Source organism: Rattus norvegicus, chromosome X (genome assembly GCF_036323735.1).
Source record: "Rattus norvegicus strain BN/NHsdMcwi chromosome X, GRCr8, whole genome shotgun sequence".
Classification (NCBI taxonomy): Eukaryota; Metazoa; Chordata; class Mammalia; order Rodentia; family Muridae; genus Rattus; species Rattus norvegicus.
The window spans coordinates 156,715,404-156,855,574 of NC_086039.1; the positions used below are offsets into that span (position 1 = coordinate 156,715,404).

General features: G+C 46.0%; 6 protein-coding genes and 1 long non-coding RNA gene across 32 annotated transcripts in view; 2 read left to right on the forward strand and 5 right to left on the reverse strand.

Annotated features, from left to right (window-relative positions):
* Positions 1–33,193: 33,193 nt before the first annotated feature.
* On the reverse strand, positions 33,194–59,713 carry L1cam (L1 cell adhesion molecule). Of its 4 annotated transcripts, none has more exons than XM_017602140.3 (28): positions 59,528–59,713; positions 49,405–49,589; positions 46,370–46,384; positions 45,367–45,472; positions 44,925–45,124; positions 43,532–43,654; positions 43,267–43,437; positions 42,548–42,659; positions 42,240–42,424; positions 41,951–42,082; positions 41,672–41,815; positions 40,969–41,080; positions 40,695–40,861; positions 40,438–40,594; positions 40,114–40,238; positions 39,844–39,954; positions 39,424–39,621; positions 39,106–39,176; positions 38,708–38,930; positions 37,407–37,522; positions 36,999–37,200; positions 36,782–36,904; positions 36,519–36,692; positions 36,254–36,373; positions 35,983–36,144; positions 35,516–35,653; positions 35,129–35,201; positions 33,194–34,636 (listed from the first exon to the last, which is right to left on the reverse strand). In XM_017602140.3, the coding sequence occupies exons 2-28, from the start codon at positions 49,478–49,480 to the stop codon at positions 34,405–34,407; spliced, it is 3,768 nt and encodes a 1,255-aa protein (XP_017457629.1). In that variant the 5' UTR covers positions 49,481–49,589; positions 59,528–59,713; the 3' UTR covers positions 33,194–34,404. The 4 variants fall into 4 exon arrangements, 3 of the variants coding, with proteins under 3 accessions (XP_017457629.1, XP_017457630.1, NP_059041.2); XR_010061232.1 differs by having other exon boundaries at positions 34,500–34,636; positions 35,022–35,201; positions 59,528–59,709; XM_017602141.3 differs by lacking the exon at positions 46,370–46,384.
* Positions 59,714–69,605: 9,892 nt separating this feature from the next.
* On the forward strand, positions 69,606–72,074 carry Avpr2 (arginine vasopressin receptor 2). Of its 2 annotated transcripts, NM_019136.2 has the most exons (3): positions 69,736–69,911; positions 70,264–71,148; positions 71,310–72,074. In NM_019136.2, exons 1-3 carry the CDS (start codon positions 69,887–69,889, stop codon positions 71,513–71,515), a joined length of 1,116 nt encoding a protein of 371 aa, NP_062009.1. In that variant the 5' UTR covers positions 69,736–69,886; the 3' UTR covers positions 71,516–72,074. The 2 variants fall into 2 exon arrangements, with proteins under 2 accessions (XP_063135888.1, NP_062009.1); XM_063279818.1 differs by having other exon boundaries at positions 69,606–71,148; positions 71,310–71,919.
* Positions 72,075–72,162: 88 nt separating this feature from the next.
* Positions 72,163–87,438, reverse strand: Arhgap4 (Rho GTPase activating protein 4). Of its 12 annotated transcripts, none has more exons than XM_039099451.2 (22): positions 86,871–87,083; positions 82,634–82,841; positions 82,396–82,558; positions 82,112–82,174; positions 81,615–81,848; positions 80,538–80,666; positions 80,206–80,427; positions 77,880–77,981; positions 77,523–77,714; positions 77,344–77,428; positions 77,087–77,117; positions 76,783–76,885; positions 75,717–75,777; positions 75,554–75,631; positions 75,339–75,473; positions 75,138–75,243; positions 74,814–75,047; positions 74,665–74,738; positions 74,399–74,600; positions 73,977–74,069; positions 73,559–73,658; positions 72,163–72,595 (listed from the first exon to the last, which is right to left on the reverse strand). In XM_039099451.2, the coding sequence occupies exons 1-22, from the start codon at positions 86,935–86,937 to the stop codon at positions 72,362–72,364; spliced, it is 2,916 nt and encodes a 971-aa protein (XP_038955379.1). In that variant the 5' UTR covers positions 86,938–87,083; the 3' UTR covers positions 72,163–72,361.
* Positions 87,439–88,216: 778 nt separating this feature from the next.
* Positions 88,217–90,521, forward strand: LOC120099366 (uncharacterized). The gene is made up of 2 exons (XR_005498519.2): positions 88,217–88,354; positions 90,365–90,521. It is a non-coding gene; the product is annotated as an uncharacterized LOC120099366 (long non-coding RNA).
* A 1,453-nt stretch (positions 90,522–91,974) lies between these two features.
* Positions 91,975–97,229, reverse strand: Naa10 (N(alpha)-acetyltransferase 10, NatA catalytic subunit). 7 transcript variants are annotated; one of them, NM_001135839.1, is made up of 8 exons: positions 97,008–97,171; positions 96,532–96,630; positions 96,087–96,145; positions 95,164–95,209; positions 94,955–95,070; positions 94,656–94,700; positions 92,993–93,077; positions 91,975–92,298 (listed from the first exon to the last, which is right to left on the reverse strand). In NM_001135839.1, the coding sequence occupies exons 1-8, from the start codon at positions 97,026–97,028 to the stop codon at positions 92,062–92,064; spliced, it is 708 nt and encodes a 235-aa protein (NP_001129311.1). In that variant the 5' UTR covers positions 97,029–97,171; the 3' UTR covers positions 91,975–92,061. The 7 variants fall into 7 exon arrangements, with proteins under 7 accessions (NP_001129311.1, XP_017457606.1, XP_006229654.1 ...); XM_017602117.3 differs by having other exon boundaries at positions 91,981–92,385; positions 97,008–97,229; XM_006229592.5 differs by having other exon boundaries at positions 91,981–92,389; positions 97,008–97,229.
* A 152-nt stretch (positions 97,230–97,381) lies between these two features.
* Positions 97,382–106,457, reverse strand: Renbp (renin binding protein). Of its 2 annotated transcripts, NM_031095.1 has the most exons (11): positions 106,302–106,315; positions 106,005–106,114; positions 105,796–105,871; positions 105,613–105,688; positions 105,291–105,463; positions 104,646–104,870; positions 103,936–104,017; positions 103,478–103,653; positions 102,013–102,144; positions 97,609–97,696; positions 97,382–97,521 (listed from the first exon to the last, which is right to left on the reverse strand). In NM_031095.1, the coding sequence occupies exons 2-11, from the start codon at positions 106,109–106,111 to the stop codon at positions 97,397–97,399; spliced, it is 1,260 nt and encodes a 419-aa protein (NP_112357.1). In that variant the 5' UTR covers positions 106,112–106,114; positions 106,302–106,315; the 3' UTR covers positions 97,382–97,396. The 2 variants fall into 2 exon arrangements, with proteins under 2 accessions (NP_112357.1, XP_038956018.1); XM_039100090.2 differs by lacking the exons at positions 97,382–97,521; positions 97,609–97,696 and adding an exon at positions 100,380–101,104 and having other exon boundaries at positions 106,302–106,457.
* Positions 106,458–123,696: 17,239 nt separating this feature from the next.
* Hcfc1 (host cell factor C1) overlaps positions 123,697–140,171 on the reverse strand; it is a 25,033-nt gene continuing 8,558 nt past the window's right edge. The window contains 23 exon segments of one of the 4 annotated variants that reach the window (NM_001414734.1): positions 123,697–125,436; positions 125,606–125,669; positions 126,212–126,512; positions 127,188–127,373; positions 127,723–127,860; positions 127,949–128,067; positions 128,208–128,531; positions 128,853–129,297; positions 129,924–130,087; positions 130,219–131,722; positions 132,249–132,469; positions 132,661–132,799; positions 132,933–133,075; positions 133,175–133,394; positions 133,614–133,718; positions 133,876–134,100; positions 134,370–134,567; positions 136,125–136,285; positions 136,559–136,918; positions 137,001–137,180; positions 138,244–138,350; positions 138,873–138,957; positions 139,772–139,980. In NM_001414734.1, the coding sequence (NP_001401663.1) occupies positions 125,397–125,436; positions 125,606–125,669; positions 126,212–126,512; positions 127,188–127,373; positions 127,723–127,860; positions 127,949–128,067; positions 128,208–128,531; positions 128,853–129,297; positions 129,924–130,087; positions 130,219–131,722; positions 132,249–132,469; positions 132,661–132,799; positions 132,933–133,075; positions 133,175–133,394; positions 133,614–133,718; positions 133,876–134,100; positions 134,370–134,567; positions 136,125–136,285; positions 136,559–136,918; positions 137,001–137,180; positions 138,244–138,350; positions 138,873–138,957; positions 139,772–139,980 (5,638 nt within the window). In that variant the 3' untranslated portion in view covers positions 123,697–125,396. 4 annotated transcript variants of the gene reach the window in all.

Below are 140,171 nucleotides of genomic sequence, written 5' to 3' on the forward strand. Positions count from 1 at the left end.
GAATTTCTCTGTATAAGAACCCTGGCTGAACTCACTGTGTATACCAGGCTGGCCTTGAACTCAAAGATCTGCCTACCTCTTCCTTCTAAGTGCTGGGATTAAAGGTGTGTACCTTCATGCCCAGCATAAAAATTTTAAATTAGTCTCTTGTTGGTTGACAGGTGAGAATTTAAAAGAAAGAGGTACATAAGATTTTGTCTCAAAAACAAAAAGCTTGGATTGGTGGTCAGTAGAGGCAGGCAGATCTCTGTGAGTTCAAGGCCATACAGGTTTATATAGCAAAGTCCAGGCCATCTAGAGCTCACAGCGAGACCCTGTCTCAAAAATAAATAAATAAATAAATAAATAAATAAATAAATAAATAAATAAATAAATAAATAAATAAAAAAGTTGGAGATTTAACTCAGCAGTAGAGCACTTGGCCTGAAAGTGCACAATTCTTGCTTCAGTTTCTAGCATAGGGCAGAATTAAAGGAAACAAAAGAAAGGTGTGACAACTACCATTTGACAACATCCCCAGCCCACATTTCTAAATAAAAATCAAGTAGATTCTGGGTGTTAGAATTTCTTTTAGGTGCCACCCAACAGTTACCTAGCAACATTCAGGTAAGAGCCTGGGTTGCTGTAAAAGGATTGTTTTCCCTCTCTCTCTCCCCCCCCCAACCCCTCCCCTCTCTCCCTTCCTCTCTCCTCCCCCTCCACTTGTTCCCAGCCTGCCTCTTCCCTTCTGTCCCCTTTCTTTCTCTGCATTCTCAACCCCACTTCCAATGCCCCAAAATAAATTTCATTTTATACTACACCCATCCTATGGCTGGCTCAGGGGGGCACGCCCCAGCATGAGCCTGATAAGGTACCCCCTCCTGACACATCATGCCACCACATTACAAAACATATATATGGGGGGGGGGGAGCTGTGATATAAGACCAAGAAGAGTGTATTTCAGAATTACGATGATGATTCCACATTTTAAAAAAAAAGTCACAACTGTCCTATAGCTCCAGTTTCAGAGTATCCAACACCCTCTTTTGATCTTTCAGGGTACCAGGCACAAACCTGGTCCACACATACATGTAAGGCAAAACAACCAAACACATAAAATAAATATTAAATCTTTCTCCAGAGTTTATTAGTGCAATAAACAAATTATTGTGGTTCATTTTCAGTATGAGGTGCTTTTAGAGTTTTTCCCAGTTAGAGATAAGGAGGTGTTAGGACCTCCCCTCCCCCAGCTGTGGGCTGACACCTGCTGTTTTCAGAATTCTGAGAGTTTCCGGAAGTTGCTAGCAGCATGTGACTGAGCCCAAATCTCAAACCACAGAATATTCATTAAATAAAGCTTTGTGTCCTAAACCAATGAGATGGGGAAGTTGAGAACAAGGCAAATCCTGGCTTACAGAAGAAGACAACAGGAATTTATCATAATAAGGGGACTTAAAAAGCCAGTCTTGCCAGGCAGGCTGAGGTCACCAAAGCCTTTAATCCCAGCACATAGGAGGCAGAAGTAGGCAGATATCTGTGAGTTTGAGGCCAGCCTATTGTGGATAGTGAGTCAAAGACAGCTATAATTATGGAGATAAAACCTGTCTCTAATTAGAGTACATGTAGCAGAAGACCTGGGTTCAATTCCCAGCATAGGCTTGTTGGCTCACAACCGCTAGAACTCCAGTTCCAGGGATCTGACACCCTCCTCTGACTACCATGGTACATACATGGTGTACAAACATATATGAAGGCAAAATATCTATACTCATAAAATAAATTTAAATGTTTTCCAAAAACTGCTTTGCTTTCACAAATCCCTTGAATTATCTTTTTTTGGTTTGGATTGTTTGGTTGGTTGGTTTTAGGAGACTCAGTTTCTCTGTGTAGCCCTGGCTGTCCTGGAACTCATTCTGTAGATCTGGCTGACCTCAAACTCAGTAATCCACTTACCTCTGCCTCCCAAATGCTGGGATTAAATGTGTGTACCAAGATGTATTTTACTCTGTGTCAGAATAACTCCATGGCACTGTTATAGTGACAACTTTGGAATTTTGGTTTCTTTGATTAAGTACAGAAATGTTATAAGAATGTGTGTTCATTTTAATCCCAGATGTAGGGATGTGGGGCTGCTTCCGGTTGTCCACAACAGCTGACTATGATTTGCGGCTTGCTCTAGCTGCAAATAGTTTCTGCGATTGTGTGATGTTTGGAACTCTGGGGACCTTTCAGAGAGTATATGAATATTAGAGCCTCCATAGGTGGGTTGTTGGTTGGTTGTTGTTGGTCCTGATTTGTTAAGAAGAAACAAGAAGAAATTAGATATCCTGATGGCAAAGGTCAAGCTTGCCCCAAGGAACTTGATTCCCCTGATCAGCAGGAAGCAGTGTAACATCGAGCCTTTTTTGGCCCCTGACTTTTTTCAGGGATCCTCTATTCTTTCCTCTCTGTCCTTTATCTCCCTAATCTAGTGTTAGGGGTTGAAAGGGCAGAAGAAAAAAGGATGGAGAAGGGTGGAAGAAAGAAGAACCCACAAAGACAGCTACTCATCGTGCTGAGACAAGTTGAAAATGCTTTTCCATTCCTGAGACAGCTACTGGGACTGACTGAGAATGTGGTTGTCAGTTAAGACCACTACAGGTGGGGCTGGGGATTTAGCTCAGTGGTAGAGCGCTTACCTAGGAAGCACAAGGCCCTGGGTTCGGTCCCCAGCTCCGAAAAAAAAGAACCAAAAAAAAAAAAAAAAAAAAAAAGACCACTACAGGTGTGCATGAAGAAGGCTGGGATCTGTCAGCTTTTCTCCATGGAAGACTGGCTGTTCTTTTCTGAGCAGTGTTTATGGTCCCATTATAGATCCAGCTTCTGTTTTCTATTACATCAGTCCTTAGTTGGGGTCTCCTGCTAGATGTTTAAGATGGTGAGTACAAGGTCAGGGTTTCCATGAGACCTTATTGCCAGCAAACAAATTGGGGTAGGCATTGAAGTTTGTCCCTATAGCCCTAGCACATGGGAGGCTGAGGCAGGAGGATTAATATGACTTTGAGGCTTGTCTGAGCTACAAAGTGAGGCTTGTCTCAACCAAAAAAAAAAAACAAAACAGAACTGAACTTGGAAGCCTCTCAATGAACAGTGAATTCCTTTAACCACTCTCTAGCCTCACTGGTTCTTAGTTGTTTTTTTTTTCTGATCCAATTGATAAGATATAATTTGCTCATTGAGACACACAAAGCCTTGTACACGTCCATCCCTTAAGAATATTCATAACAACGTTTAAAGGTGCAGAGAGGAATCTTAACATCTGCCTCCATGTTCTCCTGGCTGCTTCTCCTTAAAGTTCTTTATATGTTTTAGATAGTAATGATCTGTCAAATCTGTAGTTGGTAAAGTTTTTTTTTCCTCCATTCAGTAGTATATCTTTTCTATCTTTTCACTCTTGTTTTCTTTGGTATGTAAAGGTTTTTTGTTTTTTGTTTTTTGTTTTTTGTTTTTTGTTTTTTTTGGTTTGGTTTTATCAATTCTTGCTATTATTTCCTGAACTACTGGAGTTCTTTTTTAGAAAGTCCCTATCTATACCTATATCTTGAAGTGTTTTCTTCTAATAATTTCAGAGCTTCAAATTTCAGATTGAGGTATTGAGAGACTAGGAGTTAGTTAGACTCCCCTGGTAGGCAGAAAAATTGGGAGATGGGCCATGGGTGGTAAATTTCCAAGGTGGCAGCTTGCTTTTGTTTCCCATTAGCAGGCCTCTTGTTGATAGATTGGCTCAACAAGTTCAAGGCCTGATCAGGACCTGTTGCACAACAATTGCCTTTTAATTCTACAATTGGCTGTGAAAATGAACCTGATCAAGATCCCTAGATTTTATCAGTATCAGCTTGAATACAGTTTGAATTCAGGTGTGGCAATACCTCCAGCATTGTTTTTTTCATATAGAATTATTTTTAACTATTGGTTTTCTCGAAAGTGTGTCCATAATATAATTTGAAGAGTCAAGATACCCTCATGCACTGGGTGTGGTGATACATACCTTCAATCCCCGCACTCAGGAGGCAGAAGACAACCTGGTCTACAGAGTGAGTTCTTGGACAGCTAAGGGCTATAACAGAGGAAACCTGATTTGAAAAAAAAAGAAAGATACTCTCAGTATGCTTGGACTCTTACATCATCTTGGACCTATCATCAACTTCCTGTTTGGTCTTCGTCATCCAGCCCCACATTTATATTTGCTACAGCTGCTTTGACTTTGGCAAAAGTGTGCCTGGTGTCCAGGAAAGAAGAGATGACACAGTAATCAGTGGAAGAGTATTGTTTTGAAACAGGTTGACTCTGTGACAGGCTTCAAATTGGCAGTTCAGGAGAGTAGGCCCAAGAACTGGATGATTCCAGGCAGTCCAGACCTCAGAAGCTGCCCTGCCACCTGGCCTGAGCCAAAGACAATGGGTTAGAAGCAGTTTCCAGACTTTCTCAGCTACTTCCTCAGCAACAGTTTCCAGCCCCAATACCCTGGTAATAGAATGTCCCTATAGGTGGAACAAGATGCCCTGGAATCTCTTAACTAGTCTTAGATCAGGCCTGAGAACTCACCTGGTTGTCTTTATTTTGATAATGGGAGACCCTAGCATGATGGACTTCTGAAGAATTAAAAAAAATCACTCTTTGTGTTTACATACTACTTGGGTCTGGGGTATCATTCCCCAGTGGATCATAGACCCTTATATTTGGGGGCTCATCCGGGATTTGCTGGAAACCTCTCTACCCCAGTGGCCAGTAAGTCTGGGCACCTGGTTATCTTTTGTTTTGTCTATCTCTGTGTTTCTGTTTGGGTTTAGTCTGGAGGCCAAGAGGGACAAAGCAGATTCGTATTTTGTCAACTGGCCAGGGGCAATGGAGGATGCTCCCAACTGCCTACCAGAAGCAGGAGAACTTGTTATTTTTCATTTGGATTCTGAACTGGCTAGGGAGCTATGGGCCTCCCAAGCACAGGGAGGAAGACTGTCTGGGGCAGCCTTTTGCTTTTGTTTTTGTTTTCCCAGGAATGTCCTTCTGTGTCTGTCTGTGTGTATTCTGTTTGTGTTTTTTTGTCCTCTCATACAAATTTTTCTTTGATTCCTAGGATGGGACAGGAGCAAAACAACCCAGTGGGCCTGGTCCTAAACCATTTTAAGGACTTTTGCCGAGTCACAGAAAACTCAGGTCTGGTTTTTCATCCCCACAAACTAACCATCTTTTGCAGGAATGAATGGCCCACCTATGACCTGAGGAGAAGACTTTCCATCTCCCCATCATTTACAGGGTGAAGGTTTAGTTTATGAGGGTTGAGGCCATCCAGAATAAGTGCTATATATCACCCATGTCTTAGAGTTCTCTAGAGTCACAGAACTTATGGGTAGTCTCTATATAGTAAGAGAATTGGTTGATGACTTACAGTCTGTAGTCCAACTCCCCAACAACAATCAGCAACAGTTGTGAATGGAAGTCTAAGGATCTAGCAGTTTTTCAGTCCCACAAGGCAGGCAGGCAGGCAGGCAAAAAAGAGAGACTCTTTCTTCTTCCAATGTCCTTATGTAAATCTCCAGCAGAAGGTGTGTCCCAGATTAAAGGAATGAACCACTACACCTGGATCTGGGACTTGCTTGTCCCAGGTGACCTTGAACTCAGAGATCTCCTTGCCTTAAGTTCCTGGGATTCATAACCACTTTGCATCAAGATCTCCATACCAAGATCCAGGTCAGAAACTTGTATCTCCCAGCCTCAAGATCAGAATCAAAGGTAAGCCTTCCAATTCTCGATTATAGTTCATTCCAGATATAGTCAAGTTGACAACCAGGAATAGCCACTACAACCCACATGGCAATACCTGGTAGAGAAGTTTTCTGTTTGGATGAGACCTTTTATGTTATGGGCCTCGCCACTCCCCATCCTTCTTCCTCTAAAAGAGGGTCAGCCTTGGTCCTTGCTCCTCCTTTCTGCTCTTGAGGAGGATCTCTACCCCCCTCCTTATGTTGCTGTTCCTGCCACTGCTGCACCTGCCCAGCCAGCACAGACGGAGGGAGCAGCAGCCCCTGACTCTCCTGATTCCACTTGCAATACACCTCACACTAGGGCCCATACTGCCCAAAGGGCCAACTCTACAATGGCCTTAGCCCTCTGGGCTACAGTAGGATCCCCAGATGCTCAGGAGTCAGTTTGTGACCTATGTGTCATTTACCAGTAATGATCTTTACAATTGGAAGTTGCAGAACTCAATTTTAGAAATACTATTAGCACTCACAGGTCTTCTATATTCAATCATGCTGACTCACCAACACACCTGGGACAATAGTCAGCAACTGCTCCAGGTCCTCTTCACAACAGAGGAGAGAGAGAGAGAAGATCATGGGAACTGCCCAGAAATTGGTTCCAGGATCAAATGGGTGATCCACCCAAGTCAAGGCTGATATCAATGCAGATGCAGCTTTTCTTTTCTCCACCTGAAGGTAAGGAGAGGCTCCGGACCTACCACCAGATTCTGATTGGGGGCCTCCAAGAGGCCACCAGATGACCCACAAACTTATCTAAGGTGAGCCAGGTGATACAGGAAAAGAATGGGAAATCCAGGGAATATCTAGAAAGACTTTTTGAAGCCTATAGGACCCACACTGCTTTTAACTCAGAAGCCAGAGAGCACTAGTCAGCTGTGAACATGGCTTCTGTTAACCAAGCTGCCCCCAACATCCTTTGGAAGCCTCTACCACTGAATGGCTTTGCAGCCTGCCTCTGGCACCCAAAGTCAGCCTCTATTTGCCTTTGAATGGCAAGACTTGGAGAGAGGTTTCAAGGAACAACTGACTTGGACATGCCTGTTTCAAGGATTTAGGAACTCACCCACCACCTTTGAGGAGGCACTGCATGAGGACTTCAGTGAGTACCAATGGGTTCACCCCCAAATAATTGTACTCCAATGTGTATTTCAGAGTCGCTGACTTGGAGACACACCAGAGGCCACACAAGACCTCCTACAGAAGCTGAGTCAACTTGGCTACCAAGTGTCGCTAAGAAGGCCCAGCTTTGTCAACTTGAGGTCACCTATCTGGAGTACATATTCAAGGGGGCTGGTCAATGCATGCTGTTGGATGCCCTGGAAGCAAACCATCCTTAGCATCTCAGTTCCATCAACAGGCAAGTATGGGAATTTCTGGGATCTGCCAGGTTTTGTAGACTTTGGGTGCCAGGGTTCACCGAGATAGCCAAACCATTATATTAGGCCACCAGAGGCCAAGAAGACAACCTAGAATGGACCCCTGATATGGACATGGCTTTTAAGACTCTAAGAAGAGCCTTACTGGAGGCACTGGCCTTGGCCTTCCCACTTTTGAATCCCCCTTGCATAAGATATACCCCATCATCTGCCCTAAAACCTAGCCACCCTGCTACCTGATCCATCCTCAGATGTGCATGCAGCATGATTGCTGTATAGTTCTAGGGCACATCCAGAACATCATGCCAGATTTTACTGACATATCCTGGTCAGACACAGGAAGTATCTACTTGATGGATGGGAGCAGCTTCATCAAGAATGGAATCAAGTTTGCAGAGATGGTGTTATTTGGGTAACTACTTTGCCTCCGGGAACTTCAGCCCAGAAAGCTGAGCTAAAGGCTCTAACCCAGGCTTTAAAACTGGTTAAAGGAGCCATAACCAACATTTACACTGACAGCAGATGGGATTATTGACTGCTGAGGGAAAAACCATCAAAAATAGGGAAGGAATACTTGCTTTATTGGCAGCATTATGGCTTCCTCGCAAACTGGCCATAGTTCATTGTCCCAGGCAGACATCAGAAATAGCCTGAGGGAACAGGCTAGCTGATAAAGCTGAAGGGAAGGCCACCCAAGCTTCCAGTGCTAACTCCTGGTAACTTTGTTGCCCTCTGCGCTCCTAGCCATCCCTGAATATACTGCTGAAGACAAATAACATCAGGCAAAACACCAAGGAGTTTACAGAAGAGAAGGATGGTTGCTGACCTCTGAATGCCACACCATCATCCTATCTAAGAAGTTTGCTAAGCTATTCATCCATCAGATTCATCAAGCTTCACACCTGGTCACCGAAAACTGAAGGAAATGCTATGAGGGACAAGGTACAAAATATTTGACTTAGGACACTTGGTTGATCATGTAATCTCAGACTGTGCCACAGACTGCTAGGCTGTGAACCCCTCAGGCCCCAATCCATTGGGATGCTCCAGAATCAGGGGTCAATGGCCAGGGGCCAATTGGGAAATAGATTATACAGAAGTAAAACCAGGAACATATGAATATAAGTATTTGCTATTTTTTATAGATACCTTTTCAAGATCGATAGAAGCCTACCCTACAAAGAAGGAGACTGCCAGCTTAGTGGCCTTTCACCACCCACCACCAAGGTCGTGCATGTGAGGTCTATTCGCCACAGCCGACATGCACTAAATCACCTCTTATCTGCTGGCATTCGGGGAGGGGGAGTGGGTGGGGCAGGGGACAACTCCTTTCCTTGTGCGAAAGACATCAAGAAAATACTAGACAGCGTGGGCATCGAGACGGATGATGACCGGCTTAAAAAGGTCAACAGTGAGCTGAATGGAAAAACATTGAGGCTTCCATTGCTCCGGGTGTTGGCAAGCAGGCCAGTCTGCCTGCTGGTGGGGCTGTGGCTGTTTCTGCGGACCCTGGTTCTGCAGCTTCTGCTGCTGGTTCTGCCACCACCACTCCATCACCCCTCACCCCCCTGCAGGAGAGGAGAAGAAAGACAAAAGAGAAGGAGGAGTCCAAGGAATCAGATGACAACATGGGATGGGATTTGGCTTGTTGATTAAATTCCTGTGAGGAAGAGGAGGAAGAGGAGGAGGAGGAGGAGGAGGAAGAGGAGGAGGAGGAGGAAGAGGAGGAGGAGGAGGAGGAAGAGGAAGAGGAAGAGGAAGAAGAAGAAGAAGAAGAAGAAGAAGAAGAAGAAGAAGAAGAAGAAGAAGAAGAAGAAGAAGAAGAAGAAGAAGAAGAAGAAGAAGAAGAAGCAGCAGCAGCAGCAGCAGCGGCTTCTGGAAGACATTATACCCAGGTATAGTTTGCATACCCTGCTTGGGTCTGACAATGACCAGCATCCATCTCTCAGGTAACTCAATCTTTAGCACACAGGTTCTGGGGATAAATTGGAAATTACATTGTGTATACAGACCCCAGAGTTCAGGGCAAGTAGAAGGGATGAATTGGACCCAGAAGGAGGCCTTGACCAAATTAACCCTTGAAACTGGCAGTGAGTGGGAATCTCTCCTACCTTACATTTTATATAAGGCTAAGAATACTCTATACTCTAGGTCCCTCCTCTCTATGAGAGAGGCCCCCTTCCATGCTACCCAACCTCAAGTCTGATATCTTGGCTAAATATGACCAGCATAAGTTTTAAAAATCCTTGGAAGCGGGCTGGAGAGATGGCTCAGCAGTTAAGAGCACCCAACTGCTCTTCCAGAGGTCATGAATTCAATTCCCAGCAACCACATGGCTCACAACCATCTGTAAAGAGATCTGATGCCCTCTTCTGGTGTATCTAAAGACAGCTACGGTGTACTTAGATATATAATAAATAAAATAAATCTTTAAAAAAAAAATCCTTGGAAGCCCTCCATAGGGTCTGGAAGCAACTCTAGCCTACCATCTGCCAGGTTTATAAGTCTGCTTCTCCCCAGCCCCCATTGCTTTGAACCAGTCTGGATTAAGAGACATAAGCACAAGACTCTGGAACCTCTCTGGAAAGTACCTCACACTGTGATCCTGACCATGTCTATGACTGTTAAGGTGTCCAGGATCAGAACTTGGATACACCACTCTCACAGTAAGCCTGCCAGGAGATAGACAATCCAGCAGTTGAGGTCCCAGAGGAGGAGGCTTCTAGGCAAACTGTCATAAGAACAATGGAAGGTCATCCTACACCCTGTCAATCCACTAAAACTGTGGCTCCAGTGCTTCTGATCCTGCCTGCTTGCTGCCTCCTCATTTCAGCACCAGCCACTAGCCCCTTACTATCTGGGTAGCCCCAGGGCGGGGCAGTGAAACAACCTTGTCATCAAGTTCACATTGGCTGACCAGAAGGCCGGTTGGACTGCTGGTTCTTAATTCCTCTCACTCTGGACTTAACACAGCCCAGAAAGGTTGCTTACTGGACAGGGACTCTGCATTGGAAATAAGGTACACTCAGCCAGTTCCCACCTCTGCAACCGCACTGTAACCCCTGCTGTTTCAGGATACATGCTTTCCCCAGAGAATGCATGGTGGGCTTGTACCTTGGGGGTTATTTCATGCATTTATGCAAAAGCAACTGAGGATTTTTATGATCTAATACAGCTTGTAGCCAGAGTGACTTATTACTCAAGGGAGGATTACTTCAACCACCTAGTACCTCCAAACAAAAGTGGCCATTTTTCACTGTGTTTCTAGATTCTCTCCTTGACATAGGGCTAGCCAGAGCTGTTAGTTTAGGGGCCTCAGCCCTAATACGCCAAGATAAAAATTACAAGGCCCTGGGCATGGCAATAGATGCAGATAGATACACAGGAGATGGAAAAGCCCATCATGGCCCTGCAGAATTCCCTATCCTCCCTGGCAGAAGTAGTCTTACAGAACAGAAGAGGCCTAGACTAGCTGTCCCTCCCACAGGGAGGACTCTGTGCAGCCTTAGGTGAGAAATGTTGTTTCTATGTTGGCCAGTCAGGAGAGGTCAAAGAATCCATGGCCTTAGTCAGAAAGAGACTACAAGACAGATCCTACTGATCTTAGCTTTGACTTATGGTCCCTGCATAATCAATGCTTTAGTTAAGTTTATTAAGGGACGAATTTATTCTCAAACAACAATACCAGCCCATAGAAACATCACAAGGATTTGAAATGGCCCAAAACTGAAGGGGTAAATCAGAAGGCTAGGATGACTCCATGGCAGACTTCAAATTAGCAGTAAAGGAGACTAAGTCTAATCTCTGTTTCTAAGAACTGGGCAAGTCCAGGCAAGTCCAAACCTAAGAAGTTGCCCTGTCACCTGGCCTAAAGCAAGGACAATGGGTCAGCAGCAGTTTCCAGACCTTCCCAGCAATAGTTTCCAGCCCATGGTAATGGAATGTCCCTAGAGGTGGAGCAAGATAAAGGTAACCTACCCTGGAATCTCCTAACTTGTCTTAAATCAGGTCTCTGAGCTCACTTGGTTGTCTCTCTATTTTGATAATGGGAGTCCCCAGCATGCTGGATTTCTGAAGAATAAAACACACTTTGTGTTTACATAGTATTTGAGTCTGGAGTATCACTCTTCAGTGAATCATGGACTCTTACAGTTTGAGACCTTGGGTTGGGTCCCCAGTACTTCCCTGAAAAGGCTTTACCACTGTGTTTTATGAGGTTTTTATTATTTCCATTGAGGCAAGAGGTATTTATTGTAGCCCAGGCTGTCCTTGAACTCCCAACCTTCCTGCTCCCATGCCCACTGTCTTGTGGAGCAATATCAGAGGCATGTACCACAATACTTGGGTTCAATTTGAAGAGTGCACTTAAGTAAGCATTTCCTTGAAGAAAGTTTTCCTCCTCAATATTGATGCTTAGATGATACAACTCCATTTATGGAAAGTTGCTTTCTTCCGTGTGTGTGCCAGCACTTGAAAGCCAGGTGGATCTCTTTAAGTTTGATGCCAACCCAGTCTACATAATGAATTCCAAGACAGCCAGACTACATAATAGAGAAATCCTATCTTAAAAAAAAACAAACAAGAAAAAAAAAACAAACAAGAAAGAAAGTTGCTTTCTTTATGACTATGAAGACCTCCCACTCCTACCTCTTAAAACCTCTTCACAAATATAGATGTGAAAGCAAACAGATCTTTCTAGTCAGAAAATGGGGTCAGGGAAATGAAATTTGGAAGTCTGCCTACCAGTATCACACCTTCTACAATGAGCCATTATTACATTTCAAAGAGCTGGCTCTAGGTTCCTAAGGAGAGGAAATCTCCCTCAGTGGGAAAGTGAGCATAGCCTCTTTAGCCATTAAAAATGATTTACATAGACTGAAAAGGATGGAGAAAGGAATTCAGTAAGGGAAGAAAAAGAAGGAAGGGCAACTTTTCCCTTCTTTTCAACCAAGATCTTAAGCCTCTTGGTTTGAATTTGTATTTGCCTTTAACAATATCCTTCCTGGGTTTTTATAAAATAGAAACTTCACAATATTTCATTAGGTCCATTGTTGCTCTTACCTTTTCTGGACAAGTTGCAGATGCCTAGCTCTGCAACCAGCCTGTAAGATATCCAAGCAAAGCAACGATCAGAATTTCGGTTTTCAATTATTCACAGAACTACACCTGTCATGGGAGAGCTACATTTAAACACATCACAACCATAGGAAGGGCTAAGTCAGCCACTAAGACTCTTGGGCTTTCATCAAGAGATCAGTAGTATCATATTTACAGGAAAATCTAGACGCTTCAGTGATGGCTTGATTTTTCTAAGCAACAAATCTTTATGTGAACTCCAAAGGTCACTAGGCATTAACTCATATGGAAGTCTGCCTATGTTCCAGGGCAAAGACTGAAGTACAGCCTTTAACAGGATTCATTTTGGGTATTAAAGAGCCTACTTCCCACTTTTTTTTCTTTTCTTGAGATCAGGTTTATCTGTGTAGCCCTGGCTGTCCTGGAACTTGCTCTGTACTTCAGGCTGGCTTCAAACTCAGAAATTGACCTGCCTCTGCTTCCCTAGTGCTAGGATAAAAGGTGTGTGCCACTACTGCCTGACTACTACTTTTTCTTGTATCAGTCTTTCCAAATGAGTATTCAGTTTTATGACAGTCAATTAAATCTGTCTGAATTACAATCTGTGTCTTGCCACTGTTAATCCCACAAATGACAGGAGAAAAACCGCTGACCCAAATCATGGTCAAACTAATTATAGCAAGCAATTAAGTCAAGTTTTTAAGTTCATATATAAAGGCTGCCTCCTCCTAAGGTGGGGTTCAAGAGATTGGCATTGGATATGAGGAAGATGAGTGTTGTTTGGCTTGGTTATTAAGATAGCGAGTCTCGGGGATGGGGATTTAGCTCAGTGGTAGAGCGCTTGACTAGGAAGCGGAAGGCCCTGGGTTCGGTCCCCAGCTCCGAAAAATAGAACCAAAAAAAAAAAAAAAAAAAAAAAGATAGCGAGTCTCAGGGGGACTGGATTGATGGCTCAGTGGTTAAGAGCACTGACTGCTCTTCCAGAGGTCCTGAGTTCAATTCCCAGCAACCACATGGTGGCTCACAACCATCTGTAATGAGATCTGATGTCCTCTTCTGGTGTGTCTGAACACATCGATAGTGTACTCACATATATAAACTAAATAAATAATTCTTTTTAAAAAAAGATAGGGATGGGCTGGAGAGATGGCTCAGTGGTTAAGAGCACCGACTGCTCTTCCCAAGGTCCTGAGTTCAAATCCCAGCAACCACATGGTGGCTCACAACCATCTGAAACGAGTCTGATGCCCTCTTCTGGTGTGTCTGAAGATAGCGACAGTGTAATCATAATATATAATAAATAAATAAAATATTTAAAAAAAAGATAGGGATTCTCTATGTAGCCTTGGCTGTTCTAGAACTCATTTTGTAGAGCAGGTTGACTTTGAACTAATAGAGATATACCTGCCTCCCAAGTTCAGGAATAAAGGAGTGTTCCACCATCACCAGGCAAAGAGAAGTATTTGTGTAGTTCAGAAGTAGGGAGTTTCTAAATGTGGAATTTGGCAGGCAAATAGTCAGGGTTATAGAATCATAACATGAACACAACAAATTGGTCATAACAATCTCTTGTGAAACAAAGACATGGTTGTAAGGTGGTCATTATAATCTTTTGAAACAAAAGTATGTTTGCTATTTCCAGGAACAGACAGTGCAGAACCATTTTGTAGTTAAGGTTATATATAGGTGGGACAGAAGCCAAACAACATAGCCCTTGAGAAACAGAGGTTTAATCATAAACAGAATTGAACATAGTTTGTCTTTACTATAAGATGACTTTCAAGCCTAAGATGGGGGCCCACTGGTTCATCACCACCCAGAATGGACTAAATAAAACTTGTTTCCTAAGGTGAATCCCATGACATAAAGTTGATCTCCTGAAGTCCTATATAAAAGTGCCTGCTTTCTAGCGGTCTACTAATTACATGCTTTTTATTTTTACACAGAGTCTCCTCTCTATGGAGTCCAGGCTGATCTCTAACCCAGGGTAATCTTTCCTGCCTTTAATTCTTTGAGTACTAGAATTAGAGGCATGCACTGCCTCACCCAGTTTTACTATGCTTTTCTCTACCATTCTTCATCTCTATGGATGTGATTCCCATAGGTCTCAGATGCTGGGATAGTGATGACATTGTCTTTGGGCTAACTGCTAACTGCTACTGGACTTCACTAAGCATCAAAGACCTATTGGTCTACGAGTCTTCAGCACAATCCATTATTGAGGGAATTCAGGACAGGAGCTCAATAGAGCAGAGGCAGGAACCATTGAAGAAAGCTACTGCTCCCAGGCTAAGTAAGAGTCAGCTATCTTTCTTTTATCTCTCAGGACCACCTGCCTAGGGAGGGCACTCCCCACAGTGGCCTAGGCTTCTCCTCATCAAGCGACAATTAAAATGCCCCAAAGCCAGGCAGTGATAGTGCACACTTTTAATACCAGCAGTAGGGAGGGAGAAGCACGTGGATCTCTGTGAGTTCATGGCCAGCATGATTTACAAATCGAGTTCTAGGACAGTCAGGGCTACTCAGAGAAACCTTGTATTGAAAAACAAACAAAACTTACAAGGCAAATTAAATTTAAGCCAGGCAGTGGTAGCTCAGGACTTTAATACTCTGGAGGCAGAGGTAGGTGAATCTCTTTAAGTTTGAGACCAGCCTGGTCTACAGAGTAAGTGGTCTAGGACAGTTAAGGCTACACAGAGAAATCCTGTCTTAAAAGACAACTCCCTCCCAAAAAAGAGAAAGAAAAAGAATGCCTCACAAAGACAATTCCTCAACTGAAATTCTCTATTCCTAGTTGACTCCAGTTTGTGTCAAGTTTACAAAAGTCAACCAGCACAATGGGGAATTATTTTTTCCCAACATTAAACTATTTCAACAAGACTTATTATTTTCCATTTATTTCTTTATTATTTATTTTGTTGAATACATGGTGTCATGCTTCAGGTACATATATAGCTGAGGATGGCCTTAAAATCTGGAGCCTTCTGTTTACACCTTCTAAGTGCCAGGATTACACGTATGCCCCACCATAACTTGACTTTACTTTCAAATTTTAACAAAACTAGCATGTTAGCCTGGAGTGTGGCTTGTAGTGCCTGCCTACCTAACATGTGCAATGTCCTGGATTTTCTCCTGGGTATAAACAAAAACTATTGTAAAATAAGCATGCTGGCAGCTTCTAACAATCATGAATTTTCTGGAATACCTTTTTTCATTTATTTATTTTATGTACATTGGTGTTTTGTCTACATGTGTGTCTGTGTGAAGGTACTGGATCCTTTGCAACTGAAGTTACAGATGATTGTGAGTTGCTATGTGGTTGCTGGGAATTGAACCTAAGTCTTCTGGAAGTAGCCACTGCTGTTAATCATTGACCCATCTCTCCAGCCCTGGAATACCTTTAATAAAGTGTAGGGAGCTGTATTGGATTTGGGCCAAAGCCTGGCCGCTTTGTGACTGTATAGCTCAAGGTGGCTACGTGACTCTGGGTTGTATGGCCACAGATGCTCACCCCTAAGATGGCTGCTGTAAGATTATGAGATTGTTGGACAAAAGCCTCTCCCAGGAAGATTCAGGGAACAATCACAGGATGTTTCAGCCTGAGCAAAGCTAGTGCCCTGCCCTGAGCAGATTCCTGAGAAGGGCTCGACATTTTCAAAGAATATGTCCCCGGAAGACTGTTGCCTCTTTGTTTAAGGAGGATATCTTACAGTTTAGTGATTCACCTTATATCCTTGGGTACTTCTCAGTACTCCCCCACCCTAAGCTTCAGTTCCTGCTTCAATTCCTGCTTCAGAGCTTTAAATGCTGTGCATTCCTCTCAATAAACAAGACCTTGACAACAGAACCTTGCTTGGTCTCCTTCTTTTCTCCCCCCCCCCGCCCTTGACCCTCAGGTAGCGCCTCTTTGGGACCCTGAATAACTGGACCTGCTGGACGGGTCAATAAAGGGAAAATCTGTTGTAAGCAAGGGGTCCGAGGAGTACCTGGAAGAGAATGGGGGACAAGAGACACATGAAGAAGGACGCCAAGACGCTGATCAAGGCGACAATTTTATTTTTTCCCAAGGCTGAATTTGTACCATAACATGGGTAACAGAGGGAGGGGGAAGTGTGAAACATTTATGCAGGCCAAGGACACAGTATTCATGTGGTCAGGGAATGGGCTGATGTTGACAAGATGTCAGGGGCTGGGGATTTAGCTCAGTGGTAGAGCGCTTACCTAGGAAGCGCAAGGCCCTGGGTTCGGTCCCCAGCTCCGGGGAAAAAAAAAAAAAAAAAAAAAAAAAAAGGACAAGATGTCAGAATGTCAGAAAGGTTATAGGTTTGTCATATTATTAGTCATCAGAAGAACTTTATCATATTATTATTTATCTTGACCACCAGATTTGTATTAGTATTCTGCAGCTGGCTGGGGATTTTCCATAAACCTAGTCATACTTAATTCTAACTATAATAATAACAACATCAATAATGGAGGGCTTCAAGGGCATCGCTCCCAACAATCTGTGTACCTCTTTTGAGGTTTTTAGTGTTGTAAAAGTAACTTTTATTCTACTGATGTAATTATTGTCTTACTGCCTCCATCTGGTAACCTAGGCCTAGTCCTGGAAGCTTCTAGCCTCCATACAATCTAATCTAAGCCTAGAATATTTTCAGCCTCTGAGACTTACTGCTGAATAAGCTCACCCTTTCTTGTTCTTTCTTGACTCTAGCTGGCTGGATCAACTCAGCTGTTCTGAGTTAAACTCCCCTCCAAGCTGACTGACCCAATCTGGCTTCTCTTTCTCAGCCTCTCCTGAATTGCTCTGCTTGGCCTCGTACTAACTTTGGCAATCTGTTCTAATCTGGGTCCTTTTTATTCCCTGGCTCTGTCTTCACCAGTTTCTAGTTTGTCCACTCTCTTCAACCTGTCTCTGTACGACTCTCCTAGTAACAGCTGCCTCCTACTTCCTGTGCTGCTCTTCCTTAAGTACCTCTCTTTGCTCTCTCTCCTCGTGAGAGCTGGGCAGATCCTAGTCTGTCAGATCTCTCTCTGACTCATCACTTTCTCTGCCACTCAATTAGCCATCACTTTCAAATATGGGTGCTTCCTTCTGCAAGCTAACTTTACATTCACTGTTTGGGATTAAAGGTGTGTGCCCAAGATGTGTCTGTATTCCAGCCAAAGCAATTAAAGGTGTGTGCTAAGGGGGATTGGGGATTTAGCTCAGCGGTAGAGCGCTTGCCTAGCGAGCGCAAGGCCCTGGGTTCGGTCCCCAGCTCCGAAAGAAGAAAAAAAAAAAAGAAAAGAAAAAGGTGTGTGCTAAGGTTGAGCCACACCACAACCAGAAACAAATTTTTTAGTAAATAATACAATCTCAAGGTTCATAGTTTGACCAAATATCCTGTAACAGCACAGGCAAGATGTAAATCTCTGCTACCACAAGGAGAATGGAAGAGAGAAGGGGAAAAAGCCAAGCTATTTAAGCTGACATGAAAGTCAGACACATGTTGGGAAAGCAGCCACATGGTGGGAAGGGAGGCATTAGGAGTTTAAAAGAATAGGGTTTTGACATCATTCCCATTGTTAGTGGAAATGTAAAATGGCACAGCAGCTATGGAAACATTTGTTGTACACACACTGAAAGACCCCCAGAGTGGGAAGACCCTCACTCAAGTCTCGGGATGATGCGACCCCCCAAGAACTCACGTAAGACCATCCTTGCTGTAATTTACACAAGGTTTATTTATAGGAACCAGTGCACTGGGGTCGAGACTCGTATCCCATGCAGGGGCAGTGAAGTTTGACCCCGAGAGGCTGGGAGAAAGGGTATTTAAAGGGAGAAACCACAACCCGAGGGGGCAGGGATGGCGTCATTGGAAAGTGTGAAGAATACCAGTGAAAAATCACAAGGAGAAACTCTGTGTTTCTCAAGATTGTTTAACTTTATGGTCCGCTAGTTCTTGAGAGGAGCTGCTTCCTGCTTCTCAAGATTGTTCTCTAAGGTTCTAATCTAACTTCATGGTCAGCTAGTTCCTGGGAGAAAGCTGTTGAACCAGCAGATGTAATTACCTATTCTATAGCCCTAGGAGGGGCTTCCTGGAACATATAATTCTGGGGCCTAACCTGTTTCTTTCTTCTGCTCTAGGGGGGTAACTTTAAAACTTTTACCTTGGGGTTGGGGATTTAGCTCAGTGGTAGAGCGCTTGCCTAGCAAGCGCAAGGCCCTGGGTTCGGTCCCCAACTCCGAAAAAAAGAAAAAGAAAAAAAAAACTTTTACCTTTCAACACAAAACCGGGTAGTGGTGGTGCATTCCTTGAATCCCAGCACTCAGGAGGCAGAGGCAGGCAGATCTTTGAGTTCAAAGTCAGCCTGGTCTAAAAAAAACCCGTGTTTTGAAAAACAACAACAGAATGAAAAAAGCAAAAAAAAAAAAAAAAAAGCAAAAAAGAAAAGAAACGTGTGAAGAAGCCCCAAAACTTGGGGGAAGTTAAGGAAGGTATGCTTAGAAGGAAACATATAGAAGTGTGAGGTTTGAGTTGGACCTCTACGGGGACCCCTTGAATGAGACTTACAAAGGTGGTGATCAATGCTAAAACAAGAGGAGTTTTATTGTTCCAGTATACAAGAGGGAGATGACCCTGAGCAGACTCTAACAGGGAGTTATATACCTTTGATAAGGGCAGATTTCAATCAGTACGGGCAGAATTTAAATAGTAGTGACTATTGGTGGGGCAAAGCGGCCCTCAGACTGACACGTCGTGATCAGTGGACCCTTCCAGGCTTTCCAAGGGGTTCGGTTGGGAGTCACAGGTGGCTTTGTCTGATAGTTGGCGTGTAGTTGTTCCAGGAACTAAACTAGTTCTACCTTTCCTGGAAGGGAGAGGTCCTTGTGCTTGGAGGCTTGTGGTGGAATTTTCCCATTGGCTTCAGATTGACCCCAATCTGGCTCTTTCAAAAGTATATAATAATTACTTTACCAAGGCCCAGTAAACTAGTGCTAGGGCTAGGAATTCTGGTAAGGAAAAGAACAGCATTTCATTAAAGAAGTCTATGCCACCTATTCCTATAGCATGACTTAATGTAAGCCTACCTTCCTAGAGGTGATACCTTAGCTAGGTGATTGACCCAGCCCAGCTGGGATGTTAGTACTTTTTTTCCCTAGGCAAGAGATGTTATTTTCTTGACCAGAAGGAGAGTTTCCCTCCATCTGTGAACTATAGTGCAAGTACCAGGGGCTCTACAGCAGCCTTCTGTGGTAGCCTCAGTCTAGTCTTCCTTAAGTGGCTGTCTTCCTTGGGCAGAAAAACTGATATTCCAGAGGCCACCAATTGGGCTGGCTGATGTTTTAGGAATATTTCCAGATGCTTCTGACTTTACAGTTTCTAGGGTCTCATTGATATGCCTCTATTTCAGGGTCTCATTGATGATCCAGATATCAGCAAAGTTTAATTTTATGGAGGCATTTTTTTCAATTGCAGTTTCTTCACAGCTTATGTCAAGTTGACAAAAACAGAAACAGTGTCTTAAGATTTCTATTGCTGTGAACAGACACCATAACCACAGCAACTCTTTTTTTTTTTTTTTTTTTGGTTCTTTTTTTCGGAGCTGGGGACCGAACCCAGGGCCTTGCGCTTCCTAGGTAAGCGCTCTACCACTGAGCTAAATCCCCAGCCCAACCACAGCAACTCTTATAAAAGACAGCATTTAATTGGGGCTGTCTTACAGTTCAGAGGTTTAGTCTTTTATTATCATGGTGGGAGCATGATAGTGTCCAGGCAGGCATGGTGCAGGAAAGGTAGTTGAGAGTTGTACATCCAGATCAGCTATGAGAGGATAACATTGGGCCTAGTTTGAGAATCTAAAACCTCAAAGACTGTTCCCAGGGACCTTTTCCAACAAGGCCATACCTCCTAATTCTTGTCAAATAGTTCTACTCCCTGATGACCAAACATTCAAATATATATGTTTATGGGGAGCATTTGGAAACCTACCACTAACCAGGACACCCCCTCATGCCTAAACCTAAAAATGTCTCATTTTAGCCCCTAGACAATGACTTTCAGTGAGTACAGATGTGCAAGGAGGCCAGAAGCATTGGATCCCCTTGAAGGTAGAGATTGTGAGATGTCCAATGTGGATCATCTATACAGGAGCTCTTGTTGCTTACATTCTCTTAAATTCTCAGCTATAATGGTATAATGAACTCATTTCTAAAGCTAAACTTCCGCTTATCCATGAACTTCATTCTTCCAGTTCCTAATACAACATACATAGAAACCACTAGCCTGGGGTGGCTTAGTAAGTACTGATTTTCCAGGACTCTAGTCCATCAAGATTTTGCCCATCTGTTCTCGAGAACCCCCACTTTCCCTTTGGATCAGTACCAAAAATAAATGAGCTATTGATCCATAAAATACATGTAGGAGACTCCGATGCATAATACTACATGAAAGAAAGCAATCTGAAAAAGCTGCAGACTACGTGACCTTATAGAAACAAAACAATGTAACAGTAAAAAAAAAATCAGTACTTATGAAGAATTTGGAAGGGAGAGATGAGTGGATACAGTACAGAGATGTTTCAGGTTGCCGGAATGGTGGGGACATATAACTACCTATGTGTCTAAATGCATAAAGTTTACTACACTAAGACAGATCACAAAGGTGAATGATGGGTTATTTCGATAATGAAGAGCCAATGTTAAGTTCATGGATGCTAACAAATGTTCCAGATACTGCTCATGGGAATAACATACTGGGCTCAGGTGATCGTTGGAAAAATCTCTGCCCTTTTCTCTCATTTTTGCTGCAACCCTAAAACTACTAGAAAAAGGAAGAGTTTTTTTTTTCTTTTTTCTTTTTTTCGGAGCTGGGGACTGAACCCAGGGCCTTGCGCTTGCTAGGCAAGCGCCCTACCACTGAGCTAAATCCCCAACCCCCAAAGGAAGAGTTTTTAAGCAATATTTTATTCTTTAAATTTTTAGTGTGTGTGTGTGTGTGTGTGTGTGTGTGTGTGTTGTCTGCTTATGTGTCTATGTACCACATTAGTGTGTGTGTGTGTGTGTGTGTGTGTGTGTGTGAGTGTGTGTGTGTGTGTGTGTGTGTGTGTGTGTGTTGTCTGCTTATGTGTCTATGTACCACATGGATACCTGGTGCCCTTGGCTCCACTGGGACTGAAATTACACACAATTTCAAGCCACTATATGGGTGCTGAAAATTGAACTTAGGTTCCTGGAACAGCAGCCAGTCCTCTTAATTGCTGAGCCATCTCTCCAGTCTCATATTTATTTTATTCTTAATTGTACACATGTGTGTATGTCTGTGACTGTGTTTGAAAATGAATGGTGTTGGGCTGGAGAGATGGCTCAGAAGTTAAGAGCACTTGACTGCTCTTCCAGAGGTCCTGAGTTCAATTCCCAGCAACCACATGATGGCTTATAACCACCCATAATGGGATCTGATGCCTCTTCTGGTGTGTCTGAAAACAGCTACAGTGTACTCGTATAAATAAAATAAATAAATCTTAAAAGAAAATGAATGGTGGCTCCTGAGGAGGCTAGAGGAATCAGACTCCCCGGGAGGGGTTGGAGTCAAAGGAGGCTGTAAGCTTCCTTATTTAAGTCCTCTACAAGAACATTAAATGCTCTTAACCACTGACCAATCTCTTCAGCCTCAGGAAAGTTTATTTTTAAGACCTGAAGGATTAGAGATGGAAGAGAGAATCTCAGGAGCAGAAGATTCCATAGAAATCATTGACTCAACTGTCAAAGATAATGTAAAGCGGAAAAAGCTACTGGTCCAAAACATACAGAAAATCCAGGACTCAATGAGAAGATCAAACCTAAGGATAATAGGTATAGAAGAGAGTGAAGACTCCCAGCTCAAAGGACCAGTAAATATCTTCAACAAAATCATAGAAGAAAACTTCCCTAACCTAAAAAAAGAGATACCCATAGGCATACAAGAAGCCTACAGAACTCCAAATAGATTGGACCAGAAAAGAAACACCTCCCGTCACATAATAGTCAAAACACCAAACGCACAAAATAAAGAAAGAATATTAAAAGCAGTAAGGGAAAAAGGTCAAGTAACATATAAAGGCAGACCAATCAGAATCACACCAGACTTGTCGCCAGAAACTATGAAGGCCAGAAGATCCTGGACAGATGTCATACAGACCCTAAGAGAACACAAATGCCAGCCCAGGTTACTGTATCCTGCAAAACTCTCTATTAACATAGATGGAGAAACCAAGATATTCCATGACAAAACCAAATTTACACAATATCTCTCTACAAATCCAGCACTACAAAGGATAATAAATGGTAAAGCCCAACATAAGGAGGCAAGCTATACCCTAGAAGAAGCAAGAAACTAATCGTCTTGGCAACAAAACAAAGAGAAGAAAAGCACACAAACATAACCTCATATACAAATATGAATATAACAGGAAGCAATAATCACTATTCCTTAATATCTCTCAACATCAATGGCCTCAACTTCCCAATAAAAAGACATAGAATAACCCTATTAAAAATGGGGTTCAGAGGGGTTGGGGATTTAGCTCAGCGGTAGAGCACTTGCCTAGCAAGTGCAAGGCCCTGGGTTCAGTCCCCAGCTCCGAAAAAAAAATGGGGTTCAGAGCTAAACAAAGAATTCACAGCTGAGGAATGCCGAATGGCTGAGAAACACCTAAAGAAATGTTCAACATCTTTAGTCATAAGGGAAATGCAAATCAAAACAACCCTGAGATTTCACCTCACACCAGTGAGAATGGCTAAGATCAAAAACTCAGGTGACAGCAGATGCTGGCGAGGATGTGGAGAAAGAGGAACACTCCTCCATTGTTGGTGGGATTGCAGACTGGTACAACCATTCTGGAAATCAGTCTGGAGGTTCCTCAGAAAATTGGACATTGAACTGCCTGAGGATCCAGCTATACCTCTCTTGGGCATATACCCAAAAGATGCCCCAACATATAAAAAAGACACGTGCTCCACTATGTTCATTGCAGCCTTATTTATAATAGCCAGAAGCTGGAAAGAACCCAGATGCCCTTCAACAGAGGAATGGATACAGAAAATGTGGTACATCTACACAATGGAATATTACTCAGCTATAAAAAACAATGACTTTATGAAATTCGTAGGCAAATGGTCGGAACTGGAAAATATCATCCTGAGTGAGGTAACCCAATCACAGAAAAACACACATGGTATGCACTCATTGATAAGTGGCTATTAGCCCAAATGCTTGAATTACCCTAGATGCCTAGAACAAATGAAACTCAAGACGGATGATCAAAATGTGAATGCTTCACTCCTTCTTTAAAAGGGGAACAAGAATACCCTTGGTAGGAAATAGAGAGGCAAAGATTAAAACAGACACAGAAGGAACACCCATTCAGAGCCTGCCCCACATGTGGCCCATGCATATACAGTCATCCAATTAGACAAGATGGATGAAGCAAAGAAGTGCAGACTGACAGGAGCCGGATGTAGATCTCTCCCGAGAGACACAGCCAGAATACAGCAAATACAGAGGCGAATGCCAGCAGCAAACCACTGAACTGAGAATAGGACCCGCGTTGAAGGAATCAGAGAAAGGACTGGAAGAGCTTGAAGGGGCTCGAGACCTCAAATGAACAACAATGCCAAGCAACCAGAGCTTCCAGGGACTAAGCCACTACCCAAAGACTATACATGGACTGACCCTGGACTCTGACCTCATAGGTAGCAATGAATATCCTAGTAAGAGCACCAGTGGAAGGGGAAGCCCTGGGTCCTGCTAAGACTGAACCCCCAGTGAACTAGATTGTTGGGGGGAGGGCGGCAATGGGGGGAGGATGGGGAGGGGAACACCCATAAGGAAGGGGAGGGGGAGGGGATGTTTGCCCGGAAACCGGGAAAGGGAATAACACTTGAAATGTATATAAGAAATACTCAAGTTAATAATTAATAAATAAATAAATAAATAAATAAATAAATAAATAAATAAATAAATAAAAATAAAAAAATTAAAAAAAAAAAGACCTGAAGGATTAAGGATATAGTTCAGTGGTAGTATGCTTACTAACTAAGCACAAGGTCTTACATTTAGTTCTTGTCACTGAGAGAAAAAGGAGTCCAGGAATTGTATCGCATGCCTATAATCTCAGTAACTAAGAGACAGAGGAAAGAGGGTCAGAAATTCTAGACTAGGGCTGGAGGATGGCTCAGTGGTTAAGAGCACTGACTGCTCTTCCAGAGGTCCTGAGTTCAAATCCCAGCAACCACATGGTGACTCACAACCATCTGTAATGTGATCTGTTGCCCTCTTCTGGTGTGTTTGCACAGACAGCTACAGTGTACTAATATATAATAAATAAATAAATCTTTAAAAAATTAGAAACTCTAGACTAGCTGGAGCTACATAAATTTGTGTGTTTATATACATATAATATGGAGAGTTATAAATTAAATTTACCATCTACTTGTTATTTAGTTATTTTTGAGACAGGGTCATGACTTATACCCCTAGCTGTCCTGGTAACTAGGTTAGATGGACCAGTTCTTCCCAGGTGTTGGTATTACAGATATGTGCCACCTTACCAGATGACTTCACATTTTATTCTTTTGTTTTGTTGTTTGTTTTTGAGACGGGGTCTCAATGTAATTCTGCCTGTCCTGGAACTCACAGAGATCTGCCTACCTCTGCCTCCTGAGTATTCCATCATGACTGAATAAAGCTTAACATGTTCAACATCTACTTCCATACATGAAATGAATATTTAATGTGTGTACACGTCTGTGCATGTGCTTTTGAATGGCATGACACATGTAAGGAGATCATAGGAAAATCTGCAGGAGTTGATTCTCTTTTTTTCTATCATGAGGATTCCACATACCAAACACAAATTGTCAGATTTGTGGGCAAGAGCCTTACACACTGAGGCAACTTGCTAGTCTGTGAAGTTGAAACTTAAGGGTTCTTTGCAAAGTCGTTGTGTTGGATGGTATTTTGCTGGGGTAGACACATGAAAGAGTGTTTTCCTGGCTGCTTTCTACCATCTTCAAAGTTGCTGGAGACTGAACCCAAGAGATACTGCTAAATCACAAGTTGGGGCTGGTACCATGGCAACAGAAACAATGCCAGTAGAATGTTTTAAGACCTTTCTCTCCTATTCCATCCTTCTAGTTTCCCTCAAACACCCCACTGGCAATGACTAGCAGACAGCCAGATGACAGGGTTAAAGTGTTAATGTGATGTCTATGTATCACTATCAGTCTCTTTTTTAAAAGATTTATTTTGTACATATGAGCACACTGTAGCTGTCTTCAGACACCTCAGAAGAAGGCATCAGATCCAACCACAGATGGCTACCATGTGGCTACTGGGAACCCGAACCCAGGATCCCTGGAAGAGCAGTCAGCATTCCCAACTGCCGAGCCATCTCTCCAGCCCAACTATCAGCCTCTTATAGAACAGAGTGTGGTGTGGTCCCTCTTCTACCTGCCTGGCTTTGCGACATCAATTCAAAGCTTTCTTTGTACACATGAATTTCCACCAGCAGCAACAATAAGTTTATGGGTTTTTTAAAAAAAAGATTTATTTATTTCATGTATGTGAGTACACTGTAGCTGTCTTCAGACACACCGGAAGAGGGCATCGGATCCCCATTACAGATGGTCGTGAGCCACCATGTGGTTGCTGGGAATTGAACTTTTTTTTTTTCTGGAGCTAGGGACTGAACCCAGGGCCTTGCTAGGCAAGCGCTCTACCACTGAGTTAAATCCCTAACCCCGAATTCTTTGCTAAGAACACATGTGTATTGTTCTGCCTTACATTGTGTAGTTGAGCTACATTTGTTGGGACTCCATAGAGAGAAACACACCAAAAACTTCTGGTGGTGTACTGTACTTTCTTGCCACTTCTGTGAACTCAGGATAATTAGCAGGGTGATGCCAACTGAGACAGTGTTGAGGTAAGACACGTGCTTAGGCAATACACGTGGAAGACACGTGATGTTTGGAGGGTAAAAAAAAAAAGAATCAGCACACAGTGACTGAGGCTGAGCTTGACTAGCTGTGCAATGCTTGTGGGTCTCGAGCCTTTTCTGTTCTTTGTTTCCCTGAGAGAGGCACAGACAAGAACTTCTCCTGGTGTTCCTCCTGGTCCCTCCTGCTGACTCAAGCCAAGGCTGAGGTCTGGCTGTTTCTGCAGGGCAGTGTTACCGCTGTTGCTAACCTGACTCTATCAAACAGGACTGCTGGTGTATCTGTGAAGTGTTTGGTAGTGGATCAAGCTGCTGCTGCTGACCTGTGAACTGAACTGCCAATTTCCAGACAACACTGACAGGAGTTGCTCCAAAGAACCTTTCTAAACAGGTCCACTTCCCCCACATGCGTTCTTTCCCACTACCCCTGGTGGATGGTGGGCTATAAGGGAGGTTAAAGCATTTAAGAACCATCATTAAAAATAGGTTTGGAGAAAATTAAAGTTACAGGAAGATAAAACCTGCTTGGGTTATTGAAACTCATCAGAGAGTGGGGGAAAGAAGAAAAAGGGAAGAAGAAGAAGAAGAAGAAGAAGAAGAAGAAGAAGAAGAAGAAGAAGAAGAAGAAGAAGAAGAAGAAGAAGAAGAAGAGGAGGAGGAGGAGGAGGAGGAGGAGGAGGAGGAGGAGGAGGAGGAGGAGGAAGAGGAGGAAGAGGAAGAAGAGGAAGAAGAGGAAGAAGAGGAAGAAGAGGAAGAAGAGGAAGAAGAGGAAGAAGAGGAAGAAGAGGAAAAGAACAAGAAGAACAAGAAGAACAAGAAGAGGGGGAGGAGGAGGAGGAAGAGGAAGAAGAGGAAGAAGAGGAAGAAGAGGAAGAAGAGGAAGAAGAAGAAAAGAACAAGAACAAGAAGAACAAGAAGAGGGGGAGGAGGAGGAGGAGGAGGAGGAGGAGGAGGAGGAGGAAGAAGAAGAAGAAGAAGAAGAAGAAGAAGAAGAAGAAGAAGAAGAAGAAGAAGAAGAAGAAGAAGAAGAAGAAGAAGAAGAAGAAAAGAAGAAGAGCTAAGTGTGATACACAGCATGATTCCAGCATTTGGGAGGCTGAGGCAGAAGGATCAGCATCGGTTGGTAAAAGGGGCCTATAAATAGGTCTCAAAAATGCAACAAAAATAAACAACACAAAAGACACAGGTCCTGGCTTTCTAAACTATTCTATTCCTTTGAGTATTTTGGAGTTACCATCTAGCTAAGCATGGTGGTTTACACTTGTTATCTCAGCATGTAGAGTCAGAAGCAGGAGGATCTCTGTGAGTTCAAGGTTAACTTGGTCTACATAGTGAGTTCTAGGCCAACTAGGGCTACATAGAGAGACCTCTGCCTCAAAACAAAACAAAAAGAACACAACACAACAAAACAAAACAAAACAAAATAAAGACAGAGTCAGCATTTCTAAGCCTCGCTTGGGTGATTCCCTCCCAACTGATCATGTAGACCATTTCAGGAAATCTTAGGTATGGGTTGAGAGAGAAGATGTCCTACTTATAAGGCTGGTATTACAGAAACTAAAGCTGCTTGCTTATGTCATTGGAGGTTCATGAAACTACCTCAACTCTCATGTACTGAGATTCATATTCCACGGTCTGTTATCTAGCCCTGTATTCCTAGGTGCTCATTCTCTGATATTTTTGTTTATTGTTGTTTGGTTTTCTTTTTTGAGACAGGATTTCTCTGTGTAGCTTTGGTTGTTCTGGAACTCACTCTGAAGACCAGGCTGGCCTCAAACTCACAGAGATTCACCTGCCTCTGCCTCTGTAATGCTGGGATCAGAGACATGCGCCACCACCACCCTGCTTCATTCTGTGGATCGAGTGAGAGCTCTTACTTTGAACTCTGAACAGTGATTCCTTTAAGGGTGCTTGTCACAAGTTTCACCCCATGTGTCCTTTACATAGTATTGGACCTACCTGACCATAAGAACCAAATGGGTAGGTTTAGTTTTGTTTTGTTTACTGAATGTTAAACCCAGGGCTGTCATATGTTATAGTCTACCTCTAACCTATATTCCTGGCCCAGTAAAGCCCAACTAGAAAGATAGATTTTACTGCAGCCTCTTGCCATGCCCCCCTCACCTGAAAAAAGAAACTGGCAGACTATCGGTGAAACAGTAAATGAGCCAAAATACTATCCTTGTGTAATTCCAGTTTCCAAAAAGTTCACCAAACATTGTCTTCAGAAATAGGCAGTAAAAGGTACAGTGTCTTTATCTTGAATAGGCTTTCTTGCTTCCATTCCATTTGCATAGAACTTCTGAAAAATGTGCTGAACTCCAAGGCTGCTAAGTTTACAAGGGATGTGTCTCCTTCGTTATACTTTATATCTACCTCATTTGAGGCTTCTCAAGTGCTTTGTGCTCTTGAGTGTAGTAGAGCATACATTTAGTCCTAGCTTTGGAGAGGCAGAGGCAGGTGGATCTTTGTGAGTTATGGGCTAGCCTGGTCTATGTAGTGAGTTCCAGGCCAGCTAAGATTATGTAATGAGACCCAGTCTGAAAACCAAAAAATTCATTAAATACACAACATAGGGCAAACACACTAATCTCAACAAAGTATACCCAACACAATGTCATATTATATCCTTTTTGGTGTGGTATCCTCTTTGGTTAGGATTCATCTATATATTTATTCCCTTAGTTTGTTCCCCATATTTATTAGCAAATCCTTTAGCTGGCTATGGTAGCTCACACCTGTAATGTCAGTGTCAATATTTGTGTAAATTAACTGCATTTAGAAACAACTAAAACTAAGATGATGGGCACTCCTATGAGAGATCTTTTTTTTTTTTTTTTTCCGGAGCTGGGGACCGAACCCAGGTCCTTGCGGTTGCTAGGCAAGCGCTCTACCACTGAGCCAAATCCCCAACCCCATGAGAGATCTTTTAAAATCGGATTATTGAAGTAGGAAGACCTGCCCTGAATATGGTCCATACCCAAAAAGGACATGGAAGAAGCAGAAGAAGGAAACTTTTCTCTTTGCTTGCTTGCCCTAACTCTCAGTAAGTAAATCCAACTTCTTTTAAGATTCCAACTGTTTTGGGGCTGGAGAGATGGCTCAGCGGTTAAGAGCACCCGACTGCTCTTCCAGAGGTCATGAGTTCAATTCCCAGCAACCACATGGTGGCTCACAACCATCTGTAAAGAGATCCGATGCCCTCTTCTGGTGTATCTGAAGACAGCTACAGTGTACTTATATATAATAAATAAATAAATCTTTAAAAAAAAAAAAAAGATTCCAATTGTTTCGTCAGGGTTTCTATTGCTGTAGACACCATGACCATGGCAGCTTTTATAAAGGAAAACATTTAAAATGGAGCTGTCTTATAGTTTCTGAGCTTTAGTTCATTATTGTCTTGGGGAGAAGCACGGCAGTATACAGGCAGACATGGTGCTGGAGACTGTGCGCCACACTGGCCAGACTTGAGCAAAGGAGACCTTAAAACCCTTCATCACAGTGATATGCTTCTCCAAGGTCATAGCTAATCCAAAAAAGGCTACACTTCCTCATAGTGTCAGTCTCCCAGGACCAAGCATTCAAACACATGAGTCTATGGAGACCATTCCTATTCAAACCACCACATCAACATAGCTAAAAGCCAATAGATCTCTTGGAACTCCCTGGGACTCCTGCACCAGATTGGAACTGCAGAAAATATTCATCCTTGAGGACTGAACAACTAGCAGGTTCTTGGCCTTTCTGTTGTGAGACAGCTATTTTTTTTTTTGGTTCTTTTTTTTCGGAGCTGGGGACCGAACCCAGGGCCTTGTGCTTCTTAGGCAAGCGCTCTACCACTGAGCTAAATCCCCAACCCCGTGAGACAGCTATTGATGGACTACATGAACACATTTTTAAAGCCAGTATAATAAATTCCCTTTTAGTATTTATTCTCTGAGTTCTGTTCCTTTAGAGAACCCTGACTAATACACCTAACTCTTGGGATGCTGAGGCAGGGAAGTCAAGTTCAAGGTCAGTCAGGGATACATTGTGGCATCTTGTCTCACAAGACAACAAAATCATTTTCTTGTTTTGTTGTATAAGCTATTTCCTTTTGGGCCTTAGCATGTACCAGCCTCCTTGAAGTATGTTGAGATCAGAACTTAATTGTGGTCAAATGGCAACAGAGGATATTTTCTTGCATGTGTGAGTCTCACAGACATGACAAGACTGAAAGGTACACAGTTTCATTGGTGACCATGCCAACCATCAGTGGATCCACCTACAGCCTGAGGTGGCAGAAAAGGGGTCAAGGTCATGTAGTGAGGGTGACCTGGGAAAGGCATAAGAGGTTTTCAAGTATTCAATAGTTTGATGATCAAATGATGGTTGCATGAATTAATATACACAGGTAAAAAAAAACCTCAGGCATATATTTTATGTGCACTAACCCTCAACAAGAATGTATTCAATGGGGCTGGGGAGATGGCTCAGTGGTTAAGAGCACTGACTGCTCTTCCAGATGTCCTGAGTTCAATTCCCAGCAACCACATGGTGGCTCACAACCATCTGTAATGGGATCTGATGCCCTCTTCTGGTGTGTACTCATATACATAAAACAAATAAGTACATCTTTAAAAAAAATAAAACAAACAGTAGAATGGTTGGTTCGAAAGATGTTATCTATAAAAAAAGAATGTATTCAATGAACAGTCTAAATAAGTTCATACTTAATATTAGGGCTGATCAACTGTGACAGATGCAAGATAGGGAAAATTTTGGAGATGAAGTAAGGGTCAGATAGACATTGTAACATCTGTAGTCTCAGTGTTGAGGATCCCTGGGGCTTATGGGTTCAATGACTCTTGTCTTAAACAGTAAGGTGGGTGGAGAGTGATGACTGAGTGGGTAAGAGTACTTTTTGAGTGCAAATGTCCAGCACCTACATAAAATTCAACCATGGTCACACGCTCCTTAGAACCTTAACACTGTGCGATTGCTGAACTTGCTGTTGTCAGTCAAGCTTTAGATTCAGTGAGAGACACTGTCTCAAGGGAATAATGGGAGAGTGACAGAGCAGGACAGCAGATCTCTCCATCTAGCTTCAATTTGTGCATACATACATACATACATTAAAAAATAATTAAGATGGACACTGATTGAGGAAGTCTGGTCTCCATACGTGTGCATATAAAAAAGTATGTCCTTTCGTTTTTTGGTTTTTTGTTTGTTTGTTTGAGACATGGTTTCTCTGTGTAACAGCCCTGGCTGTCCTGGAGCTCACTTTGTAGACTAGGTTGGCCTCAAACTCACAAAAATCTGCCTATGTCTGTCCCCCAAGTGCTGAGATTAAAAGCTTTTACTGCCACCCCCTGGCTAATTGTGTCATTTTAAAAAATAGTGTGAGAGGTAACCCAGGCAGGTCTAAAGGCTCTCTGTTATCCTGAACATTTAACTTCCACTTGGCACTCCCTGCAGCTTTCTGATCTGACTGTCATATCTGTGTTCTGCTTCTGAAAGCAGCCAGTGGCTGCTCCCATACTCCCATGCCACACCTTACCTCTGTCCTTCTCCCACCTACTTGGCAAGAACAAAAGTTGGAGAATGTTAGCTGAGCTGCCATGTGCTTGAGTCAAGACTATTATTATGGGAGAGCCAGTAAACACATTGGGAATGGTGCATAGCAGGCTGATGTTTCAAATAGAGATAGTGGGAATAAGGAAAACAGCTGACTCTGAGGGGATTCAGAAAATTGGCCAAGAGTTTGGAAACACACAGCATTAGGACTGGGGATTTTTGATGTTAGAGGCAAAACAAGAACTACAGAAAAGCAAAGGCAAGATTACAGTGAATGGAGGGGAGTGGATGCCTCCGTGGAAGAGCCTGAGGCTGGGCTGGTGGTGAGAACAAGAGGGAAGACATTTTGTTGTTGTTTTAGAGACAAAGTTTCACCGTATAGCCCTGAATGTCCTGGAACTCATTCTGTAGATCAGGCTGGCCTCAAACTCACAAAGATCCTCCTGCCTCTGCTTCCCAAGTGCTGGGATTAAAGGGGTGCACCATCATTGCCCAGCTATTTTTTTCTTTTGAAGTTTTTCACTGATTCTGTCATTAATAAAGAAGTAGCCGGGCTGGGGATTTAGCTCAGTGGTAGAGCGCTTACCTAGGAAGCACAAGGCCCTGGGTTCAGTCCCCAGCTCCGAAAAAAAGAACCAAAAAAAAAAAAAAAAAGAAGTAGCTGATGATATCTGTAATTCCAGCACTCTCAAGACTGAGATGGGAGGACTGCATAATAGACAGCTCGGGGCCTGCATATAGGCCTTAAATCCTAGTTACTTGGAAGGCCAAAGTAGAAGAATCACAAGTTCAAGGCCACCCTGGGTTACAGAGTGACCTCAGGATCAGTCTGGGAAATTTAGTGAGAACTTATATCAAATAAAAGGTGAAAAGTGGGCTGGGGAGGTAAAGTATTGTTTATCTAGCAAGGTTCTAATTCCCAGTACTGAACACTCCAAGGATGGAATGATACCAGTTACAACATACTGGTTTACTTGAACCCCAAGTGCCAAGTGGACACTTATAAGTGGCTTTAGTTGCTGTGTCCTATTGGTGAAAAGGAGGTTTCCAGGTATGGGCCAATAGGCTACAGACTAAGTTGCAGACTGAGGGCTCTAAGACTTCAGAGTCCTCAGCCATATTCTGCCCCTTTAGGCGATATTTACCTCCTTTAGGAATGGAAGATCCTAACGATGAGAGCTAAAGCTTAGTATCTGAAGGCCATCAGCGCAAAGGGAACCCTAAGGCCCACAGTGTGATAACAACATCCAAGGGGAGCAGATAACAAGACCTGTCAGTGAGGTGGGATGCCCAAACTGTGGGAAGAAGCAAGGAAGGCAGAGCTGGGACTGTGGGACAGGGCTGATCACAGAGCTCAGGGCATCCCCTGCCCAGAGATGGAGCTTCCACAGCCTAGGACATGTATAGGGGAGTAAGAACTCATATTAAAATGATGAAAGGTCTTTTCATTTCCAGGTTTTTATTTGCCTGTTATAATTCTGATATTATGTACATATATATATATTTGTTTTTTGTAGAGGGCTCATCAACAGACCAAGCAAAGGCATACAGGAAGAGCACAGCTGCTGAGCAGAACCACAGCAGTGCTGGGACAGCCAATCTTTGCTTTTTTGTGTGTGTGTCTGCTTTTATTTTTCTTGGAGTGAGATCATCAAAGCTAACTGCTATAAAATGGGGAAACCACCTAGAGACTCAGACATCTGCCTACAAGCTAGTGGCATATGGGGAAAGGGCAACAGCACAAACTTTCAAAGTCACGGTGTATTTACATTCCCAACGTGAGGAACAGGGGAAGGGGCTGAGGACAAGAACTGGGGGCAGGCAGGGCTGCTAAGGGGTCCTGGGGTATGGTGGCAGCAGGGAAAAGTCTAGCCAATTCCAGTAGGAAGAGGTCTGCCTATCTCCAGCAGTGAGAGAAGCCACTTCGATGTTCTCTGGTGGGTATCGAAGGCAATATGAGTAAGTGTGTGTGTGTGTGTGTGTGTGTGTGTGTGTGTCCTGAAAGGTGGAATAGCAATGGGAGGAGGGTGTAAACCTAGTGTGCTAAGGGGGTGGGGGACGACTCTGGGCTTTCCAGATGGCCTCTTCTACACAGGCGGCCAGCTTGCTCAGGTCCCCATCCTGATTGGATCAAAAATGGCAAAGGGAGCAGATGGTGGGGACAGAGTTCTGTCTCCAGTCAGGCTAGCCAGGGAGAAAGAAGAGGTGCCAAGCTAGTCCTGAACAGACCCCACCATGCCTGTTTCCAGTCAGAAAGTGAGGACAGCTTCTCAGAGATGGCTCAGAGGACTCTCCTTTGTCTTCTCCCACAAACTATGGCCTCTCTGTCTAAATGGGTCGGCAAGGCAGCACCTGAAGATCCCTGATATGGGAGTGAACTGCCCTGAGCGGGGCAAAGCAGCGTATGCCCAGGAAAGGGTGCAGCTGGGTTTTGGCAATAAAGAGGGTAGCAGGTGGTAAGAAAGAGACTCGAAGTCACAGTTCCTCTCTGCTCCAGTCAAGTCTTCCATGCTCTGTGGAAAGAAGGAAGGACCTCGATCCCAAAGTCAGCAGGCCAATGGCATGGTGCATTGGCCAGGTGTCTTGGCCCCTGGCTCTTCTGCACCTCTGGCCCTGGGCCCAGCTTGGTCCTGCCTCACATGACTGGACCTTGCTATTCTAGGGCTACTGCAGGATTGATAGGAGAGGTAGCCCCTGAGCTGTCATTGCCTCCCGCTGCCTCCTTCTCTTTTTTGCCACTGTATTGGCCGATGAAAGAGCCATCCTCATTGAACTGGACATCCACACTGCCCCCATAATCAGCCAGACTGTCATCACTGCCTAGGGGTTTGATGTCTCCATTGAGAGATGGCTGGCTGCTGCCGAAGGCCTTCTCTTCATTGTCACTGTATGGAGAGAAGGTAGGGTGTGAGTAGATGTATTGCAGGGCCCTGGCAGAATACCCTAGCAGGTCACCCTAGTAGGTTCTTGCCCTCTTTTATTTTCCTGTCCATACAGGAAGTTTTGGGACTCATCCTGACACACGTCTAGGAGGTCAGGCTGTATGCATGATGCCACAAGGCCTGTACCTACTGCTGGAGCTTTACTTGAGGTTAAAGGCAGCCAGAGGAGTTACAGGCAGCCCAGCAACTAGGGTCTTAACACAAGAATAGCTGGGTAATGTTGGTCTCTCCCTAAAAGGGTAACTGATGGACCACCAAAGGAAAAGTGGGGGTCCCTTCCTCCCCAGGCCCTGAGCTCTAACTGGTCATCCCTAGTGTCCCATCTTACCTCTCCAGGGACCTGAAGTCACCCGAAGCACAGAAAAGAGAGAGGAGTTGAGTAAGACGTAAAGGTCAAGCAGAACTGGGCCAACCCCTACTTCTGCCCCTGCTCACCTGTACTCGCCGAAGGTCTCGTCTTTCATGGGCCGGGCCTCGGAATCTACCTGAGTGTCCTCCTTGTCCTTCACTACAGACATATCAGAGGAGTCAACTTTTCCTGCCCACCGCCATATTCTGGGTTGCTTTGTGCTAAGAGCCCCCAGTACTGTCTTAGCCCTTAGAAACCTTCAGAGTGACCCACCCAACCCATGTGGATCCATCCAGCTGCCACTGGTGTAGGTGTCTGTAGCCCCAGCCTGGGAAGAAGTCATCTTTGGGCTGCACCCTACCTCTATGAATATGCTTGTCATGCAACTCCCAAGTTTGGGCTCTTGGGATAAGGTTTTTTCTCTACTTTCAGCCGTAGCATCTTTACCCGAGTCATCACATTTTCCAGGTTACCTGAATATTTGCCGCCCTTGCTGCGTTTGATGAAGCAGAGGATGAGCAGGATGAGGAGCAAGAGAATGATAGCACTGACAAAGGCGATGAACCAGCCCTCGGAGGCAAAGCTACCTGTAGTAGAAACTCGCACGGGGCCTGAAGGCACAGAGCAGGAAGACAAAGACCAGGCCTTGGGATGAGCTATGCTGCTAACAGGCATGCTACATTCCTAAGCCTGAGCAGTAGCCTCTAAGCTAAGGCATAGTGCTCAGGACCCATTTGAAGCTATAGGGGACATTTGGGGCCAGGAGGTACCACAGCAGCAGGTAAGGAGAGGGGGGAGAGAGCCCTCTGTAGATGGTGCAGGGAAAGCCCAGATTTCTGGGAGGCAAAAGAGTGGCTCATGCTGCTAAGGGCTGCATGCAACAAACCTGGTAGTGGTGCCCAAGGCTTCCTGGCAGAGGATGGTGGCCTCAGTGCCTTACCAGTGCCATTAGTCTTCACAGCCAGATGGTGCAAGAGGACCTTCTCCCTCATCAGGTGGATCTCATATTTGGTGTCAGGCTGTAGGTCCCACTGTGTGTAGGAGCTCTGATTGTAGCTCACATATTGAGGCTGAGGCTGGTGATCAGGGCTCACTTTCCCTTCTGTACAGATGAGACACAGTGGCAGAGGGACTCAGCAGGAGGACTGGAGACACCTTACAGATAGGGACAAAACCTCAGCTCCCTACCCCAAGGATATCTCTGCACTCACCTGGCAAGGCTTTGAACAGGATGTGGAACCTGAAATTGCACTGGCCCTCCCGAGGGACCCAGGAGACCACACTGTAGTTTTCACCTGCTGTGACTGAAATGTTGCCAAAATCTGGCTTGCCTAGAGAATGTAGGAGCAAAGGGGGACCACAAGGCTCTTCAAAGGCCCACTCTTCTGAGATTAGCCTCCCAGTCAACCTCCTCCCTTGATCAAGCACAAGATAACTATCAAGACTAACACCGCCAAAACCCTTGCTTCAGCTCACCAAATAGGGCCATAGTGCCTCCTTCACGCACAATGGCCTCACCAGGACCCTGCTGGGTGGTGGCCTGAAGCTGGAAGCGGTACTGTAGATCAGGGTTGAGGTTGGTGAGATTATGAGTCCGGAGCTCTGGGTCCGAAAGGTTGAAGAACAACTGCTCTTTGCTTTCCCCATCCACTGTGGAAAGAAATAAGAGGCTGGCTTCAGTTACCAGCTTCGGTCTTTTCTAGATCTCCCAGCCTCCATACCAGGTACAGTGCACACACAGGGATGGTAAGAGAGCAGGTAGCCAGTGAGCACTCCATTGTGGCTGAGTGGTGGCTGCCAGTGCAGTAGCAGGCTAGTGTCCGACTGGCACTCCAGATGTAATGCCTCAGGGTGGCCAGGCACTGTGGAAGTATAAAAGGGTAGAAGGTCGTCGCCTGAGTCCAAGGAGAAGGGGCAGGGGATGCAGGTATAGGGTAGGGTGGCAGGCAGACTCACCTCCCTCTGGGGTGCTGAAGGTCCATTCACTTGCAGGCCCTAAGCCCCGCCCATTAAAGGCCTGTACCTCCACATGATAAGAGCTGTAAGGACGCAAACCACTGAGGATGGCACTGGTGGTGTTCGCAGGTACCACCATGTGACTTTTGTGGACATGCCTCTTGCTGTGCTTTCTCTGACTGCCCTTCCACCAGTACGTTACCTGTCCAGGGGGCCAACAAACCTCATAAGAGTAGAAGTCATCGACTAAGCAGGACGTCCAATACATGTTCCTCACCACCCTTGTCATAGGCCCTTTTCCCCCAACCCAAGAACTTCCAGAGGAGCTGCTCACAGACAACAGAATTCCCACCCTCATGAGGTATTAGGACATTCCTCTTTAGTTCTCCCCATACCCTGAATCCTTACATTGTATCCCCTGAGGTGGCCCTTAACCTGGGCCAAGTCCACAGGCCTCCACCTGACCAGCACAGTGCTTGAGTTGAAGATTGTGATGTCTTCAAGCTCAGGGCTCACCTGGGGGTCTGAAAACATCCAGTTATTTGGAGAAGACATAAGCCTTCACCTAAGCCAGCAGGTCAAACTCCTTCCCACAGGAAAGCGGGCTTGCATGTCACATGACGGGCTAGTCAGTGATGAATGGGGCTCTCCAGGAAAAAAGTAGTAATTTACACAGAGAAACCACAAAAAAATCTTGACTGGGTGCTCAAAATTACCAGTCGATATGCTCCAGACTCAAAGAAAACCACAAGGTATGGAAACTTGCTTTGGTAACTAGCTCTTAGCTGACATGCTGGATCTAAAGTAAGTTGAATTCTTTTACATTTTGAAATATTTGCATATACATAATAAGATGTCTTGAGGATAAGAGGATAAGTTCAATTCTAAAGGTTTATTTATTTATTTTATGCATTCATACTGTAGCTGTCTTCAGACACACCAGAAGAGGGCATTGGATCCCATTACATGGTTGTAAGCCACCATGTGGTTGCTGGGAATTGAACTCAGGACCTCTGGAAGAACAGTCAGTGCTCCTAACCACTGCGCCATCTCTCCAGCCCATAAGTTCAATTCTAAATCTACAAGGTTTCTTTCTGTAGTCTGGGCTATCCTAGAACTCAGTATGTGTCCTAGGGCATCCTCTAATATTTGCCTCAGCTTCTGGAATGCCACACTTAATATTATACCAATATGTACATAATTTGGAGATAGTCTCCTGGAACTCAGCAAGCACTATAACAAATGAGCTACATCCAAGCATTATATATACCACATTATTTTTAGCAAGCATGTGTTTTCACTGATCCAACACAAAAAGTCAAGTGTGGAATTTCCCACTGGGTGCCATATTTCAGCTCCTGGAACATTTCAGAGTTGGGATTTTCTGATGAGGGATACTCAGCCTATACCAGACACTCCCTGGACCAGACAGAGGAAATGCTGCCAAACATAGTGCTGGCTCAGTCAACTGCTATTTCTGCTAATGGCAAAAGTGCAGCAATTTGAGCTGTGCAGAATTTCATAACATCACAGTATCTATGGGAAAGCATGTCTTTTCTTGTAAGAATTGTACAATGAATCACTGAGGGGTGGGGGCTGGCAATGGCAAATGGACTGAAATACACATATGGACAGGATGACATGCATGAGGATTCCAGTCCCCAGCTCTCAAGCCCCGGGATGTGGGCCAAGCTCACTCCAATACTCACAGTCTTCCCCTGAATAGCCAATGGTGACCTGGGGCTCAGGGCCCTTCCCCTGGTTGTTCACTGCCTGGACTTTGATCTCATAAGGCACAAATGTGGAAGTGTTAGACACCACCAGGAAGGGGTCGCTCACGGTCTGTTCCTTCCAGGTCTCTTGTTTGCCCAGTGGTCGCCACTGTACACGGTACTGAATCTGGGGGGCATTCCAATCCATCCACCGAAGGGGCTGGGGGAGGCCAGCAGATAAGAAGCCATTGGTCAAGAGCGCCCATCTTCTCTGCCTTGTCCCCCAGCCCAGATATCCCCCAGGCACTGGCTTCCTCTTTACTACAGCCCAAGGACAGTCAATAGCTGTGTCCTGGCTTGGTGTCCACAATGCAAATCAGGGTAGGGACCCTCACCTTCCATGTGATGACCATATTGTTGGTCTCATTTCCTTCCCCTCTCACATCCACAGGGTTCTTCTCTGGGGCTGGAAAGTAATGTGTCAACTTATCAGTGCTGTAGCAAGGGCAAGGAACAAATGGCCCATTCTGGCTCCTGAAGCAGTAAGCCAGTAGCACCAAGAGTACAACAAAGGCCTCCTTGTTGCCCCTGGAACTCTGGAATCAGAGGGTATGGGCACAGCATGCCCTCTCTACACCCTACCCACAAAACCTGGGTTCCAGTGACTACCACCCCTTTCAGATGATCTGGGAGAGGATGTTGCCTTGGCTTACCTGCCTCAGGTGTGACTACAGTCTCAGAGACAGGGCTGGGTTCTCCGGAACCATATTTGTTAATGGCAGTGACCCGAAAGGTATAGTGGACATAGGGGGACAGCTTGAGGGTAGTAGAGGTCTGATTTCCTGGCACCTTGCCTAGACTGAACCATTTCTCAGGAGCCATTTCCTTGTCCTCAAATTCAATGTCATATTCTGCCAAGAAGCAAATCCACAGTGGAGTAATAAGCATATAGTGTAGCTTAGTAGGGAGGACAATGGGGAGGTAGGTGCTATATAAAGGAACCCAAGTCCCTTGGAAAACAAGTATATGCTTTAATGAGTCAGGCCATCCTGTGGCTCCTAAGAGAGGAGAATCTGAAGAAGAGGGACAGCTGGTGGCGGTAGTGCAGGGGATGCTATACTCAGGTCTCTTACTCTCAATGGGAGAGTTGTGGTCTTCAGCAGGGCTCCAAGACAAGTGCACCTGGCTCTGCTTCAGCAAGTGGCGGTCGGACAGCTCCAGGTGAGGCACTGGCCCAGGGCTTCCTGAGGGTCACAGAAGATGGATTCTCATGGCAGGCGGATTGCCTAGCCTCCTCAAGAGCCCCCACCTCCAACTCAGAATGTCCAGCAATTGGAGGAAGCACGGGCATGGTGGGTCAGAAGATAGGTACTCTTTGTACCTAACTCTATATTAGGACTTACCCACCACTAAGAGTTGTGCCCTGCTCTCCACCTCATCCAGTTCAGTGCTGGCCACACAACTGTAGTTGCCCTGGTCACTGTAGTCCAGGCTCTGGATGACAAGTTGCCCATCTTCTATGAAATACCTAGAGGTAGGGGCATACATGCCCCTTAGCTAGTGGCAGATGAACCACTTTCTGCCATTCCTGACCCTTTCCCTTGTCCTACCATAAACTTCCCCCTCTAAGGAGGAGTGCCTCCTGCCAGAATAAGGCTAAGAGGTCTGACTCCCAGTTTTTCTCTGCTCTCTTCTACCTAGCCCATTCTAGGGCTGGCGGCCCTCACTTGTCACTGTCTCCACGTTCCTGGAGGTCTCTCCCATCTCCACGCCAAGTGATGCTGGCTTGTAAAGAGGGGTCAAAGGAGGCCTGGCACGTGAATGTCACCCTTGCACCTTTCTTCTCAATTGTGCTCCGGGGTCCTTGTGTGATCTGGGTTGCTTCTGAGGGGAACAAAGAGGAAGACAGGTCACTTTGATGTTCAACACAGACTTTGACTCTACCTCTCAGGAAGTCTGACAGTCATGTGTGCTCATATCTAACCTTTAACCTGTAGGTTAGCCAAAATGGTCACATTGTTCTGGTCATTGGCAGCCTGGCAGAAATAGCGTCCAGTGTCATTGGCCTGGAGATCTCTGATGCCCAGCGTTCCATTGGCATAGGGGAAAAATCTTTCATCCTGAAGCACTGTGGTTCCTTCCTCATCCAGCCTAGAACAAGCAGAGTCTGGCTTGGCCTAACCAGCTTGGCCTCCCTGCCCTCCTGGAATCTTTAGATGAGAAGATAGCTTAGAAGCCTCCGTAAGATGGGCACTCACCACTGGACACTGGGAACAGGAGCTCCAAAGGCTTTGCACAGCAAGTAAGCAGTACTGCCCTCTACTGCCATGTATGTCTGATTGTCTTTTGTTAGGATCCTGGCTGGCAGCTCTAGGGGAAGAATGGTCTCAGGAGACAGGGTAGGTCTAGAAGTCCCAAGTGTAGGAGAATCCAGTAACCCCCCCAGATGGCACACACAGACCTTTAGGAGCCATGTTTATTGGCTTCCCCATTCTAGGCTGTCCCTCTCCGCCTTGGCTAAATGGTTTCCTTAGACTTGTATGTACTTCAGCCACCAGGATTCTACCAAGTACTGAAGGCTCAAAGACCACTTACCATATTCCCCAAAGCCTTCCCTGGCCAGCCCCAAATTTCCCTGAGTATCTGGGACAGAAGTCATTAGACTATCCTGGGTTACATCTTGTCCAGGGTACACCTCTACTCAGACATGATGACAAGACCCTGCTTATTCTATGACTCCCACTCCCAACTATTGTGAGAATGGAAGAAAGATGAGGTGAAGGCCTTAGAAAGTAGCAAGGCAGCCCCAAAAAGCTATGCCCCAACCAGGTGCTGGCTGAGTAGGTTTGGTGGACTGGAAGGAGAGACTGGGGGCTATGAGGCAAGGGTAAGCAGGTGGCTGGGGAAAAAGAAGGGACAGAGGGAAGGAAGGCAATCAGGAGATAAGGTCACTGCACTCACGGACAACATAGATATAGGCATTGGCTAGTAGGAGCCCATGCTGGTTGCGAGCTTCACACTGGGTCACCATTGTGTCACTTGGTTGCACATTACTCAGGATCAAAGACCCCTGCTCAATCCGGTACTTCTGGTCCTTGTTCACCTCTGTATGCAACAGGCAGGGCCCAAAGGCTCAGGTTAGAACATTGAACTTTACTGAAAGCCCTCCTCTCCCTCTTCTTCCCCTTGAAGTTTTCTTGTACTCCCTACACACCCAACCACTGCTGAGGCCCTGCTTACTCTCTATAGACATTCCGTTGATTCTCCAGGTGACCTCTGGTTGGGGCCTGCCCTGGACTTGGCAGTCTAGGCGGGCAGTCTCTCCTGGCCCATACAAATGACTCTGGGGCTTCTGCAGCCAGTATGGGGCAGCTGAGCAGGAGGAAAAAGCAGCCTGAGCCTGAAGCTTGCTTTGGCCCTAAGTGTAGGCCCTGCCCTCTCCCATGACAGTGGACATTGTAGGTCATCAACCATAAAAGCCATTCTGAGGAGCCTGTGTTAGCTGGGAAAGAATGTACCATGCCCATACCTTCCACAGTGACATAGTAGGCATGCCGAGCACTGCCCAGTGAGTTCTCAGCAAGGCAGGTATACTCGCCATCATCTTCCTCGCCCACATTGAGGAGCTGCAGTGTCTTGTTATGGTTCTGGTAGATAACACGGTCTGTTGGCATAGGGTCACTGGGGTGCAGCCACTTGATGGTGGGTGTAGGGCTGCCCAGGGTCATGGTGCCAAGGGAAAAGAGAGAGGAAGACAACAAAACCATTCAGTCCTGAGGCATAAACCTGTTGGAGGCCACCAAACACCAGCCCTCCACCCTAGAAGTCCACACTCACAATCCCTCAGCAATGCACTCCAGGATTAATGACTGGCCCTGCAAGGCCACGAGGTGACTGCTGGAGTTTGTGGGGAAGAGCAGGCGTGGCTTCCGGTCAATCATGCTGTTGGCTACCAGGAGAAAAGGAGTGAGTCATCAGACTTAAGAGAAATTGGACATCTCAGTGGGGACCTAGGCCTCTGTTTGCTCCTATGTTAGAAAGAATGGCTGCAGTATGGCTCAGTGGTAGAAAGTTTGCCTAACATTTGCGAAGCCTTGGGTTCCAGAAAAATAAAAAGATGCCTGATGGGTATGGTGGTCACATTAGCATCCATTCATAAACTTGAGGCAAAAGAATCATGAGTTCAAGGCCAGCTTGGTCTACAGAGGGAGACTATTTTTTTAAAGTGTGTCCTAGCAATATGTGGTAACATATGACTCCAATCCGAGCACCTGGGAAACAGAAGTAGGCAGATTTCTTTGAGTTTGAGACCACTCTGATCTGCATAGCAAGTTCTAGGCCAGCAAGAGATACAGAGTGAGACTCTGTCTCAAACCAAAAAACAAACAAAAAATCCATCTATCTCTACCTTCAGCACATCAGAAGGGATCTTAGTGGGTACATTTGAGAGCAATAATGCCTTGAGGGTATTTGTGGTTGTGTGCCCCTTTTCTTGGGGGCTAAGATGGAAGTCAAGAAAAGAGTGGGGTAGGGTTATCACAGATTCTGGGACTCACTGGGCTTGACCCGGAGGTCAATAGGTTCCTTTTGAATGATGGTCCGGGTGCCAGGGAAGTGGGCATTGCAGATGTAGTCTGAATGATTGTCTGAGGTAAGCACATTGGCAAAATATAGGTCTCCGTTCTGGCCCATGGACACCCGCTCATCTTGTTTGATGTGCAAAATCTCTGCAGAAGAAGAGACAAGGTGATGGAGGTGGGAATCTGTTGGAGAAGACCCCCAGCCCCCATGTTCCAGGCAGCAGCTCCTTCTGTCACCCACTGCTGTTCATCCAGTAGATCCTAAGTGGGGCTGCACTGGGTGGAGGATTGCAAGGTAGAACTACTGATTCTCCTTCCTCCACTTCCACGGGTTTTACAGTCTCCTTCGGCCATTTGGGGGCACCTAGAAAGGACAGAGACTGGCATTCTCATCTTGATCAAAACAGTTGAAGACAGGAAGGAGAGATGGGAGGTCATGGTGATTCATAAGGGTGGGAAGGGGCCAGGTGGAAGTTCACATAAAGGGAGGCAAAAATTCTGGAGGTTTATAGTGGGGATAGGAGCCCCACAGTAGAGATGGTAAGCAGGAGGCCAACTGACCAAGAAGGGTTAATCCACCACAATTCTCAGCCCTCCCACCCATCCTGAGGAAAGTACAAGAATGGTGGGGGGAGGCTGAGGTGCAGCCGTGGGGGAGGGGAGCTACAGAGGGATGCAGGAGCCACAGACCCTTCCATCATCTTGACACAGGAAACCATGGCAACGGTTCCCAAGGTAACTGAAGAAGAGAGTGCTTCAGGAGGCAGAAAACTCAGTGAGGATGGAATGCAGAGGGAAAACCCCAGGGAAAGGGCGACACATATAAAGACACAGCTCTAGAACCAGGAATGAGACGGATGGAGAAGCCAAGTTAGAGATGCAGGAGCGGAAGACAGCAGAGACCAAAGTGGGAAAACCAAGAAAAGATAAATGGCAGAGATAACAGAGATAAGCTTAAAGTGAAAGGGGGAAAACCCAGGCAGAAACAGCAGCTACAAAGGCCAAGCCAGGGGGGCTGGGGATTTAGCTCAGTGGTAGAGCGCTTACCTAGGAAGCGCAAGGCCCTGGGTTCGGTCCCCAGCTCCGAAAAAAAGAACCAAAAAAAAAAAAAAAAAAAAAAAAAAAAAAAAAAAAAAAGGCCAAGCCAGGGAGTAACTCAGAGACAGGTGGGCAGACAGGAAGGCAAAGTAGACCCTGGTGCAGTCACCCACCCATTCAAGCCAGTCCATGCCCCAAGCCCACCAGCAGTGATCATAAGGTAGGCACCAAGAAAGACTAATAGAAAGAAGGGGCAATGAGGTAACAAGAAGTTCAGTGAAAAAAGAGGGTGAAAGGGTGAAATAAACTACTGGAGAAAATAGGAAGGGAAAATGGGGACAGCTAGGGTGAGGTGAGGGTTGTAGGGCATCTAAGCACCTCACAACATGACTGGCTAAGGAGCCAGTGGTTGCCAGTCAGGCCTCCACTCAGCTCCCAGAAACTAAGGAACTTCCTTTTTTTTTCCCCCGGAGCTGGGGACCGAACCCAGGGCCTTGCACTTGCTAGGCAAGTGCTCTACCACAGAGCTAAATCCCCAACCCAGGAACTTCCTTTCAGGTACCCCAAGCCCTTCCTGGCCCTGCAGTGCTTCGCACCCTCAGCCACGAGCTGGATCTCATGCGACATGGCAGTTCCTAGATTATTGCTGGCATAGCAGCGATAGATGCCCTGAAACCTCTGGGCAAAGCTGTTGTTGCCTTCGATGGTGAAGGAGCCAGAATAGGGTGCCTCGTGTACCACTACACCCAATTCTTCCTTAGGTTTGAAGTGGATGCCATCTTTCGTCCAGCGGAACCTGTGGACAGAGCATGGATAAGAGGTTCTAGCACTCAAAACATACTGCAACATGACAGGGGTGAGTGTTCTTGAAGCCAGGGAACCCCAGCTGGTGGGACCAGTGTAGACAGGGACTCAGGGTCACAACCCAGGGGATCTGAGGGTTCTAGACTCAGAAGTTAGGTGACCCAGGGAAGCCTGAGTGCTAGAGGCTAAGGTCAGCTGTCATGAACAGAGTGTCAGAGAGTGGGGAGCACTTACTCCACTTGGGGTCTGCCTCTGGCTTCACATTTGAGGCTTATGTCATCTGTTGGGAAGACAACCAGGCGCCGTGGAGACTGTTCTGTGATGACAGGTGGCTCCAGTACTGGAGACAAAATAAGAAAAATGGGGAAATTTATGTCTGGTTGATACCATGGCCTCAACCTATGTCTCAACCTGAGGATAGCAGGGCACTTAGGAAGCCCATGGCCAGTGAGAAAAAGAGAAGCTAAGAGACACAGGGAGTCAGAAATGGACACATGAGAAACAGAGAAAAGATACCAATAGAAGTTGGAGAAAGGAGAAAGATATAGACAGGGACAGACAAAGAGAAAAAGACAAATAAAGGCACAGAGAGAAAAGTCTATGGCCATATTATCCCAAATGAATCTGATCTCGAATGCTAAATAGGCCTGATTAGTACTTGGATAAAAGATATAGAAAGAACAAAAAGTAAAGAGAGACAACAACAAAAAAAGAAAGAAAAAAAGAAAGGAGAGAGAGAGACAGAGAGACAGAGACAGAGAGAGACAGAGAAACAGAGAGAGAGAGAGACACTTGAGGGGCAGAAGCAGATGGATCTCTGGGTTCCAGGCCAGCCTCATCTACAGTTTCAGGAAAGCCAGGGCGACATGGAGAAACCCTGTCTTTAATAACCCTCCCCCAAAAGAAGAGCAATTCCTAGTGGGAGGAGATGGCACCAGCATGACAGCAATACATGGAAACAGTGTGAGAATGACAGAAATTCCAACAGAAGCAAAGATGCTAAACTCAGGTGAGAGAAGAAACCAAGAGGAGCCTCTGGATTGAGTTAAAGGAACAAAAGAAAAGGGACCCGAGTTTCCCCCACCTAAAAAAAAGCACAAACCACAGCCATTTACAGTACTATAGGAAAAATAAGTGTTCTCCAATATACAGAACAAAGGTGTGCTGGCTCAGCCCAAGGCCCCTCCCCCTCCCTGATGGTGGCCTTTAAGTATGCTCTCCCACTCCTCCAACTTACCATGGTGTCCTTTATCTGAGAATCCAGACAGCAAGGGAGAGAAGGGAGAAAAATTCTGAGGGCAGTCCCAATAGGGCCTGATGGCAGGAGGAGAAGCAAGCTGGAGCAGACTCCCATAGAGACATGGAAAGGATATGGAAATTCAGGGGCACTGGACAGAATCCGTGGATGGCACAACTTCCAAGAAGAAAGGCTTCACCAGATATAGCCCCAGGATTTGTAGACCCAGAAATACAGAACTTTTGTCTTTAGTAAAGGGTGTTGTTATAGTCCCTGGCAAGGTTGGGTAAGGCCCACAGAACTAAACTCTTCTCCCAAGATGCCTTGGAAGATTTGGAAGCAGACAGCCTGGCAACTGGCGCCTTCCCCTGCTCCAGCCCACTTCCCTCCTAATCCAATTAGTGCAGCTCAGTGTTTTCAATTAGGAAGGCCCGAGCCTTCAGAGCCTGGTGCCCCTCCTCCTCAAGCCCTCCCAAAGGCCCTGCGAGCATCTGAGTCTCCATAGCCCTCAGGACCTGCCCCAGCCATCCTTCTCTCCTTCCTTCCTCCCAGGACACCACCAAGCTCCCTGGGGCAGAGGAGCTGCCCCAATCTCAAGACTCAACTGAGCAGCAAAAGGATGTAGAAAGGGGAGAGAAGAGAACAAGAACACTGGTTTGGCTCTGAAAGCTTTGCCTCTGCAGACTTCAGCTTTAGCATAAGGCTCCCAGAAGAGAAAAAGGGACTCCCTAGGAAAAAACCACAGAGGTCTATGATCTGGGGAGGAGCCAATCTGAGAGCAAGAGAGTGACAGCAGTGACAGAATAAGGGGAATCAACTCAGTGGAAGAAACAAGAAGAGAGACAAAGGAGTCTGGAGAGGCTGGTGAAGGAGAAATGGAGGGCAAGTCTCACTAGGTAGACAGCATGTCTGCCTGCTGCATCATCTCAGAGAAGTACCAAGGGCTGGTCATTGCCCAGGGCAGCCCCAGAGCTGCTCTGCTCTCTGGCCTAGTTATCTGTCCTTGTTGCCACTTTTTTTTAAGTCTACCCTGCCCCCACCACACAAAAGACACACCCAGGCAAGATGGACCAGTCCATCTGGCAGCAAGGCAGGCTGATACCCAGCATAAGGTCTTGGCATTTTAGATTAGAAAGCAGACCTTGAAAAGCAAGTGAAAGACAGAGAAGGAAGGGCTACTATATGTCTATGAATATGCAAAAGTTAGGGTCTGGCACATGTGTGGATATCCTGGAATGTGCATATCCAGTATCTGTTGGTGTATATATGTATATCTGAACACATGTACAGACTTGTCTGTGTGTGCTTGCATTTCAGTGCATAGTGCTGTGCTATACAGCCACCATGTCTGTATAGACAATTGCTCCTTGATTTCTGTATAGATAACTTATTTAAGTGTAAATCACCAGTGTGTATTTCTGTTGGTGTGTCTTATTCCATTCATATCTCTGTGCCTAGTTGGAACGAGGTCTGTTTCTTTTTTTTTTTTTTTTTCTGGAGCTGGGGACCGAACCCAGGGCCTTGCCCTTGCTAGGCAAGCGCTCTACCACTGAGCTAAATCCCCAACCCCACAAGGTCTGTTTCATATTCCCAGCACACTTATATGTAGGCATCTCTGGGGGATAAGGAATGGGTGTACAGATATCTATGTGAGTGTCTTAACCTCTGGGCCATCAATTTCTCTTCACCTCCTCCAAAGTTTGCTATACCCTGATGTCAAGTGACTCTCAAGTTCGCCTCTCTTGACTCCTATCCCGTTCTTGGCAGTCTTCCCCACACCTGCTGTGGAGCTTGCCTCTCTTTATGTCCAGGTTCAGAGATAAAGATAACAAAGTGGACAAGAATTAAAGCCTAGTAACTCAATATGCATAAACATTATCATATATGGTACTGTATGAAATGCTTTCCTACATGATGACAACTCTTGCTGAAACTTGGGAGGAAATCTCATCACAGTAAACATACCCTTCATTTGCATACATTCTCTACTCACCCATATACATACACCCATCTTACTACAAAGAAACGTTACAGACAAATACCTGCACATCTCCACAAACCTGACCCTAAATAAGTTGGAGTGACTCACAGACTTACTGAAATAGGAAATTAAAATCATATCTATTAGCAGTCATCTACCCAGTTAAAACACATACATCACATACACACACACACATACACACACACACACACACACACACACACACACACACATGAACAAGTCAACTCAAAAGCCTAGTCCCACTCTACAGATACACTCCACGATAGCCACACACTTAATTGTGATAGCACTCCAAGTATCACAGACACCTGTTCCAACCCTTTCCCAATGCCTCCAAATAATTACACCCCCCAAAAGCTGTTGAGTCAAGACCTGGTTTTTTTCTTTTCTTTTTTTTTTAAAGATTTTATTTATTATTATGTATAAGTACACTGTCACTGTCTTCAGACACACCAGAAGAGGGCATCAGATCCCATTACAGATGGTTGTGAACCACCATGTGGTTGCTGGGATTTGAACTCAGGACCTCTGGAAGAGCAGTCGGTGCTCTTAACCACTGAGCCATCTCTCCAGCCCCCAAGACCTGGTTTTTTTCAAGGTGTCTTTTCCTGCCTCAGTTAAGAGACAAGACTCCCCAGGGCCTAAGATGGGAAAAAGCTGAGATCGTAAGACTGCCCATTCTCCTGGTTGCTACATCCATGCAGTGTAATCAGAGGGAATGGAAGCAGGGAGTGGGTTTGGAAAGGTGCTCATGCTAAAGGAGAACAGAGGAAAGGGTCCAGAAGGATGTCTTGCACGGTCTGCTGTCCGTGGTACTGGACGCATCATGTATGTTCCTGTCCATGGTGCTGACACTCCCTATGCTTTCTTCCTGACCCTTCTAAAGGTACAAAGAGTCCTGCGTAACTCTTGCTCACCCCATGCTACAGAAGAAGTGAGGGCTAAAAGTGGGGAGAAAGTGAACAGGTGAAAGATAAAGAAGAGCTCAGCACAGCAGCGGTAGGAGGTGCTGAAGCTCCCTCCAGTTACTCACATTCATCAGGAATCTGTATGAGCAGGCAGGGGCTGCAGAGGAGAAGAGGCAACACGTACCACAGCATCATGACCATCTTCCTGTCAGCTCAGCAGATCAGTGCAGCACAACTGGCCAGATTCCACTCACCCTCTCACTGGTGGTTGGTTCCAGCGGTACCTGCTGACGGGGGTGGGGGTGGGGGACTTGAGAGAAGGGAGGAGGGAAGGTGGGGGAGAAGAGAGAGAGGAAGAGAGTGGATGAGGCAGCCATTAGTGACTAACATCTAAGCCCAGATCTTGGCTCCAGCCCCAGCTGGCTAGCTTACCCCCCCCCACACACACATTTTCCTCCTTCCTACTCTTTACACAAGCAATTCCACCTCAGAAGGAGAAACTTTTAAGAGACCGCCTTGGTTGGGACTCCAGATTCCCTTTCGTTCCCTTCTTTTGGTTTGTGCCTTTCTGCTAGCTGACTATCCAGCACCAACTAGTTACCACAATTAACTCCCCTGTGGGTACTATCAGCCATGAGTGTGTTGATATACCTGCCTGTAAGCAGGTGTCCAAGGGTGGTGCGTGGATGCAGATCAGCATGTGGGGAGTATTTATGTGGTTATGTATGCATACACTGATGTGTGTGTAGAGGAATCAGTGTGTTACTAATAGCTTTTTCTGTGTCTGAAAGTGCCTGTGGAGGATGAATCCCTGTGACTCTAGTTTGCACACATAAATGTAAAGAATGTTCCTTGTAGTTTCATTGTTATCTTTCTAAGAGATGAGTGATCCCTGGCAGCTATCAGAACCTATAAACTGGAGGCTTGGGGAACAGGGTAGGAAAGCAGAAAATGGGCTCAAGATAGCTGCATTTCATTTAACAGGCTCAAGAAAAGGAAGAGAGGATGAAAAATAGACCCTGTTCTTAAGAACTGAGAGAAAGATAAAAAGCATTTCCTTGCTACTCTTCAGGCCCCAGTGGACAATAGTGGAAGCTATGTCCTTTCTATTGTTATATACATGTTCCAGGCCAGGGTCATGGAAAGTTCTGGGACGTTTCCCAAGATATTTCTCATATCTGGCAGTCTCAGTACCTGGTTCTTTTGTTGAGTCTTCAGAGTTCAACTACTAGATGTCCAAGTCATTCCAAGTATGTTCCGCTGGATATGGTGGGGCCCAAAGACTTGTGGTCCAAGACAAAGATTAGGAGAAGATATAGACTTCCAAGAAAACAGGCTACTTTGACTGACACAATAAAAGACACGAAAGAGGTAATGATCATTCCGAAAAAAAGAAGAAAAAAAAAAGAGGTAATGATCAAACAAACATTCAGACAAAGGAAGAGCTAGTGTTGTTGGGTAACTGAGTTAGATACCCTGAACCACAATCTGGATGTCCTCAATAAATTCATCTAACCAGGATCTTATCAAAGTAGAGGTCTTCATCTAGAACACCTAAGTTTCAAAAACAAGTAAGTGGGACTGATAAGATGACTCCATGGGCAAAGATGTTTGCCACCAAGCCAGAGAGCATGAGTTTGCTCCCTGGAGCCAACATAATGTAAGGAAAGAACTGATTTGAACAAATTGTTCTTTGATGCCCAAGTAGGCATCCTGACATAAACACACAAATTAGTAAATATAAAAGAGGGGTTGGGGATTTGGCTCAGTGGTAGAGCGCTTGCCTAGTAAGCACAAGGCCCTGGGTTCGATCCCTAGCTCCGAAAAAAAAAAAAGAATAGAAAAAAATAAATATAAAAGAAATATTAAAACATCCAAAAGGAAGGTCAAAAGTCCTAGAATGTCATGTTAAGGCATCTGAACTCCATCAGGAGTCACAAATCAATTTCACACACGGGGGTGATCTGAGAGTAGAAGTCAACTTGTAGCTTTGCCCTCCAAAGCTGGTGAGGGTGGCAGAGCACCAGAATGGGTCAACATAGCTGGCCTCGAGGCCAAGGGAATGATTTAAACAGTAGGAAGTGGAAAATGGATGATCAGTCCAAATCTTCAAGAGCTGAGCTGGGGCCCAGAATAGAACAGTGGTTTTGTTTTACCAACACCTCCCCCAACAAAGCCAATGATAGCAGGGCCAGGCAGCCCCAGGCAGCCTTAGTCTTGACTTCAAGGCCTGTAGGAAGCAGTGGGAGACTTAGATCAGAGAGCAAGGGATCAAACAACAGCCTTGGGAGCTCTGAGCCCTGGTCTGAGAAGGGGGTGGGGTGGGGACTGGAGCAAGGAAAGCTCAAAGAGGGACTGCCCTGTCTGGGAGGATGCTTTGATTCTGTGTGTTGAACTGGTGATTTCTACCAAGCCACTTCCTCATTTTCCTCCAAACCTATGATCCCAGAATGAGGTTTGTTATACATGCAAGGTGAGGAGCAGGGAGTAGAAATATTGTGTTATCCTTGTATGTGTCCCATCCTGGATCTATCTTAATAACTGCACATTCAATTTATTTTTATGTCTCCTAATATTATTTGTTATCTGTCTTGCCATGGTCTGAACACTCAGAGGCAGGCATGAAGGAGCCAGAAGATTGAGAAGCCTTTGACAGATAAGGGGGGTGGTCTCTTCTGTCTCTCTTCTCACTGCTGCTGGGTCTCTGATCTCTCACCATTCCTCAGGCAATTATAGAGAGAGCTAAGGTTGTTAGCTCAGCAGGCCCTGACCCCCCATCAGCTCTATGGAGGGCAAAGGGGGGTGGTAAATATTCTACAGATGGAGCCAAGGCCCAGTCTGCCAAGGGTGACAGACAGAGTGAGAAAAAGGCAGGAGGAAGCAGGAGAGTCTGCGAAGCAGGGTTAGGGGGCTGGGAAGACATGACAAAGACTGCTGTTAAAAGACTAGAGAGCCAAGAGATAAATAAGATGGAGAAATATAGAAACAGAGACCTGGGCGGCAAGACCGGGGGAAAAGGTAAAAGGAATACAAAGAATGAGAGATAGGTGCAAAAAGCAGTGTAGAGAAAGAAGGATGAGGGTTAGGTGTATGCACCTGCATGCAGGCCACTGCTACCTCCCTTTGCAGTAGTCCCAGTTCCTGGGTAGATTGGGAAGGGAGAGGTGCCAGGCCAGAGTTGGCGGGGGAGACAATGAGCTAGGGTCAGTGTGGGGGGTTTCTCTGCTTGGAGGTCAATCTGGGTCCAGAAGCAGGGCAGGGAGAGTAGAGATGCTGAGTACTGAGGCCAGAGAGACAAAGCTCCACAATGACAGTGATAAGCCCCCGCTCACTTATGGCACTGGAGCAGGAAGACAGTAAGATAAATGACTCACTGTTGACTGATGCACATGTCCCAGAGAACAGGTGGAGGTTCCTACAGAGAGGAGGCTTATGAGAGGGAGAAGCCCCTAGAGAAGTTTAGCAGATCCTTCCAAGATTGCAGCTGAGTGCTCAACAGCACAGAATAGGCAGCCACCTGACTGGGGAAGGTGCAGAGAAAATCATAGGCACAACAGTGTGTGTGTGTGTGTGTGTGTGTGTGTGTGTGTGTGTTTGTGTGTGTGTGTATGTGTGTCCCAATCATGTACACCTATCACTGTGTACACCTATTACACAGTTGTGGAACATAAGACGAAGGTGAGAATGCTCCCAAGTGAAGCTAGCCTCCAATTATCCTAGCCACATTGTCAAAAATCTTTTATGGTCAGGGAGAAAAACAGGTATAGCATTAATTGTGAGGAGCAAGTCCAGGAGATGAGAGTCAAGACCACAGGAGAGGGCTCAATAACAGCTCTTAAGGAGCCTCACCTTGGCCATTCTATGTCCTGCCTGAGTTCCATGGGGAGTCCTCTTGTCTACACCACACCATGTTATTGTCATTAGTGCTGCATTTCTGGCAAAGTCAGTTGCCAGGAAAAGGTCTGAGAGGTCATGGTACCTGGCTGAGACTTAGGGTCATTGTTTCAACCTCTGAACTTTCTCTCTCTGTCTGTCTGTCTCTGTCTGTGTCTGTGTCTCTGTCTGTCTCTGTCTGTCTCTGTCTGTCTCTGTCTGTCTCTGTCTGTCTCTGTCTCTCTGTCTCTCTGTCTCTCTGTCTCTCTGTCTCTCTGTCTCTCTCTCTCTCTCTCTCTCTCTCTCTCTCTCTCTCTCTCTCCAAGGATGCCCTGCAAATGCACTTGGAGCACATGCCTAACCAGCTCCACGACTGCCACTGCTGGTCTTTCCTAGAGGAGAGGCAGGAAGAGAGCCCTTCGAAGGCGGGTCAAATAATCTCCAAGCTTTCTACTCAGCGTCTAGGGAAATGGCATCAGGACAGAATTGGGGCAGTACTGGGGTCTCAGTGCTCTGGGTATATATATATCAGGCACAGAATGGATGGCAGGTACCTATCCCTCAGGCCTGGGAGGAAGAAGAAGACATTTGGTATTCTGCTGATAGTGACATGAAGGTATCATCGTCACCTAAACCTTATTCACTATGCCCCTTTAAAGCTTTCTCCCAACCAAATAGGTTGTGGCTTTTGGGTTTCTATGGTGATGGAGCCTCACAGAAAAGGTGGGGGAAGCCTTGTTGTAGCTTTTTGGGTTATTTAGATAATACATAAAGAAGACTGCTTGAGAAAGTCCCTACACGTATCTATCTGGAAGTCCAGAAGTCTTTAGACTCCTTCCTCTCTATCTCCTCAAGGGGAGATTGAAGAGTGTACACCCCATTCAGTCTCAGCCTTCCTTATCCCAGCCCCCTTACCCTGCCTGAGGCTTCTGTATCCAAGGCAACTAAGACTCACCTGTTAAGGACTATTCTTAAATGATGGAAAGGGAGCAGATGGAGGTTAACCCTTTGTGAGGAAGGGAGGGAGGATCCTCACCATTGACTGGTTCCGTCTGACACTCCCTCAACCATGATCTCTGTCAGCTCCATTTTCTTAAGTGAACTCATAGCGCTTACCGCCTACCAGGGACTCTTCTAAGCACTTTCCACAGACTCATTTCATCCTTATTAGCTCCATTTGACAAGTGACAAAATTGAGGCCCAGAGCTGAACTGTGTGCAGAGCTGCCATAGGCACTCAATAGGGGTGGTGTTTTAAATGGTGTAGAGGCTCTGGAAGCTGCCAAAAGCTCCTCTAACACCCTAATTTGTTTCTGCTTGGATCCTATAGAACCAGAGGCCTGGTCAAGGATAGTCTCCAAGCCATTCTGTCTCCTGGGGAAGGGCTTATTTGCTAAGCAAATGTAGAAGATAGGGAGTGGAGTATTGGGAGGACGGGCTTGAGGAAGTCTTATATAAGCAACAGCATATCTTCATGGAGCAGGCCTGACCCAAACAACATATCTGCCCTTCTACTTGGGTTCCCCTCAGCTTGAAGCCCTCCCTGTGAGACTCCTATAACACCACTTCAAGTACTCAATTAAACAGAAGGCTAACTGCTTTTCTTGTTGGACTCAGAGGCAGGCTGGGTTTCTTTGTCCCCTCACTACTAGCCCAAATCTCAACCAAAAGCACACAAAGGTTCCTCTCTCCAGCCAGAGTTTAGGGACAGCAAAGCTCTGTTTTTGTACTAAGGAGTGATAGAGACCAAGCAGGAGTCAGAATTCACCCCAACAGGGCACAGACCAAGATTCAGCTTTCCAGAGCCTTGGAGGCAGAGTCACAAAGCAAAAGCAGGTATCAGGGTTCTCCTGCCCCTGAATTTCATGGGTGAGGTAGGATGAGCTTAACACTGAGGGGCAGAGGAGACCACATGGATTCATTCCTTGGGTGAGGGGCCACCAAACAAATAGATAACCCATGTGTACTAGAGATTGTGAGCAAATATGATGAACAGAGAGCAGCAGCTGACTTGTCTCCAATTCCAAAATGACTCCTGGAAGTGGCTCAGACACTGCCAGGCCCCCCAGCAGACCAGACCCTTGGGGCTTCTATTCCCAAAGGGTTAAAGGGCAGAAGAGGCACAGGAAGCCTGGGAGTGGACAATGGTGCTTCTGTCCTCCTTATGGCTTAAGCATTCCTAAGGAATGAACGAAGCCATCTGGGGAGGGGACCCAAGGGAATAGCCAAACCCTTGCCTGGTCAGAGGCTCTGCCCCCCAGCATAGACTCTGTTAGAGCCACGGAAGAGACCCATGTAGACACAGGAAGATGCGCATGTGTGCATGCTGTCTCTCAAGAACATACAGATATACAAATATGCACAGACAACCAAATAGGAGCCCAATGCAAGTAAACAAGACTAATGGACGTTACACAAATATACACATGTGACCAGATACATGAGCCTCACACATGCAAATAAAAATACTAGAATGCACACACACAGGCTCAAAGCTTCCCAGCAACCCGACTTTCCCATGCAGACCTCCAAACTTAGGGCTACCCTCCCCCATTTCTGCCTGGCACTGGATGCTTTGTACTGGAGTTCTGAGAAGGGAGGGGGCTCATAAAGAGACAGTCTTCATCCTTCAAATTCTATCTTCAGACCAATATTGAGACAGACATGCTCCAAAGTCCTCACGGACAAGTGCATATTCTACTACCTTCCTGCCCCACCCATCTGCTGGTTTAGGAAGCTGACCCTACTGGGTTTAGGTGCCAGGGACTAGCACAAGTTGCTGAGTGGCCTTGCAGCTTTTTAACTTGGAAAAGCTGTGGCAAGTTTCTGGGGCCTTGGGTTGGGGGCAATGGACAAAGAAAAGCTTCCAGAAAGGCCAGCAGATCAGATTCTCCCCTCGGCAAAAGAACTCCTACCCTCCTCTGACCCCTCCCTCTCCCTCCAACCACAGCCTTTAGGAAGTCACAGAGACCCTGTTGATATTTGGGAAGCAGGTAGGGTAGTCATCAGATGCTCCTCTCTACCCTCCAAGTCGGGCAAGGCCATATGGGAATGTCTAAGCCCAATTCAGGGACATGGAGACAACTGAGATACACTAAGACTCACTCCTATTATGGGGACTAGCAACTCTGTGCCAAGCTCATAACCATCAGGAGTTACTGAGAAAGGGGAACACCTTAGGGGAAGTACAGGGTGGACCAAAGACATACACAATAAACAAAAGGGCAATCAGACTGAAGGGCACCAACTGGAAGGGGAAGTGGGAAGACAGGGTCAGGGCCAAGGGAAGACAGAGGAGAAAACAGGAGGGGAAGGCTGCAATCCACCTTCTATGGGCAAATGTAGTAAGGGAATGGCCCAGTGAGACAATAACAATGTTAGGGAATGCAAGGGGCCTGGAAAAGCAGAAAAGATGAACAGATTAGAGCAAGTGACAGATGGCAAGGTTATAGGACCTGAGGAATGAGGCTAGTGAGGGTCCATTCTCATTGGCCCCATACAGGGACCTAAGCCTTCCCCATCCTGGGAACAGGTGACAGGGCAAAGACAATGACAGCTTGGGGCACAAGTCCTGGAATTTAGATCCACACCCAGAGCCAGAACTACATGTCACCTCCTCACACCTTGTCCATAAAGAGAGGCCTAACAGATCAGATCTCCACATGGGACCTCAATTCTACTCCATACCCTGGACACATGTAATGATAGGATCCTTGACCTAGGTCATTTTTGCAAGGTCATGTCACCCTCACAGTCCAGAGGAGCACTTAGTTGTTGTCATTTTGGTTGGTACCATTTACTGTGAAAGAGATCTTGCATAAATCAATGAACCACCACTCCTCATGTGATAGCCAGCAAAACTGAGGCCTATCATCCCAGCATTCAGAAAGGTTGAGGCATGAGGGTTGCTTTGAGCTTGATATCAGCTTCAGCTACACTAGAGTACTAGATCAGCCAGAGTTAGAGTGAAAAATTGGAAAGAAATCATGAGGCAGAGGCAGTTGATTTCTGAGTTTGAGGCCATCCTGGTCTAAAGAGAGCGTTCTAGGACAGCCAGGGCTGTGCAGAGAAACTGTTTCAAAAAAATTAAAAATGAGAAAGAAAGAAAGAAAGAAAGAAAGAAAGAGAGAGAGAGAGAAAGAGGGAGAGAGAGAAAGAAAGAAAGAAAGGAAGGAAGGAAGGAAGGAAGGAAGGAAGGAAGGAAGGAAGGAGTGAAGCTGAAGTTAAAAATATGGCCTGACTGCCTTGAATCATTGAACTGGGCAACAGCCAATATGGTACACTCATATGTCCCCTTCACCTTACCTAGTCAATCATGGAAAGTGCTTCTCTTGGAAAGTTCCTATCCCTCAGTGACAGAAGAGGGAAGAAGCCAACCAGGGAGCATAGCAGAGCTTCCCTGTCTGCTAGCCTTCCTTCACTGTCTTCCTTTTTCCCTTCAAATTATCATGAAGGAAATAAAAGGGAAATCTGTATTTCAAAGGGACAAGGATGGTATTGGTGGCTGGTTACTTACATGTGCAGTCTGCCCCAAGAAGGCACTCAGCAGTGGAAAATCTATCTAGCAAACGACTACCCCACCCATGGTTGCTCGGTCCCTGGGCAGTCATTCTGTGAACAGCCCCCATGCCTGGCCATGGTGCTCTGCAGAAGGCAATAGGCTGGGCACTGGGGGAGGAGTCTCTTGGGAGTAGGTAGTAGCAATCCAGGAGAGCTGTGCTGTGATGAATGTCGAATGTGTTTCCCTCTCCTCGGTAATCAGATCACAGGCAATTCCTAATTTCTTTTGTTCTTCTCTATTTCAAATGTATTCCAATAAGTTGCTTTTGTGTTTTTCAAATGTACTGTAACAAGATATATTGCTTTGGGGATTGTGCACACAAAAAAATAATACAGAATGACAGACATTGAAATACAGCAAGGAGGCAGAGAAGTGGGGAGTTCCCAGTCCCAGCCCTGTCACCAACTCGACATGTGGCCACAGACCCTTGAGGGTGACTGAAGGCTTGGTGCCTGAATGGTAAGCATGTCTATACAGTGCTGCATAGATGTTGGGATAGGTGAGAAGCTAGGTTTGTCACATTCCACCATCTGCAGCAAGGAGCCCACCAGAGGTGAGGCCCTGGGTAAGCCCCACCCTAGTCACCCTACTAAAGGCCCATAAAGGTGGGAAGAAAGGCTGGTGGATCTATTCATCAGAAGGGCCATGTGAGTCAGCAAAGAAAACACTGGGCTGCTAGTATCCTCTAGCACTGGTTACATTAATTAGGATCAAGACATCTATCTACCTGAAAGGGATGCCAGGCCCCCAGGTGGTCCCCAGGTGGTCCCCAGGTGGTCCTGCCTCCTTGAGACAGATGGATAGGGGTTCTAGATACTAGGTAAGGAGCAGTGGGTTATATCTGTTGTTCTTTTCAATCCCCATCAATCGACACCCTAAAACTCTGAACTAGATCGAAGGGGATAGGGTATGGAAAGGTCCCTCCTTCCATAATTAAACAGAGAGTGTAAAACAATGTCCAAAATCGCTCCAGTCTCTACAGAAAGAATCCCAGGTACCTTGCTTCCAGAAATCCCTGGTCCTGAGTCAATGAGGCCCTTCATCCCTTTTTTTACCTGGTGGACCCATGGTCTACACCCATGTGCACCCACAGGCACATCAGTGGGTGCTCAAATCCATCTTTATTAGTGTAGTCTTTATTGGCCAAAGAACCTAAGGAAGGTTCTGCGCCTGAGGAGACTGGTTTTGCAGCTCATTTGAGGGGATCCCCGGAGGAAATTTGGAAAGGAGGAGGTGAAGAACAAAGCCCCCTCCCCACTTTGGGGTGGAGGCGCAGGCAGCGCCCATCCCTGTTCCTTCTCCCCCTCCCACTGCTGGAGAAGCTTCGTCGATCTCCCCTACACCATGCTAGTCACTGGGTTCTCCCCCACCCCACCCGCAATCAGGACTTTAGAATGGGGATGAGGAACAGCCACGCCCAGAGCCACACCCCACGGCGGTCGACTGGGTTAGATGGACGTTCTGCTGGGATCACATTTCCTTCTTCACACACGCATACACCCACAGGGATATGTCAACTTCAGCCCCACTTGCCCACACAGAACCTGCCTGACCACTCTTGTGCCCCTCCCTAAGCATCCATTTGGGGAACCGCCCAGTTACCCCTCACCTGTCGGGCTCTGGCACCTAGCCACTTTCTCCAAACCCATTCCAGACCGCAGTGCTCAGAGCCCGGTGCCTAGCATGGGTGGGGCTCCAGCCTTCCTACGCTCTATGAAGAGGAGGCATGAAACCAGCTCCCTCTGCGCCCGAGGCAGAGCTGGGTCTGGAATGCAGCCGCTGCTGCGGCCAAGGGGACAAATCAGTCCGTCTTACCTGCGCAGCTCCGGTTGCCAGCCCAGCCTCTGTGCACGCCGGCCTCGGACCCGCCACCCAGTGATGCTGCTGCCGACGCGGATGTTGCTGCTGCTGCTGCTGCTGCTGCTGCTGCTGAGGCTGCGGCGGCGGCGGCGGCGGCGGCGGCGGCGGCGGCGGCGGCGGCGGGCGGGGCAGCGTGCGCGGGGAGGTAGGGGAGGAAGAGGGAGGGGGAGGGAGTGAGATCACCTCCCCCGCAGCAGGCCCCGCCTCACCACACCCTCGCTCCTTGTTTCTTCTGAACCCGGCCGCGGAGCCCCACGCGCGCTAGGGACCTCGCGGGGGTCCTCGTCAGGAGCTTCAGCAGTGCCGGAATCCCTGAGATGAGAGTGACAAATCTCACCATCAGGGATCCCCGCCGCCCTTGAGGCTTGTATTGGAAATCACTTGCAGAAGTATTCTCAGGATCCCGAGGCTGGACAGTGAGGAGAGGAGCCAGACTGGGAACCAGATTACCTCGCCTCCGCAGGGCCTTCCAGGGCTCTGGCCAGTAAAGAGCATTCATATACCGTTAGGTCCGGGCTGTGCCCTGGTCATGTCTTCGAACCCCTGCCCAGCCAGGACCCTAGGTCAGGGTCCTTCAGGGATGTGCTTGTGAACCTGAGTCCCCAGTCTATGAAGAGGGTGTGGTGAGGCATCGGCTTAAGCACACCTCATAGTCCCTACCAAACACTAGGTCCCAGACTAGGCTAGAAGGGAAAGTTCTCAGAGAGGGTGCCCTTCGACCTGAAACCCCCTACTCCCTATCTTTCTCCCACTTCCCTCCTGCTCAGTGCCTTATTTCTTTGTCCTCCGGATTGGCCTCTTCCTGACCTTTCCTGCCCGCCCTACTCTAGCTTACAGCCCTTTGGGGAAAGCTTCTGGAAGGAAGGAGCTCTTCCCAGTGGCGCCCCCTCCCAGCCTCACGGCTGTGACCTCCCAAGCGAGGCAAAGGGGAGGGGGCTGGAATTCCAATGTGAGTCCAGCTAGCTGAAGCCACAGGGCAAGGAAGGCCTAGGGCCCAGATGGTAGATTGCAGCCCTGGTAGGTACGGTATTTTTATGGGCATGCCTGTTACTCAGTGAAGCATTCTGTAGGCCCTTTGCTCAGCCTGCCAACACTCCCCCAGTGGTGCAGGGCTCTGATCCCATGAAAACACTTTTGGCACTCTGGCCTGGTCTCCCTCCTCATATGATCACCTCCTGCCAGCTTCTTTTCTTATGAAAGAAAAACTTGGGGCGCCTGCTAGCACTCTGAAGGTCCAGATGTCACGTTCGATAGAATCTTTAGAAAGAGTCATCTGAATGTAGGTGCGGGCCTGCCACTTGGCTCAGATAGATTCAGAATGAAGCTGCCAACAGTACTCATGAAGCTTTCTTTACTGGTTCAAGTCTTCAGGAGACAGCAGAGGAGACGGAAGCAGGCAGCTAGGTCATGAAGCCAGGGGCCCTTTTAGCTGGGCAGAAAATGGTATTTTCCATGAGGCATTGAACTGAGATCAGCTTCTTGACTGCACTGATGTAAGAGTGATAGGCCACAAAATTGGCCTCTCCTCTCCAGCTGCTCCCTCCACTGCCTTACTCCCAGACTGGACCTAATCTAGGGTTGATGCTGTTCTGGAACTCTATGGCTGGGTTTCATTTTAAACCTACATGCCCCTGTCTCAGCCTGCTGAGGGCTGGGATTATAGGTGTTCACTATGCCTAGCTCTGCTTGCAAAGTCTAGACACAAGTTTTATTTCATCTCAAAAATCTTTGTCTTTTAAGTGTAAGCACTTGGGAGGCAAAGGCAAGCAGATATCTTATAAGTTTGAGGCCAGCCTGACTTACAAAGTGAGTTCCAGGCCAGCTAAGGCTATATAGTGAGACCCTGTCTCAAAAAAAATTACTTACAGGGCATGGTGGCACTCACCTTTATCACAGTACTTGGGAAACAGAGGTAGCAGGATCTCTTGGGGGAGTTCTTGGCCAGCCTGGTCTACAAAGCAAGTTCTAGGACAGCTAGAGCTGTAATCCCCAGAAACTCTGTCTCAAAAAAAAAAAAAAAATCAATTAAAAAGTAAAAATCCATTTGCTTGACATGATGGTACATAATCTATGATTCTGGCACAAGGAGGCAAAGCAGGAGGATCTTAAATTTGACACCAATTTGGGTTAGTGAGTTTCAGAACAGTGTGGGATACATTGCAAGAACCTGCCTTAAAACAAAACAAAACAAAACAAAACAAAACAAAACAAAACAAAACAAAACAAAACAATCAGCTTCAGGAGTAGAGCCTAATGGATCAGTGGGAGGCCCTCAAAAAAAAGAATCCCACAAAAATCAGCCATGAAATTTAACTTAGAGTGAAATTTACCCTTTTGAGACACATAGTTTCAGGAAAAAAATTTTTTTTACTATTTGGTTTTTCTTTTGTGCTTTTATTGTTTTGTTTTGTTTTGTTTTGTTTTATGAGATAGTCTCACTCTCTAGACCAGGGTGGCCTCCAACTCACAGAGATCAACCTGCCTCTTCTTCTCCAGTGCTGGGATTAAAGGTGTGAGCTATTGCTGGTCTGAAGGTTTTTAATTATTTTGCTGATTAAAAAAAAAATTAGGGGACTGGAGAGATGTCTCAGAGGTTAAGAGCACTGACTGCTCTTCCAGAGGTCCTGAGTTCAATCCCCAGAGACCACATGATGACTCACAACCTTCTGTAATGGTATCTGATGCCCCCTTCTGGTGTGTCTGAAGTATACTCACATACATAAGTAAAATCTTTTAAAAAATATTTTTTGGGGGGGTTGGGGATTTAGCTCAGTGGTAGAGCGCTTGCCTAGCAAGCGCAAGGCCCTGGGTTCGGTCCCCACCTCTGAAAAAAAGAAAAAAAAGTTTTTTTTTTTTAAATTAAACCCAACAATGGTGGTGCAGTACTCAGGAAGCAGAGACAGATGGATGTCTGTGAGTTCAAAGCCACTGTAGTCTACAGACTGGTTTCTAGAACAGCCAGAGCTACACAGAGAAACCCTGTTTCAAAAATAACCAAAGGGTTGGGGATTTAGCTTAGTGGTAGAACACTTGCCTAGCAAACACAAGGCCCTGGGTTCGGTCCCCAGCTCCGAAAAATAGAAAAAAGAAAAAAAAATAACCAAAAAGGGGAAAAAGACATAAAAATATATTCTTAATCATGTGCTTGTGTGTGGGTACGTGCATACTAGTGCTCAAGGAAGTAAGGAACCCCCCAGGATTTGGAATTATAAGCAGTTATGAGTTGCTTGATAAAGATGCTGGGAGTTGAACTCTAGTCACCTGGAAGAATTGCACATATTTTTAATGTCTGAGCCATCTCTCTCTAGCCTCTGTGTTTTTGCACTTCAGAGCGTTCCACATAGCCTCTGTCCTACCTTCACACAACTACTACTCTTGTGTTCATTGCAAAATTTTCTAGCCTCTGGCTCACACTATATAAATCCAACCTCTCCTTGGACTGTCAAGAGAAGCCTGAAGCCACTATCCCGAACACTTCTCCAGGGCCTGGGATGTTCTATTCTAGGTCAGGAGAGGTCAGGAAGGAAATTAGTATCTTTATCATCTTCCTCATCTTCCTCAGTTTGGTTTTCACTGTCACATATCACCAGTCCTGTGTCAGTGATTCATGTCCCAAACAACATTCCAACCTTTTGGTTTCTTCTGAATTTTTGTTCTTCCAACACTTTATTCTCTTTCTTTCTTTTTTTTAAAAACCATTTTAGGGGCTGGAGAGATGGCTCAGCGGTTAAGAGCACCGACTGCTCTTCCAGAGGTCCTGAGTTCAATTCCCAGCAACCACATGGTGGCTCACAACCATCTGTAATAAGATCCGATGCCCTCTTCTGTTGTGTCTGAAGACAGCTGCAGTGTACTCGTGTATATATAAATAAATAAATCTTAAAAAAAAAAAAGAAAAAAAAAGAAACCCAAAAACATGGGGTTGGGGATTAAAAACCATTTTAGGGTCTGGCATGGTGGCACACACCTTTAATCCCAGGACTCAGGAGGCAGAAGCAGTTGGATCTCTGAGTTTGAAACTCTACAGAGTGAGTTTCAGGACATCCAGAACTACACAGAGATAACCTGTCTCAAAAACAAAAGAAAACACCCCAAAATAAAATTTAAAAACATTTTAGATTTACTTACATTATTTTACTTGTATGAGTGTTTGCCTACATGTACATCTGTGCCATGTGTGTGTAGTACCTGCAGAAGTCAGAACAGGATATCAGAATCTCTAGAACTGGAGTTAAGGATGGTTGTGGGTGGTGGGAATTGAGCCTGGATCATCTGCAAGAGCTGTCAATGCTTTTAACCTCTGAGCTATCTCTCTAGCACCTTTTTTTGGCCTTTGTTTTATTTTTCTTGAGACAGGGTCTCACTACATAGCCCTGGCTACCTTGAAACTCATTCTGTAGATTAGGCTTACCTCAATCTCACAGAGATTTGCCCACCTCTGCCTCTTGTCTGCACACCCTCCCTATGTGTGTATCTGTCTGTCTGGCACAGTCTTTGTTTTGTTTTCTTAAATCTCTTGCTTCTTGTTTTGTTGGAAGCAGAGTCTCATGTAGCTCAGGTTGGCCTTAACTCTTCATGCTTCTGCCTCAGCCTCCCAAATACAGGAATTACAGATGTGTACTACCATGCCCAGCATTCCCCAATCATGCTAACCTCACCCATCCTCCTCCTCTGTCTCAATTGCTCTAACCTATTCATCACAAATGCTTACCCTCTGTTCTTAGCTTCATACTTTTCTTTTCCACTCTCTGCAGCATTCTTCTACTCCTGAGTCTGGACCAGTCCCTCAAACAGAGTCTAAGGGCTAAATGGATGATTCTTAATTGAGTGTTGGCCCGTTTAGTTCCTTGAGTGCTGGCAGTCAGCTTCAGGCATCAGTCTAAAGGTCTTACTTGGGACTAATCCCAGGACACAGGACCTGAAGTCACAGGACTGATGAAGCTTACAATTGAGTATTGACTTTGTTTCTAACATAGCATGCTGGGAAGTGGTGAGTCCCAGTGGGAAGTGTTCCATACATTGAAAGCACATCCTCAAAAGGAAGAGAGGGGCTGGAGAGATGGCTCAGTAGTTAAGATCATAAACTGCTCTTCCAGGGGAGACAGATTTGATTCCAAGTGCCCACAAGGTAGCTCAACCATTTGTAACTCCACTCTCAGGGACCTGAAGCCTTCTTGTCTTCATGGGTATTGTATAAACATAGCATACAAGTATGCATGCAGGCAAAACACCCATTTACATGAATATAAGTAAATGAAAAAACAATAAATAAAATTTAAATTAAAACTTGCACTTTTAAAAGAGAAAGGGAGAAGTCCTAGTCCCTTCCTTTGTTTTGTAACCAACTGTAAGGTCAGTGGTTTTGTACTACCATTATCCTACCTTGCTAAGCTGTCTTGGTGTTTTGAGACAGGGTTTCTCTATGTCACAGCCCTGGCTGTCCTGGAACTCACTCTGTAGACCAGACTGGCTTTGAACTCACAGACATCCACCTGCCACTGCCTCCCCAGTACTGGAATTAAAAGTGAGCACCATCATGACCTGGTACATCTAGAGTTTCTATACTTCAAACTTTTTGTTATTTCAGACAAGGTTTGTCTGTGTAACACCTCAGAACAGGAACATGTGAACTCACTCTGCAGACCTGGCTGGCTTCAAACTTACAGATTCACTTGCCTCTGCCTCCTATGCTGGGATTGAAGGCGTGTGACACTATATCCCAGCCTCTTCTTACTTTTTTTTTTGAGATAGGGGCTCTTTCATAAGTTGCTAAGCTGGCCTTGAATTTATGATCTTCCTGTCATAGCTTCTTGAGGAGCTAGGATTATAAGCCTGGGCTACTGTGGCCAACATAACAAGATAGCCAAAGATCACCTAACTTCTGAGGGAAGCCTCTATCCTGACAGCATGAAAGAGAAAATAATACAATTGTAAAAATAAGTACTTTTTCTGAGCCAAGAATGATAGCTCACATCTCTAATCCTAACCCAAAGGAGGCTCAAACAGGTGTATAATTATAAATTTGAAGTGACCTATATTTTATATATTGCATACCAGAATTATATATTAAATACCAGGTTAATTACAATTACAAGCAAGATCCTTTCTCAAAAGCAAACAAACTAAAAGGAAAACAAACTCTGATTTCTGTATTAGTTCTGGCTACTATTGCTGTAATGAAACACCATGCCCAAAAGCAACTTGGAAAGGAAAGGGTTTATTTGGCTTACATATCTGGAGTCCACAGACCACTGTGGGAAGCTGAGGCAGAAAGAACTCAAACCTGAGAGAGTCTGGAAGCAGAAGCTGATGCAGAGACCATAGAAAATGCTCATTACTGGCTAGTTCACCTCATAGCTTGCTCAACTTGCCTGTGAATCTTGTCACAGCCTCCTGAACCTCCCATGTTTTAGGAGTTTCTTTGTAAGTTTACTTAGTTTGTTTTATAAGCATCCCCGCTTCAGAAGGAGTGATTTAATTCAAATGAACTTGCTACACAAGGTCAGCATCAAGTGCTGTGATAAAACTCACTTAAGAGCAAATGGCCATAGCAAAAAGCAACTAAACCACAATCATCAGAGAAGTGGATTTAAAAAAATGGTACTAAGCCATAAAAATGCTGGCTGGGGATGGAGCTCAGTTGGTGAAGTACTTGCCTATCACCTACAAAGCCCTGAGTTCCATTCTCAGTAATGCACAAAGCCCTTGTGATGGTGCACTCCTATAATCCCAGGTAGAGTCAGGGCATTGAAGTTCTAAGCCATCAGTTTCTGACTAGTATGTCTTCTTATGGGGTGGTAGGGAAGTTAGACAGTGGACATAGTTGTGATGGGTGAGTATACCGGTTAATAAGGCAGAAGCTGCACGCATTGGCTTTTCTGAGCCAGTCTTGGAAAGCAAGTAGCACTTTTAGCAGATTATCTTAATCACAAGCATTGCACAAACCTACTCAGGTTGTAGAGGGAGGGTTAAATTCCACCTCTTGATGGAAGGTGGCAAGGTTCCTGGAGAGCATGTGGGATGGAGATATTGTTGGGGCTACCTCGGAAGGCTACAATCTGCCACACACAGGTTAGAAGACAGGGAGCATCAGCCTTAAACAAAGCATCTATATGGTATTTCCAAGAAACACTTTTAAACATAAATACATGTTGAAAGTCAAAGTATGGAAAATATATCAAGGAAATCTGGTGTGGCTGTATAAATACCAAACAGAGTAGAATTCAGCATAAAGAGTGTTACCAGAAAAGGGACACTGAAAGGTGACAAATAACAAGACCAAATTCCTCAAATACATGAAGCAAAAGTTGTTCCCTCTAAAGGGCTTGAGAAATAAATAAATTCCCCAACATTGACACTCTAATACATGATTTTCAGGAGTTGATCAAATAGGAAAGAAAAAAAATCAGCCAGAATATAGATTTGAACACTATTATCAAGCAAATTAATGTAATTGATATTTAGAGAGCACTACAAGCCCAAATACTCTTCTTTACTGCAGATAGAAAATTCAGGAATATCAATGAACACCGATAAAGGATAAAGGACAAAGGGGTTGGGTGTCACTCTACTGTGAAGTTGAATTAAAGAGCAACATCAATGAACTGGAGGGATGGCTTAGTGGGTAAAGGTGCTCATCACCAAACCTGGTATGAGTTTGACCCACATGCTGGAAGGAGAAAAATGACTCCCATGAGTTGTCCCCCCGCCCCCCCTCTCTCTCACATACACACACACACACACACACATACACACACACACACACACACACACACACACACACATGCACTGTGGGTGTACACCCCTACCCTCACATAAATAAATGTAATAAAAAATAAATTTTAAAATCAACAATGAAGCCAGGTATGGTGGTACATGTTTTTAATCCCAGCATTCAGAAGGCAGCAGATGGATCTCTGTGATTTCAGGATTTGATTCTCTCTGTCTCAACAAGCAAAAACAAAAAACAAGGCATGGTGGTATATGCCTGTATTGCCTGGGAGGTAGAAACAGATAGATAGATATAAGTAGTGCCTATAACATTTGGGAGGTAGAAGCAGATGGATCTCTGTGAGGTCAAGACCAGCCTGGTCTATATAGTTAAGTTTTAGGACAACCAGGGCTATGTAAAGAGACCCTGTCTCAAAAAACAAACAAAATTTGAAATAAAAAAGTGAAGCATGTTGCACTTGGGAAACAGAGACCATGCAAGTTTGAAGCCTGCTTAATTTTACTTAGAGAGTTCCAGGCTTACCAGGAGACCTTATCTTTAAAACAGAAAAACCCAAAGGACACCCTTCCAAAGCAGCAATATACATACATACATACATACATACATACATACATACATACATACATACATATATATGTATATATATGTGTGTGTGTGTGTGATGTATATATGTGCAGTGTATAGTGGGTGATGTGTAGCATATGTGGGATGTGGAGGTCTGAGCTACATAGTGTGTGCGCACAAGGATGGGGTGAGGCGTGCACTTCTGCCTCTTAAGAAGGCATCCACGGGGCTGGAGAGATGGCTCAGCGGTTAAGAGCACTGACTGCTCTTCCAGAGGTCCTGAGTTCAATTCCCAGCAACCACATGATGGCTCACAGCCATCTGTAATGAGATCCGATGCCCTCTTCTGGTGTGTCTGAAGACAGCTACAGTGTACTCATATAAATAAAATAAATAAATATTTAAAAAAAAGAAGGCATCCACCCCATGTCTCTTCTACCCCAAGGGGCTGGGAGGGGCTGGAGCCCCACCAGACTCTCTGGGCAGTAAGAGACCTTGACTGTTGGCAAGATTTCTGGTCCATGGTAGTATTGTTTTAGTTCTTGCAGCCTTGCAGTTCAAGAGAAGACAGACAGGGAGAAAGAGAACTTGGCCTTGGGTAGGTGAGCAGGGTACAGCCTGGGACTGAACCAAACTAACTTGAACAGACAAGGAGCCATAAAAGGAAAAGGAGCTGGGGTAAGTTACAGGTGGCAAGAATCGGGAGTGTGTGGGAGAGAGGGACCTAACCATCTGGGTCCTTAAGGTCTCTATTCTTGGGTTCTTTCACATGGAAACTTGGACACCTAAGCTTGCTGTTAGTGCATACATGTATGAGTCTTCATGTTGTGTGAAGCATGTGTGTGTATGACACGGGTGAGGCAGACTTGAGCTCAGTCTAAAAGCTTTCCTCCTGGGCCAAGTGATTGTAGGTGGGGCATAAGGAAGAGGGTGGGCATTCCTGGCTCCTACAGGTCCCTAGGGGAGAAAGCTGAATCACAAAGGGACATATTTAGCCCCAGCTTAGCCTTCCCTTCCTGTCCCTCATCTCCAGGTAGCCAATCTTAATTGAGAAGGAGCTTGAATGGACCTGAGAGGTTCTACCATCTCCAGGTTGTTAGCCCTTCATTGCCAGAGGACAAAGACAAAAGAAGGAACAGTGATTGGTTAAGGGAGGTAAGGATTTGCCATGAAAAAGTAGTGATTCTGGGTCAGGTCCAGCCATTTCCAGCCTCAGTTTCCCACTTAGGAGATGAAGTACTGCACTAAATAGTTTCCCACAGCACGGCTACACCATATGTTGTAGAAAGGTGGGCCTGTGGAATAGGAGGAGACAGGATGGAAGTTGCTGCTGAGTTAAACTTGGGACTGGGCTTGAGGGGGATGGTCCTGGGGACTGACCAAGGAAGCTTGAAGCAGGAAAGGAAATTGGAGGCTAGGAACTTACTTCCTGGTAGATGGAAGGAGGCAGCCAGGGGAGGTGCTAGGCTAGGGGTGGCATGTGAGGGAAAAGGAGGGGGGAAGTCTCCTGTTCAGGTCATTCCCTGAGGCTGGGTTGGGGCGGGGCCAACAATGGAGCGCAGAACTGAGTACTGGGCCACCTTCACGCTGCTGCCCAGGTGCCCAGGAGCCCAGGAGCCGAAGCAGGTAAGGGGCTACAAAAGAGCTCTGAGACGCACACTTGGGTCTGTCTTGGCCAGTCTTTATCCTTCTGATGGTGGTCTATCCAAAATACTGTCTGGACAGGGGGACCTTAATGTTTACCCCTGATCCCTAATCTCAAGTCTGGCTATTTTGAGCTGCCGGAACAGAACTGGGCTTTGTGTGTTTGTTCTGACTTTTCTTTATATTCACTGCCCAGGCTTAAATGCAGGCTGGACTTCCATCCTGAGGACACACGGACAGAAAGGCACCTGCCTCCTGGCACCTCTATCTAATGCAGTGATCCTAGACAGTGGGGTTGGCCCTTTGAGTGGAGACTAAGTTTGCGTCCCCTCCCTGCTGTGACAGGTGTGTAGGTCATCATCAACCACCCCATCATGCTCCTGGTGTCTACCGTGTCCGGTAAGTAAGGTTCCAGCCACTGGGCTCCAGACACCCCTCAGTTGGATGAGCCAGGTGGGCTAGATGGATTTGATGAAACTGAGAAGGCTGTTTTTCTAAAAACCTATTTCCCTTTCTTGTGAACTAGTGGGTTGTCAGGAGGGGTTGGTTGAAGGGGAAGTACTACTTGCCTTCCAAAATACTTCCTTAGGAGACCCCTCTTTTGGGAACCAGGAAATAGGTGGTAAGACTGACAAGGGGTTCAAGTTGCCAGCTGCACAGGCCACACCGTCCCTAGCATTGGAACTTCCTCATTCTGGGGAGCCTACACAGCACCCCACTAACTTGTCCCTTGTCCCTCACCCTTGCCCAGCTGTGCCTGGGCTCTTTTCACCCCCTAGCTCTCCCAGCAACAGCAGCCAGGAGGAACTACTGGATGACCGAGACCCGCTGCTAGTCCGGGCTGAACTGGCCCTGCTATCTACAATTTTTGTGGCTGTGGCCTTGAGCAATGGCCTAGTGCTGGGGGCCCTAATACGGCGGGGCCGGCGTGGACGCTGGGCACCCATGCATGTCTTCATCAGTCATTTGTGCCTGGCTGACCTGGCTGTGGCTCTGTTTCAAGTGCTACCCCAGCTGGCTTGGGATGCCACTGACCGCTTCCATGGCCCTGATGCCCTGTGTCGGGCCGTCAAGTACCTGCAGATGGTGGGCATGTATGCCTCCTCCTACATGATCCTGGCCATGACACTAGACCGCCATCGTGCCATCTGCCGCCCTATGCTAGCATACCGCCATGGAGGTGGGGCTCGCTGGAACAGGCCAGTGCTGGTGGCCTGGGCCTTCTCACTCCTTCTCAGCCTGCCTCAGCTCTTCATCTTTGCTCAGCGTGATGTGGGAAATGGCAGTGGGGTGTTTGATTGCTGGGCCCGATTTGCAGAACCATGGGGCCTTCGTGCCTATGTCACCTGGATTGCCTTGATGGTGTTTGTGGCACCTGCCCTAGGCATTGCTGCCTGTCAGGTTCTTATCTTCCGGGAGATACACGCCAGTCTGGTGCCAGGGCCATCCGAGAGGGCAGGGAGGCGCCGCAGAGGGCGCCGGACAGGAAGCCCCAGCGAGGGAGCACATGTATCAGCAGCCATGGCCAAGACCGTGAGGATGACACTGGTGATTGTGATTGTCTACGTGCTATGCTGGGCACCCTTCTTCCTCGTGCAGCTGTGGGCAGCGTGGGATCCGGAAGCTCCTCTGGAAAGTGGGTGTGGGTGCAACTAAGGCTGGGGGTGGGGGAGGTAAGGGGCCTGCCCAACACATCGATGTACTCTACTTGCTACCTTTATGCATGTGGTGTCCCTGTGGCTTGCTAGTGTAAACAAAGGGACACCCTGGCTCCAGCCTGGACTCTCTTCCTCATAGGACCCCCCTTTGTGTTGCTCATGCTGCTGGCTAGCCTTAACAGCTGTACCAACCCTTGGATCTATGCTTCCTTCAGTAGCAGTGTCTCCTCGGAGTTGCGTAGCCTGCTTTGCTGTGCTCAGAGGCACACCACACACAGCCTGGGTCCTCAAGATGAATCCTGTGCCACAGCCAGCTCCTCTTTGATGAAGGATACACCCTCCTGAGTAGCTACTGGGCTCTTTCTACTCAAAAACCCTCTGTAGCTCAACTGACTATCTAGGGTTGGCCCTGAGTGCACCAAGAAAGGGTACCTTGGTTATCCTTGGTCATCCCTAGGTGTCATTGTCCCCAAGTATACAAGAAGGAATATTCCAGGGCTGTAAAGGAACCCTAAAGTTGGCTCCTTTGTTGCTAGACATGGGAAGCAACTGGGACAGATGCCTCAAGGTCTGGGAGGAAAATAGGCAACAAAGGTGCTTGTGCTTCTTACTCTGGCAAGTACCCCAGGTGAGGAAGACTCCCAGGAAGCTGGAAGCAGGACCAGGATAGGACTAGTAGACCTTCCTGTTATTCTTCCCTTCTGTCTGTTTCCTAATAAAAGTTGCAGTTCATTTTCCCCATGGAAAAAGTCTCCTTGGACAAAGTATATGGTGGGCTCAGAAGCTGAAGTACAAAGATTCCCACACCCATAGATGACCTATGATCAGAAACTTGTGATATTAGCAACCAAGACTACATTTTTGGGAACAGGTCCCCAAGTGAAAAGAAACAGCTCCATGTCAACCTGTCTTGGCATCTGGCCTCTAGGAGCACAGGCTCTGGAAGCTCCCCTGCACCCTAACTCTTCAGCCCTCCAAAACAGCACAGGCTATTACAACAGTACATGGGTCTTTATGAATTACTGTTGCTTCCACCTTCCACAGCTACAGCCCAAAGCTTCCAAGCAAAGGCACAAGAAGGGCTTCTCTCCAGCCTCCTTCCTTTGCTACCTCCCAAGAGACCTAGAGCAGGGCTGGGGTGAGGCTTGGTGTAATGGTGGGCTTGCTGGTGTCTGTTGGAGGTGAGCTGCCTCAGACTGGCTTGCGAGTTGAATCTGGACCCTGGGGATGGGAAACTGAGGGGGAAACTGGAGCCCCAGGTCCCCGGGAGAAGACTTTGTTTTTGCTGAAGCTGCTGCAGGCCAGGGGCTTCAGGTTTCGAGTTCCTAGACTGGGGGAGGCTGTAGATGCTAGCCCATGGCCCTGGCGGACAGCAGCCTTTCCCAAGAGCTCCTTAAACACAGAATCCATGTTCTGCGCCACAGCCTAGCAGAAAGGAAAAACAAAGTGTCCAGTGAGTTTCTGCCAATCCCCAAACTAAGGCCTTGGCTACCACACTGTCCAGGTCAGCTGTGCGCGCCCCCCCCCAGGTCATGGGAGGGACTAGTTGAGACTCCAGACCACCTTCCCCACTCCATTCTAGTTTCCCCATTCCATTCCAGTGTTAGTTATGGGATAGTAACTTCTTGGTCTTGTTCCAAGGGGTGGGGGGCGGCTTTGAGCCCTGGGTCCCACCTCTTCCCACTCCTATTTTTTCTCTGGCTGACATCGAAGCTTCCATCCATGGCCTCTGAGGCTGGAAACATACAGGGAACCCCTGGGTCAGTGTCTTTCCTTGGGTCTTCCAGCTGCCAGGCTTTAGCTCCTGTGTATTCACCACCCTAGGATCCTTAGGCCTAGCAGTGGGACCACTCTAAGACTTAGTAACTGTCTTCAGGGTTTTCCTGATCAGTCCACAGGGGCTCAAAGGACCCACTATATAAAGGGGACTCTTGAAGTCATACCACTCATCAGAGCCTTGTTTCCTCAGCCAGCTGCCCCTCCTACTTCCCTACCATATGTCCTCTCACCCTCCCTGGCCTGCTAAGCACCTAGCCTAGCTCTAGGTGTCAGCCTTGAAGTTTGTCCTGGAGTTCCTCACCCACATTAGCCTATACAGTCTGGCTTCTCTCTAGCTCAAGAATGTTGTGAGTCCCATACCACTGCTGGGTATGCCCTCTCATCTCTGTCTCTGTGCCCATACCCTTGTCCCTGCCACCCTGTCTCTTTCTTTTTGTCTCCATGTTCCTCCCTAAATTGTGACTTGACTTGCATATCTGGTCACACGTCACAGGTGCTCCTAAAACTGGGACCAAGGCGAGTAGTAGCAATGAGCTTCACCTTGGGGAGGGCAGAAAACATGTAGAAGAGGTCCCCCCTACTGGCCCCATAGCCAGTTCTAGCTCTTACCTTATCCATTTCCACATGTTGCTCAGGGGAGGTAGGGACCAAACAGTGTCGTCTGTGACCAGAGGGGCCCAAAGCCTCAGGTGGGGTGCCTAGTTCCAGTCTACAAGGCAGAGATAGGAAGATCAGCAATGGCACTGGGAAATCCTTGACCTATACTGGCAATGCACATCTTAGGTATAGCCAAGGAAAGACATGAGCCGCCACGGTCCGCAAACTCCTAGAATCTCTCCCAGTCACAAAAAGGCTGACCGTGTTCTATCTACTTAGTTACCTTTATGTAACAACTCCCCCAAATCCCATGTGGCCAAAGCCTGAGCTCACACCCTCAAGCCCGCATCTGGCCCACCATGTCTGCTGCTTCTAACAGCACACAAGGCAGGTAGAACCCTCTTAGGGGTCTTCCCAAAGACCTGCTTACCGGTTGGTAAACTCCAAGGTCAGGACGCTTTCTGGATGGCTCAGAGATTCCCCCATGGCCTGTAATCCTGAACCAGTCATCTGCTTCTCATCCCTGGGCAAGGAAAAGACTAGCTTACTTTGGATTCTTTCCTGGCTGGAGCTTGGAGGTCAGTGGCCCCTGACTCAATCAAAGGAGTTGAGAATGATTGTTCTTGGGCCCAACCAAGGCCCATAGACTCTGGCTTGGGGTTGGGGAGGGCAGCAACCTGGTTATAACAAGTCCTGTTTGAGATGTCTGAATGTCAGCAGCTACTTCCAGAAAGAGAAAGAAAGCCTGGAGATCTATGCTCAGTAAGAGCTAAAAAGCAATCATGAACGTCAAAGCCCAGGACATCCAAGGCAGATAAAATGGGACCCTCCCTAGGGCTCCAGCTCACTCACCCCTCAGACAGTGTGATGTACTTATGGGGAATGAGCCCCCGCACACCAGCATGCTCCCCTCGCCACCAGTCACTTGATGCCCGAGCATACAATCTCAGCGTATCCCCTTGCTGGAATGTCAGCTCCTGGGCCGTGCGGCCAGTGTAAGCAAAGCAGGCCACAGCCTCCACAACTCCCTCGGAGTCTATGGGGAAGAGAGGGTCTGGCTGAGGGTAGAGTGGGTACACAGGAAGAAGATGGGGGTCGTTTCCCTGCTCCTTTCTTACCATCTTCCTGAGCTTTGGTCCCAGTTTTCAATTCCAGCTCTGGCTCCCCAGCAAGGCTCTCCAACTGGCCATCCCTGATGTTTCAAGCAGAGTAAGGCAGACTTGCCTCCACTAGACTCCCTTTCCCCCCAAGAAGCCCCCAAGCATACCCCAGGCAGCTGGCAGAAGGTGGTGCCATGCACTTCTCATAGATGGGACCTGGTAGCATGGCTGTGGGTGGGAAAACCCATGCTGGTTGCAGGATAAGGGTCTGGACCAGCTGGTTCACTCGGCCCTGCAAGGCTACAGGGTCCTGCCCAGCAGGCACAGGCAACAGCGTGGGCCCAAAACATACAGCCAAGTTGTAGGAGTCCATCATGTTCTCATCGCTGTACTGGGCCAGGCTGGGGAAACATGCAGGTCACAGGCAGGGAGCTCCAGCACTAGTGACCCCTCCAACCCCAACAGCCAGCTGGCTCACCAGAAGTACTCACTGGTTGAGGAAGGTGAAGAGATATCGCAAGACCACTAGCACAGGTCTGGGTAGTCTGGATAGTAGATGGCTCACAAGCTCTACCCGCTCACCCACAACTTCCAGTTCTGTGGCCAAGGCAGCCCAAGAGAGCAGACTGAGTAAAGTTGTAGACAATAGCAGTAAGGGGTGGCTCTCCTACCTAGCTGGCCTCAGGGCTTACCTGCTGAAGCCAGCAGCTCATTAAACATGTCCAAGGGGAACAGTGGGGGCTCCAGGCTCCGGAAGTACAGCTTTAGTACCCCAGCCACTGAGTCTAGGTCATGGGCAGTACAGCCTTCCACCAGAGGGTCCTCCCCTGTGGAGGGTAACATGCTAAAATAAGGAGTTAACTTGTACCTACTGAAGCCACTGCCACATGTGTCCATCAGTCCTCACCTCTTTCAAAGGCATCTCGGATCTCCAATATCCGGGCCTGGGCACCTGATACCCGGAAGATGCCTTCATGTTGCAGGCCTGTGAAGGACAAGGAGCTGACAGGCAGAATCCCTTTCTCCACAAATACCCAGTGCTAGCATGGCAGAAGATAAGCTACACTTACCATTGAGGTTAATGAAGCGGATACAGCTCTTCACCACAAGGGGCACAGGTTGGCCTGTGCTCTGGGGACAAAGAACACATTTATTTCATTAGGATATACAAGACCCCTGATCATTCTATCACTTTTCTCCTAATAGTGTTACAGTGGGGTTTATTTGAATCTCTGTGAAGAAACTGATTTGCTGGTGCCATTGAGATGGCATTTTACCTTTTATTTGCAAATCATTTAATAAATATATAAATAATATAAATAAATCTTAAATAAGTGCAATAAGGTAATCAAAATTCAGATGTTGATCTTCAAAGAGCACTGCAAAACATTTTTGTTCATTTAAATGTCTGATTCTTATGAATGTTCTAGGTACATGACACATTTGCAAATGATACTTTTTTTCCTTCCTCCCCTTTGAGACAGCCCCTCATTAATCCCAGCTTGACCTAAAACTTAGTATGAAGCTGAGGCTTGCCTTGATATCCTAAGTGCTAGGATTATAGGCTGCACCACCATAACCTAGCTCTTTCAGATTTCTGCTGCATTCCTTCTTTTTTTTTTTTTCTGTTTAGAATTGCCAAAATTTGGGCCAGAAGTATGGCCTATAAGCATCTTGTACTGATCCTAATCACAGGGGAGAACTCTCAACATCTCATCCCTAAAAATGTTAGAGCCCCAGGTTTTCTGAGTTCTTTAAGTGTTTCCTTTAAAGCTGGATATGGTGGCATATATACCCTTTAATCCCAACACTTGGGAGGCAGAGGCAGGCTGATCTCTGAGTTTTAGGGCAGACTGGTCTACAGAGTGAGACTCTGTCTCAGAAAACAAGAAGCAAAGACAAACAACAATAAGAAGCAAACAAACAGAGTTCCCTTTAATTGGTAGAGGAAGCACAGGGAGACCTCAGCAAGGCTGTCAATAGCCTGCACAGGAAGGAACACTTGAGCTCCACCCAAGATGGTTGGAACTAGAGAACACTGAGATTAGGCAGTTGCTTGGGCAACCAAAGCTGGAGAAAGATTAGAATGAACAGAAATGGTCTCTAATGAGTTGGAGTGTAGGACAAACCAAGTACCTGGATAAACTTCTCTAGATCACCTCCAAAAAGTCTCTGGGTACACTGGGATCCAGGATAGGGGTGGTGGCTCTTATGGAATTTTCTCTCTGTGCATTGGGTCCTGAGAAGAATGGGAATTGCTTCTTAGAGGAACAAGCCATGGAGAAGTCTCTCCAACCCTATCCCATGCCACAGGCCCTGAACCTCCTGGACAAATTGGGGTGTTAGGGCCACAGGGTGGTGGCAGTAGAACTAGAATTGTGCAGCTAGAATAGGAAACTTGGGGATCTGTGAATAGGCCAGCACCCCATGTAGGACTCACCAAGAAGATGTCTCTTGCTCTTCCTTGTTACCTGGAGAGGAGAAAATATTGGCTTGTCTTTCAGACTGGAAAGCTTCAATAAAGCCCAGAGAGAGGAGGCTTAGACTAGAAGCTCAGGATGATCCAATGACCTGTGCTGGGTTAGTTTCTGCATGCCAAACAATCTCTCCAGTCAGAGAGGAGCATGGGCTAGATCAGAGGGACACGGAAGGGGCAGCTTTGGGCCCCAGAAAGGGTATGCCTGGAATAGGACCCACCTCGTTGTATGGCTTCCTGGAGCTTTTCATGCTTGGCCTGCAGCTTGGCAAGGATGCTCCGGCCACTCAGATATTCCTGCAGCTTCTGAGAAACCCAAAGAGCCCCTAATTTCAACCTCGACTCAGCCCCCTTTCTCTGTGCTGCCCTTTATGGCCCTGTCCCGCCTGTCCAGCCCCACCGTAATATAGAAGGTTTCTGTCTCCTGCTGCTGGTTCCGTCTGCGGCCTGCCTGTCGGGTGCCTGGGTCTGAGCTTGTAGACTTGAGGGACTCAGTGGAGGGGCTGGCCTGCAAAGAGTCCAGTATATCTCCATCCTCTGATGCCACCACCTCTAGCAGAGCCTGAAGTGTTGCCTTCAGTGTCTTATTCACCTGAGGGGACAGTGCAGGTGCAGTAAGTCAGGATAGTATAGGAGGAAATAAGCCTAAATCTGCAGAACGAGGAAAGCTATTGCCAGCTAGAAAGGAACTGTCAGGGCAACAGAAGCTGAGAGAAAACCCTAGTGTCTGTTCCCATGCCAGGTTGACCATCCATGCCTCTTCTGTCTCAATGGTCTTTTGGTCCAGGCGACTTTGGATGTTTTGGGCTCTGGGCAAAATCTCATCCCGAAGTTCCATCTCAACCTGGATCTCAGCCACCTGTAGCGGATGGTACCAGGGAAGGACTGAGGACTAGGTAAGAGCACAGAGCTCAGGTGAGACACTAAGGATTAGTATGAGGAAACAGGGCACATCTCTCTTGCTTGCCTCTAACTCCTGAGTGCTAGGATGACAGACATTCACCATCATGCCAGGTTTATGGCGTGCTAGGGATTGAACTAAAAGATTACCTTCAGTAAGCCTCAAATACCAATACAAAGGAACACATAAAATATATGTCATGTGAAAAAAGGAGCCAGGCAGTAGTGGTGCATGTCATTAAGCCCAGCACTTTGGAGGCAGAGGCAGAGGAAGGAGGATTTTTAAGTTAGAAGCCAGACTGGTCTACAGAGCTAGTTCCTAGGGCAGCCAAATCTACAGAGAGGTCCTGTTGCTCTCCATCCACCCACCCACCCTCCCAAAAAAAAGGAAGGAAGGAAAAATGAGTCAGTCCCTACTACAAGACAAATGCTGTATAAGGCCACTACTAGGGAAGACCTTTATGTGTCAGTGCTGTAGCCAAGTTCACAGAGGTAGCAGAATAGTGAGTTCCAAAAGCTGGAGGGTCAGCAATGCAGTCCTAAGTATTTATTGGAGACAAATTATGTGTAAGAAAATAATAGACAGGGTGACAGCCTCATAAAATGCAAATATACCTTAACAGCACTGAAGTCTGCACTTGAAAATATCAGAAATAATAAATTTTATTTTTTTCAGTTAAAAAAAATGTGATCTATTGGACTAGAGAACTGGTTTAGCAGTTAAGAGCACTTGCTATTCTCCCAAAGGACCTGAGTTTAGTTTCTAGAACCCACGTTAGGTGGCTCACAACCACCTGTAACTTAGTTCCATGTGATCTACTGCCCTCTTTTGATCTTAACAAGTACCCACACACACGACATTATATATATTTACACACACACAATGTTAAAAATATTAAACAATGATCTATCTAAAAACAAACATAGTGGAGGCTAAAGAGATAGCCCAGTGGTTAAAAGTGATTACTCCTTTTGCAGAAGAACACAGAGTTTTGTTCCCAGCACACAGGCAGCTCACAACTGCTTATAATCCAGCACCAAGAGATCCAATGCCCTCTTCTGACTTTTGTAAACACTTGTATACAGATACACACACACACACACACACACTCTCTCTCTCTCTCTCTTACACACACACACACACACACACACACACACACACACACACACACACACACACAGACTTATTTTTTTAGGACAGGATTCTATGTTTCTCTGTAGCTGTCCTGGAACTCATTCTGTAGTCCAGGCTGACCTCACACTCAGAGATCTGCCTGCCTCTACCTCCCAGCGCTGGATTAAAGGTGTGCACCTCCACTGCCCATCAGTGAATTTATTTTAAAATCAGCAAAGAGTTGGAAGAGAGTCCAAAGAGAAATCTCTAACAGAGTTGGGAAACAGAAAAGGCAAAATAGAAGGAAATTAGAGAATCAATCAACCCATGAAATCCAAGTACAAGGCAGGTGTGTGGATTTGGAGAGGAGAAATAAGAGAATATCAAAGGAATGCAAGAGCCTCAAGCAGACAGGCACACTCATTGCTTAGCACCAAGAGGGAAAATGGATCCCCAAGGCAAAAGCATCATGGAACTTCACATCAGAGGAGAAAGACTATCCTAAAAGCTCCTGGGAAGAGTACAAATGTCTAATAAGAAATGGTGCTACATGCTGTACATCTTCCCAAGTGTTTGTTACAAAATCTTTTTCTGTTCTTAGTTTGTCTGTTTGTAGACAGGATTTTACATAGAAGCCTAAGGGGACTTCACTATGTAACCCAGGCTAGCCTTAAATTTAGGATAATTCTCCAACCTTAGTTTTCCCAGTGCTAGAATAACAGGCATGCACTGTCATACATGGCTAAGAACAGTTTTCAATGTATAGTATATGGACAGTCATGGTGAACATTCGGACTGTTGTAGTGGTGGTATTATATTTGAGGGCAGCTCCCTAAGTGAGCTGCCACAGCAAACTGTTCTAATGGGCTAGAGGCTATAGACTGGAGGACTGAGAAATAAGAACTTTCAGCATCCTGGAACTTCTTGTTTGTTTTGTTTCATTTTAAAGAAATGTAATTTGTGTGACTGACCCACAGTAGCATGAAGTCTAGAGATCACGAAACCCTTTGAAATCATGCTTTGTCCTTAAGGGTGGCAGCAGTGGTGGGTGGAATAAACTGACCCTCACCTCATCACCTTCATGGGGCTGGTAGTCAAAACGTAGAGGGGGACAGAAGGCCATGGCATGAACCTCAAGCACTTTGGCTTTGTCCCCTGGAGGATCCAAGGCCTCTAGAGCCTCTTCCAGACTGCCTAAACCCTGCATGTGAGAGGTTTGGGTGCGGCTTTCAGCGGCTGTGTAGCTTCGGAGGGCCTGCTCCAGGGCCAAGTGGAAACCTGTGTCACAGCACTGGGAAGAAGCAAGCAAACATTGTTGTGGCCCCACAGCAAGAGTCAAGGACTCCAAGCACTTAAGCTCCAATACCATGACCTCCACCTGCTTGCCCCCACAAAACTTACATCCATGAGGTCCAAGATATCGTGTAAGTAGTAGTTGCTGACAGCAGCATTGACACTGGCCAGGCTGAGCAGGTACTCATTTCGGGCCTTGGTGCATTTAAGTTTATGTTCCAAGAACTTGGCCTGACGCTGTTCAAGACAAGGCACACCAGGGTTACCCACTTAGAGACCACTCTTATCTCCACTTTTCCCCATTCCTTCTGCAGACAAGCACACCTAATGTGCTGCAGGTATTAAGCTCATGTTTAATACACAAACTTCTTTACTCTGCCACACACCAACCCTTGGTGCACCCTCAGTGCTCAGCCTTACTGTGCAGTCTCCCACTCAATCCCCATAACCTATCTTGACTCCTTAGCTCTTCACTAGCTACTTTTGATCTCTTGGCAAGGGCTGAACCCTCTCCCTGCCACCCACTGCCCTTGCCTTGGTTTGAGTCCCCAACATGCCTCACTGTTATTCTCCAAAGTGGAATCAGGTCACATGGAAACAGATGGTTAAGTAAAAGGCATTCATATGCAGACCCCGTGATGGAGATAAGAGCTAGGAGGATGTATGAGAAAGCCACTTAGGCTCCACATAGGGATGGCACAGAACAAAAGTCATTGTCCTCAACCCCACTTAGCATGATGCCTACCCACTCTTTCCAAAGGGTCCCCTTGAATGCTTCTTCTTGAGAAATGGCACCCATTCACTCATCCTGAGTTCTCGTGCCCCTAAAAACTTAGAAGCTAGCAGGAAAAAGTTCTCTCTATATATAGCTTAGAGCACTATAGCTCTCTGCTTCAGCAAGGCTCTGGGACAACAAGTGTGGAGCATGATGTGACAGAATCATCTGTCATGACCCAGTGGTCTTTCCCCATCTTTCGGGTCTGCTGAAACATCTGTAACCTAATGCTGCCATTGTCTTTCTATGTCCCAGAGCCTTCAGGTCTGACCAGGAAGGAAGAATCTTGCTAGAGGCCTATGGCTGTTCCCCTACTCTTTTTTACCCCAGGGACTTGTAAGGACAAAGGCCAGAGGACAGTGCTATCTGAGATGGGCAGAGATGGGAGGCCCATGGCCTTCCAGGCCCACCTTCTCCACTAGCCGCCCTCCTTTCTTGAGAGAGCCCTTTCGGTGGAGCTCTGTCTCAATGGTGATGGTGGTGGTGGCAGAGGCAGCAGTAGTGGTGGGCAAGGCACTCTTGCCTGACCGCTTCTCCTCTTGCCTCTCAGCTTCCCGAAGTTTAGTCTCAGCATTCATGCTCTCCAAGTGGTATACATGGTACGTCTTCTTGGTCTGCAGGGAGGCCCAGGCAAGGTAGCCCTGCTGAAGGTCATGACCAAGAAGAGTCCCCCTAAGCCCCACTTACCACCCCCAAGATTCAGATCTGAGACTTGGGCCATTTCACCTAAGTATGTTGTTATTTAACCACTCTGTTCCCACAGCATAGAGGGGCCCAAGCCTGTTGCCCCCCAGACTCAAGACTCAGGTCTCCCATGAGCATCCATTTTCTTGAGCCTGACTAGGAGATGCAATGGCTTGGGGCTGTTTCTGCTTCCCGTTGTCAGCAGACAGTAGGTCCTGCTTACTGTCTGGAGTTCTGAGACCACCTCCAGGAGCTCATCCTGCAGTTGCTGCACCAGGTCCTTACTCTAGAGATGAAGGGGAATTGGTGACCATAGCATTCCCCTACTTAATGCCTCCCACCATCCTGTGACAAATCATCCCACCTCAGATTGCTATGAGCCAACTTAGGGCTACAATTTCCACCTAGCCTCCCATGCCTCACCGTGCCTCCAGATAGATCCCCATGTGCTTTTTTTCTTTTCCTTTTTCTTTTTGGTTGGATTCTGAGGCCTTCCACAGTCCCTACCTTTTTGACAATGCGTCCTACATCCTCGGCAATGTGACTCAGGCGCTGTGCCAGAGGTCCAGCCAGCACCTCACTGAGGGTAGCACTTTCCCGACTCTGCTGCCGAGTATGTTCCAGCAGCATAGCCCAGCAGTGCAAGGGTGACAGGAGAGTTGGCTCCTTCCTGTAGCAGAAGAGTACTCAGAAAGGAGCCTAGATCTCAGGCCCTGCAAGGCACTACTGCCAGTGTGGTACCTACCGGAAACTTTGCTGCTCCCGGCTGCTGCCTCCAAGGCGTCCACTGCGGCTAGTAAAGCGTTCAGCCAACTTGTCCAGGCCCCGAGAATACTCCAGCTCCACCTCTGCTCGACGCCGCATGAACTCAGCTAGCTCCAGCAGCAAATCCCGCCGCAGCTCTCCCTGAAGCTCCAGGCAATGAAGCTGCTCACTCAACTGCCCGCGCATCACTGCAATGGGACCTCAATTCAGGGTGGGCTGACCAGACCAGAAAGAAGTAGGAGAAGCAGAGACAGACAGACAGACAGATAGACATCCTGTCCATAACAAAGGCTCCCTGGTACCTGAGTTAAAAACTAGAGCTAAGAACAGAAGAAATAAGTGTACCATGAAGTAAAGTACCCAGGTTCAGAAGCCCCTGTGCACTTGGGAAGGGCCCTAAGACAGAAAACTCTGTTCCATGGCTTCTGTACAGATACAAGAAGTTGCTCAGGGGCAGGACTGCTGAAGCACTCCACCAAGCCTGGAGAGACTTTGGTCAGGTCAAACCTGTCCCATAGTAAGAGCCATGACCATGGTCAAGGTTGATAAATGAAGGGACAGAAGGGGCTGGACTAAGTTTTCTGCCTGTTGTTTCTACTGACAGTTATCCCCACCCCAGGAATTTTCCCTCTGTCCTATAGGGGAGTCATAGCTGGTGGCCCCACACTACCACAGGGCTTTTGACATCTTATCTCTGGCCTGATTTGGCAATACTTCTTACTTCACCCACATCTAAAGCAAAAGCTGCCTAACCTGTGAGCTCTAGCACCACTGTGTCCCCATTCCCCAGACCAAGGGCCCAGATGAGCACCACAACCCACACCTCAATACATAGAATACATAGACACGCACTGTCTCGGTTTCTGGTAAACAAGATATCAATAGACAGATCTTCAGCTTTATCCTTAGAACAGGACACTACTTGGTTTCTTCATTTAGTGGAATGCTGATTTTGTATCTATTTCATTCCAGACATATTCTAGACAGTCCCTGTTCCTCTAGAGCTGGGAACATGCTGGGGAACAGATAGCATGGGAAAAGATTCATGGTAAAATGACTAGGAGCAATGGGTACTTATAAGATGGATGCACAGGCCAAGCGTAATGGTGCACTACAATCCCAATACTCAAGACACAGAGCAGGAATAGAAAAATTCAAGGTCATCTTTGGCTACACTGTGAGTTTGAAGTTATCCTGGGCTACACAAGAAACTGCCTTTTTAAAAAGTATACAAGGGGCTGGAGAGATGGCTCAGTGGTTAAGAGCACCTCTTCCAGTGGTCCTGAGTTCAATTCCCAGCAACCATATGGTGGCTCACAACCATCTGTAATGGGTTCCAATACCCTCTTCTGGCCTGCAGGTGTACATGCAGATTGAGCACTCATACAGAAAATAAATAAATATTTTTAAAAGTATACAAAAAGCAAGGGAGAGGAATCTGGGAGGGGAGAAGATGACCAAAAGTTTGTGGTCTAGAATTCTCATCTGGATACTCATGGAGATATAAGCCAAAGAGTGGACTCATCTCATTTTCAGGTTCCCTCTAGTTATTGTATAGAGCCCAAGGAGCAGCTACTACATTTCACTTGTCTAAGGAAAAGATGGTGGGTTAGAGAGCCAGTCTGAAGGCAAGTCCCAGGCATAGCTGTTCAAAGAAATCCACTTTGTAAAAGATTGAAATGGGTGGACTTCTCTTCTGACAGCGACTTTCCTGGGACTATGAGATGAAAAGCCTTGTTAGGTATCTCCTATCCAGACCCATCTCCCCTTCTGATTTCCTTAGTGTGTCCCTGCGTGGTTCCAGAGTCCACCCTATGGTAGTACTGACTTCTTAAATTCAAATGCTCTCAATTCAGCTGCATGCATAGCCCACTCATCAGCCTTCTATATTACCCACTGGCCTCCTTTGGGAGTGGGTTTTAGGGCTCACCTTTAACCAGGTCACTGAAATTGTTAAATTTCCACCAAGGGGACAAGTTAGGCAGATGGAAGCTGATATATATGAAAACTCCCAATACCAAAGCCAATGCAAAGCAAAGTAGAGCCCACAATACCAAGTGTTACTGACACCAGTCCCCTGTCTCTGAAGTGGGCTGTGCCAGCCACTCACTAGGATGAATGCTAATGGTGCTGACTTCTATCAGGAGAATCTCCACTAAATGAGAATAACAGGTGTTGAAGAATGGTAATTTAAGTTCAAGGAGGATCCCAAGAGGATCCAGCAGGCCCTTCCTTGCAGTGCCTGTCCTGTCCTCCAGAAGTGATGTGCTATTCAGGGAGGGGCCTATTACAGCTGCACAACGCTAAGTGCACCAGCAGACCACAGTATTGTGTGGATTCTCCAGTAATGGCAATAGCACTTCTGGTTCTGAACATGCACACCAGTTGGTGTCAAAGAGCTATAGATTACTAGCCAATTGTATCTGAGGTCCACAGAAAGCAAGAAACTGCTGTTCCAAGACTCCAGGTTGTGGCATGGCAGAGCTTTCAGATCTCGTCAACCAAGCTAGCTCTGGCCCTTGTCTTAGCCCCATTGTGCTCTTGGCACCATGGTTGTCCTTTGTAGTGGCTATCATTATACATGAAATTAGCTATGCACTGGGTTATTTACTATTTTTCTCTCCTCAGACCTGTGAATCACAGAAGGGCAAGGACTGCTTCTCTCCTATACAATAAGGTATTCCCAGAGTCTGCAGCAAAACAGATGTATTAAAAAAAAATCTGACAGCTGGGTATGGTGGCACATGCTTGTCATTCTAGCCCTAGAAGTTTGAGGCAGAGGATGTTGCAAGTTGCAGGCCAGCCCTCATAAAAGAATGAGTTTAAGATTCTCCTGCTCTATCTACCCCAATCCTATTCACCCACCCACCACCCAAACAAACAAACAAGCACACAAACAATCAAACTAAAGAACAGTTGACAAAAAGGAGTGAGAATCCTGCATATTTGCATTGGCTCCCAGCTCTTCCTGTGAGGCAGGCATTCACTCTCACTTCTGCTGCCCAGTAAAGCAAACTACTATTATGCTGACCTTTTAGAAACCAGAGTGTCAAGATAATGCCCTGGTTACAGCATAATTAGAAGACTTTTCTTTTGAAGGAGGTTGGTGAAAAATAATAGCCAAGAAGGCTGAACACCCTGTATAAGCAAGGGCCATTTTAAAGATATTCTAGGGCCCAACTCCAGTTTCTCTCGATGGGAACTGGTCTGTGTTTGCTGACTGAAGACATTTCAAGGTCCTTGGGCTTCAGGACATTTTGAGGAAGTAGGATGGAATCATTGTCTCCATCTGCTGGCTCACTCTCTGCAATCACCTCAAGCTGGCTCTGGACACCAAGATGAGGAGGACTGGGTCAAACTTTCAAAGGCAGTTACACTCTCCACTGTAACAGCAACACATCATGAAGATACACTTTGTTATAAATTGCTTGCACCAAATAAGTGCACTGGAATTTCATCTACAGGTTGGAAAACTCCAAGGGTCATTTCATTCCTTCTCTTGTGAGCCATTGTGCTGTGTGACAGTCACTATGCTTCTCTGCACTCGTATCCACAATATGTAAAATACAGAATCTTTGAAAATAGTAAGGAGTCAAGATATCTGGAGGCAACAAAAAACTGGGGGAGGGGGGTCATTTAGATGCTGCCTCCTTTCCTGTGCAAGAGTTACTTACCACACCCTGAAGAAATGAAGCTGTCAGCTAAGAACTCAAGTTCATTTGCATGTGATTTGCTTAGAAGTGTTTGCCCAAATCTAGAAGTTTAATAGCCTAAGGCTGTAAAGCCATCCCAGTTGAATTTCTCTAACCCACTTTCAGTCTCCTAGCCTGACCCAAGGCCAACCACCCTAAACCTGCAAGCTAACACAGTGTCAAAGGGAGGTGAAGGTGCTAAGAATTCATGGATTCTAGTGGTGTTAAGAGTGAGGTGTCAGGCTACCAACAAAGTCAAGGTGGCCCATTCAACTCCAGCTAGAAAGCCACCCTCTCAGTCTGCCCTTACCTCGGTCTACCACAGTAATTGCTGCTTGAGTGAGCAGCAGGCGACCCAAGTTGGCTAAGTAGGCGGGAGGGAGAGCATGGGCGCGCAGTTGAGGCCAAAGAGGCTCCAAGAAGCAGGGTTTGAGCTCCCTCCTCCACCCCGCTTCAGGAGTATCTGAGATCAGCAGCGGATACTCGGGGTCTCCGCAGTAAACCAGGACTAAAGCACCCTCTCACCTTTGACCTGTGCCTCATACTCGGGTTGCAGTCCCCGCTCCCGCCGCAACTTCCCGTGCGCCGCCATGGCTGAGGGGCGATTGCACCAAGTCCCAACGCTTCCACGCGGAAGCAGCGAGGCGAGACCGCCGAGAGCAGGGACCAGGGGTGCTAAAGCCAGCACCCTCCACGGGCTCCGCCTTGCCAGCCCTGCCAGCCCCGCCCTCAGCAGGTCCCTAGAGGGGCGGGGCAACTTGAACCTGGCACTGCCCTGGTGAGCCTCTGAAAGACTAGGTACCCCTTTTCAGGCTCATCTCTCTTAAGGCAAGTTGCTCCTCTATCTAGATCACCTTGAGTCCAAAGCGTCAACATAAAACAGTAATGCAAGAGAACAACATGTCTGGGACCACCTGCTGTTATTCCTCATTATCTGCAGAAACCTATATGTGGTCCCCAGTGTCAGACCACACCCTTATGGCCACTGGCCCTCAATACTAATGGACAATGGCACCATAGCTGCTACAGGCTCAAGACTGTTCCTAGGTGGTCTGCTTCCCCAGCCTTCCTGGACATCAGATGCCACCCTCCTTCCGGAGTCATAACCCAGAGTGAGGCCTAAGGAAGTCCAGACAGCTGGATGGGAAGTTCCCCAGAGGACTGCAGGCCAGCGTTCCCTCTGGGCCCCCTGAGGGGGAGGGAGCAGGGTTCAGCTATAGTTCCCCTTCTACTCAGCCCCAAAGGAAAGAGCTAGCTTCATTTCCCCATAGGTAGCTACCACTTCCTGCTGCCGGAAGAGACTCTTTTTTGTCTCTTTTCTCTTCTATCTTGCACCTGTAAGACCTATACTAGTGGGGGGCTTCGAACCAGCCTGGGAAGAACTCCTATTGCCTCCTTTATCCAAGGATAATGGTGATTTCATTCACCCCCATCAACTCTAATCTACTCATCAATTTGTCATGTTTTGTTTTGTCTCATTCACAGGGCTTCACTGTGTAGGCCTGGCTGGCTTTACACAATCCTGACTGGCCTCAAACTTGAAGCAATCTTTCAGCCTCTGCCCCAAGTGCTAGGATTATATGTGTACACAAGCAGACCAGGCTCTTCTAGTCAATTAGGAAGGCAGGAGTCAGGTGACAAGCCATCTGTCTTCAGTTCATTGGAGAGAAAGCCCTGGGGTATATAGACGGTGGGCAATAGGCAAGACACTTAGGAAGCATGCTTGAAGGTGCTAATACAAGGGAGTCCAGACCTGTATTTGCATGCATGAATGTCAAAGTGCACATGAGCACATATGAGCCTGACATGGCAGGGAGGCTATTCTGGACTTTTAACTGTGCTCAATCTTGTTCTTGGTCTTCATTTGCTCCCAGTACCAAAGCCCTTCTCTAAGATGCTGTCAAAGCCTTGAAGAAATGGTCTGGAAGCTACCTAGATGTTGACAAGCCCAGGTCCAAGACTTCCAGAAGCTCGTCTCAGAAGCAGCAATGTTGGAATCTTCCACCAAGGTAAGTAAGCCTGTATCCTCCACACAGAACATGAATGGACACCCATCCTTGTGAACTCACTTTGTCAGGACATTTATTTCAACAGTGCCTCATACTAAGGGAAACCAGGCACCAACACCTTTATTTAAGCAACCCATCCTACCTGTCTTCCCTTCTATCTGATCCTTAACTAATCCTTAGAAGTCCCTCATCTAACCAGCAGAGCCAGACCAGGATTTAGGCACACAAGAAATGGCTACTGAACTGGCCTTCAAATGTTCTCAGTCCTTATTCCAGAAATCTGAATGGTACCCCATTCAGCCTTTTGCAATGAAATGAAAAGCAAAACAGAAAACTTGAGCAACTGGCTGTTTTTAGAACATTTGCTTGGCATCTGAAGCCATGAGTAAAACTGTTCTCTGTACCTTTAGCTCCTGTTCCTTTTGTTTGGAGACAGGGTCTCATTATGTATGACAGGGTCTGGCTGTCCTGGAACCTACTGTGGAAACCAGGCTGGCCTCAAACTCATAGAGATCAGTTTGTCTCTGCCACGTAAGTGCTGGGATTAATGGCATGTACTAGCACACTTGGCCTGTTCCGTTTTGGCTTCTAAATTCTTTTAAATTAGATTTATTAATCTAATTTTATGTGTATACATATGTGCAATTTGTATGTGTGCACATTGCCCATGGGTAACAAAAGAGGAATCAGAATCTCTAGATCCTAGAATTACAGATGATTGTGAACCTCTATGTGGGTGCTGGGAATCAAACTCGGATTCTCTACAAGAGCAACAAGTGCTCCCACTGAACCATCTCCTCAGCATCCTTCTTGGCTTTTTGAGATATGGTATCTTTCAGTAGCTCTGGTTAAACTAGTACTACGTAGACCAGGCTACCTTGAACTTCTATCTCTGAGTGCTGAGACTAAACACAAGCAGCACTACCCCATCTAGCTAGCTCCAGTTTTGAGAATCTAAAAGCCTGCAGGACAGGGTGGGAGCTGGTGGGTGGTGGCTTAGAGGCAAGCCAGAGTTGCAGGGTGATTTGCAAACTAAACTAAGCTATAGAGACCCTGTCTCAAAAATCAGATAAACTGGGTGAGGTTATGTTCACCTAGAGGCATAGATCAGAGCTATATATATGGAGACTGTCAAGACAAACAAAAACAAAATCCAATAAGATAGGCAATGGAGGTGGTTACAGTGGTTAAAGAGCTCTTCCAGAGGACAGAATTCAGTTTTAAAATTCAAAAGCTGCTCACAACCACTTAATACTTCACTTCTAGGGTATCTAATGCCCTCTCAACAGGTACCCACACTCCCCCTGCCCCACCACACTAAATCTTTAAAAGGAAAGAGAGGGTTAGATATACAGGATTATTTATGACAGGGCATCACTATGCAGGCCAGTCAAACATCGAAATGTTTATATTCAGCATGAAACTATAATAGCCCACATATTTGACTTCCATACACTTATCAGAATACACTCAGAGCTGCCTGCCTGTCTCCGGAACTCTGCAAAAAAACATTTTTAATATGTGGAAGAATGTACACTTGGTCCTGAAGGATTATGACCACAGGGCTGATGTGATCAGACTGGCTGGCTACTCTGGACAGAGGAAGATGAGACGGAACCCTAAGGATAGTGAGGCTTGGAAGAGAAAAAAAGGATTGGGGTGGGGGTTGGAGATGGCACAGGGGTTCGAAGCACTAACTGCCCTTCCAAAGGTTCTGAGTCCAATTCCCAGCAACCACATGGTGGCTCACAACCATCTGTAATGGATCTGATGCCCGCTTCTGGTGTGTCTGAAGACAGTGACAGTGTCATCATATACGTAAAACAAATAATGCTTTAAAAAAAAAAAGATTAGGCAGTGAATGTAAGACCTGAAGAGGTGTCCCCGGAGTCACCCCCAGCCTCCGCTCACAATGAAAGAGGCGGATGCCGCTGAAGCAGGGGAAATGTTGGGCCCCCAAGGCTTCGCAGGGCTGCGGTTTCCCCCTTCACTGCTCCTACCTCCGCCCAGGAAACCTAAACGACTACGGGCGGGGCAGACAGCAGAGCTTCAGCTGGCCGCCAATGACACCTAAGCAACCAGCGCAGAGGGCCGGCCTCGAGAAGCTTCCTTATGCGCCTAAAGAGGATCCGCAAGCTCCCCCACCCACCATTAGGGCACGGCCGAGCCAGTGCGCATGTCGGCCGCCCTGCTTCAGGGCGGTGGGTCTAGTGCTGCAGAACCAATCAGAGCCTGAGAACTAAGAACGTCACCGGCTTGCGAACAGGAACCGACATCAGCACGCTGGGTGGAACAAGCCGCTGATTTAGCCAACCAGAACGCAGTTTCGCTTGAATCAGAGATGGGGCTGTGGCTGCGACTGCTGCTGCTGCTGCGAATTTTCTTCCCCGGGCTCTGTCCTTTAGTCGCCTGTTTCTCAGTTTCTAATAAATGATTTGTACAACCAAATAAAGTACTAAGCTCCAGAACAAATTATTCCACATAGTGGCGGATCGCTTTGTCACTTGCAGGACCAAGGACATTATTAGTATAGTGACAGTTCTTATATAAAGGTGCATTGCAGTTAGGTGAGCGGCCCAAGGAAAGCCCACCACCTAGGACCTAGGAGCCACTAGTGATGGTCTAGAAACCACGCGTACGTTTAGAGGAGCAAATGTTAATGCAAGGATGAGGGTGTGATAAAGCATTCGGAAGTGGGGTGGACTCACATTTTCTTTTTAGTTCAATTTTATTTGACTTTATGCACCTACCAGAAACTGCAGAAATATTACAAGACATTGAGGGTATCCTGATGGTAGTCAAGAACTAGATAAAGCATAGAACTGTCTTGTCTTGTTTTTCTGCATAGCCTTGTCCTGAACTCATTTTGTAGACCAGGCTAGTTTGGAGCTTAAAAGACAGATCCACCTGCCTCTGCCTCCCAAGTGCTGGGATTAAAGGAGTGTGCCACCACTGCCTCACAGCAAATATAAAATATTAATGGAGGAGTGGTTCACGCCTGTAATCCCAGCACGTTAGAGTCTGAGGCAGGATTGGCATAGGTTTGAGGCCAGCCTGGGCTACATAATGAGTTCCAGGCCAGCTTGGGCTAAGTAAGAGATCCTGTTTCACAAAAAAATTTTTTAAAAGGCTACAGATAGGAAAAGCCTGAGCAACTGGGTAACTGAATAGGCCAGGATCCAGCTAGGATCTCTCCAGATAAGTGCAAAGAGGAGTTGGACTTAAGCACTTGGGGTCCAGGAGGTATAAACTGGAGCTCCTACTGATGAGAGAGCAAGTATGACTAGGAGTAAAGGGCTGAGAGGGTAAAGCAATGCAGCAAAGAACATCAAGGTAGGGGAGCTGCCTCTGAAATGTGAGGCTGAATAGAAAACCCAAGAAATCATTTTGTTCAGCCCTAGAAAATTACTAAAGATGTTACAGAGATCTGTAGAAGGCCAGGAAAGTGACATGAGAATATGGCACCCAAGACAGTTTATCTGCCAACTCCAACTCAGTTGTTGAAGGAAGCCAGATTGGGGTCCCATCCTCAAACATTTGACTTGTGAGCTCAGTACGCTCTGGGCTGTGAAGATAGTATCCCTGCCATATAGGAGCTGGAAAAAAAGCATACCCCACTATGCACATTCACAAATTTCCCAAGGCCACTGGGTGACATTTATTGTAAAAAGCACATGGGGTGAGGTTGGGACCAGGTAGGGCAGGTTCTAGGAGGCAGAATCAGAGGCCTCTGAGCTGTCTTTGACATCTGTGCTTTCTGTGGTCTCACTGACCTCACTGAGGTCCTTGCTGTCCCCACCACTATCCTCAGCAGTCAGGCCCTTCTCCTCACGACAGGCCTCTCCTGAGCTCAGAAGCACGTTGCCTTTGTTCTCCGCCTTGTTCTCCATGGCCGACAGCACCATGTGCCTGCCCTTTTCCTTCAGCTCCAGGTGCCGCCTCAGCTGCCGCCGGGAGCCCAGAGGGAAGCGGGTGGAAAGAGACAGGGCCTAAGTCTCCAGACAGGAGACAAGAGGAGCCAGGCCCTGGGGCTGGCTGGGGGAAGGGACACAGTGAGAAGTGGTAGGGCCAAGGCAGGAAATAGGACTGGGTAGAAATGTAGTTCAATCCTACCTCTGTCCTAAGCCTGCTTCATCTGTAAAATGACATGAGTTCTATTGCCCTCAAATACGCTGCTGGGAAGCCCCCAAGACAGAGCAGTGCCTTTCCAGGAGGCTTGGTCAGAGAGACCCTTTCTCCCTAGCCCAGTTTAATCCTAGATCTGAGCAGGCTGCCCCCAACCATAGTAGTCCCAATTCCTCTGTTAAAAAAAAAATCTTCCTACTGTCTCTCCTATTCCACCCATCTCCAGACTTCTTCCCCAGAAAGCATCCCATGGCCTCCTTTACAGTCAATGAAGGCCATGCCCTGACTTGACAGCTTAGGGAGTAAGGGAAAGAGGGGCTCTGATTCCTAGCTTTACAACCACAAAAGCTGACACTCAGTCTCGGTCTTGCCTCTAGTCGCCACTGCCTCACTCTGTCTCACAGCTCTTTGACATCTGTACTTTCTGTGGTCTCACTGAAAATAGACACCTTTCCCAATTACAGAATCTCCTCTACTGCTGGAATTGCTGCCCTGGCCTGGCTGAACTCTTACCTCATCAGCCATCTGCGTGAGGTCCCGCTTCATTGCATATGCATCTTCCCCATCTGCATAGTATTTGGGCTCCACTTCGCTGATCCTGGGGGTAGGATCAAGACACATGCCTAGGGGCAAATTCTCCAGGTTCTTAGGCTACTGGGGTAAATGTCATCTCCCCCTGTAGGACCTTTGTAGAGGCAAAAAGCCAGTGTAAATGGGTTTCTCCTTTTTGTTTTTCATTTGACTGGATTCTTGTTCAACAGCTATGATAGTTTTCTCTGCTCTTCAAGTAAAGCCAAATAGCATGTAGCATCCAGGGCACTTCTGATTCCTAGACTTGCTACCACTTTGTCCCTAGCCCAACCATCAAGGACTTGTGTATTGAGTTGAAGTCCTTAATTCTGCCTTCCTCTCCCTGACCTGCTCCCTGTTATTTACTGAACACATAGTTCCTCTGCTAGGAAAGAGGGACACTGTACCTGCATGTAGATGGTCATCATAGACAACCTGGTTACTCACCAGATGGATGAGGGGAGGGAGGTGTGTGTGCACAATTAAGTATCCCTGACACTGGAAGAGAAACCCGTTGATGACCTAGGAAGGTTCCTTGCCAGTCTTTAGGGATACATGCTGGGTAACTTCCTCAGTTGCTTTCCATCTTATTTTTTTCAAAATAGGGTCTCTTACTGAATCTGGAACTTGTCCATTCAACTAGGCTTGTTGATTAGTGAACCCTAGGGATTCTCTTGTCTTAACCTCTTCAGCACTAGGATAATAGGTACAGGGCACTGTATGTGGCTTTTATACATGAGTGCCAGGCATCAAACACAAGTCCTCACAATTAAGCTATCTCCTCAGCACCCATCTTTTGAGACAGGGTCTTGCTATGTGGTTGAGACTAACCTGGAACTCCCTATGCTGGGACTGCAACCCACAGTCCTCCACTTTGAGTGCAGAGATTAAGAGACATGTACTACCATACCCAGCTGGGAACTGCTGACTTAGCAGGTAAAGCAGTTCCTGCCACAGAGGCATCTTAACTAGGTCAAAAGTCCCTCCATGAATATGGATGTTGAACCCAGAAAAGCTGAAGACCACCATCCTGTTCCAATGGTGTCATCTTCACTGGACCCCCTCAAAGTCTAGTGTGGCTCAGTGGTTCCTCAAGTTAGTCTATTCGAGCCTCACTTTCAAGTGGCACTAGGTACTACTAAGTCCTCTCTTCATAGAGATGGTCATGTCCAGAGTCCTGCCCTCAGCCATCAGAAACACTCAGAGCAATAGGTCCCTCATTGCTTTTGCTCATGGCCCCCTTTCCTTGCTGTCCCCTTTCATCTGCTCTTACTTGATGCTTCCTGGAGCCAGCCATTTCTCAGCCTTTGCTCATGCTCTAGTCTATCTCTCTTTACTCCTAGACTATCACAGAGAAGCCCTGTGAGTCCTTTACCACACTGCCCTTCACCAGTCTCACTAGTACCAAGCCACCCCTCCTATACCCAACATATATTGGACCCTCCTCTACCACACACAGAGAAAACAGATGCTTTCTTCAGGTCAGTCAATAGCCAATGAGTATACAGAAACCCTCCCAGCAATGTCTAGAGTCCCTCAACCCCTTTCTCAGCCCAGCAAACTGGATGGATCATGCCACTTAAAGAAAATATCTTGATGTACTTACTGAAAGTTGAGGGTGTTGGAATAGAGATGTAGGGCAGCCCGGTTACTGTAAGGGAAAAAGGCATTGCTGAGCTTCACAAACTTGGCCAGACAGGTTGACAGGTTAGGGTTAGGGCTAGGGTTAGGGATATCCTGCCCTTCTTCCTTGCCCCCTCCCCTTTCCCACTATTTCCCCATATTCTTATGAAGGCAGTAAACCCCAGAACCACTATCAATTGGGTGCCCTTTCCTTCCCACTTCCCAGCATTGCCCCTTCTTCCCCACTTCCCAGCATTGCCCTTTCCCCAACTTGGCTTCCACCTCTTCCTGACATGTAGGGAGACATATTTGGCATTGAAGTTTTCTATCATGGCTCGAGAGGCCTGGTCCATCAGCTTCTGAGCCAGGCCAAGGCGCCGGTGGGAACGTTTCACAGCCTGAGAGAAGAAAATTGGATAGAAGTGCGACCACTGTGGCTCCTTCAATTATGTCCAATCCACCTCTTCCAAACCCTCAGTAGCTCTACTCACCAGTGAGGTGATATGTCCATGGGGCACATCGTCTGGGTCCTCTTCCCTAGAAGAGAAAGCTAGAAAGGAGCCTGGTATGGGTACTGTCTATGTGGAACACCTGTGCACAGCAGGTGCACAAACTCTTTGTGGTTGATCCTACAGCACCCCAGATCCAAAAAGAGAAGAGCTAGGAACTTCTGAATCAGAAGAACCAATCATGACCATGCTACACCTACAAGATATGTGCAGTGTCAACAGATCACCTTACAATAGTCATCCCCAAAACTCAGCTGTCAAGCCACAAAAAGAATGATGCTGACTGCAGAGCACTAAGTGAGGAGAGACAGTTTGAAAGAGCTATACACTACTATTCCAACTCTGCATCATTATGAAAAGGTGACCTTGTTGTAGGAGGTGGATGGAGGGATGGATACTCTTTAACTGCCCAATTCAGAGAGTGTGCAACACAGACAGAGATATAACAATAAAAACAGGAATTTGCTTAACGAAATCTGTGTTGGTTTCTCACTTCTAACAAGTGTACTATACATGGTAGTGAAAAAACAAATGTGGAGGAGGAGTGTATGGAAAAACTCTGTATCTTCTGCTCAATTTTTCTGTCAGCTTAGAGTTACCCTACAAACCTATTAATTAAAAAACAAACACACACACACACACACACACACACACACACACACACACACACACAAAATCCATAGCAAGCTGGGCACAGTTAAATCCCAGCATTGAGAAGGCTCAGCATGAAGACTGCTATTAAGTTTGAGGTCAGCCTGAGTTACACAGTGAGTGCCAATCTGGACAACAGAGAACACCTCTCAAACTAATTTACAGCTTCCAATTCCCTTCTCCAAAGCCTTTGTCCAAGTTCCTCAACACCCCATCTTAGTATTAAGGTCTTTTCTTCCTCCTTGGTGACTCACATTTTAGCCAAGACGTATCCCACAATCTTCCCATTCTCATCCTCAGCAATGTAAGAAAGCTGGTGACAGAAAGGAAAAGGAAGTCAGGTAGAGTAAGCAGCAGGATACAGCTCACTGCCAGCCTCCTACTGTGTGGGACAGTGGGAAGCTGCAAAAAAATGGTGAGTTGTGACATCTAGTAATGATTGGAATGCAAGGGGCCTGGTTTCACTACTCTACACTTGTACTTTCTCTTTATCTGGAAAAGAGTAGGCACAGGTGAGAATCCCATCTCTGTAGAGCCTACAGTTCCTACATACACCCTTTCATTTACCAGGCTTCCCCATCAACAAGGGCCTCACTGTACTAAGGTTCTTATACCCTTGCCCACTGCGTTTGGCTTACTCAGACCCACATTTCCCTCCTGTTGCACCCTACACTCCTACAAAACGCAAAAGCTGCTCACCTGGGGCCAAGAGAGGCCATGATAGAAATAATACTTCATCTGGTAGTTCTCAGGCAGGCACAGAAGGTTGCAGTGCTGCATGTTCATCAGGTCCTCGGGCTGCATGACAGTGGGACACGGTTAGTCCGGGGCTGCAGTGACTAAGAGGTCCACACACGTGTGACCCTTGTTCTCTGTCGATCTCTGGGCCTCCCTTTCCCCTGGGCAGGGCAGAGTTGCTACTATACGACCACACAAGCCGGGTTTCTAGGCGGCGTGCAAAATGCTCCAGTTCCAGGACTGGAGCCCATTCAACGAGACCTGAATTAGAGAAACGCGGGATAATTGCGAGATGTCTAAAGCAGGCTGCAGCAGCCTTAAGGTCCGCCGGCCAGACCTACAGGGCCACAGCACCAGATCCCTCGATAGCATGCTCACGCGGTCACCCGGTAAAGCGCCCAGTCTGTGTGCACAAGGCTGGCTCCCCGTCACCTCACCCTAGCATTGCGGATGTTCATCACGGCGGCGGCGGAGCTCGTGGGTCCCTGTGGATCGTGAACGCGTGCGCTCGGCGGCCACTCAGAAACAGGGTAGGGACGATAGGAGCCGGGGCTGGGACTGGGGCCAGAAACCTGGGGCAGCAGCGGAAGAGGTGGGCCGCTCCAGCCGGCCTACAGCGGAAGTACTCAGCTATGGGATTCACCTCCAAACTGCACAACCAATGAGCGGGGCACTTAGAGCCAATTGGGCGCGGTGGAGCAGCGCTCTGGTGGTGCGTTTGAAGCCGTGGTGAAGATATGGCAAGGCCCAACAGCATGAGGAGTAGCTGTACCCTCCCGCGGGGCCCACAGAAGTGCGCACACAAGCACGTGGAACAGGGTCAGCTTTATTTCGAGCCTTCGCGAGTGGGGACAGCGGGCAAGGAGCCGAGGGGGGCGGGCCCAAGGCGTTGGAGTAGGGCTCCCAAAATCTGCTCGCACATGGCCAGGCACCGCGGCACATGGAAGCAGCCTGTGGGGAGAATGAACCCCGGGTTTGGGAGGACCCGGCGAGCCGGGTGCCACAAACCCCTTCAGTCTCGCCCCGTTCCTCGCTCACCTTTAAAAGGACCTCCTTTGATGGTAAGGGCCACCTTTCCCTCTTGGTTCAGGTAGCCAAACCATTCCCCGTACTCAGGATCACGAAACTAGAATAAAGAGATAATGACAGCTAGTGTCTGGTCGGATCCACCCGAATGTCACCGGTTGAGGAAGAGGCCCTTGCTGTCCCCTTTGCGCAAGTACCAATGGTTAGAGTAAAAAGAGCGCAGTTTCACAAATCAGTACTTTTAGTGAACCACATCCTGGAAAAACATGAAAGCTGGGAATAGTAGGCCTTAGCATGTAACCTGATGGGGGAGGGGCTGCAGTCTGTGTGCCTCAACACTGAGAGAACAGGTGCTCTATATTTAATTGTGGTGTGTTATCTAATACTTAAAATTGAACACTTAAGGGGGCTGGAGCGATGGCTCAGCGGTTAAGAGCAGCGACTGCTCTTCCAGAGGTCCTGAGTTCAGTTCCCAGCAACCACATGGTGGCTCACAACCATCTGTAATGGGATCTGATGCCTTCTTCTGGTGTGTCTGAAGACAGCTACAGTGTACTTATATATAATAAATGAATAAATAAATCTTTTTTAAAAAGTGCTTTAAAAAATTTGAACACTTAAAAAAGATACATTATTACCGTATCTAAGTTTAAAAAAAGAAAAGAAAAACAAACAAAATCCAAAGAATCCTAGATTGACCTGCCAGCAAACGTTGCAACTAGTAACCTTTCTGGAGTTCATGTCCCCTACTTCACAGGCCTTTGGTTTAAAAGTTGGATTACAGGCAGAGACACATAACTCCTGTCCTTGCATACCAAGAATTTATTATGACTCGAAGACTTTCCTTTAGCCCAATGTAATGGGGCATGCCTTTAGTCCCAACCAATCCTCAGGAGGCGAAGGCTTGACACATTTCGGTAAGATTCAGGCCAGCCTGGTCTTCTGCCTGTCTTGACCATAGGTTCTGAGCATATCTCTCACTTCTTTTGACCCTGTCCAGTGGGTCTGTTGCTTCAGATCAGCTGGCTGGACAGACCCATTCATTGTATACCCCATTCTTTCACTGAGGCTTTTCACTTCCCTAAAATGTAGCCCAGTTCCTTATACATTCCTTCCAATTTTGCGCTCACTGATAAAACAGTTAAGTAGAACCGCTTCTTAGAAGGCTTATGGAACAAGCCAATTGCATTAAAGTTTATTACTAAAGTGTTCCCTTTAAATTGTGACAGGAGTTGTACATTTTAAACTGTGTGATGGTTCATGTCTGTAATCTCATTACTCAGGAGTTTGAGGCAGGAGAATAAGTTCAAGGCCAGTCCAGATTTTGTCTCAAAGAGTGGTTAGTGGTGGTACATTCTTCAAGTGAGGTATAACCAGCTCCGTATCTATTCTTTTTAACTTTTTTTTTTTCAAAAAGAAAAAAACCATCAATTTTATACTGTTTGTGGTTCAGAAGCAGCATATGCAGAAAATGGTCGGACAATCCAGGCTGCCCCACCCCACCTGAATGAACTCATTTCTGTTCCCCAAGGAGCACAGAACCCAGGACCTCTGCCTAGCAGGACCCCATTTAGTTGCAGGCCCCTGGACAGGGGTTAAGCCCTTAGGGGTCAAGGCTCGGGGGAGTCTTTTTAACTTTTGAGTAGCCTTGTCCTTATTAATGTATTTATTGTTGAGAAAAGTCTCACTATGTATCCCTGGCTGTTCTGGAATTTTCTATGTAGCTCAGGCTGGCCTGGAACTCAATAGAGATCTTTTCACCTCTGCCTCCTCATTGCTGGCACTAAAAGCATGCTCCATAACTGGCTCATGCCTTTATTTTTAACTAGATCTCACACAAAATAATGAGGGGCAGGAAGAAGGAAAACTAACAAGTTCTCAAGTTGATGTTGTTCTGTGGATTGTTCCTTGACCACCTGAATTTTGGCTTAATTACTATCTACCTGTTGATTATAACTTTTGCAATTCATTTTTCTCGTTCTCATTTGAGACAGCAGCACAGGCAGGCTTTGAGCTCACAGTCCTCCTACCTTGGCCTTCCAAGTGCTGAGAATACAGGGATGCACAGTGGCTTTTGGAATTGTTTACTGTCATCTCCATCTTGTTCAAGTACATTCTTATCTCATTTTATGATTAAGATTGGTAGCTTCTAACCCATATCCTTAATGAATGTATTCCATATTCAGGCAGCAATGCAATCTAATGGCTGATGTCATTTGAAAGTAGGGGTGAGTATTTGAGACAGCTCCAGTTGCTTGTTTACATACAATGTAATAAAACATGGCTTGGATTTTTTTGTTTTTGTTTTTTTTTGTTTGTTTTGCCTCTAATCACAATAAAATCCAGCTGGAGTTCAGTTAGTACAAACCAGCCAAATGTAGTAGCATACACCTGAATCCCAGTACCCAGGAGTCAAGGTGGAGGAGATAGGAGGAGGAAGTATAAGGTTATCTTTAACTACATATTGAAATTATGGTCACCTTAGGTTACGTGAGACACCAAAAAATAATCACACAAATTGTCATTTTCTTCTAGAACCAAAGCCACAATCGTAGAATGAAAGTCTCTGATACAGTTGTAGGGTAACCACTGGGATAGTGACTTTAGAAATACATCAGTAGTCTTCAAGAACACTACCTCCATTAGGTATATGACCCTCTGGAGGACCTTGATTTGGTTTCTTTTCTAGTTCATGATTGATTCTAGTCTTCTTCAATAATCCTGATTCTTTCTCCTCTTTACCTTCTTTAAAAAAAAAAGATTTATTTTATATATGTAAGACACACCAGAAGAGGGCATCAGATCCCATTACAGATGGTTGTGAACCACCATGTGGTTGCTGGGAATTGAACTCAGGACCTCTGGAAGAGCAGTCAGTGCTCTTAACTGCTGAGCCATCTCTCCAGCCCCTCCTCTTTACCTTCTATATTAAAAAATTTACCTTACTCTTGACTCTCCATACTATCTATTGTTGTTGTTATTTGTTTATTTGAGACAAGATCTCCTTATGTAGCTGGTTAAGTCTCAAACTTACTCTTGTAGACCAGGCTGGTCTCTATGCTGTGTTATGGTTCCAGCCACTCCAGGGCTAGGATTACAGATATGTACCACCAGGTTACCTACATTTTTTTTCCCGTTTTTTCTTTATTAACTTGAGTATTTCTTATTTACATTTCGAATGTTATTCCCTTTCCCGGTTTCCGGGCCAACATCCCCCTAACCCCTCTCCCTCCCCTTCTTTATGGGTGTTCCCCTCCCCATCCTCCCCCCATTACCGCCCTCCCCCCAACAATCACGTTCACTGAGGGTTCAGTCTTGGCAGGACCAAGGGCTTCCCCTTCCACTGGTGATCTTACTAGGATATTCATTGCTACCTATGAGGTCGGAGTCCAGGGTCAGTCCATGTATAGTCTTTAGGTAGTGGCTTAGTCCCTGTACATTTTTTATGACACCTAGCAAGGTAGCAAGCCAAATTTCTCTCTTCTGAACTACAGCCTCTTAAACTCATCTGTTGGGCCAAGAGATATACTTCAGTCAGTAAAGTGCTTTGCAAACTAACTGGGCAGTGGTGGCACATGCCTTTAATCCCAGGTACCAAAGCTAAAGTCAGGCAGATCTGTGAGTTTGAGACCAGCCCGGCCTACAGGGTGAGTTTCAGGACAGCCAGGACTATACAGAGAAGCCCTGTCTTGAAAAACAAAAACAAACAAAAAAGTGCCTTGTAAACAGGAAAACCTAAGTTTGGTCCCAGAACCCATATAAAAACAAGTCAAGGATAGCATACTTATACTCCCACCACTGACAGGCAAAGATTCTCTCTCTCTCTCTCTCTCTCTCTCTCTCTCTCTCTCTCACACACACACACACACACACACACACAAAACACTTGGAAGGGATGGGAAGGAGAATCCAGCTGGTGATTTACCAGCCTGACGTCCTAGCTGTTGTACTCCCTGTCAAGGCTCAGGCTTACTGGAACTGGCAGATCAAGGATGTTCCTGCTACATGGAACCCACTTGGCTGTACCCCCCCCCCCAGTTTCACTTCTGTTCAATAGACACAGATAAACCCTGCCCTGCTTTGCTTGGATCTTTGCTCACAAAGTCTTCCCTGTCCCCTCTATAAGAAAGTTCTGTATCATTTGACATCTGCTTTGTTTTCCACAGCTCATTGGTCTCTGTGTTTGCTTGTTTACTCGATTAGAGTCTAATTAGCTAGAAAGGGGTATTCCTTGAGGCAGAGCTTCTTGGTTCACCAAACAAAAGGCAGTCTTGGGACTCTCAGAGCAGCTGAGGGCAACATCTGGTGAATGGGTTAGGAGAGGCTGAAGGGAAGCCTCCTGGACCCCCTTACACAGCCCCTGCTTCTCCCTCTCTTGCTGCCTGGGCTTCCAAGGGACAAGGAGACAGCACTTACCTGGTGGAAGGTGTATTCAGCCACTTGGTAGAAGAGGTTCAGCAAGGCTGGGTCCCCGCTGTCCCTGTAACCCATGAGGAAGGCAATCATGGCTTCAGTGTGTGGCCACCACAGCTTCATGTTCCATTCCAGCTGAGAACAGAGCAGAGATGGGCAGCTGAGGTCCCTGTAGGCCTTAGGAGGACACTTAACATCCTCTGCTCTGGTTCAGTCTGTCTGGCTTGGGACTTGGTGTTTAATCATGGGGGAAGAGATGGGGAATAGAGTTTGAATAGTCCTTAAGAGTAGGGCTACCCCTCTGACCTGTGTATACCCGAAACAGCACCTTAAAAGGAGACAAGGGCTGGAGAGATGGCTCAGTGGTTAAGAGCACTGACTGCTCTTCCAGAGGTCCTGAGATCAATTCCCAGCAACCACATGGTGGCTCACAACCATCTGTAATGAGATCTGATGCCCTCTTCTGGTGTGTCTGAAGACGGTGACAATGTACTCACATACGTAAAAGTAAATGAATATAAATCTTTTTTTAAAAAAAGGGGAGACAGGGATAGAGAGATGGCTCAGCGGTTAAGACCACTGGCTGCTCTTCCAGAGGTCCTGAGTTCAATTCCCAGCAACCACATGGTGGCTCACAACCATCTGTAATGAGATCTGATGCCCTCTTCTGGTGTGTCTGAAGACGGTGACAATGTACTCACATACATAAAAGTAAATGAATAAATCTTTTTTTTTTAAAAAGGAGAGACAGGGATGGAGAGATGGCTCAGTGGTTAAGAGCACTGACTGTTCTTCCAGAGGTCCTGAGTTCAATTCCCAGCAACCACATGGTGGTTCACAACCATCTGTAATGGGATCTGATGCCCTCTTCTGGTGTACATGAAGACAGCTACAGTGTACTCATATAAATAAACAAACCTTTATAAAAAAAAGAAGAAGAAGAAGAAGAAGAGACAAGTACTGGGGCAGACTCCCTTTAGTCTTTGAATTTGAATGCTGTCTGCCTTGTCACACTATCTTTAGGCCTTTTGGACACTGCTGTACCCAGTGCCCTCTGCAGATCTCCAGAAAGGTCAGAAAACAATTGATCAGAAGAACAATTCCACTCCTGCCTGCCACCAATTGAGAATCACCCAAAAGCCCTTTGAGCCACTGGCACCAGACAAAGGGGGCATGTGTCTTGGTATGAGCATTTACACAAACTCTTCTTTAATGGATTTAGGATATGGGATGGTAAGATTCGGACTCTAAGTTCAAAATTTTCATTACTGCTGCTGCTTTTTTTGAGGCAGGATCTCACTATGCAGTTCTGTCCGTCCTGGAACTCATTCTGTAGACCAAGCTGGCCTCAAATTCACAGAGATCAACCTGCCTTTGCCTCCCAAAAGCTAGGATTAAAGGAATGCACAATCACACCCAGCTCCTACTACATGATAGGCTTCTTGCAAGATGTTCTGGGCACTCCCACCTGGGTAGGGCAGAGATCATCAGCATCCTGGAAGTAGAAGAGGCCTCCGTGCTCAGGGTCCCATCCAGAGTGGAAAGGCAGTAAGAGAAACTTGTCAATAATGTGCCTTTGAAGTTTGGGATCACCTTTCCTGAGGGCATACTGGAGCAGAAACCAGCCAGCTTCCAGTGTGTGGCCTAGTGAGAGTTGAAGGAAAGTAAGGCAAGAATCAGGTTTCCCCCTTTCTAGGTATCTGAAGGCTTAAGCTCCTGGTAGCTTCCTTCCTTCTCAAGGTCAGAGATGCTTGAACTCTGTCACAAGATACCCTACTTTTCTGCCTGGACTCCATGTCCACTCCTGGGCAGGCTATCCCCTCCCACTATCTGCTCCTTGGTGGAGGGAGAAGGGCTATCCCTCCCATCTGATACCCGAAACTCAAAGATGAGCTTTTTCCTAATAGGCTTAGCACATGCCTTCACCTGGGTTCTGATGTCTTCCAAGGCAACCAGGGAGCTCTTTGCCATCCTCTGATACATTCTCCAGTACAACTTGTCCATCCCTCTGCCAGGAAAGGGACAAAAGACAGATGTTTCCAGTTCAGGTCACTCAATCAGAAAGATCTAACTTCAAAAATCCCTTCCCCTTGGTACCAGCCATACACCTACTCAATAGGTCTAAAGGGACATTTTTGGTTGTGTGTTTTGAAATAGTCTTGGTTAGCCCAGGCTGGTCTCAAACTATAGAAGCAAGGCTGACCTTGAACTCTAGATTCTCCTGCTTCCATCTCCAGAGTTCTGGAATTACCGATATGTGTACCATGCCCTGCTCCAGAACACTTTTGGAATGGCTGATTGTCTTCCATGGACCCAGTAGGTTCTGATCCTTGCTTTAGGTCTGGGTCTCCCAGGAGGGTAAAACACTGAATGAGGAGAAAGGCAAGACCAACTTGGATGCCCAGAGAGGCTAGGGAAGAACATAGATCAAGTCTCTTTTCCTGATCTCAGAAGTTGCCTGCTGCTCTGGCCTCTTCTTTCTGTCTTAGGACACAGCCATTTTGCTGGGCTGCACCTTCCTGAGGGCCTCGGGCTATATTTTAAATGAATGAGCTTCCTTGGGTCTAGAGAACTGAAGAACAGATGAGTTGAGGCAGAGAGAATGGAGTTCAGTTTGCCCCTGTCTCCGTGTCTACCTGGACATGCTGAAGAATCCTATGGGCACACCAGTCCCCTAGTTCTGCATACTTGTCGGTCATCTCCTCATCTTCTTCTCCAAGCTGCTCCACCAGGTTGAGCAGCATCATGGGCACTGCCATGGGCTCTGTGGCCAGTGTTCCCGAGAGCTGAGGCCGGCCCAGCCCAGCTGGGTCCTCCCTTACCCAGTGGATGATCTGATCCATCATCTCTACGGCTTCTCTCTATGGGGAAACCAGAGAGGCTGCCCTGTTACAACACATACTTCTAAGGGCTCAGGACTCAGCTTCTTCTCCAAAGATACCTGCTCTTCCTTCAGCTCTCCAGGGCTAACCCTACAGCCAGGCACCAGAGGCCAAGCAGATCCTCCCAATACTACTTTCAGGGGCACTGCATTCAGGTCACTTTCAGGCAGAAGGGCCCAGTGAACAAAGAGAGAACCTTTTCTACCTGGACACAGGGCACTGATAGATCCCTGTTTGCCCAGGGTCCCTTTAGTAGTACAGGAGGTGGGAGAGAGCTGAGGAAACAAGGAGGTCACAAAATGTTAGGAAAAGAATAAATGAACTTGTAGCAGGTTCCCAGGCCTGTCATCAGAGTGCACTCCTGCCCAACAGCCTGTAGCCCCACCGGCTCCCACACACCTGATAATGCATTTCCCCTGTTACTTTCCACAGTTCATTCATGGCCATGGTGTAAAAGCACTCGCTGAAAATGGTCCGCTGCACCTTCACTGGACGGCCGTCCTGGGTCAGCACAAAAGCACATTTCTTGCCAGGCGGTGCCACCCGGGCATAACTCAACAAAAATTCACCACCTGGCGGTTGGGGGGTATGCATGCTAGGTGAGGACTTCGAATATATTGCCACTTGGAACCTGCCCAGTCCCTTTTATCTGGACCCCTTTAGATACATTGAATAAATAACTCTCTGAAGCTCCTGGGGAGATGGGGTTAGGAGATGGAACCTGCTTTTGCTGCATCCAGAAGCTCGACACGGCGGAAGCGCTCAAAAGTGCGGTATAAGCGACAATACATCCATACCTGTGAGGGAACATAGTTTAGAGAGGAGTTAGCTGGGGTGGAGGGAATACTAGGTATCCCTGGGTATACCCTATTGTTGTGTGAACGGCTTAAGTATGCAAACTGACCTGCCTCCCCTGCAGCCAGACATATTTGAGGTGATCATATACCTGCCCATCGCGGCCAAGGCATGTGAAGAAGCCCCTGTGAGACACATTGTTAGGAAAAAAAGAGCCTTGCACCTTTCTCCATAGCTTCACTATTCTCCTGAAATCAGTAGATCTGTGAGTCACATCCAAGTGAGATGTGGGGGAGGGATCATGGCAGGGTAGCTAACCCGTGTTCCTGGTCATGGGAATGCTCCATCCAGAAAGCGATCACAGAATCGAGCTCTTGTCCCACACGTTGCTTCCAGACCTGCAGTGTCTCCCGTTCCTTCTCCATGTCCTGTGAAGTGATTCAAGTCAGGGCAGGGAGGCACAGCTCTTCCTTCACAGGGACTTTCTGAACCAAGTCAGTAGGCCCCAGAGCTATTTGATTCCACCACTGGGCTTCGAGCCAAGGATACAGTACTCCCACCTCTTCAATGGGCTTCTGAGCCTACCGTTGGCTGGAATCATCCACTACCACTGACCTGTAACACTAGGAGTCCTGGGTCCATCATCTGCTTTCCTCCAGGAAATCAGACTTGGTCGCGATCCCGTGACTGTCACTCAGCTGACCTAGCAGTGTCCCACCCACTTGATTCTCCTCGGAGTTCCGAAGGGCCCCGAGTTAGGGGCGGGACAGAGGGCGGGTTTTCAAACCCCGCCTCCTGCTCTTCTAGGCTGGTACTGAGCAGTCTTGCTCTAGATGTCCCTGGTGGGAACTGGATGAGGAAGACTGACCTTATGAGGAGGGAGTAGGGAGGAGACTGAATCTGGGCCTGTCAGCTGAGGCTGGTGATCCCAACAGATTGTGGAGTTAGGATGCCTTGGGAAATGCCTGAATCCTGAGAACCTGTGACCCCATATTGTCAGCAAGTCCTTTCTGCCAATTTGGTCCTTTGGCTTTAGCTGTCTGAATCCAGCAATTTACAACCATTGGCCCTGGATGCCAGTTGCTGGATACTTCACCCCCAAGGATGCTTTGGGGAAAACTGGTGGTAACCATGCAGAGTAGAGTGGACATCATCCAGCTCTCTGGGTCTGACTCCTAGCTACACAGTATAGCTTGGCTCTGCGACAGGCTGGTTAATCTGTTCCCCATTCTTGCTACCCACTGGGCACCCTCATTGCCCAGCAGAATTCTGTGGAGGGAGAGTTCCAACTAGAATGCCATGCAGTGTCCTTAGAGGCTAGAAGAGGGTATTGGATCCTCTGAGGCTGGAGTTACAGCTGGTTGTGAGTCTCCACATGGGTTCTGGGAATGTAACCTGGGTCCTCTAAAGAACAGACAGTGCATTTAACTGCTGAATCATCACTCCAGTTCCTTGAACATGTTCTTTTTTTTAAGATTTATTCATTTATTATATATAGGTACACTGTAGTTGTCTTCAGATACACCAGAAGAGGACATCGGATCTCTTTACAGATGGTTGTGAGCCACCGTGTGGTTGCCGGGAATTGAACTCAGGACCTCTGGAAAAGTAGTTGGGTGCTCTTAACCGCTGGGCCATCTCTCCAGCCCCTTGAACATGTTCTTAATGATGGACTGTAACCCAGAAGTGTAAAGTAACTAGACCTTCTGCCTCATCAATGCTGTTCTGAGAGTTGGTCAGTAAAAAGAATTCAGTTCCGAGGCATGGTTATGTTCTTGTGCTACCTGCCCCTCCCCAGCTGTGTGTTGACTCATTTCACAATGACTACTACCTTCCAGGCTCTGGCTACTAGCTGGCTTTGCAGGTTGTAGAATGACTCTTTCATCCTTTATGGTGCTTGGGAGTAAGCGTGATCTCAGTGTCTATTAAGTGTCTGCTGTAGCTGCTCTGTGTTCATATCTACCCTTAGCCTAGCTCATGCCTAAGGGACCTTGGCTCTGTATCCAGGAAAGCTTGTGTACTGTTACTTAAGCTGTATTTATCCATCTCCATTGTCTCCCTGACTCTCTTGCACACATATCATTCCTTTCATCCTCGGCCAAGTTCGAGCCTTGGTATCATAGTATGGGTGGTTTCCCTGGCCCTGGGTCTCATGGGAGCAGAGTGATGAAACGCGATGATGCCTCTTTCTCCCTTGGAGCTCAGTTTGCTGGTTTGTTTGCTACAGGATCTCATGTATCCCAGGTTACCTTGAACTCTATTAACCAAGAATGGTTTTGAACTCTTGATCCTTTTGCCTCCACCTCTCAGGGCATGGACTACAAGTGCGTTACATTACATCTAGCTTCGAGCTTAGTCTTTTGAGACCTGTACCCAAGGCACTTCTGATATATTTCTTTAAAATATTTAAATTACGTGCATGTATGCATGCATCTGTGTGAATGAGATGTCCATGAAGGCCAGAGGCATTGACTTCTCCTGGAACTGCTCAATGAAGAAGCTTGGAACTGAAATCTGGTCCTTTGCAAGAGCAGTAAACTATTTTTAGCCATCCTTCCAGCCCTCTGTATTCCTTGCCTTCCAGAGTGGGATGAGAAGCTGAACACAGGGAAGAAGGGTAGCTCCATAGGTAATGACTAGAGGAGCAGGGTGGAAAGAACCCTTGCACTTCTGTCAAGCTAAGTGTCCGCATATCTTAACAGAGCTGCACAGGCTTCTCCACTGGACAACTCACCTCTGCTGACCCATGTCCTCCTATCCATGGACATTGTTCTCAAAGGTCCTCTGTAGGACAGTGTATTGTTCCTCTTCCTGGGCCTGTGGCAGGCTTGTAGTGAGAATTCTGGAATTTTGGTTTCTTTAAAAACATATGAATATTATAAGAATGTGCTTCTGTTTTAATCCCAGGTGTAGGGATATGGGCCTGCTATGGACTTGTTCGTAGCAGCGGATCATGATTTGCCTCATGCTGTAGCAGAGGCATGATTTTGCCAGCTGCAGATAATTTCTGTGATTGCGTGATATTTGGAATTCTAGGAACTTTTCAGAAAATACATAAATACAAGGGCCCTGAGAGGTAAGGTTGGTGAATGTTGGTCATTTAGGGAGGTTGGTTACAGTTTGTGAGTAGCAGTGATCAAAGAAGAAACAAAAAGAAATTAGATTCAGGGATTTTCCTAATTCCTCTCTCCCCTCTATCCTTGTTCCTCTCCTATTTGGTGTTAGGGAGATAAACTGGGGGATAAAGGTCAGGAAAAAAAGAACCCACAAAGTAGCAAAAACCAGCTACACAGGTTAGTGGAACTTCCCTTTGCTCTCTTTACTGACAAGATACCTTCAACAAACAAAGTGTAGTAAGTTTTGTTTTATTTAAAAATCCAACTATATTATATGAATGTTTGTGTTTTATTCCAGGTGTAGGATTTAGGGCTGCTTTATTTTACCCACAGCATTAACTAACTATGATTGTCTGTGCTCTTGGTGACAGGGCATGTTTTTTTTGCCAGCAGATAGTTTAATACTGGGTACTCTGGAGAGTATAGATTCAAGAGCCCCAAGAAGGCCTGCTGCGGCTACTGTTCCTTCTCTCTGCTGAGGCTGCTGTGGCTGCTGCCCCCTACTGCTGTTGCATTTGCTATTGCTGGATTGCTGTTTTGCTGGACTGCTGGATATTCTGATGACAAAGACTGGACTTGGCCCAAGAAACAGGATGACCCTAATCAGCAAAAGTACTCTATTTTGTTGGCTGAAAGAGGTTGCTCCCTTTCTGATCAAATCTTACTCTCCTACCTAGTGTTTGGTTGGGAGAGATGAAGAGATATAGGAACCCAATAAAAAATACATATGTCAGTAAGTGGTGCCCAGATGTAGGGATTATGGCAAACATGGTTTCTAATGCTGTAGAGGACACATCAGGGTATGAAGGAATGAATATAGTGATTCAGAATGTCAGCAAAAGGTTTATTACCACTGCTGCTGCAGCTGGGTTCTCTCCCACTTTGCTCCCAGAGGGGACTTTCTATTTCTTTGTCTTCTTCGTGTTTTCCATTTCAAAAAAGTTTGGGAGAATGGCTGAACAATTGGAAAAGTTGTGATTGTATATGGAAGGGTCTGAGAAAGAGCAACAAAAATGTATTAAATAGAAAAACCAGAAGGGTCACTTTATTCTCTCATATTTATTTATTTATTTATTTATTTATTTATTTATTATTTATTCTATATAAGTACACTGTAGCTGTCTTCAGACACACCAGAAGAGGGCATCAGATCTCATTACAGATGGTTGTGAGTCACCATGTGGTTGCTGGGATTTGAACTCAGGACCTCTGGAAGAGCAGTCAGTGCTCTTAACCGCTGAGCCATCTCTCCAGCCCCCAATGTATTTATTTTATGTACATGAGTACACTGTTGCTGTATTCAGATATAGCAGAAGAGGGCATCAGATCCCATTGCCAGGATTTGAACTCAGGGCTTCTAGAAGTGCTCTTAGCCACTGAACCATCTCTCCACCCTATTCTCTTATTTTTTAAAGAATTGTAGAGATAACTGTGAAACCAGAGGGGTTACAGATAGAGGTTGAAATGCTTGAGAGGTGGGTAGTGCTGGAAAAGATAAAAAGGGTTCAGACCTGGTGACTGAAAGCAGGAACTTCCTTCAGGATGAAAGTGGGAAACAGGGGCTAGAAGGCAGATTATCATCCCGCCCTGTGCCCTGAGTACTTTCAGTTTCAAGTCCCTGCAGCCCCTGGGTAGGGTAGAGAGCTGGGAGGAGGATGCTGTGCAGGGCAACAGATTAAAGAGAAACAACCCTTTTCAAAAGAAAGGGTTAATCTGGAGTCAAGTGCGCCACCAGAGGAGTGGTCTGGGACTACAAAGTCACCACCAGTTTTCTCAGGAATTGTGCAACGCATGCCTGCTAACAATACTGATCATGATTATGATGAGATAACATGCCATCCTATAGAAATGATAGATCTGAGACATTTTAAAGAAGCTGTGTTCCTATAGAATGCATTTCCCCTTTGTTGTTTAGTTAGTAGCTGGGCTACCCAAAATGGAATTATTCCCCAAGACCATAGGAGTCTGGTTTAACAGCTGTGCTAGAAGCCAGTCAGTAGTTACAATGGTTAACATGGTGGAGGGAGGAAGCTGTGAATATAGAAGAATTAAATAGAACAAGGGAAACAAATACTGTTAAAGATCAATTGCTTAGTGACAGACAATATTTTGACCTACAAGAACAAATTCAAGTTGATGATGCTATGATGCTGTTATAGAACAATGTCATTTGGTGGCTTTAAGAGCTTGGGATAAGGTTAAGGAGGAAACGATCTGCCTCATTTACTAAGATAATACAAGGCACTGGAAAATTTCTTGCAGAGATTGGTTTCAGTTGTAAACAAAGCTGTATCAGACTCCAATGCCAGACAGATGTTGATAGAGAATGCAAATACCAAATGTAAGAGAGTTATTAGGCCATTAAAGGCAGGACCAGCATGAATGGATGAATGGATAAAAGATATAACTGATATTGGCTCTCTTGAGCATCATGCCAATATCATAGAACAAGCAATAGCTAGAGGTCTTAGATATCAAAATACCCAGTGTTTTAATTGTGGTAAATTCTGCCATCTGAAAAGAAATTGTGAATAAGCTGCTAAACATCTTGGAGCTCAAAATGCCAGGTGCATTAAGTTTGAGGAATACAATACTTTCCAATGCAGAAGTGTAGAAGGGGCCATTTCTGGTGGTGATGAATTCTCCTCCTTGTGGCAATCGGTTCTCCTTGGAAAGAAAGCCAAGGCTTCCTAGGGTTTGTGGACAGATGCTGTGGGAAGACGTGGAAGTGGACTAATAAGTGCAGACCCAAGAGGAACATAAAAGGTAACCTGGCCATCCAGAAACTAAAGGCCCTGCAGCAAAAACTACAAGCCATTTCCCTTTGGTCAGTCAGGAGTTAACAAGCTGGCAGAGAAACCACAACTAAGAAAAATCAGGATAATGGAGGATATTAACAGATTTAAGAGTGGTGAATAGAATAATTCAACCAATGGATCCTTTATAGCCTAGAATTCCTTTACCTTCTTTGTTACTTAAGTCATAGCCTATAATGGTAATTGATTTAAAGGATTGCTTTTTCACAACGCCTTTGCATGAGCATGATAAAGTTTTGCTTTCTCATTACCTACTTGTAACAACAGTGGTCCATTAAATAGATATTGTTAGAAAGTGCTTCTACAGGGTTGGGGATTTAGCTCAGTGGTAGAGCGCTTGCCTAGCAAGCGCAAGGCCCTGGGTTCGGTCCCCAGCTCCGAAAAGAAAAAAAAAAAAAAAAAAAAAAAGAAAGAAAGAAAGAAAGTGCTTCTACAGGAAATGTTGAATAGTCCAACTTTATGTCAGTATATTATGCAACAACCACTAGGAATAATTTGTAAGTAATTTTCTCAATCTACTATCATTACATGGATGATATTTTGTTGGCTAATTCTGATGCAGACACTTTAGAGGAGGTGTTTGAGGAAATACAAAGAATTCTGCCATGCTGGGGGTTACAGATTGCTCCTGAAAAAATACAGGAGGAGATTCAAAGTCTATTATTTGGGCTATAGAACAAGTCGATGTTGGGTGTTGTGGATTGGTTCTAGTGCCATTTGTGTTAATTCATTTCCCAAAATCATAGGTGAACCTTGAATTCAAGTTATATAACGAGAAAGGGGATATATAACCACAGGGATATTAATCTCCATAAAAGGGAGAATTTAAGTATAGATGATGAATAAATAAATCAAGGCTTTCGATCTTAAATTGTAGGTCAAGAGTAGGAGATAGGGAGAATAACCTTATCTCACACAGATAGTAGAAACTTAGGCCTTGATCTGGAGTAAGAACAAGGCAGGAGATAAGAAACATTGTCTCAATAGATAATAATTATTTGTTTAGATTGCTTAATTGCTTTGAATTGTTTTAATTATCAAAATGCATGTGGTTTTTAAGTTGGATGGTTATATTAATCCTCTGGGAGAGAAGTCAAGCTACTAAATTGAATCAATCTATACCTTTGATGATTTCAGGTTGCTGGACCAAGGACATGCTATTGTGGGAAAGAGGCTCTGTATTTGTGTTAATAGGAAAGAAGAAAAGGCTCTGGACCCCTTCCAGAGTGATATGGATCAGACAGGACAGAAGAAGATCCCCCCCCTAAAGATCTTGATTACAGAAAAGAAAATTTCAAGAAAATCAAATAGCTTAAATTGCTGATTCCTCCACACAGGAACAGTCCCATAATTGGCTTTAACATAAAAATGTCTCTAGCCAAAACTTCAGCTAAAATTAGACAAAAAAAATTGGTTGTGGAATCTTTAAGATTCATCATGCCACCCTTCGCATGGCATGAATGAAGATTTATTACAATTGGTTATTGATCAAATTAACTCATAAAAGGATAGTTGTCGGGGTTGAGGATTTAGCTCAGTGGTAGAGCGCTTGCCTAGGAAGCGCAAGGCCCTGGGTTTGGTCCCCAGCTCCGAAAAAAAGAACCACAAAAAAAAAAAAAAAAAAAAAAAAAGGATAGTTGTCTTTTACCTGCTCAAACAAGAAACAAAAAATTCATCCTTAACTGATCTGTGCACCTTATATAATCCATACAAATATCTTTATAGAACTAAACATTTTGGTTGTAGGATTCATATGTTACAAAATGTACAGCTTTGACAAGATTCATCTGCAGGGACACTGAAATGACCTACTGTTACAGCTACCTGCCTCCCAAAACAGCTTCAGGAATAACTGCAGATTCCTGATGGACTTGGTTCTTTTAGCCTTTCAGACAGATTCAGTCTAATTTCAGTCAAGTTCTGAGCCTTTTAAGCATACAGAGACTGGATAACAGATGCTAAAGCTACCTTTCTTAAATCTACAATTATTCACAATTTCTACAAATTTTCTAATTTTTCTGCTCCTCCTCACACCCTTAAAATATTTCGTCACCCCTATTCAACAAGAAGAAGCCATAGAAAGTTGTCATCCTGATCCCTTGGGTTTGGATGTCTGGTTATGGTTATTTTATAAATTATAGGTAGGTTGTCATTTTAAGGGATAATTTGGAAATGGTCATAATTTTGAACAGGGAGGAACTATATGGGATATATTATTAAATTTATTCTTTTTTTAAAGATTTAATTTATTTTATATATATGAGTACACTGTAGCTGTCGTCAGACACACCAGAAGAGGGCATCAGGTCTCATTACAGATGGTTGTGAGCCACCATGTGGTTGCTGGGAATTGAACTCAGGACCTCTGGAAGAGCAGTCAGTGCTCTTAACCGCTGAGCCATCTCTCCAGCCCCCTATTAATTTTATTCTTTTTTTTTTTTCCGGGGCTGGGGACCGAACCCAGGACCTTGCGCTTCCTAGTCAAGCGCTCTACCACTGAGCCAAATCCCCAACCCCATTAATTTTATTCTTAAACAAAACGTTGTATAGCCATAATCTTACCTTGGTAGAAAACTTTATAATTGATACAAATTGAAGTTATAACTTCTTACATTGGTACAAAATTTATATATTGATACAGCTTTAAGATTTTCATTTGTATAAATTTTTACATTGATACAAAATTTAAAATTAATATTGTCATTGTTAGATAGGCATTGTGCCTATGCAACTCACTTAATACAAGGCTTTGACTCAGTCCTTCTATAACTGCTATTAAAAACTTTAGGATGATTAAGTAACACAAGGGGTAGATAGTAAACTCATGGTTGTATTGGATTCTGATTTTTTTCTTTTGCATTTTTTTTTTTCGGAGCTGAGGACCGAACCCAGGACCTTGCGCTTGCTAGGCAAGCGCACTACCACTGAGCTAAATCCCCAACCTAGATTCTGATTTAATAATAATAAAGTGTTTTCAATATTATTCAAATAGAAATAGCTAAGAATAGTCAAAGTTTCACAGTTTCTCTATATACTTTATATAGACAGATCATCTTCAAAAACATCAAAAATCTACAGAATATGACATTTAATGTTATTTTATTATCAAAAAGCATTTGACTATGAGACATGTCTGCTTCTCACAGTGCCCTCTTCACAGTTCAAAGATATTGAACATCACTACCTCCAGGTGGAGTTGTTTATTATGACAAGGAAGCCATTGGGCAAGAAATGCCCAAATTCATCTACAAGGAAAGGACACACATATGAGATAGTCGACAACTTAGCTCTACCAAGACAGGGTAAGTTAGTCTTTCATATTTTCCTACTTCACATAAGGTCTGCCAGGGCCAGAAGGCTGAAGACATATACTCCATCGTTATAAGAAATTAAGAGACTGTCTAGACAGCCAGCTGTCTCTCCAAATTATATAATTTTGGAAGCTAGGTTCTTGTGCTTCCTACATATTCAGATAATAATTCATTCTCGGATCTCTGGTGGGGTTGAAGACTAGTTATAGCCTCATAATCCAAGTTATTTAACATTGAGGATGGTGTACATTAAAAAAGATGTTTTTCAGATGATAATACAAATTAAAATCAGAACTTAATTAAAATATAGAACTATAGACTCTTTAAGTTAGGATAGATGATAAAATATCTAAATTAACAAAATTGATGGAGTGCATGCTATTAATATATATCATACCTTATAGTTTATATAACTGCTATAACTATGTTCAGTGTATATCTAAGAAAAAAAAGGCCTTTTTAATGGACAAAAAGGGTGAGGTATTGTAGGTTGGTTCTAATGCTGTTTGTGTTCATTCAGCTCCCAAAATCACATGGGAACCTGAACATCTGTGCTGAGGATCCCTGCCCCCAATTGGCTCTAATTGGAAAATAAAGTTGCCAGCGGCTAATGGCTGGGCAAGGAAACAGAGACAGGACTTTTATGATTCCCAGGTAAGAAATACAGGAAGGAAGAGGGCATTCTGCCATGACAAGGGCATAGGAGATGGACCACGCTGGAAAGGTGCAGGAGCGAGAGACGGACAAAGTGTAGGTGCAAAGGGTAAACAGAAGAAGGGTCCAAGGCAGCAAAGATAAAATATAGTGTTAACTTAGGAATATTGGAGGAATATTGGAGGAATAATACATGTGTTAGCCATGTAGAGGTTCGAGAGTGGCCCAGTCATTGAGCTAGTTAAGGCATATTAAAATATAAAAAGTTGCATGTGTGTGTCTTTCCAGTTGGGATCCAGAACATAAGGGCAGGTGGCAAGAAGTGCTTGAATACCCACCTGGGAGTTTAGAGCAGATTAACAATTTACCACTTCATTTTGGGGGATGTTTTTGTATGCTGTGTATTATTCATATGCTGATTTCTATACCCATATATCTGGCTGCAGTCAGGATGTTGGCATTGTCAAGGATCTCCTGTCTCAATGTGTAAAAATCATTTTCCATCACATCTGATTGGTTAACAAGAGATGATCGCCCAATAACTGGGCAAGAGAGGATGCAGCAGGACTTCTGATCCCAGAGAAAGTGTCTCTGGTAGGGACCAAGGAAGGAGATTTGCCAGGATTCATGAGAGAAGAGACACCATAGAAGAAAAGATGGAGTAGGGGCAGCCAGGGCAAAACCAAGATGGCAGGTAATGGGGGTGGTAGCATAGTTGAGTTAGAATAGATGTGAACCCTGCCCAGCAATAGTGCAAGAAGCTTTTAAATAAACATACCAGGTCTCCATGTCATTATTTCAGAGCAAAGGCAGGCATAGAAAATCTCACACTTTTACAAGTCAACAGAAAATTTGACCACAAAAGGTCATAGAGATCACTTGCAAACTCTTTTTTTTTTTTCTTTTCTTTTTTTCAGAGCTGGGGACCGAACCCAGGGCCTTGCGCTTGCTAGGCGAGCGCTCTACCACTGAGCCAAATCCCCAACCCTACTTGCAAACTCTTAATGATTTTCAAAACCAATGGGAAATATTAATTGCTTGGAGTCTATAGTTGGATTAACTACTCATGAGTTAAGTAATTTATTTCAAATGTTACAAGGAGATTTGGAATTAAACAGTCAAAGATGGATAACAGCTGAAGCAAAAAGAGTTAACTCTGGTAGAACAGAGACTACAAGATGCCTGTGGATTGAATTGATCATAAACTTGAATGTATTTTGGTTATTTTGCCTTCAACTCATTCTCCTACTGGGCTCATTATGCGAAGGAAAGATAGTATTATAGAGTGAATTTTTTAGCACATAAAAAATTAAAGACATAGAAAAGTTTTCTGAATTAATCATAAAAGGTAGAGTAATACTATATCAATTATCAGGAACAGACTCGTATAACTGTGAGATTTTCTACCCTAGTTCTTTGTTTCTAGAAATAACAACTCTTGAGACTTAGTATTTCATGAATAAATAGGCCAAAGCTTTGCTTGTTTCTTGACTAGCTCAAAACCTTAGTACCCATTTATTTTAGTCTAAATCTTCCACTTGGTTGGTTACCCTTCCTCAGGTTTATGCAACTGTCTCCTCCAGTGTTCTGGTGAGTCACTCTAGTCTACGAGTGCAACATGGCGGGTTACCGCCTCAGTTTTATGCATCTATCTCTTCCAGAGTTTAGGAAGACTCCTGTACTTTACCCTTTCTCAGAATTCCTCTCTGCCAGCATTCCCACCTCTTATTTCCTGCCTCAGCTCATTGGCCATAGGCTTTTGATTTGACAGGTGATGCCTTTATACAGTGCATAAGAGAGTCTCTCTACAGACACAGTTGAGCTCATAATGTCTCTTACTAATGCTGAGATTATATTATTATGGGTAATCAATGAAGACTGGCAAAGAGCTTGTAGTAACTATTTGTGAGAAATTAATAACAAATATACTAAAGCAAGCATTTGCAGTTTATAAAAAGAACATTCTCCCATGTATTCTAAAGGGGATGCCAATTCCTGAAGCACCTATGTTCATACTTATGCAAATAAGAAGGCAAAGGCAGGCTATTAGTCAGACAAAATAAGCCAAGCGATCCAAATCTCATATACTTCAGTTCAAAAATCAGAGTTGTATGTGATTCTTACGGATGAATCTAATATAATTACTGATTCTCAATATGCAGAAAGAGTTGTTTTGCATATAGAAACTGCCACATTTATTCCTGATAATTCAGAATTAACTTATTTATGCATCTGTAACAGGCAATCAGAAATATTAACTATCTATAGAAGTTTATCCTAATTCTTCCTCCCAGCCCCATGCTTCCAGAAATAAGACTCAGACACAAAATATATTTACAAATATCTTGGCCATATAGCTACCCTTTCTCTAACTAAAATCCTAACTTAAGCTCACCCATTTATTTTAACCTACATTCTGCTACATGGTTGGTTACCTGTGCTCAGGTACCATGTGTTCATCTTGTCTCCATCTTCCTGGGCGAATTTCCCACACCTGGCTTTATCCCAGTACTTCCTGGATGTCCTACCTCCTATTTCCTGCCTAAGCCATAGGCTATCAGATTTATTATTGACAGGTGCCACATCCATACAGACATAAGATATTCTCTCTACAACCATCCATTTTATATTACTCATATTTGGCTTCATACATGTTTGCCAGGTCCACTGGCATGAGAAAATGAGGAAAGGTACTATTAATAGAAACTGTATTAGAAACCTCAAATTTTCATGAAAAATACCATGTTAACAGTAAAGGTTTAAAGAAAATAGTTTCTGGAGCTGGAGAGATGGCTCAGTGGTTAAGAGCACTGACTGCTCTCCCAGAGGTCCTGAGTTCAATTCCCAGCAACCACATGGTGACTCACAACCACCTGTAATGGGATCCAATGTGTGTCTGAAGACAGCTACAGTGTGCTCATATACGTAAAATAAATACATCTTTTAAAAAAAAGAAAGAAAATAGTTTCTACTACTTGGCAACAAGCCAAGGAAATTATAGGAAAGTGTTTTACTTGTTCTCTGTATAACCAATCTCAATTACCTACTGGAAGTAACCTGAGGAGTATCAAAAGAAATGAAACCTGGCAGATGGATGTGTTTCATTTTGCAGAGTTTGGAAAACTTAAGTTTGTACACATACATATTTGGGGTTTCAATGGGCAATTGCTTTGAGTTTCTAAAAAGCTGATTTTGTTATCTTAACTGTTAGGGGCCTTTCTATGTTCACCCTAGTTCTCAAATGACACGGAGGCTTAAATTAAGCAAGCACATGAAAGGACATGTGATGAAAGATTCTTTGCTAATGAAGCATGTATTATTGGTCCATCTTACTGAGCTCCATTTGTCAGGAAACCATAGAGAGAAAGACACCAAAAAACTTCTGGTGGTGCACTGCAGACTCAGGCTGATTGGCAGTGATGTCAGCTGACAGGTACATGTGCCAAGACAATACACATGCTGAGGCAGGACCCATGGAGGACACATGATGTTTGGAGAGAGTATAAATAGGACTGGATGAACAGTGACAGGGGCTGAGCTAGGCTTGCTTATAGAGCTAGCTGTGCAATGCTTGTGTGATCTTTGCTTTCCTGAGAGAGGCATAGCTGAGAACTTCTGGAGTCCCGTCAGGTCCCTCCAAGGCTGAGGCCTGGCTGTCTCTAACAAACTGGACTGCTGGTGTATCCATGAAGTGTTTGCCAGTGGATCAAGCTGCCGCTAACCAGTGAATTAAACTGTCAATTTCCAGACAACACAGACAGGAAGTGCTCCAAAGAACCTTTCTAAACATGTCCACTTTCCCCATACCCTTTCTCTCCCATTACCTCTGGTGGGTGGTGAGCTACAAGAGAGGTTAAAGCATTTAAGAACCATCATTAAAAATAGGTTTTGAGGGGTTGGGGATTTAGCTCAGTGGTAGAGCACTTGCCTAGCAAGTGCAAGGCCCTGGGTTCGGTCCCCAGCTCCGAAAAAAAGAAAAGAAAAAAAAAAAGGTTTTGAAAAAAGTTAAAGTTAAGGCAAATCCTCCTGTGCCTTTTCCAGAGTGCTATATCTACTGGAACTCCTACCTTCTACTTCCTGCCTTTGCCAATAGGCCATAGGCTTTTTATTTTATCTAATCAAGGGTGACTTAGGCATGCAAGGAAGGACAGTTTTCTTTATGTTTCTATAGAGAATGGAAAAACATATGGTTACTACCAAAAATTATGAAGATTATATATGATCTGGGAAGACCTGCTAGCTGAGACATAAATGTCTCTGCATAGCCAATGAATCTTGCCTACCTGGTCCTCATGACTTATTACATGCTATCCTTTTATATAGCATGAATGGAGATTTATATTACAGTTTGGACATAATTATAAAGTTGATAGATGCCTTTCACCTGCTCAAACACTAAGTAGAAAATTGTTAGCTGATTTATGTACACCACACGTTCCATACATGTTAATGCAGAAATCCACCTATAATATTACCTTTAAAAGTGTGTTTTCAGGGCAAAGAGACCATACACCAATGAAGACAGAGCAAGTAGTCTGGGTGAGCCAGTCTCACCCAGTAACTGCCCCACTGTTTCCTCAAAAATTTGTATCCAGGTCAACCTTAAAGCAGCTAGCTAGCTAGCTAAGATGGTTCAGCCTCACAGACTTGTTTCAGCTAGGACTTTAGTTAAGCCTATCACACTGAGACTGGACAGCAAGTGAAACAGCCAGCTCTCCCAGGATTTGGTCAATATCCCAATTTTCTTAAGAGTCCCCAAAAGCTTCCTTCACACCAGACAGTAGGAAGCAAATTTTAAGAACACAATGGCCCCATTCCCAAGAGGTGGGGTGGGTGATTTTTGGTTGCTTGGTGGGTTATAAATATTTGTTGTCATTTAGGGGGGTTGGTTTCAAGTTGTTATTAGTCATAGTCAGGGAGGATTCAAAGTAAAGGAGGTTAGATTCAGAGATTCTCACCTCTATCCTTTCCTATCTTTCTTTCCTATCTAGTGTTATGGAGGCGGAGGAGAGAAGGGGATGCTAAAACTTAAAAAAAGGAGGGGGATATAGGATGATAGGATAAAAGGTAGTTTATTGAATCCACTATTCTCAAATATTTTACATTGAAATGGATTACTGTATATTGATAGAAATTTAAGGTTATTTTGTTCAACTCTTGTACATATGCAACTCATTAAACAATGTAAAGTCTTATCAAAGCTATTATTGCAAACTGCTTAGTATAATTAAAAATGCAAGTTAGTATTTAGTCACCTATAAATAATCTTACTTTTAGTCTCGTTAGGTAGTAGTTTAGTTAATTACAGTAATAAGCTTTATTTAGCTCCATGTTTTCAAAATTAAGCAGAGTAAATAGCTAGAAACAAGGAACATTTATCTATTTTTTTCCATCTTTATTAACTTGAGTATTTCTTATTTACATTTCAATTGTTATTCCCCTTCCCGGTTTCCGGGCCAACATCCCCCTGACCCTGACCCCTCCCCTTCTCTATGGGTGTTCCCCTCCCCATCCTCCCCCCATTACCGCCCTCCCCCCCATTTATCTATTTAAATATGATAGTCTTCAAACACTTTGCAGATCCACAGATTATGGCATTTAAAGATGTTTTGATAATAAAAGACTTTTCTGACAGATATATCTGCTCCTAGCAGCAACCCCAATCCACTTCAACAAAGATGGGCATCAAACTTCCACATGTAGGTTGCTTCAAATGTGGTAAAGTGGGCTGGAGGGATGGCTCAGAGGTTAAGACCACTGTCTGTTCTTCCCAAGGTCCCGAGTTCAATTCCCAGCGTCCACATGGTGATTCACAACCATCTATAATAAGATCTGGTGCCCTCTTCTAGCCTGGAGGCACACATGCAGGCAGGAAGCTGTACGATGTATACATAATATTTTTTAAAAAATGTGGTAAAACTAGCCACTGAGCAAAAAACTGCCCTTCTGGATAAACAGGATACTAGAAAGTCAACTGCCCAATTTGCAGAGACAAAGTAGGCCAGTCCTTCAAAATTTCTGCTTCACAGATAAGCCTGTCAGATATTCTGGGCCTGTAAGCTGAAGAATGAATGCCCCAATGACACAGAGGAACTTTGGGGACTGTCCAGGGAGCCAGCTGTCTCTGCCATTTCTAGTTTTAGAAGCTGCTTGCTCTGCACCTCCTGTTTAGTAAGGTAATATAGCTTTCCCTGATCTCTGATGGGGTTGAAGACTAAATAGTTATAAAGTTTTCCTTACTAAAGATTAAAGACATAAAAGCTTAAGTTGTTTAGGATCTAAGATGTTTTTAGGTTGATAAAATTCAAGTCATGATAGAAAGTAATTTAGGTACAGAACTTTGGACTCACCAAGATAGGATAGTGGAATTCTTTTTCTAAGGTTGCCATAACATACAGACTGGACATTGTAAATATAATTGATAGTTCTCATAATTATTTTTACTGTATTTAGTTTATTAGAAAAAAGGTTTTATTTTAAAAGGGAGGAAATGTATTGAGTTTTGGCTTAAAAACCCAGTTATAAAATTTGTGTTTTAACCCCATGTGTGGGATATGGGCTGCTTCAGTTTATCCAGTCCTTAACTATGATTGCCTCATGCTCTAGAGGGGTTGTGATTTTTGCCTGCTGCTCCCACTGCTGTTAAGTTTGCTATTTCTGGATTATTGGACTGCTGGACATTCTGACAAAGATTAGACTTGCCCCAAGAAACATGATGACCCTAATTAACAGGAAGTAGTCTATTTTGTTGGCCACCAAGAGGTCTACACTGTTTCCTCTCTAACCTTCTTTCTCTCCTACCTAGTGTTTGAGAGTTAGAAGGAAGGTAGAGCTATAAGAACTCAGTAAAATGATATGCCAACATGAAACCTTAGTTAGAGGTTATAAACCTAATGAGGCTGTGCTCCCAGCCCCAAGTTGTTCCTTATCTGTCCTAGGCTGGGTCCCATCTCAGGCAGAGAAGAGTCCGGTCAGGAAGACATAATGGATACCACATGCTAAGAAGTGCTGCTGTGGAGCACAGAGGTGATGTGAGCACCAAGAAATGGGCTACTCACTGGTCCTTTATCAGGCACACAGCAGCACTGAGCCTACAGGAGGCAACTTTTGGTACTGAAATGGGTGAGGAAAAATACCAACACATGGGGCTGGAGAGATAACACAGTAAAGATTGTGTACTGCTCTTACAGAAGACCCAAGTTCAATTCTCAGTACTTAAGTTGGCCTGTAACTTCAGCTCCAGAAGACTGTCTTTGTTGTCTGAGAGAACCTGCATACTCAGTCACCCACAAAAGTACACATAATTAAAATAAAAAGTTGGGTGTGGTAACCTTTAAATCCAGCACTTGGGAAGCAGAGGCAGTCTGAGGCTTACCTGGTCTATAATAGTGTCAGGGATGCATTGAGTGAGTCTTGGACTCAAAAAAATAAAATAAAGGTAGTAGCAGAGATGTCAGTAAAGACACCGAGGAAACATGTCACCGCACAGCTTCTCTCTCAACCAGGGACCTGGAGAGGCATGGGGGTGGTATGCTTGCTCCTCTCAACCTTCTGGCACCTAGACCTGGCTCTAGACCAGGGGTGCCTTATCTCCAGACTTTCTTATCTCCAGTCTTCTGCCCAGTTAGCATTATTCAACCAAACCATAGCTATACTACCCAACTGGCTACTGGACTGCCAGGGTTAATAATTCTGTCTCACTCTTTGTATGCTTGGCTTGTGCACAATACCAGAGGATTTGGTCCTGCAGTGTTGAGTATTCATTATGTGTCATACACACCCCTGAGGCTTCCTGAACTTACAGTGGGAAGTTTATAGAGGCTGTGGCTTACATGTCCAGGAAAACTGCCAATGGCCAACTAAATGTTTGCCTTAGTGGAAGGACAGGTGAACTGATTTCTAAATGCAAAATCAGCAACTGTTCAAGAGGCCCCTCAGCCATAGGCTTATAAGGTACCATGTCTACAGAGGCCCAAGGGGTGTACCTTGTTCTGGAGCCTTCTTTGAAACCCATGGTTTCTGGTTACAAAAGGCCTTTAATAGCAAGTGAACCTTGAGCAGGTCCCAGCTTCTAATCTCCAAAGGTCACAAGACACTCTTGACACACGGTAGATACCAGATGGTTATTTCAAAAAAAGTCTTTTTTAATTGTTCAAAATAGCACAAAACAACATCGCACTATGGTAATATTGAGTCACAAGGGTTACTCTACAATAGATGAATGGGTAGTACTGTCCTCAGAAATCAAAGGGTGCTCAGGAGAAGGGATAGGGAAAACAAAGGGAACAGGCGAGTGGGTTCGAATTTGACTAAACATGACTTTCCACAGAGAAATATAATACAATACACTAGAGGCCCAGGGGGTACAAGCCAGAGCTGCTGAACACATTGGCTGTCCATTTTTAAATCCTTCAGTAACTTGCTTGCAAGCATTACTCATTGCCTAAAACTTGGGTCCTGGAGAGAAAAAAAAAATCCAGAGCTTGGGGACAATGCTACAAAATTAATTACTGAGTTGGTATTTGGTACCTACCCATAGCCTCTGTGGATAGATATGGCATACCCCACTGCCATCCTGGGCTGCCTCCAAGGGGGTCAAAGTCCCACCTGTTCCCTGTTCCTGCTGTGTTGTTTAGGGTCAGTCTCTGAAAGTGATGCTGATTAAGGTGGACACCACCTTTAAGCCCAAGCCTCTACATGTTAAGTGCTAACCCACAAGGAATGAAGTTTAATGGTCTCACACTGTTCCAGAAGCAGGCAGGGGCTAGCAATAGGATATTGGGGCAGTGTCTACCAAGTCCCACCCAAGACACTCTGTTTCTCTCCTACTCTAGCTGCTCTTTTAGCCTTTCCCCAGGAAGACCCCTGCCAATGATTAGCTGGGGGGGGGGGTAAGGGGATGAGGGGTGGGATAGGATGGAGGGTGGGGGAGGAGATAGGATACACATTCTGTACACAGCTAACAAAAAGGGATAAACCCCCACACGCTAAGGCTAAAATTACAATAAAAATGTTAACTTCATTAATTTCAACTTAAAAAATACAACAAATGCAGCAGTTGGTGATGTGGCCCCCAGGCTCAAAAAGGTAGGCCAAAGCCAGGGTTACTGGGGGCCATTCTGTGCCCATTGGGAGGATTTCACAGCCACTGCTCAGACCAACCAAGGCTCCCCCCCTCCCTCTTTTGAAAGGAGAGAGAGGTGTTGAGTGGGAAACTCAAAGGCCTCTGAGATACTTAAGCTTCCTGTGACTTTGCTGGGCGAGATAGGTCTGGCTAAGCTTGAAGAAGGGATGGGAGGTGGCTGGAAATACAAGGATAGTAACAAAACAAAACAGAGCCAGACAGATACCCAGGATGGGTACCTGCTGGGAAAAGCCTCTGAGAGAACTTGGGGGATGCCCTTCCCCCTCCAGCCCTTGGCTGTCTCTCAGGCCAAGGGAAATGAACTACAAACGAGTGCAGGCTTAAGTATGGGAACTATCTCTTTTGTTTTCAGTTTTAATTTCTTTTCCCAAAGTCTCTGAACTGTCCAGTCATACTCAACCCAGGGAGGGCATCAGGTAGGGAAAAGGAAGGAGCACAACTTGCACTTACTCGCCGTTCTTTCCAATCTGCCTTCTGCTTCCTCCCAACAGCAATGGTAAAATGTGCTTTCTTTATTGTAAAAACAGAGGGAAAGGGGGAGACTGAATGGTGGCCAGTAGCTGGTGAGGGTGAAGTGCAAAGGCCAGGTGGGCAGGGCGGGAAGGTGGGCCCTATAGGGCATTCCTGAAGCAGAGGGGTCTGGAGGATCCAGATGCTGGCCAGCTTCCTCACTGACCATCAGCCTTAGACTTCTTTGGAGCAGATTTCCTTATATAATAGAAAGAAAAGGAATTGTCATTAAAGGATCCCAAAAACATCACAAAAATACCAACTCATGACCTTGTATGGATATAATCCCAAGCAGCTGATGAGAAATGGAGCTTACTTCTACTCTGTATCCCCCACAGAAGATTCCTGAAAGAGACTTGCTACTTACATTTCTGGAGACGACATGGGCCGCTTGCTAGCTGGCTTGGTGCCAGAGCTGTCTTTACTGGTTTCTGAAAGGAGTGGGATGGACGGTCAGCAGTTCAGGTAAAAAGAACATTTGGGTGTATCCCACTTGTCACAGTCCTGACTGCCCTTATCATCCTTCAGGTTCAGCTCTTGCCTCTTTTTTTTTTTTTTTTTGGTTCTTTTTTTCGGAGCTGGGGACCGAACCCAGGGCCTTGCGCTTCCTAGGCAAGCACTCTACCACTGAGCTAAATCCCCAGCCCCCAGCTCTTGCCTCTTAATGCCCCTCCTGAGACAGATAACTCTTGGGAGCTAGTCTCAGCCTGATCTACCCATTTTAAGGGCCTTGGGACATGCTGTTCTTGAGTCTAACATCTTTTGCTTTCTTCTAGCCCCTTCTTTCTCACTTTTAGGTATCCCAGGGTATCCTCTGTCCACCCCTAGAACACAAGAGCCTCTTCTATAATATCCTATACTCTCTCATCCAATGACTGAAGCCTCCCTAGTCTAGCTAGGTATCTTTGTTCCACTCAGTGCTCCCCTCTGTACCTTCCCTAAAAATTGCCCCAAAAGGCTTGTGAACACTTACCTTGTAACCACCTCACTTGTGTGGCAGGGCCGTAGCCCTTTTCATTGCGGGCAGCAATGCGGAAGATGATGGCAGGCTTTGTAGTATAGTCAATGTGGGCGTTGGAGAGGCTGGAGGACTGCACAAGGCAGGAAGGGCTAGGCCCACAGTATACTCGCATGAAGGCCAGCTGGGCTGGGGTAGAGCTCTTGGGCTCACCACTGGCCTGTGAGCTCTGGATGGCCAGGTACACAGAGTACTCGATAATCTTGCCGGAGGTCACAGAGGGTGGCTCCCAGGTGAGGTGAGCACCATCTGGGCTCTAGAAGCCAGGACATAAAGTCAAGCCTTGTCATTTTCAGCCACTGTGGCTTTAGCCCATCCTGCCTATGCTCAGAACAAGAGAGCTAGAAGCTTCTAGAACTTCTAATAATCCCCATAAAAATAGCTCCTCCCAATACAATAGAAATTTTCCAGGGGCCAGTGAGATGGCTCAGTGGTATGGTAAAAGTGTCTGCTGCCAAGCCTGATGACTGAGTTCGATTTCCTCGACCCACATGATCTCCTCTGACCTTCACATGAGCACCATGGCACAACTATGCCCCCCCCCCATAAATACAAATGTAATAAAAAATTAAAAACAAAACCAACCCAGATATTCCACATCAAATTTTAAAGAACTTTAAAGAGCCTTTATAACACCCCTCCCCAAACCCATTATCTAATCCATAACTTATCACTTAGCTTCTTGGTGCCTCATTTCTGCACTTGAAAATAGACTAAAAAGACCCAGGCCTCCTTGGGACTTTCAGATTAGATAAAAGATTTAACAACGGAGAGCCTGGCATGTATCTTGTCTAAGGGTGAATGTAGGCTGCCTTGCCCTTCTCTGGTAGACTCTTGGTCCAGCCACCCCCTGGCTCTGTTCATATGTACCTCCCTAGGACAGACAGTTGACCAACAAGGAACAGAAAGGTAGCCCATAGAAAAGACTCACCTTGCTGATTTTAATAGCACAAGGAGCCCCTGGAAAACCAGGCAGACAAGTCTTAAAGGCTGAGATCTCACTGAAGGGGCCCCGGCCACAAGCATTGATTCCAGCAACTCGAAATTTATAAGCTGTGCCTGGCTGCAGCTCCTGCTTCTTTAGCTGGTTATAGTCTGGAACGGTGCCTGAGTCATCCTAAGGAAAGAGGTAGAAAACTAGTAAAGAAGAAAATGGTTTGAGGCCTGCGGTCAAAAAGGATACTTTGGATTAGGGGGCAGTTCAATGCTAGAGTGCTTGTCTCTGGGGCTTGGTGCCATTAGGAAAGGATCAAGTTTGACTTTCTTACTTACTCTCTGGTGGGGAAGGTCTCCCTCTGGCTGCCTTACTACTTTCCTAATTGTTCAAGTGGTGCAAAGATTAAGTTCTCTTGTAAGTGCCTCTCACAAGGCAGGGAAATTAAGTTTGTTTTTATGACAATTGTCTCACAGGCATGGCAGGATCCACCCCACTATATCCAAGGGTGGCAATTACAGGGCATACTTACATCTGACTGAACAGCATCATCTGGTGGCAGAAAATAGTGTGTCACCATTACACTGGTACCTTTAATGACCCCCACATCAAACCACTGGTTCTCCTTTTTTATAGGGGCTTTGCTGGGTGGGGGTGGCAAGTCCGGTTTCTGGGGGAACAGAAATGAGATGACATCAAGTCCTTGGGGCTCAGAGCCAGTGCTACCCTATCCCCTGGGGCCACTGAACCAGACTTACCACACCCAGGGACTCAATGCCATTTGCCACTTCAGTAAGGGTTGCTGCAGCCTGCATCTTTGCTGGACTGGCTACAACAACAGGCTGAGGAGCCACAAATGTGTTAGATGGAGCCAAACCTGGAAAGAAACAAACTATCATCGAGGAGAAGGTTCTGTGTTGAGGCAGAACCTCCATGCCACCTTGCTACACCATGTCCACCTCCCATCAGTTCAACTCCATCAATGATTTACCCATGCCAAAAAGCAACCCAGCTTACTCTCAGTAGCTGTTGAGGGTAGCAAGGCCACAGTGCTGGGGACAGCACTAGCTAACTCATTGAGGCAGTTGCTCTCGATGGATGGGTCATTGAGACTGTCAGCTGGGGCCAGAGCCTCAGTGGGAAGGTGGTGCTGTTGCTGGGCTTGGGCTTGAGCCTCCTGGAGCTGCTGCTGCTGCTGTACAAGAGCTGCAAGCTCCTGCTGTGTCAGCACAATGGGTATGGTGGTAGCCTGACCCTCTTGGCCTTCAGCTGAAAGATGACCCAGTTCTGCTTGTGTCACTGCTGCTGCTGCTTCAGATGTATCCATGGGCTCCCCAGTGCCTGCTCCAGGACCAAGAAAACCACTATTCAAAAGGAACACATGTGTGCCTGGCCCAATGGACAACAATGGTGTCCCTGAAATTTTGTTTCCCTAAGCTTTTATCCTGCCCACACCTTATTACACCCCTCACCACTCATCCCCATGTCTCCTTCCTAGACAATCTGTCCTACACAGTCCTCTCTTGAGTTACACTGTGTACTCTCACAGGAAGCAAATCTCATCTCAAGTCATCCCCAAATGGTGCCTTGGCCTGCTCTGTAATTGTAAGGCGTCACTCATCCTAAGGGGCCTATCCCTCAAATCTCCCAGCTGATACCTACCCATGACAGCCTGCTGTGCAGCCTGGAGCACAGCCTGGATGGCCAAGGCTTGAGCTTCTTCAGTGGCTGCAGCTTGAGCAGCTGCTTCAGCAGCAGCAGTCACTGCCAGCTCCTCTGGAGTGAGCCCTGTTACCATAAGGGTTGTGGTGCCCGCCTGGGCTTCAGCCATCAGCTCTTGGGGAAGTGATAACTGGTCTACTTCAGACTGTGTGGGTTGGGGTGGTTGGACCACCACAGTGGCCACAACAGCAGAGGTGGTAGGCTCCTGGACTGAAGATGGGTCCCCAGTGCTGCTCAGATCCACGGCGGCCTGGAGCTCAGGGGTCTGGGAGGCTGACAGGACCTCGGCGGACTCCCCCATCAGGGGTGTGGAGGCAGACTGCAGGAGTTGCCTTGGAGGCAGCTGCTGGCGAGGCCCTGGTGAGACCTGGAGTTCCTCTGGGGGCTGCAGGATGTCAACAGCAGAGAAGGGCATGTCAGAAGTTTCTGTGTTGGCTATGGTCACTGTTATCGTGGCTGGGATGGGGACTTCGGAAGTCAGAGCCCCTGGGGTAGTCTCAGTCAATGATGAGATGTTCTAGAAAGGGAGAGAAGCCCCCGTCAGAGGGAGAGGGGAGGAGACAAAGGCTAGAACCAGGTATTGGGGCTGAAAAACAAGATAGCCTTTGTTTTTTCCCTGTAGGCCTATGGTATCCAGGACAGGCTGGCCACTTTTTACCCCGATGATAAATGTAAATGGGGAAGGTAAGTCAAGATGCATCAGCAAGGGTGTGGCAAGAGGAAAGCCCTTGGGTCAAGTTTCCACTCAAGCCCAGACTACACTGTAGAGATGATGGGGAACAGCCGAGAAGGAAATCAACAGCAGAGATAAAGTGCCAAGGCTCCTCTCTAAAGGGCTGTCTGCCTCCTGACTCCAAGACACCAAGATTGCCCTTTTATGGTCTCGAAGAAGAACCAAGGAGCAATACCATACTGATACAAGGGCGACATCTAGTGTACATTTATGAAAGCACAGATGAAAGGCATAGTGGGCAGAAGACCACAGAAGGGATCCTTGGAGGAGAGGCTTACCGGCACAGAAGGACCTGGGACTGGTGTAGACTGTGTCACAGTGGTCACTGCTCTTGGCAGTGTAGAAGACACAGTTGTAGTGATAGCACTGGCACTGGTGATATTTGTGCTGTCACCTTGGGTACTCGCCACTTCTCCTTGGTCACTGGCAGCTGGTGGAGGGTCTGTGGGTGTGTTAAAGGGGAGACCACTTGACTTCCAGTTGCTTTTACCACCATAGGATTCCTAGGACCACCCATCTCCCTCATGGCTAAAAGAATATCTGTGCCCTAGTCTACCAGATACTTCTACTCACCTTGGTTTGAGCTCATGTTAGAGGTGACAGTGGTGGCTGTGTGCGTTGTACCTGTCTCGTGGGTCTCGCAAGGAGGATTGGAGCATACCCTCTGTGTTGAGAAAGAGGCCAGCAATGTGGCACCAGCCTGGGAGGTGACAGTGGGCACTGCTACCACCTCTAAACCAGACTCCAGGGTCCCATGAGAGGGAGTGGCATCAGGAATCAGGGCACCCACACTGACTGACATAGTGGTGCCAGTGGAAGTGGTCTGGTGTGTCTCGCAGGGATGGCCACTGGCAGGCTGTTGTCCACCCTCAGGCTGGCCTGCGCCTCCATTTGATGTGGCAGTGGTAGCTGTGTGTGTGGTGCCCGTCTCATGAGTCTCACAAGGTGGGTTAGAGCATACTCGCTGAGCACTGCCCGCATTGGAGGTAGTGGCGGTGTTGGTGGTACCCGTCTCATGGGTCTCACATGGTGGGTTGGAGCAGACTTGGGTCACAGTAGCTGAAGGGCACAGCAGGGCCTCTAGGGCTGTCATAGTCATGGTGCTACTGGGAGAGCTTGCCTGGAGGCAATCATATTGAGATGTGGGGACCACCCGAGCTGTACCAAGCTCCCCAGCAACCATGATAGAACGGGCTGTGGTTGGGGTATTGGTTGTGTAAGTATGATATGTCTCTGGTTGGCGCCCTGTGGGCACGTCCTTGCTGCTGGGGCCACTTAGCCCAACTCTGACACTTGGAAGGGCTAGTTGCACGAAGGCAGGGCTATGGCTCCCAGTCTCCAGTGCCACACTTGGCCTGAGCAGTGGGCCAGCTGAGCATGGAGCTCCAGTGGCCTGCACAGTCATGGTGGTGCTGGTCATGTTGGTCTGCTGGGTTTGGCACGGAGGCTTCACAGTACCCTGGGCTCTTTCCAATGCCCCAGGAGCCACAGTGATCCGCACTACAGTGGGGGTGTTAGTGGCACGACGAGCGTCTCGCTGCTGCCCAGTGCCCATGCTGGACATTGCTGTAGTGGCAGTGCTGGTGGTACCTGTCTCATGAGTCTCGCAGGGAGGATTCGAGCAGCCATGCTGCCCAGCCATGTTTGAGGTGGCTGTTGTGGCAGTGTTGGTGGTGCCTGTCTCATGGGTTTCACAGGGGGGGTTTGAACAGACACGGACCACATTACCATTCTGTTGTCCCACAGCTGAGGTCACAAGTGAAGCAGCTGCCTCCTGTCTGTCACAAACAAACTGCACCTGGGTAGGCTGAGGATGTCCCCCAAGGTTAGCCACAACAGTGGTGGTAGCTGTGTTGGTGGTGCCTGTTTCATGGGTTTCACAGGGTGGGTTGGAACACACCAGTGTCACAGTGCCAGGTTGTACATCACCCTGGCCTGAGTCAGCGATAGTGACTGTTGCTGTGGGTTGCTCTGTAGTAGGTGAGGCCAAAATGGACACAGGAAGGTCATGTACAGGTTGGGCCTCAACCCCGCTAGGTGCTGTGATCAGAGTCACCTGGGTAGGCTGGGAGACAGGCTGGGGAAAGAGAACAGAGGAGTTAGTGCCTGAACTATGTTTTTTCGAATTTGCCTCCCCTACTATCCTATGATCGCCCATGGTGACTGGAAACACCAACTCTGCTGCTAGGTATCCAGGGCAAATCTAACATAAGCTTAGCACATTATCTCAAAACAATGACTTACTTAGAGATGAGGGTGAAGGGGCAATGAGGCAGAGCTGGGGCGGGAGAAGTTGGGCTATATTCAAGCCTTTTTCCAGACAGTGTACAAAGGCCAGTAAAATAGATCCCTTATCACTTCTTGTCCAGTTTGAGAGAAAACAAATACTATATGCACATTGTGAAATCCTAGTGTCTGCAAACTGGACATAGCTCACATATTTCTCCAGGAAAAGACTCAAGAGATTACACCATGTATGGAAAAGCTATCATAACTATACAGGTCTACAGAACTGAATCTGGAAAGGGGAGAAAGGCTAAAATGCCCCCTATTGTCATGTCGGAGTGCTGCTGTATGGTGGTACATCCTTAGGACCCACTTACCTGCATTGTGATTGTAGGTGTGGTGAGTCCACCAGCAGCTGTTAGTGTAGTCTGTGCAGCTGACACTGTGATAGCAGTAGGGTTGATCACCTGACTTGAGAGAGTAGCAATGGTGCCCAAAGTAGTGATAGGTGTAGCCAGAGAAGCACTGGTGCTATGTGCCCCAGCTCCGGCAAGGCTGGTGGAGACAGTGCCTGTCACTGTGCCTAGTGTTGTAACACCTAAATGGAGGGAAAGACAAAGGTAGAATGAGGCCTATTGCTACCACTTTCTACCTAGCAGCCTGTGTCTCTGGAGAGGGCTAGGGAATGGGAGCCCTGCCATGTAGCCACCAAGGACAGAAGGCTCTGGAAGAGAGCACCTGTTATCCTCCCCCAGCCATTGCCGAGGACCTGGCCTGCGGGCTACACACCTGTGGTGCCCTTCACAACCAATGTGGTGACAGCTGGCTTGACAGCGGAGACGGTGACAGGGGTGACCAGGCGAACGCCGCCCATGGGCACAGTGCGGAGGATGGTGCCTGGCTGTCCAGGGGCCCCCTTTAGCACCACCTGGAACACCAGAGCAAAGTGCCACCAATGTCACTTTCAGGCTGACTGGACTGTGCTGCCCCTCTCAGGCCTGTTAGGAGGACACATGTGGTTTGTGCTACACTGAAGTGTAGAGGGGCCATGTGTGCCTCACCTGGGTCACTCCTTGTTGCCCATGGCCAGTAGCAATCTTGGGGACAGCAGTGATGATTTTGGCAGGTGCTCCTGTTCCTGAAGTCATCACCTTGGTGGTGATAATTGTGATGGGGGACTTAATGCCAGGACTGCTGGTAACACCTGCATTGGAGAAGGGTCCAGAGAAAACAAGCTGTGAAGGCTTCTCATCTTTTTGATCTATACTCATCAGCAAGGGCCTTTTGAAAGCTGTATGTTTACCTGTGGCGCCTGCCTGGGTGATAATTGCTGACATGGGAATGGTCTTAATGATGGTAGTTGTGCCGGGTTTGGTGGTGCTAGGAGAGACACTACTGATGCCCAGGATAGTGGGCTTGGTCCCTGCCCCACTAGCCTGTGTGGTGGTGATGATGGTTGTGGGCTTGCCATCTGCTGATGTCACCAACTTCAGGATAGTCCCTGCTGGCAGGGGTCCTTTGGTCTGAAAGGGAGAAGTTATGAATTAACAGGAACTACAGAAAGGAATATTAGGTTTAGCTATTCTAACTCAGAGAATATTCTGAATACTGTGGGTGCTGTGGTATCAGCAAGGCCCTTGAGCCATTTGCGCTCATGGGATCTTCTATCCTTGTTTCCCAATGTCTGTTTATCCCTGTGGGCCTGGAGTTTAGGAACGACTTCTGAGAGTGTGAGTGTTCACCTGGATGATCTGAGTCACAGGACCTGTAGATGCTTGGCCTGTCACTGCTGAAGTCTGAACTGGTTTGGTCTGGACCACTGACATCACTTTTCCAAGATTGGAAATCTAAAAAGGAAAGGATGGAGCAGGCAGTAATCTGGAACCAAATAAGACCATGACCTGGGCGAGAACTCTACTGGAATTGGACCAAGACAGCGAGTCACCAGTGGCATTCACCATAGGCTGGCAACTGTCACACAGTCAGGTGGTGCCTGTCACTCACCAGAGCACTGCCTCCCGGGACAGAGATGGGGCTCTTCACTAGAGTGATGGTCTTGGTGACTCCGCCTACCACCGTGGTCACCACCTGGGCTTGCTGGGCCACTGTTACAGTCCCTGATTTATGTACTGTGATGATAGGGCGGGTAGATGTGTTGGCAGCAGAGGACACAGATGTCCCCACTTGGGCAGCTGCAGTCTTTAGCATTCGAGTAGCTGGGTTGCTCACCTGGAGAAGCAGAGATGAGTAACGAATATAGCAGCAACATAATGGCTATAGCTCTGCTGACCAACTCCATCCAGCTTGGTTGGCTGAGCAGCAAGAGAACAGCCTGAACTCTCCACAGGTCTAATCTAAGGTTGTACACCCTTAAAGGTAACTGCATGTTCCATAGCCCATGCCACTGATTATAAACCAATGGCCTGAAAGATTGGCCCAAACCTAGAGCAAATGGTCACGGCTTGTTCAATCACCAGACCCAGAAGATAAATGCTCACCATAACAGGTGAGGAGGCCACCTTCACAGTGGCTGGAAGAGTGGTTGTACCAGGTGTCACAGCCACTGTCTTGACAATGGTGGTGCCTGCTGGGACACTTAGCACTGTGGGTGCTGAGGAAGGAGGGATTTTCTGTGTGGCAGCAGCAGCAGCAGCCAATGCAGCCATCCCACTCATCTGTGGGTTGCTGCCAATCACCTGTGGTGGACACAAAGCATGTGAGCTGCAAGGGGTTCTACCTGCCACCTGCTTCCCAATTCAATGACCCTTTCAGAACCTGCCAGGGCTCAGCAGCATCCCTAATTTTCCTAATGCAGGCTCCTCTCTCCTAGTACAAAGGACAAGTAGGTAGCTGCTTGACAAGTGGTCCTTTTTCTTTTGAGAAAGGGTCTCATGTAGCTTAGGCCAGCCTCAAACTCATACCAAAGATGACCTTCAATTTCTGATCTTCCTGCTTCTACCTCTTAAATGTTGGGATTACTGACATGCATGATACTGACTTGGTTAATGCAATGTTAGAAACTGAGTCTAGAGCTTCATGCACGCTAAGCAAGCCCTCAACCAATTGAGCTACACCCCTAACCCCTGAGTAGATTTTTAACCAAAGAACCATAGACAAGCTAGGCCTGGGGCATATGCTTGTAATCGTAACTACTTGGGAGGCTGATGCAGAAAGATCACAGCTTAGTGATATTCTAGTTCAAAAGTAAAAGCTAGGGGTGTAGTTAGTTTGTGAAGTTCTTAACAGGGTTCTGTCCTCAGCACTGCAGAGATAAATAAAAAGACCATAGCCAGAACTGGAGATGTATCTCTGTTGGCAAAATGTTTTTGTATACTTTCTAAAGGTTACCCTTAGATTATTTTAAATGCTTATTTCTCTATCCCACTATGAGGAGGAATTAGGGGAAGAGAGCTAGAACAAGAAAGGAGAAAAAAATGCAAGTAGTATGTCTGGGAGGAAGCCCGATTAGCTTGAAGGTTTAGAATGGAGTAGTAATTGTTCAGTATTTGACTCAAGGCAATTTTAGTAAATCTTAGCCTCTATGTGTAGTTATTGGGGACTAGCTAAGGTGAAGAAATAAAGCCACCATATTAACTTAGTACATACATTTATAATAAAAATTCATTTTACATATCTTAGTACACATGCTTAGCAAAACACAGTAATGGGTTTCACATATAACACTATCAACATCACTGTTGGGTATGGTTCATACTTATAATTTCAGACTTAGGAGGCTAGGACAGGAGAATCTCTAAATAGTAGAACGCCTGGGCTACAGAGTAAGGACTCTGTCAAAATCCAAAACAAAACACACCCTTTGAGTTAAATACAGCTTATTCTCACAGATTTGGGTCAAACCCAACTAACTAGATTTTCTCCTCCACCTTTCGAATCAGTAAAACCACAATGAAAATGTCGAGGATTCCAACACTTCTGGTTTTTTGAGACAGGATTTCTCTGTATTACCCTGGCTATCCTTGAACTCCTGCCTCCTTGGTGCTGGCATTAAATGTGTGTGGCATTTTTAATGCAGAAGCATCTTACAAAGAACAAGAGCATATGATGGGAGCTGGTAGGCTTCATGCATGCTAGGCAAACATTCTGTCAAGTAAACTACACCCAGGAATGGAGATACGCACGCTCGCTCGCTCGCTCGCTCGCTCGCTCATTTATGTATTTTTAAAGATCCCATGAGAACTTGTTTATACTATTTGGTCACCATAAAGCCCCACTCAGTAACAGATCCTTACCGTGCCCTGGGCACTCTGAGTGGGTACAACCATTCTCACACTGGCAGGCAGGGAAGTCACAGTGACAGGAGCTTTTCCAGCCTGGCTTGCAGGTCTCATGGTGACCAGTGGTGTTCCTGTTGTAGCTTGAGGACCAGTCACTTTGAGAACAGCAGGGACACCTGATGAGAAAAAGGGTTGATCATCAGGAGGTACTCTTCTATACATATTCAACAACTCTGTTAAATTGAAGGCAGACTTGAGCTATTCCTTGACCTGCATGTTCTTTATGTATGACCAATACCGTCCCAACAGCAAGACAGAGAGCACTTTTATGTCCTATTTCAAGAACAAAACCAAAGCTAAAACCAACAAAGAACAAAGCAGCAGCCTCTATTCAGGCAATGAATGTCTCCAGTGACTAGGCCCTACACAAATGCCTATGGCCGACTTACCTTGAGTCCTGGCTGCAGTGGGCACAGAAATAGAGCTGCCTGGCACTGTCGGCAAGACCTGGATGGTGGTTGTGCTTGGGGGTGCAGCGGCAGCCTGGGGCACAAGTGTGATGCCTACTTGGGTCAGTGGTTGTACAGCAGGTGCAGCTGCTGCTGGCGCAGGGCTCTTGGGAGGGTTGGCAGGCACAGACGGGACTGGATTGGGAGTGGGGGAGGTAGCCGTAGCAGCTGTGGCAGGAATGTCATATTTCTGGAGTTGTAGAAGGTAACTGTCGGCTGTTGCCACTGCACCCCAGCTAACCTCCAGTGAGTTGGTGTTGGCTCGTACTAGTTGAACTCGGGCTGGGGGTGGTGGCTTTTCTGTAATATAACAAAGCCAACTGTTAAAATAGGCAATAGAGAGGCTTAAACAGTGGAGAATGGCAGTGGCCCAGTACCTTACCTGTCTCCAGATACCACAGGTCCTTGCAGCAGACCTGATTGTTCCAGGCCTTGCGATAGCCATCACGGCCACTCCAAATATACAGGCGAGTATTGATGGCAACAGCACAGTGGCCTGCTCGAGCTCGAGGAATGTTGTCCTCCAGTGTATCCATCAGGATGGTTTCCCAGGCCATGGTATCTAGAGGTGCACAGATGCTGGAGGTCACACAGAGGAAAAAGGAACCTGTTCCCCCAACTCCCAAATTGTCCTCTATTCTTTCATTGTCAGGGAAGGTCAAGTTACTGGAGTATCACATTAAAAGTAAATAAAAATGAGGCAAAAAGAGCATAAAAAGAAAATTAAGCCATATATTGGGAAAGTATCTGGAAGATAACTCCTTGCACATAAAAATAATACAATCCGGGGCTGGAGAGATGGCTCAGTGGTTAAGAGTATTGACTGCTCTTCCAGAGGTCCTGAGTTCAATTCCTAGCAACCACACGGTGGCTCACAACTATCTGTAATGAGATCTGATGTCCTTTTCTGGTGTGTCTGAAGACAGCTACAGTGTACTTCTTTCTATATAATAAATAAATAAATCTTAAAAAAATCAAGTAAAGATCTTAAGAAAATGTGTGCATCCAATCAAAATAAAAGCAACTCAATTATTTTGTTTTCGAGATGGGATTTCACTAAGACCTGGCTGGTCTTGAACCCAAGAAATTTATCTGCTTTTGCCTCCTAGATGCCAGAATTAAAGCTGTACAACATATTAAACAATGTGATATTCGCTGTGCATGGGTAGGAAATTATCTTCAAGATAGTAAGGTGAAAGGGCTACTTGGCCCTATGTATGGCAGGCTAAGGTCCTGGAGCTATTGCCTATATAGACAAGTCCCTACAAATGAAGTACAAGAAACAACACCTCTTCTGTGCATAGTGCATAAGTGCTTTTGCACTTATGGATATCAGGCACGTATGAAGAGCCCATTCAAACTAAAAGGAATATTGCCTGAGAGTTTTTTTTTTTGTTGTTGTTGTTGTTTTGTTTTTTTTCGGAGCTGGGGACCGAACCCAGGGCCTTGAGCTTGCTAGGCAAGTGCTCTACCACTGAGCTAAATCCCCAACCCCTGCCTGAGAGTTTTCTACTCATTGGATATTTCTGTAATTAACCCATGAGCCGGAGTTTGTTTCCTGCATACCCTAAAAATTTCCCAGGGCCATTCCATCCCTAGCCACTCTAAGCCCGAGAAGGCCATACCCAGGTTGAGACAAGCCAGTGTGTTGGTACACTTCCATTCCTTCTCGTGTGTGGCCACTTTGACATCGTCCATGACAAGGGGCACCCAGCCACCAAATACATACATTCTAGGAGGATGAAGGGGGAAAAAAGCAAGAGAGGATTGAAGAGAGGTACCAAGCTAGAGGCTACCTCTTTTACCTAGAAAGTTCTGAACACGCTCAGTTCTCTAGAAAGCCCCAGGAGTTCCCGAAACTGTTTAATATGGCACTTTAATATGGTATCCCGATGGTTCACCCTTACAAAGAACCGTCATTTTTTTCTTTTTTGATAAGGAAAGCATTGTTTTATTCATCTAAGGTGCCTCCATGGACCCTAGACCTTGGCATTCACAAATAATCCCGATTCAATGAGGAACTACACAGTCGGTACTTAATATGGTAGCCTTACAGGTCAAGAAATGGTCTCAGGCTGCATTACATGCAGTCCCTCTACCCTTAATCTGTCTTTATGTTTAATAAGGAGGGTATGGGCCAGACCTGCCAGAAAAAGGCCTCCCTGGGATTGAGGGACAGTTGATAAACCTGACATGAGAAACCTTCAGGATCCAGGGGCAGCTCAGGTCAGGAAAGAAAAGAGCAGACACTCACTTGTTTCCTATGGTGGTTGCAGAGTGGAGGCTGCGAGGAAGGGGTGCCACCCCACTAAGGCTGGGCTTATTCCATGTCAGTGTCTCTGCAGAAATGGAAAGATTGTAACAACCGCATCTCTGTCTTCCTAAATCCCTCAGCAAGCCCTCTAATTTATTGCCCTAGCAATTATGTTTCAGCATTTCTAATGCTGTTCAGATGATCTGGACAAGGGGATTCTTCCCAAAAGTACTGGGCACCTGGTATAAAGGCAGTACCACTTAGGTATGACATAGGGGTATCAAGCTCACCCCAAACTTTCTTTTTTTTTTTTCTTTTCTTTTTTTCGGAGCTGGGGACTGAACCCAGGGCCTAGCAAGCGCTCTACCACTGAGCTAAATCCCCAACCCCCACCCCAAACTCTTTTTTGCACTTCTACTCCCTGCAGAACATATTTACCCCCATGCCGCTTTAGCACTAGACAAAAACTCAAATTTTCCTTATATTCAAACACTTGGACGCTGTGACCCTCAGGGAACTATAACCAATATCTACCCCCACATAATCCATCACCCACTTTATAGCCCAAGTAAAAACTGATTTACAGTAACAAATTTTATCACACTAGTCATATCAGAATATACCATTCCACATATAGACTGTCCACTGAAAAGTGAGTCAGGACTCTAAAAGTGAGTCAGGATTGAGGGAATTCCATTGTAAAAAGATTGTACTCTCTCCCTATTCTCTCAAAAGCCATATAGTGCATCAAGCATTACTCCGTTTCCTATCCATTAGTAAGGCTAAGGGGGACAGCTTCCCATGAGCCCCACCTCACCAGGCAACGACAGCCACCGAAGGCCAGCTATCCAGAAGATCGACTTTGCTCTAAAGCGACTGGAATAGCAGCAATTTCTTACCAATGTCCAGGGTCCAAAGGTCCCCTAGCCTGCAGCCACTCATCCCTCCATAGATCACCAGCTTGGATTTCTTGTTATCTTTTTCAGTGTAGACCACAGCAGTATGTGACTCCCGGGGTGGAGGAAGGACACCATAAGTGATGGGAATGTCCCAAGCTACCACTCCAGAGCCTGGCCGTAGTTCGAGAATATATAAGTCATTCAGGTACCTGAGGAAGATCAGTTATAGCAGACCTTGAACACATGCACCACAGGCTTTACCAGGTTATCTCAGTGAACAGTAGATTTATTAGAACACAAAAGAGCAAAGGCCATGGAAACCACAAACCCTACTATCTTTCCCCAAAGAGAGACTGCTAGAAGCTTACAGGGTGAGTCCAAATGGAGCAATGGAAAGGGT

Bases quoted from the DNA above. Each gene is read 5' to 3' on its own strand.
- L1cam (XM_017602140.3), bottom strand. From the start codon at position 49,480: ATGGTCATGATGCTGTGGTACGTGTTGCCTCTTCTCCTCTGCAGCCCC. The intron at 42,660-43,266 runs GTGAGTCCCAGA...TTCTCCTGGTAG, and splicing joins TGACCTCCGGGTCAAGCCCA to CCAACAGCATGATTGACCGG. The intron at 36,145-36,253 runs GTGAGTGCAGAG...TCATCTGTACAG, and splicing joins CCTGTTCAAAGCCTTGCCAG to AAGGGAAAGTGAGCCCTGAT.
- Avpr2 (NM_019136.2), top strand. From the start codon at position 69,887: ATGCTCCTGGTGTCTACCGTGTCCG. The intron at 69,912-70,263 runs GTAAGTAAGGTT...ACCCTTGCCCAG, and splicing joins CCTGGTGTCTACCGTGTCCG to CTGTGCCTGGGCTCTTTTCA. The intron at 71,149-71,309 runs GTGGGTGTGGGT...TCTTCCTCATAG, and splicing joins TCCGGAAGCTCCTCTGGAAA to GACCCCCCTTTGTGTTGCTC.
- Renbp (NM_031095.1), bottom strand. From the start codon at position 106,111: ATGGAGAAGGAACGGGAGACACTGCAGGTCTGGAAGCAACGTGTGGGA. The intron at 105,689-105,795 runs GTCAGTTTGCAT...GTTCCCTCACAG, and splicing joins TCTGGCTGCAGGGGAGGCAG to GTATGGATGTATTGTCGCTT. The intron at 104,871-105,290 runs GTGTGTGGGAGC...GTTTCCCCATAG, and splicing joins CAGGGGAAATGCATTATCAG to AGAGAAGCCGTAGAGATGAT.
- Naa10 (NM_001135839.1), bottom strand. From the start codon at position 97,028: ATGAACATCCGCAATGCTAGG. The intron at 96,631-97,007 runs GTGAGGTGACGG...ACTGTCATGCAG, and splicing joins TGAACATCCGCAATGCTAGG to CCCGAGGACCTGATGAACAT. The intron at 96,146-96,531 runs GTGAGCAGCTTT...TTCTGTCACCAG, and splicing joins ATGGCCTCTCTTGGCCCCAG to CTTTCTTACATTGCTGAGGA.
- Arhgap4 (XM_039099451.2), bottom strand. From the start codon at position 86,937: ATGGCGGCGCACGGGAAGTTGCGGCGGGAGCGGGGACTGCAACCCGAG. The intron at 77,118-77,343 runs GTGGGTCCTATT...TCTCCTCTCCAG, and splicing joins CCAGGAAGCCATACAACGAG to GTAACAAGGAAGAGCAAGAG. The intron at 74,601-74,664 runs GTAAGAAAGGAG...ACCCTCAGCCAG, and splicing joins GACCAAAGCTCAGGAAGATG to ACCCTCTCTTCCCCATAGAC.